Here is a 143,208-nt window from a genome sequence, read left to right as displayed (position 1 = left end):
CTCGTTGTTCGGAGAAGAAAAGGGCGAGAGAGATGCGCAAGAGAGGGTGGAGGACGGAGGAAGCAGATGCAGGAGAGGGGAAAGGGAGGGAAAGGGGAAAATGAAGAAGAGGTGTGGGAGGGAGAGGGGAAAGGAGCGAGAGTGGGGAAGAGAGGCGGAGAGAGATGAAGGACGGAGAGAGGGGAGACGGAGTGAGGGAGAGAGAAAGTAAGAGAGGGACAGGGAGGGGAAGGCGATTGGGGGTCAAATCTGGGGGGAGAGGGAGATAGAGAGGTTGAGAGGATTAAGAGAGGATAAACGGGAGAAGTGAGATGATGAAAGAGTAAAAGAGGGAGTGACGTAGTGGGAAGGGATCTGGTGAGACAAGGAGCGAGGAAAGGGCTAGCAGAGAGATGGTGAAAGAGGAAGGGAGAAAGAGACCCAGAGGGGATAAGGTGATTGCAGAGGGAGGGGAGAGGAGAACATGAGAGAGGGAGAGAACCTTTAAAGAGAAGGGTGTTACAGAGAGGAGAGGGCGTGAGGGTACTGAGGGAAGGAAGACAGAAGGGGAAAATGGAAGTGGGGAGAGCTGCGGAGGAGGACCGGTGAGTTCATGTAGGGTGGGATAGACAAGAGCAAAGCAGCATCCTTACCTGGAGAGATTCAAATTCATCAGAAAAGAATCACTCAAATTCCCAGTGTCTGCTACATCAAACGTCAAAAACAGTGAAACCTAGAGCGTAAGAGAGAATCAGAGTGTATTGTACACTGACCGGTGTCGCTCAGTCCCTCTCTCTCAGGGGGAGATCTGTACACTGACCGGTGTCGCTCAGTCCCTCTCTCTCAGGGGGAGATCTGTACACTGACCGGTGTCGCTCAGTCCCTCTCTCTCAGGGGGAGATCTGTACACTGACCGGTGTCGCTCAGTCCCTCTCTCTCAGGGGGAGATCTGTACATTGACTGGTGTCTCTCAGTCCCTCTCTCTCAGGGGGAGATCTGTACACTGACCGGTGTCGCTCAGTCCCTCTCTCTCAGGGGGAGATCTGTACACTGACCGGTGTCGCTCAGTCCCTCTCTCTCAGGGGGAGATCTGTACATTGACTGGTGTCTCTCAGTCCCTCTCTCTCAGGGGGAGATCTGTACACTGACCGGTGTCGCTCAGTCCCTCTCTCTCAGGGGGAGATCTGTACACTGACCGGTGTCGCTCAGTCCCTCTCTCTCAGGGGGAGATCTGTACACTGACCGGTGTCTCTCAGTCCCTCTCTCTCAGGGGGAGATCTGTACATTGACTGGTGTCTCTCAGTCCCTCTCTCTCAGGGGGAGATCTGTAAACTGACCGGTGTCTCTCAGTCCCTCACTCTCAGGGGGGGATGTGTACACTGACTGGTGTCTCTCAGTCCCTCTCTCTCAGGGACAGATCTGTACACTGACCGGTGTCTCTCAGTCCCTCTCTCTCAGGGACAGATCTGTACACTGACCGGTGTCTCTCAGTCCCTCTCTCTCAGGGACAGATCTGTACACTGACCGGTGTCTCTCAGTCCCTCTCTCTCAGGGGGAGATCTGTACACTGACCGGTGTCTCTCAGTCCCTCTCTCAGGGGAGATCTGTAAACTGACCGGTGTCTCTCAGTCCCTCACTCTCAGGGGGGGGATGTGTACACTGACTGGTGTCTCTCAGTCCCTCTCTCAGGGGGAGATCTGTACACTGACCGGTGTCTCTCCGTCCCTCTCTCTCAGGGGGAGATCTTTACACTGACCGGTGTCTCTCAGTCCCTCACTCTCAGGGGAGATCTGTACACTGACCGGTGTCTCTCAGTCCCTCTTTCTCAGGGGGAGATCTTTACACTGACTGGTGTCTCTCAGTCCCTCTCTCAGGGGAGATCTGTACACTGACCGGTGTCTCTCAGTCCCTCTCTCTCAGGGGAGATCTGTACACTGACTGGTGTCTCTCAGTCCCTCTCTCAGGGGGAGATCTGTACACTGACCGGTGTCTCTCCGTCCCTCTGTCGATGGTCTGGAATGTTCAGCTCACCTCTGTTTGCTCTCTGAGGACAGGATGGCTGATGTTACATCTGTTGTGGACGGTGCCTTTGACACTGCAGGAGTGTGGAACTGTTCTGTTTAACTGGGGGAGACATTGAATTATCGTTAGTTATGAGTGAAGCACAGGACGGAGGGGCGGCGAGGAGGGAGGGTGGCGAAGTGACGGCGAGGAGGGAGCACAGAGCTGCGGCATTGGTATTGTGTCGATGCTACCTTCTCGACTTTAACTTTGCGGAACGAAATTCCCGCTGGATGTTCGAAATGCAGAACAGGGAGGCGGGCGAGTTCAGCTTTATTCTGCAACAGGATCGTCACCTCGAGCAGATATCCCGGTTTTATCAGTAAAACTCCCGAACTATAGAAGATAACGAATTAGTTAGCCAGGTGGAAAACAACAGAAAATCTGCAGATGCTGGAAATCAAAGCAATACACACGAAATACTGGAGGGACTCAGAGGCCAGGAAGCCTCCATGGAAAATAGTAAACAAAGGAAGACAGGGCCCGAGACACTTTAGGATGTCTGTCGACAGTTTACTCTTTTTTATTGATGCTGCCTAGCTGTTGAGTTCCTCCAGCATTTCTGTGTGTATTAATTTACCAGGTGTCGGGCACCGTCCTGTATCCCTCTTTCCCGTCCAGGACCGGGCGTCGAGCACAACGTCGTTTTCCCCCATTCCACCCCGTGGAAGCCGGCATGGTATACACTGTTCTGTCCCCCGCCCCGTTCGGGAATTGGGCGTCGGACACGCTGCCCTCTCATCCACCACTCCCACCCCCGCACCCTACCCTCTAGGATCAGGCATCGGCCGCATGTTCCTCCTACACCCTCCCATTTGGGATCGGGTTTAGGACACAGTCCTCTCCTCACCACCCCCCACCCCCGACACCGGGCATCGACTCACCGTCCGCTCTCCTCTGGGAGTGTTGCATGCACCTACCTTGGTAAGACAGCAGCCAGCCGTAAATCAGTGACGCACCCGTCCGCGCCTCTGCAGGTGTTGTTGAATGGGATCTGTGAGTTTAGACGGAGAACGCCTTATTTTCTGGGACAGAATTCCGGAGGGAGAGATGAATCAGTCCCCGACTTCCCCGCTCCCATCTCCCACCTAGCTCCCGATGTCTCCTTCGTTCCTGTCTCATACCTCAAACAAGAGAAAATCTGCAGATGCCAGAAATCAAAGCAGTACACACAAAATTCTGGAGGAACTCAGCAAGTCAGGCAGCATCCATGGAAAAGAGCAGTCGACGCTTCAGGCTGAGGCCCTTCTTCAGAACCCAGTCTCGGGCCGAAACGTCCATAGATTCTGCCTGGTCTGCTCAGTTCCCCCAGCATTCTGTGTGTTGCTTGCCCCATACCTTCTGACTCCAGACCAGTCACATCTATCTGGGAGACAGATCTGTCACGGAATTTATTCCTTTTCATTGATTCACAGATTTGCATAGCATGACAACAGGCCCTTCGGTCCAAATGGACGTTATCGACCCAGATTCCCATCTAAACTAGTTCTAGTTGCCCGCGTTTAGCCAATATCTCTCTAAACTTTCCCTATCCACGTCCCAGTCCGAGTGTTTTTAAAGTGTTCTTATTAAATCTGATTTAACCACTTTCTCCGGCAGCTCGTTCTATAAACTTTTACTTTACTTTAATACTTTAGTACTTTATTGTGGCCGAACAATTGATACTAATCCTCACAGCGATATTTGATTCTGCGCATCGCGCTCCCTGGAGTAACTATAGGAAAAAATAAATTATAAATCATAAATAGAAACTAGAAAAGGGAAAGCAAGACAGTGCAAAAAAAAACAAAAAAAAACAAAAAACCGAGAGGCAGGTCCAGATATTTGGAGGGTACGGCCCAGATCCGGGTCAGGATCCACTCAGCAGTCTTATCACAGTTGGAAAGAAGCTGTTCCCAAATCTGGCCGTACGAGTCTTCAAGCTCCTGAACCTTCTCCCGGAGGGAAGAGGGATGAAAAGTGTGTTGGCTGGGTGGGTCGTGTCCTTGATTATCCTGGCAGCACTACTCCGACAGCGTGCGGTGTAAAGGGAGTCCAAGGACGGAAGATTGGTTTGTGTGATGTGCTGCGCCGTGTTCACGATCTTCTGCAGCTTCTTCCGGTCTTGGACAGGACAACTTCCGTACCAGGTTGTGATGCACCCTAGAAGAATGCTTTCTACGGTGCATCTATAAAAATTAGTGAGGGTTTTAGGGGACGGGCCAAATTTCTTTAGCTTTCTCAGGAAGTAAAGGTGCTGGTGGGCCTTCTTGGCAGTGAACTCTGCTTGGTTGGACCAAGTCAGGTCATTTGTGATATTGACCCCCGAGGAATTTAAAGCTTTTGACCAAAAAGGTTCCTATGAGGCTTCTGCTAAATCTCCCCTCTCTGATATTAACCGTGTCCTTTAGTTCTTGATTCCCCAACCCAAGGGAAAAGGTCTATGCACATTCACTCTATCTGTTCCCCTTATGGGCTTAGACGCCTTTGTAAGGTTGCCCATCGGTCTCCCACACTCCGATAACTGAAGTCCCAACCTGCCCAGCCTCTCTGAAACTCAATTCCCCGAGTGCCGCCGACATCCTCGTAAATTTCCTTTGCATTCTGTCCACCTTAATTGCATCTTCCCTAGAGCAGGGCGACCAATACTGAGCACAGTACTCCAAGTGCGGCCTCACCAGCGTCCTGTACAATACAACGTCCCAACTCTTGTACGCAGTCTCATAACCGAAGAAAGTCAGCATTCTAAACGCCTTCTTCACCACCGCACCCCAGAACCTTCAGTGCTCTATAGCAGCCCACGCCAGATAAGACCTACCATCCAAGAAAGTCCCCGGACGCACTTGTGCCTGAAGGCCGGCTGGATGCCGGGCGGCCCAGCCCCATCATCTTCCTGTATGCAGTATGCCAGCAGGAACTTCACAGGGTTGAGGAAATCTTCGATGCAGTCCTGCAGAGGAAGCACAGGAGTGAGGGACAAAAAGGGAGGAAGGGAGTTCCATTCACAGATCTCCCAGGCTGTCCTAACGGTAGAGCAACCGTGAACGGGAACCCAAATGCATTCTAATGAGAGCAGAGCCTTCAGAAGTGCTCAGTATCTTCCAATGACAGGGGAATTCCAAACGGCAATTCCAGCGTGGTATTGCAGGAGAACTCTGACATGGCTCGCGAGGAGGGGGCCGCAAACGGTGACCCGGTGTGCTGGAACAAGAGGGTAACTACGAATCTGGTGCGGCCTAACGGAAGAATAATCCTGCACAGTTCTCTCAGCGCGGAGTTACGGGAAGAGAATCATGCACAGGGCACCCGATGCGGTCTAGGGACGACAACCCTGAACAGGACTCTTGATGCAGTCTAACAAGAGGAGGCCCCGTATGCGCGCCCAGTGCAGCGCAATGCGGGGAAGTGGGTACAGGGAGGCGGAATCCGAAGGACGTTGATAAAACGGTCTAATGCGAGGCGAATCATGAGCGGTCTACCTGGGGTGGGGTGGAATCCCTTATAGTCCTCCTGAGGTGGTCCAGCGGGAGCTGAAAACTCTGATAGGGGATTCCAGTTTCGAATAATTGGAGAGACCCCTTCACGGGACCCCCTGTTCAATCGAACCCGAGGAGAACCCGGAGCAGTGTTCTCTGTGTCCTCCCGGTAGATGATTATTCCGAACGGGACTCCCTGTGTGACCTGTGGGAGAATTCTGAATGGGGCTCCCGGTGCCGTGTAACAGTAGGGGAGCCCTGCATTGGGCTCAGTGCAGCGCAACGGGACAAGTGCTGGGGAGGGTCCGTGTTACCTGCATGGAGATGTTTAGCGGGATGCACTTGTTCCTTTGGGTGAGAGTCAGCTGCTGCACGACTTTCTTCACGGAGCTCGAGAACCACAGCCGGTTCTGCTGCCTCTCGGGATCGAGCTCTGCCGTGAACTCCAAGGTGACGTTCAGTGGACCTGGGCAGGTGGGGAGAGCAGAAACGGGTCATAGGGGCAGGACAGAGACAGACCCCAGATCGGACCCCGCACACGATTGCTGACCTGTCCCCCGACATGACCCGAACCCCTGACCATTGATTCGAGTCCTGACCCGATCACTGACCTATCTCTCCCGAGCTGACAAACTTCCCAACTGCTGACCAAAACCCTGACCCCTATTCTGACTCTTGGACCGATTACTGACCTGCTGAACCGACACCTGTCCCAACCCTTGAAGCTTGACCAAACATGACCCCTCACATGTCCCCGATCTAACCCCTGACCCGATCACTGATTACATGACCCGAGGTGACCCCTGACATGCACCTCCCTGAAATTATCTCCATCCTGAATCCTGACCGGATCCCTGATCTCTGACCGGTCGCGACATGGGACTCACCTGGGGGTGGGCGGGAGCTGGAGCTCAGCAGGAAGCAGAGGTAGCCGGTGAGGCTAGGCGTTCTCTCATGCCTCCCCATCCCACAGTCTGGTTCTGGCCACGGGATCTGCGCCGGCAGGAAACGTAATTCCGGACGCAGTTCCATAACCGGAAGACTCCTGGGGAAATGGAGGGAGGGGTGGTGTGGAAGGTGGGAAGTGGAGAGGGTGAGGCGGAAAGGGAGTGAGGGGAGATGAAGAGAGGAGAGGGGGTAGGTAAGTTGAATGGGGAGGGCAGAGGGATGGCAGGGGGAGGATGAGTGGGGGAAGGGGCCGAGATAAGGAAGGAGGAGTGAAATGAACAAGTGGGAAAACAGACCGGCCAAGTCATCCCATGCTGCTCTCCCAGTCCCCGCTGTCATTCCGTTCATTCTTCCCTCAACCTGTCCATCTCCGTTTTTCACCTCTTCACAAGCCCAAACGTGCCTCAGGACGTCCCTCCCACCTCCTCCATCCGCCCCGCTCTTTGCAACGCCGACGCCCTCCCTCCGTCCCTGCCCCTACTTCCGCCCTCCGTCTACTTCTATCGCATCCACTCCCCTCCACCCCATCCCTCCATTTTGTAGGAGGTACCTTAGGACGACAATCCCTCCACGAGCCCCCACCACCAGATCCGTCATCCCATCTCCGTCCAGGTCCGTATCTCCGATGATAGAACCGCCAAAATACTGCAGTCCTGGGGCCACCTTCCTGCCCTCGATCCGCTATGTCAGGTTGGGGGGGAGGCGAGGAAGGCACAGGTTATTGTGTGTGTGTGTGTGTGTGTGTGTGTGTGTGTGTGTGGAGGGGGGGGGGGTGTTATAATTGAGCGACAGGGATCCGAGAGTGGTAGAGAGCGAGGGAGGGAGGCAGAGAGGAAGAGACATAGGGAGAGGGAAGAGGAGGAGGGAAATCAGAGGGAAGAAGGGAAGGGGAAGAGGTGAGTGAGGGACGGAGTGATCAGGTTCATTGGTCCATCCGTTCCTTGCCAGCCAACATTACAATTTCAGATCGTCGCTTTTGCCCACGTTTGGCCCACACCCGTCTAAAGTCGTTTCCCAGTCTGTGTCGTTGTCCAGTGCCCTTTAAATGTTGTTAATGCAGCTGACTCATTCACGTCCTCTGGCAGCTCGTTTAATATACGAACCACCCTCTGGGTGAGCGTGTTGCTCCTCATGTCCTTGTCCTGGTTAAATCGCTCATCTCTCACATTAAACCTTGGGCTCTGGTTCTCGATTCCAAACCCCGGGGAAAAGACTGTACACGGTCACCCTGTGTCTGCCCCTCATGGTTTTATACACTTCTGCAAAGTCACTCCCCTTAGTCCCCTACGCTCCAGGGAATAAAGTCCCAACCTGCGCACCCTCTCTCCACAACTCGGTCCCTCGAGTCCCGGCAACATCCTCGTGAAACTCTTCTGCACTCTTGCCAGCTCCACGGAATCTTTCCTGCAGCAGGGCGACCTAAATCGATTACTGGATCTCTTCAAATCATCCAGTCTTACACATCGCTAATCTCCTAAATCCCTCTGACCCTTACACCCCTACCCGGTTCTAGACCCCCTCTCTCCCCTACGCTGTCACCGCATCTTCCCCTGCGTCCCTGGTCATATCAAATTCCAAGTACATCCTAGCCAACATCTTGTACAATAATGTCCCAAACCCTGTACTCCGTGTCCTGAATGATGTGGGCCAATGTGCCTAACGCCTTTTTCACCACCATGTCTCCTGTGCTGCCGCTTTCGGGGAACCATGTACCTGTGCCCTTCGGTCCCTCTCTTCCACAACAATCCCCAGAGAGGGAGCGCTGCAGGGACGGCGAAACCAAGGGTCGGCAGAGACAGATGGATGGAATGATTTGTAGAAGGATAGAAAGAGGGAGGGAGGACCGGAGAGATGGAGGGGACTATGGAAGGTCAGAGAGAGGATAAGATGCAGAGATTAAGGAATATAGAACTCGGTGAAGGGATAGAGGGGCAGACGGAGAGATGGAGGGAGGGAAAGTGGAAGGGAGGGACAGAGATTGAGGGAAGGAAAGATTGCATGAGAGATGGAGAGGGCAGAGAAGGGAAATAGAGAGAGGACCGTTGGCACAGAAAGAGAGAGCGGTCAGGTGAATTGATGGATGGAATGTTGGTTGAAAGGAAAGAGACAGGGCGAAATGGTGGAGGGGGGAACAGACTATAGGATCAGTGGAGGGAGGGAGGGTGCAGAGGTGGAGAGAAGGAAGGAAGGAGCAATGGAGGGAGGGAAAGATGGAGAGAGGATGGACAGATGGAGTGACGGAGTGGGGGGGGGGAATGCTGGGGAGAGAGGACACGGCAGTGAAAATGAGAGATCAGAGGGGGGAGAGACAGGCAGAGAGGAAGAAAGGGTGGATGGATGGATGGATGGAGGGAGAGACAGATGGGAAGTGCGGTCGAGGGATGGAAGAGTGAGATGGATTGATGGGTGGAAGGATAAAGGGATAGAGGGAAGGAGACGGGTCATCCCGCACCTGACTGTAGCCCTCCTCCAGCCCACCGGAGACGCCCTGGTAGATGTAGACGCTGCCGCCATGGTCGTTCTCCAGCGGGGCCCCCACGGCAACGTCTGCCAAACCGTCCCCGTTCAGGTCCCGCAGGACCGCGATGGAGGCCCCGAAACGCGCCAGTCCATCCCCCCGTTCACCTTGCAGAGAGTCGTTGCAGTAGACGACATCCTGGGAGGGTGGAGAGGGTAGGAAGAGGGGTGAGAAAGGGAGTTGTGTGGAGAGAGGAGGTGGGTGGGGAGAGCACGAGGTGAGGGAAGACAAGATAAAGGGAGGGCAGGACAGAGGTTCACAGACGGTAAGATGAGGGTGAGGGGAAGAGGAGAAGAGGGAGAGAGGAAGAGGAAGAGATAGGAGAGAGATGGAGGAAAGAAGTGAAGAGAGAGTTTGTCACCGTTCTTTTCAATACAACTCTGCCTCATTCTCTACTTCCTTTCCCTTCTCTCTTCCCTCCTTACCCCAGCGAGGGGGGACTCTTACACGGCTTGTGTCCTGGGACGGTGCCGACACAATCCACAACTCGTCATACCATACTTTCCCCCTTCCCTCCCCGCATCTCCATCTCACCCCGTCCGCATACCCTCCCTCCCCCCCGTCTGTATTTTTCCCATCTCTCTCCATCCGCCCCTAATCCCCCTCATCTCCCAGGTCGCTCGCCACTTCTCCCCCGTCACTATCTCCACCCTGTTCTCTCTCCCCCTATCTCCCCACACTTCCCCGTCCCTTTCTGCTTTATTTATACCCTGTCCCCAATCACCACTCCCCACCTCTATCCTCCTCTGTGCTCCACCCGTCTCTGTCTCCACATACTCGTCCCCCCCCCCACCCCGCTGCCCGCCCGCGCCCTGGAAGATACCTGCTGGGTGAGGTTACACACTCTCACCACTCCCCCGACACCGGAGCTGTGATATAGTGGGGCGCCAATTAGTAACAGATCCGTCTCTCCGTCTCCGTCCAGGTCGACGGAGCAGACCACCGCCCCGAAATACGATCCGATCTGCAGTCAGAGTGAAGCACAGAGGTAAATACTGCCCTCTCCAGGAGCAGACGTTGGACACACCGTCCTTCCGCGCCCCTTCCAACCCCCCACCCCGTATCTCTCTCACCTGCTCTCCCGGGATGAGTTGGCGTTCGTCCCATGCCGTTCTGTTATTTCTCTTCCCCAAGATGAGGACGCCTCCCCTGTGTTTGTAACGTGGGGCTCCCACCACTATCAGGTTCTCACCCCTTCGACGCATCCCCGTGACGGAGTAGCCTAGGGGAGAAGGCAGAGGTTTGTGGCCATCAGTCCAACAGGAGAGAGTTACAAAGAAAAGGACGGTAGAGCGTTCTTCCTTCCCTGCCGCCCTTCATCCCTCCCTCTTCGCACCCCTCCATCCTGAACACTCTCCCCCCCATGCCGATTCTTGCCGCCTTTTCTTCTCTCCCCCTCTCCTCACCGCACCCTGCCTCCCTCCCTGCCACCCCGCTTCTATCCCTCCTCGCTCCCTCATCGAACTCCTCCCTCTCTCCCTCCGTCCCCTCCGCCCTTAGCCCTCGGAATTCTTCTCCGCGGCTCCCCCTCCCTCACCAAGGTACGCATTCGTCATCTTCGTTGAATTGAGGAAGTTCTCCATCCCGTTGCGGATCTCCAGGATCGCCCCGGACCAATCGTTGGACCCCACCGCGCCCAGGAAAATGGCGTCCTGACCACAGAATGCACAACAAGAGTTCGGGGTAAAGCTCCTTCAGCCTCTTCGGGACGGGAGTGTACAAGGTGTACACCGCCCGAACACTACCCCACCCCCGTTCACTCCTGCCGTTCACCGCCCCTTCCCATCCTTCCCATTCCTGTTCACACGTCCGGACCCCGCACCTCCCGGTTCCCTCCCATCGTCCGCGTACCCTATGGGACCGTACCGTTGTAAAGTATGAGCTAAATCCAGTCTGCGCCAGTTCATGTCTGAAGGAATTTCTCTTCGAAGAACTCCCACTCCCTGGGGTCACAGAGACAACAGTCAGTGAACCAGAGATAGGGAAAGGAGAGACTGCAGAGACAGAGTGGGGTGCAGAGTAGGGGTGAGGAGGGATAGAGGGTTTAAGGAGAAGTAGGTGAGGGAGGTGATCAATCAGATGAGGAGGACGGGGTCACGGAGGAGCGCAGGGGAGAAAGGGACAGTCAAGGAGGCAGGGTGGGGTCTAGGGGAGTACAAGGGTGCGCGGAGACGGCGAGGGTTCTACCGGTTAGAAAGGGTCAGGGATGTAGGGCAGAGAAGAGGGGAGAAGGGGTGAGGGAAGGGAGAACGGTAAAGTAGAAAAGTGGGGTGTAGGGGACGAAGGGAATCACGTAAACGGGGAGGGGTGTAGCAGCGGGTGGGGGAATTAATGGGGAGGAATGTAGTGGAGGGAAGGAGATCGTTGAGACGGGGTAGTGTTGTACTGGTTATTGGAGTTCCTGGAGGTGGGGAGTGATGTTAGAGAGAGAAGGAGGTTCAGGAAGATGGGGAGGGGTGTAAAGGAACGAATGGGGTTTACCGAGATGAGGAGAGGTGCAGGGAAGAGAATGGGGCTCACAGAGATGGGGAGTGTTGTAGGGGAGAGGATGGGGTTCGAAGTCCTAGCGCCAGTAAGGAATATCAGTTCTCAGGAGGAAAGGAAGGAGGTAGAGACGTGGGGGTGAGGGAAGGTGAGGGGGGGGGGAAGAGGGGTCTGGAGACAGGAATGAGATGGAGATGGCGCAGAAATGGTTGTGAATGATAGACAGAAGCAGGTGGGAAATGGAAAGATAGAGGCCATAAGACCGTAAGATATAGGAGCAGAATTGGGCCATTTTGGCCAATCGAGTCAGCTCCGCCATTTCGTCATTGCTGATTCATTTCCTTCTCAGCCGCAGTCCCCTGACTTCATGCCCTGACCAATCACGAATCTATCAACCTCTGCCTTGTTATATCAATGACTTGGCTTCCAAGACACTGAACTCCACGTACAGTATTCACCACTCTCTGGCTAGAGAAATTCCCCCTCATCTCTGTTCTTAGTGGGCATCCCTCTATTCTGAGGCTGTGTCCTGTGATCTTAGACTCCCCCACCAGAGACTACATCCTCTCCACATTCACTCTACAGAGGCCGTTCAATATTCGGTAGATTTCAGTGAGATCTCCCACATTCATGACGGGGTGACGTAGAGAGAAGAACAAAGAACATTACAACACAGTTGCAACACCTTCAGCCGACGATGTTTTGCTGCCAACATTTTAAGCTAATCTAAAATCAATTAAAGCTTTCTCTTCCACTCCGCTCTCCACTTTACTTTCATCCGTGTGCCTCTGAGAGTCTGTTGAATATCCTTACCACCACCCCTGGAAGCGTATTCCAATCACCCACAACTGTTTAAAACACAAATCTACCCCTGACCTTCCCCACCCATATTTTCCTCCAAACTCCTTAAAATTGTGCGCCTTTTCGTCTTAACCGTTTCTCCGCTGGAGAAGAGTCGCTGGTTGCCCACTCCTGATGTGATTCTTGCCATCTTATACACCTCTATCAAGTCGACTCTCATTTTTCGCACCCAGGTGAAAAACCCTAGTTCCCTCAACCCATTCTCTCTAATCCGGACAATACACTGGTAAGTCTTCTCTGCGCTCCCCCCCCCCTAAAGTTTATACATCTTTCCTAAAACGAGGCGACCAGAACTGAACAAAATGCTCCGCGTGGTATAACTAGGATTTTATAGACCAGCAATATTACCTCACGGGTCTTGAACTCAAGATACAATAGGGTGGATACAATGGGTTTTTTAAAAAATCAGACTTAGATAGGTACATGGAGCTCAGAAAAATAGAAGGCTATGCAGTCGGGAAATTCTAGGGAGTTTCTGGAGTAGATTTCATGGTCGGCACAAGATTGTGGATCGAAGGGCCTGTAATGTGCTGTAGGTTTCTATGTCCTGTGTTCAATGTTCAACCCCCTGACTAATGAAGGACAACGCCTTCTTAACCGGCATCTAGACGTGGACCACACGAACTCTGTTCCTTCATGCTGCTAAGAATCCTACCATTAATCCTATACTCTGCCTTCTAATTCCACCTTTCAAAGTGGGTCACTTACAATCTCCCGAGCCGCGCTCCTGTGATTTCGCAGACCAGTTCTGCATTTCATCAACGCCCTCTTGTCAACCTTGTATACTATCCCCAACACGAACACCCCTTGTGTCATCTGCAGCCCCACCCTCAAATTTCTTCATCCAAGTCATGTATAAAAATAAAAAAAAGAGTAGAGGTCCTAGAACACCACTAGTCACTGACCAACAGGCAGAATACTCTCCATCTCCATGAATCCCATAACTCCCCACTTTTTGAATGAACGTACCGTGAGAAAGCTTATCAAAAGCCTTACTAAAAGCCATATACTGTCACAGTGAGGTGCTGGGAACGGACCCAAATGCGAGACATAGACACGGAAGTACAAGGAACAGGACTTGACTAGAGTAGGGACGTGACAGGATTCAGGCAAGTAGCAAGGACAAGAATGCAGACTTGGGCTCGGGAAACTGGGACCAGGACTAGGAACCATGGACTAGGAGACAAGGCTTGGACTCCGAGCCCGAGACTGGACAAGGACCCAGAACCTGGATCTTACCTCGGGCTCGGACTCGGGAACCAGGCAAGGACATGACATGGCTTCAGGACAGGACGTGGCTTGGGTCTTGAGCTAGGCTTGCAGGCTGCGAGCTTGGCTGCGGGATCGTCGAGGCTAGGGTTCTTGGAACTTGGTTGCGGGATCGTCGAGGCTAGGGTTCTTGGAGCTCAGAGACAGACTGGGAACCGGAAATCAACATATCCTTCGACAAGCCGGGATTCATCTTTAACACGACACTAACATGAGACAGGACAGAACAGACATACAACCGGGACTTATTCTAAGACAAGCCGGAACTCAACTTCAACTCCACACCAAGGTGGGACAGGTCTCTCCGTCAGGTAACGGCAAAACAGCCTGACTTACCCCACGGAGGCGAGGACAAGACAAGACCCGACGCAGGGCAATGGCAGAACGGCCTGCCTTACCCCACGGAGGCGAGGACAAGACAAGACCGATCCCCCCGCAGGGCAACGGCCAAACGGCCTGACTTATCCCACAGAAGCGAGGACAAGACAAGACATGACCCCCCGCGGGGCAATGGCCAAACGGCCTGACTTACCCCACGGAGGCGAGGGCAAGAAGAGACAAACACCAAAGAACAACAGACAGTTCCATCTCTGCTCCAGGGTAGCTCCAAGTCTCAGTTCAGCCAGCAACGTCAGCTGGCTATGGAAACAGCCGGATCCCTACCGCAAAGATCACTCCAACGAGTGGCAACAGGGCTCCATGAGGCAGTAGTCCTCCAACCAGGCCTAGAGATCACCAATGGTTTCACTAGCCTTCAAGGGGTTGCTCCAAGGGGGACTGACAAGACAAACCAGCAGCCCACACTCAATCCCAAGGCTGCTTATATTGCAAGCCCAAAGATGGAAATCAGGTGCCTATGATTAACTCAAACAAGGGACAGCTGGAAGACCCGGAGTCCTGAGTCCACGGACCGGACCATGAAGTGGAATGCGGACTCACGACCGGACCATGACATATACTGTACTCCACACTCATGACTTTTGGCACACCCTCAAAATATTCAATCAATCTCTTGAGACATGATCTGCCCCTCACAAAGCCGACTATCCCTAAGAATCATCCGCTGATGTAAGACTCACTGGTCTGTACTTCCCAGAATTATCCCTATTATCCTTCTTCAACAAAAGAATAATATTTGCTACCCTCCAATCTTCTGCTACTACTATTATGACAATGGTTATTGCCAAAGGCAGTCTCTTTCCTCGCTTCCCGGATTAACCCGGGGTATATCCCGTCTGGCCCCAAAGCCTTATCGATCCAAATGTTTTTCAGAAGTTCCAGCTCATCTTTCTTAATGTCGACACGTTCTCGTTCATTCGCCTGTATTAAAGCTGCCTTGACATTCGGCAAAATCCTTCTCGCTGGTGAATACTGAAACAAAATATTCATTAAAGACCTCACCTACCTCCCTCGACTTAATCCTCTTCTTTCGCAGATCAGTCCTACCCTCACTCTAGTCATCTTCCTGTTCTTCACGCGTGTAGAACGTCTTGGGGGGCGGGGGTTCTTAATCCTACTTGCCAAGACCTTCTCAGGTCCCCTACCAGCTCTCCTCTCCATTCTACAGCTCCTTCCTGGCTACCTTGTAACTCACCAGAGCCCTGTCTGATCCTTGCTTCCAGAAACGCATCCTAAGTCGCTCTGTTCTATGTATTCTCCTTCCTCTTGACTAATGTTCCATGTGTATAAACTGATGAGAGGCATTGATCGTGTGGATGGTCAGAGGCTTTTTCCAAGGAATGAAATGGCTAGTACGAGGTGCTTGGAAGTAGGTACAGAGGAGATGTCAGCGGTAAGTATTTTACGTAGAGAGTGGTGAGTGCGTGTAATGGGCTGCCGGTGATGGTGGCGGAGGCGGATACGATAGGGTCTTTCAATAGACTCCTGGATAGGTACATGGAGCTTAGAAAAACAGAGGGCTATGGGTAACCATAGGTAATTTCTAAAGTAAGTACATGTTCGGCACAGCATTGTGAGCTGAAGGGCCTGTATTGTGCTGTAGGTTTTCTATGTTTCTATGTCTCTTGTTAACCACGGTCCCTTCACCCTACCGTACTTTCCCTTCCTTAAGGGGGCAAGCCCAGCTAGAGACAACGGCAAGTGCCCCCTAAATAGCATTCACATTTCAGTTCTGCATTTTCCTTGAGTACATCTGTTCCTAAGTTACTCTCTCGAATTCCAGCCTAATTGCATCATAATTCGCCCGTCCCCAATTAAATATTTTCCCATACCGTCTGCTCCTGTTCCTGCCTAAGGTTATAGTAAAGGTCTAGGAGTTGTGGTCATTGTCTCCGAAATGACCGCCCACCTAAAGATCTATCCACTGACCATGTTTATTGCTTAGTACCATATCTAGAATGACATTTCTTCTCATCGCCTGTCTGCATATTTTATCAGGAAACCTTCCTGGGCACACCTAACAAATTCTGTCCCATGTAAACCCTTTGCGTTAAGGAGGTGCCAATCAACATTAGTTAAGTTGCAGTCGTCCATGACAACAACCCTATTATTTTTGCACTCTTCCAAAATCTGCCCCCCCCCCCGCCGATTTGCACCGCAATGACCCTGTTGCTACTGGGGGTGGGTCTATCGAATGCTCCCAATCGAGTGATTGCTCTATTCCTGTTTCTGACTTCCACCCACGTTGACTCAGTGGTCGATTCTTCCGCGAGGTCTCTGTCGCTGCAGCTGTGACTCTATGCAGCTGTGGCAAAAACAGGAAAACTGATTATTATCTGAATGGTGGCCGATTAGGAAAAGGGGAGGTGCAACGAGACCTGGGTGTCATTATACACCAGTCATTGAAAGTGGGCATGCAGGTACAACAGGCGGTGAAAAAGGCGAATGGTATGCTGGCATTCATAGCAAGAGCATTCGAGTACAGGAGCAGGGAAGTACTACTGCAGTTGTACAAGGCCTTGGTGAGACCACACCTGGAATATTGTGTGCAGTTTTGGTCCCCTAATCTGAGGAAAGACATCCTTGCCATAGAGGGAGTACAAAGAAGGTTCACCAGATTGATTCCTGGGATGGCAGGACTTTCATATGATGAAAGACTGGATCGACTAGGCTTATACTCGTTGGAATTTAGAAGATTGAGGGGGGATCTCATTGAAACATATAAAATCCTAAAGGGATTGGACAGGCTAGATGCAGGAAGATTATTCTCGAAGTTGGGGAATTCCAGAAAGAAGGGTCACAGTTTAAGGATAAAGGGGAAGTCTTTTAGGACCGAGATGAGGAAAAACTTCTTCACACAGAGAGTGGTGAATCTGTGGAATTCTCTGCCACAGGAAACAGTTGAGGCTAGTTCATTGGCTATATTTAAGAGTGAGTTGGATATGGCCCTTGTGGCTAAAGGGATCGGGGGTATGGAAGGAAGGCTGGTACAGGGTTCTGAGTTGGATGATCAGCCATGATCATACTGAACGGCGGTGCAGGCTCGAAGGGCCGAATGGCCTACTCCTGCACCTCTTTTCTATGTTTCTATGTTTCTATACCTGATTAGCAATGACACTACTCACTTCTTTTATATCCCTCCATATCCTTCCTGAAACACCTAAATCCTGGAATCTCCAGTAACCATCCCTATCCTTGGGAAGCCAAGTTCTTTTCATGGCCGCAATATGGTAGTGCCATGTACTGACCAACGCTCTAGGTTCATCACCACTGTTTCAGATACTTCTCGTATTAAAATAGACATATTTCAACCCATCCCACTGACTTCATTTATACCGTTTCCACTGCCTGCCCTTCCTCATCTCCCCCCCAGGCTCCATCTGTTCTGTATATCAACTGCACTATTCTCTGGCCTCTCACTCGGTTTCCATTCCCCGGCCAAACTATGCTAACTAGGAGAAGGATCAGAGATGGAGAGAGAGGGAAAGAGGGGGTAGATGGAGACAGAGGGAGAGAGAAGAAATGGAGGAAGGCGGAAAGATGGGGAAGGGAGATCGTGGCGGAGGTGGGTGACAGAGAGGAGGCAGAGAGAGAATGGGGAGATGGGGTGAAGTGGGGGAGAGAGACAGAGGGAGAAGGGGAAGAGGAAGTCGTGGGAAAAGAGGGTGGAATGGTGAGATGGGGAGATGGAGAGGGGGAAGTGAGGGGAGATAAAGTCAGAGGGAGAGGGAAGAGATGGCGACGTGGGGGAGAGGGGACAGATATAGTTGGGTAGGCAGAGAGGGACAGAGGGAGGGGAAGACGGGGATGGGAAAGGAGGCCCGGGAGAAGAAACTATCAGAGAAACATCTCAAACCTTCAATCGCAAAAATCTTCTCTTTCAGAGATTCCTCGATCTCCTCAAGAGCCGCGTAGCTATTCACTTTGAAGACAAAATCTGCGGATGGAAGTGACGCTATGGTCTTCAGCTCCTTCTTTGCGGTAGGACTGTCGAAAACGTTACCAACCTGAGGAGTACAGCAAGGAGGCTGAGTGCCCGACGCCCGGTTCCAGAGACAGAGAGGCGCGGCGGCGGGGAGAGACGGCCGTGTGGCTGAAACCCAGTCCCGGGGAGAGGTGGCGTTGGGGGAGAGGATGGTGTGTCCAATGCTCATTGCCTGTGTTGTGTGCCTGGTGTGAGGAGAGCACAGTGTGTCCGATGTCCGATCCGTGGGGTGGGGGAGGGGTGTTACTTGGGAGAAGGTGGTTTGTTCAACGCGCGGTGACTCACCCCAATTGCGTATCGAACAATTTTCTTGGACTCTGCCGCTTGTATGGCCGCGGCGAAATTAACGTCCAGGTCATTGGATTCACCGTCTGTGATTACAATCATCATTCTTTTTGCCTCGGGCCTGGCGCCGGCCGCTTCTTGAAAGATCTTTTCCCTGACAGAGTGGGACACAGGAATCAGAAACATTCCCGACTGCGTGTGAGAAACTCCGTCCCTCCACTACTACACCCCCCCATCTCAGTAAACCCCATCCCTCCCCTACACCACTCCCTGTCCCAGTGACTCCCCTCAATCCTCTACACGGCCCAGGTTTCTGAGACCGTTCCTCCCCTCCGTCCATCCACCTCTTTGTAACCGCACCCTACATTATACCCCTCTTTTTAACCGCACCCTACATTATACCCCTCTTTTTAACCGCACCCTACATTATACCCCTCTTGGCACCCTACATTATACCACTTTTGGTCTTCGAAGACCCCCCGCCCCAACTTTTACCCTACGTACTACCCCTTCCTTCCCACACAACCCCGGAGTTAAACTTACGCCACGTATTTGATCCCGCTCGGTGTATAGGTGAGGGAATTCATCCGCTCGATGGGTCGGACAAGTCTTTCCTGATCTGTGCTCTGGCGAAACTCCGTGAAGCTGAACTCAGTCCGCACGTTCTCCGAGAATTGTACGAGGGCATACTGCGGGTAGGAGTGGATCTGAGTGCCACAGGGCGCTGTACAGAGGTGTGACTCGGGGACGGTGTGAGTGTGCTGCACTTACGTCGGTGGGGATACAGTTAGCGACACCGTGCTGGGGAAGAGGGACGGCGTGAGGGAGCTGGGTTAACGTCAGTGGGGATACAGGGCTCTGGGGGAGCGGGATCACTGGGCAACGGTGGGAAGAATTTGCATTGAATTTAACGAGGACACGGTCAGTGACACAGGGCTCTGGAGGTGAAAGTCAGACCCACCTGTGCCTCCTTCCCTTTCAATTTTTTCATGACCTTCAGGATAAAACCTTTCATGATCTCGAAGTCAGAGTCCTCGATGCTTGCAGAGCCGTCGATCAGAAAGGCCACGTCTAACTTCACGGCAGGGCAGCCTATATGTCAAATATAGTGGTAAGGAGGCCGGTGTTCTGCAAATCCCAATGTCCCTTACATCGCCACACCCCACCCCCGTCTCCGAGACCCCCTCCCTCCCCTACACTCCCCATTTCTTTGTGAGTCCTATCCGTCCCTACACTTCTTCTTTCTCTGTGACCCCTTTCCCTCTACACCCCTCTCCGTCAATGTGACCGTTCCCTCTCATACGCCGGTCATGACTCCGTTCACTCTCCCCGACTTCATAATCCCTTCCCTCCCCATTCCCGTCACCCCTTCCTCCCTTCCACCATTCCCTTTCTCTGTAACCTCCTACTTCCCCGACCTTGTTGCTAAGGCTACCTTCAAATGCAGGGGTCCGGTTTTGGGGGTTTTCCAGGGTCCCGTCGAACTGGTAGCAGATTCCATTCACGTAGGTATTCTCTCCGCATGTGTAGGACAGGGCGGGTGAACATACCTTGTCCCGGGAAAGATAGAGGGAGGATGGTCAGTATGTGGCAACATGGGGAGTGAAAGGGTGGGCAGCGAGGACGAAGTGAGAGAGAGTGCCGACGTCGTGGGTGGGGTTGAGACGAAGGGTTGTTCGCGAGGAGGGAGGAGCCGCGATGAAAAGCTGGTGGGCATGGCGGTGAGCAGGGAGGGGGAGGAGGGATGGGCGACGAGGAACGAGGGGAAGGGATGAGCAGTGAGGAGGGAGGTTCTGCAAGGGTGAGGTAGGGCGCAAAGGGAGGGTCCGTGAGGAGGGAGTGGTTGCCTGACCGCACCTACCAGTAGCTGTGGTTCGCTGGCGCTGAGGGCGGTGGACACTGACAGACCCAGCCCACGGACATGGACGCCCGGCGAACCTGAGGATTGGGTTCACAAACACGCGGAGCGTCAGCATCAGCCGGAGGGAACAGGCGGCTACTCGAATGCAGAGGCAACCACCCTCAACCCCATCCCTTCCGCGAGCAAACCTCGGATAAGAATTCTCAGAGCCGACAAAGAGTTGAACAAAACGGCAGAGGTGTAACTGTTTGAGAATGGAGGGGTGGGAAATTGGAAAGAGGGGTATTGGAGTTTGAAAGGGGGGCGTGAGGTTTCGGATGGAAGGGAGTAGTCGTTTAGTCAGAAGGTGTGGGGTGTTGGACGGAGGGCGTTGGGGTTGAGGATGGAGGAGGTGGGACTCGAGGACGGGAAGTGGGGACATAGACAGAGGGTCTGTGTTCTAGGACGGACGGGGTTGACGGGTTGAATGGAGAGGAGCGGGAATTTGAGGATGGAGGGCGAGGTTTTGAGGGCGGTTGATACAGTGTGGGATGGGGGTTTGAGGAAAGTTGGGGTGAGGTGGGGACTTTGACGAAGTGGAATCTGGTTTAGACACAGGGGTGGTGGTTTGGTTTGATGGGAGGAGGATTGAGGATGGAGAGGTTATGGGTTTTGAGAAAGGGTGGTGGAGACGGCCGGAGTGGGATGGGGGTTCAACGTAGGGTGGCGTGGTTTGGACAAGGGTTGCTTTGGATGGAGGTTAGTGAGGATGAGGACGGAGGGGTTTTGGGGTTTTGACGGAGTGGGTTGAAGCTTTGAAGACTGAGATATGTAGAGGTTTAGACTGAGGAGGTGGCTGTTTCAGTATGGAGTCGAGTGAAGATTTGGACGGATGAAGGTTTGGACTGCCGGAGGGGTGAGTGTCTATATCTAGGCCGCTTAGGACGCCTGGTTGAGGGAGTTTCGACAGACGGGGTGGGGGCTTGGTCGGAGGGGTGGGACTTGCGGACGAGGGTGCTGGGGGTTTGGACGGAGTATGTATAGGTGACGGAGGAGGTGGGGTCCCACATCGCTGACCTGGGGTGCGGAGGAGGTCACACCCCCTGTTCCGGACATCACAGCTGTACACGGCGCCGCTCCCCTTCCCGGGTGAGCCAGCCGCAAGGGGGGCCGTAACGATGATCTTATCCCTGACCGAGGGGAAACAGAAAGTGATCAATCGGTGTGGCCGGCGTTTTCGCAGGGCGCAATCCGCCCTTCCTCTTTAGCGCCCATCTTCCTCACCGCCACTCCCTCATTCTCGCTTCTCACCGCATCTACGCCCCGAGTACTGACCCTCCACCCTGCCCTCCCCACCGCCCCGTCCGCACCACCTTCTCTCTGTTCACCAACCCCTCAACATTCCTCCGTCTTGACAGCCCCTCCACCTTCACCCCACTCCTTCCCTCCCCCTTCCTTCATCTTCACCAATCCCTCAACCCCGCTCCATCCCTTCTCACCGCCCCTCCATCCATCCCTCCTCACTGCCCTTCCGTCTCTCCCTCTTCTCCCTCCTTTGTCTTCATCATCCCTTCCTCCTCCCTAATTCTCCCTCCTAGCCGTCACTCCTTCCTCGCCTTCCCTCCCGCAGGGCTCCCTCCCTCCTCGATGTTTTCTTCTCGAGCCTGATGTTTGTGTTTGCGGTTAATCTGTCAGGGAAACGGTTAACAAGACATCGGATGCGGTTAGGGTGGAGTCACATGTTTATTCTGCAATGCAGAATGTTAGAGGAGAGAGAGGACGCTCGCCCGGGAGTAGAGCGGGTGAGGGGAGGGCGATGCGTTCAACGCACAATTTCAGAATTGGGGAATTCGGGAGGGGGAGGATGATCCTTTTCCTTACGTTTTATCATTTTTTCCGAACGTTCGCACTTGGTATCCGAAATACGAGTCTGCATCTTGCCGACGGACCGTTGGGTTTCGGGAATCGATATTGAACCCTCTGCAGAACAGGACGACTGTGACAGATGGACACACCAACAGTTACTGGATGCGTCAATCATTGCATTTTCCCCGACCCCTATCCTTCTCACCCCCACCCCCTGCAGAACACCCCTTCCCTCTGCTCCAACCTCACAATTCCAAGCAATCTCATCACCAATCTCCTAAACCTTGGTCTCAGCACCTCCCTCTGCAACTGAATAGTTGACTTAAGAGCCATAGAGCCTTACTACACGGAAACAGTCCCATCGGCCTCAACCTCCGGATCTATTTACCTGCAGTATGTCCATCCATACCCCTCCATGTACCAAACCAAACCTCTCTTAAATGTTTCAATTGAACCTCTACCACTACTTCCGTACGTGTATCAGCCCTAACTGAAGTTTCTCTCAGATTCCCATCAAACATTCCACCTTTCACCCTACACCTGTAACCTCCAATTCTAGTCTCTCCCAGCCTCAGTAGAAGCCTGCTAGTACTCGCTCCGTCTACTCCACTAATCATTCTGTACTGGTCTATAAGATCTCCCTTCACTCTCCTCCGTACTAGGGAATAAAGTCCTAACAGAATCAGAATCATGTTTAATATCATCGACATATGTCGTGACATTTTATTTTGCTTTGTGGTAGCAGTATATGATATTGTATCTGTCAAATAGGGGCCGTGGATAATTCTGATTTGATGGAGAATGGACGTGAAAGCACAGAGGAACATCTGGAGGAATTTCTGAAACGCCCGCTCGCTGCTGTCATTACTGTGTGGTCGTGGATCTTTCGGAGGGTAGGCCTCAAAATCCCCGGCCTTGCCTGCTTTTGGCGACCGAGAAGGAGGTCGAATCGCTCGGGCAGAGATGGCGCTCAGTATTCAGTGTCGGAGAGCTGATCGGAGCTCGAAGTTTTCCGATGACTCAGAGTCGAATTTTGGTCGGCGTGGCAGGGAGAGTTTTTCTTCCTTCTCCCGTCTGCGTGAGATGTGGGACATTTGAGAAACTTTGAACTTTACTGTGCTCGTGGACTTCTTCAAGTTATGGTATTGTTGCACTGTTGTAACTGTATGTTATAACTCTGTAGTTTTGTCAGTTTTTTTTCAGTCTTGGTCTGTCCTGCGTTTTGTGATATCACACCGGAGGAAATAATGTATCATTTCTTAATGCATGCAGTACTAAATGACAATAAAAGAGGACTACGTGTCTTCATAATCATCATCATTAGTACGTTGCATCACATCGTATTTATAAACCATAACTTAAAATAAGAAGGATATATATTAGCAATTACAGTAAATTAGTGCAGAGAGAGGTGAAATACTGAAGAAGTGTTCATGTGTTCATTGCTCATTCTGAAAACTGATGGCGATGGGGAAGAAGCTGTTTCTAAAACCTTGAGTGTGTGTCTTCAGGCTCCTGTACCACCCCCTTGATGGTAGCAATGAGAAGAGGGCATGTCTCTGGGCGACGAAAGTCCTTTATGATGCATGGCACCCTTTTGAAGCATCGCCTTCTGAAGGTGTCCTGGTGAGGTTAGGCTCGTGGCCTTGATGGAGCTGGCTGAGTTTACAACTTTCTGCAGCTTTTTCTGATCCCATGCAGAGCCCCACCTCCCCGGAATAGACAGCGAGGCAACCACTTAGTATGCTCCCCACTAAACTTCCGTAGAAATCTTCGTGTGTCTTTGGTGCCATACTAAATCTCCTCAAACGTTTCCGTTTACGTCAGATCCACGCCCGGGCAAAATCGTTGCAATTCTTCTCTGCACAGTTTCAACTTTATAGGTTGCACAAGACGTTGGGGTTTGAGTACAGTTCTGGTCAGTTCATTGGTTAGTACAATTTCAACATAACACTTCAACTCCTGTACTCAGTACCCTGATACACAAATGCCAATGTGCTAGACGCTTTCTTTCTGACTCTGTCCACCCGTTGACGCCACTTGCAAGGGCCTATAGATCTGCGTTCCCAGATCTCTTTTACTGCACCCAGCGCACCTCCCCCCACCATTCACTATATACGTCCTAACCTGGCTTGTCCTCCCAAATTGCAACATCTCACCTTCTCTGCATGAAATTGCATCTGCCATTTTTCAATCCATTTCCCCAGCTATTCTAAACTTTAAGCAACAGACATCAAAGTTGCTGGTGAACGCAGCAGGCCAGGCAGCATCTCTAGGAAGGGTTACAGTCGCCAAGATTCCACCAACCTCACTAAATTCACTTCCTGCACACTCATAACTACTTCTGCTCTAACTCAACGTGAGTTTGCGGATGACACCGCCTTATTGGACTTTATCTTAAATAACGCTGAGCTAGTGGGCGGGAAGGCGACAGAGAGCGTAGTGACACGGTGCCCTTACAGCACAAAAGAGCTGGCCTCAAGATGCGGGCGGAATGCACATGTTCCCGTCTATGTCAATGATGCTGCGGTCGAGGGAGTTCAGGTTCAAGAACTAAGCAGCGAATGGCCTGCGTTAGTCTAACGGGTCGCCACCACGGCCAGGAAGTTCACCAGTACCTCCACTGCCTCAGGAGCTTTCTCTGCAACTTGTCCCGCATGGATTTTTAAAACAATGGATAGACATAGAAAGCATCCTTTTATAGCTTGATATGGCAAGTGCTCTGCCCTTGATCACATGAAAACACAAAGCTGTGAACACAACTCAGTACATCACGTAAATCAGCTTCCCTTCCAAGGTCCTGTCCACACTGCCCGCTGCCTCGTAAAAGCAGCCCACATAATCCTCCCACCCCGGACATTCCCTCTTCACCAGTCTCCTATCGGGCCGAGAATACTGTAGAGAAGTCCCAGAAGCACGTCAGACAGGCTCAGGGATAGTTTCTATCCCGCTGTTAGGCGGCGGGGAACAGAAGGACGGGACGGCAAGTAAACACATTATCTCAGACTGAGAGGCGTTGCACAGCTGACAGGATGGGGAAACGGAATCGTTGTTCTTTACTTTGCAAAACCGAGCTGAAAATTGCAACAGAGGAACAGAGAAAGGGAGGGACGTAGGGAAGGGAGGGAGAGAGGGAGAGGGGGAGGGGAATGGAGGAGTAAGGAGAGAGGGGCAAGAGGAGGGAGTGGAAGAGAGGGCCTTGGGAGGTGAGAGAGAGAAAGGGGAGGGAAGGGGATAGAGTGGGGTGGAGGGCGAAGGGGGTGGGGAGAGGGAGAGGGGGGAGACGGCCTTGGGTGAAAGGGGATGAAAGAAGAGGGTGAGGGAGTGGGGGAGGGAGAGAGAGGAGGGTGGATGGGGATGGAGTGAGGGTGAGGGGTGGGAGAGGTGGATGGCGAGAGAAGGGGATGGCAAGGGGACAGAGAAAGGAGGGAGAGAGAAGGGAGGGGATAGGGAGGAAATGGAGAGAGGAGGGCGAGGGAGAGGGAATAGGTGAAGAGAAGGAAGAGGTTGGAGGGAAAGGAATTGTAGGAGAGTGGAGGGAAAGGAGAGGGGAGGAAGGAGAACAGAAGGAGGGCAGAGGGACGGACAGGAGGTAGGGAGAAGTCATAAGGGGGAAGAGGAGAGGGGACGGTGAGGAGATAGTGGAGTAAGGGTAGCGTGAGGGGGAGAATGGGGTAAATGGGAGGGAGGGGGAAACGGGCACGGGAAAGGATAGAGCGGGGGTGGTGAAGAGGTAAGGACTTTCCTGATATGAGACATCTCTAAACGTCCACGCTGTCATTCCGTTAACAGGATCAACCTGCCAAGGCTCTCCGATTTCCCACCCTCTCTCCCAGCGCCTTTCCCCAAAGCTGGGGGAGGATAGAGACTCACCGTTCAGCAGGAACGGAACGGAGACCCCGCAGCGAGACATTCGGGTAGGATTCCGGTAGAACGACTGAGGGAGGGTGGGGCGGAGGGGAAGTAAGAGTCATACCCACAGAAACCACAGACCATGAAATAAGATGTAGGTGACCAATAGCTGAGCAGATCTGGTAGGGAAGATCGCTCGAAATGGAAGGAAGACATTCGGATGAGTGACGAGGTTCTGCATAGAGAGTTCGGGGAGTTACGTGCTAAGTTAAAGGGCAGGGTGTCAGGATTACTACCCGTGCCACGCGCTAATGAGGCTAGAACTAGAAACAATATACAGATTAATACGTGGCTAAGGAGTTGGTGCAGGAGAGAAAGCATAAGATTCTTGCATCATTCCAAGAAAGGCGAGACCTGTACAGAGGGACTGGAAGGGGACTAATATCCTAGCGGGAAGATTTGTTAATGCTGCACGGTGGGATTTAAACTAGATGTGCAGGGGGATGGGAACCAGAGTACCAGAACAATTAACGGAGGGGGTGTGGAAGGGAAATGTTGTTAAGATCTCAGTTAAAGTTAGGAGTCAAAAGGTTGAGCATGGTGCGACAAAATCGAGAGGTATGAATACAGGACTGAGGGTGCTGTACTGAATGCGTGTTGTGTCATGGTCCGGTCCGTGAAGTCTGCATTCCGGTTCACGGTCCAGTTCATTGATTCCTTATTCCGGATTTTCCAGTTTTCCCTTGTTCCATTGGGTGCTTTAATTGAGACACCTGATTCTAGTTTCGGGCTGGCTCCTGGATTCAGCTTGGGCTGCTGGACAGTTCCCTTCCCTTCCCTTCTGCTTCCTTCTGAACGTCCGCCTGCAACCTCGTCAGTATCCCCATCAAGTTCAACTGCCGGAGTGAGACTGGAGCCTTGCCACGCCAAGAGAAAGAACTATCTATCGTTGAGTTTGGAACTGTCTCTTTGTGTCCCCGTATTTAGTGTCCGTGTTCTGTGTACGAGACCCGGCCCTACGTCCTGTGCTTCCCAAGGAGGTTCCCGGCTCTGTGTTTTGCGTTCCTGTGCTTAAGTCCAAGGCTTTGTGTTCCTGTGCTCCATTCCAAGGCTCTACGTTCCTGTGCTCCAGTCCAAGGCTCTGTGCTCCTGTGTTCCAAGATCAAGTCCAGGTGCCGTGTTCCAGCCTAATCCAAGACTGAGCTTCGTGCCCTCGCCCAGCCCGGGAGTAACTCGCCCAGCCCGGGAGTAACTCGCCCAGCTCGGTGCTAGAGATTTCTCGTCATGTGCTGGGGATTCCTCGTCCTGTGCTGGATCGTCCCCCTCCGAATCCTCGGCAGTTTACCTCGAGAGTTTACCTCGGCAGTTATCCCGGCCCTGTGTCTAAGAAAGGGTCCCGGCCCTGCGTTCCTAGAAAGGGTCCCGGCCCTGCGCTCCTAGGAAAGGTTCCGGCCCTGCGCTCCTTGAAAGGGTCCCGGCCCTGCGCTCCTAGAAAGGGTCCTGGCCTTGCGTCTTGGAAAGAGTCCCGGCCCTGCGCTCCTAGGAGACGTCCTGGCTCCGTACCCAAGAGCCTAACCAAGTCGAGTCCAAAAGCCGAGCCAAACCTAGTCCAAAAGCCACACTCTGCCCAGGAGTATGTTGCCCAGCCCAGGAGTACCTCACCCAGCCCAGGAGTACCTTGCCCAGCCCAGGAATACCTCGCCCAGCTCGGTGCTAGAGATTTCTCGTCATGTGCTGGGGATTCCTCGTCCTGTGCTCGATCGTCCCCCTCCGAATCCTCGGCAGTTTACCTCGAGAGTTTACCTCGGCAGTTATCCCGGCCCTGTGTCTAAGAAAGGGCCCCGGCCCTGCGTTCCTAGAAAGGGTCCCGGCCCTGCGCTCCTAGGAAAGGTTCCGGCCCTGCGCTCCTTGAAAGGGTCCCGGCCCTGCGCTCCTAGAAAGGGTCCTGGCCTTGCGTCTTGGAAAGAGTCCCGGCCCTGCGCTCCTAGGAGACGTCCTGGCTCCGTACCCAAGAGCCTAACCAAGTCGAGTCCAAAAGCCGAGCCAAACCTAGTCCAAAAGCCACACTCTGCCCAGGAGTATGTTGCCCAGCCCAGGAGTACCTCACCCAGCCCAGGAGTACCTTGCCCAGCCCAGGAATACCTCGCCCAGCCCGGTGCTGGAGATTCCTCGTCCTGTGCTGGTGTACCTCGTCCTGTCCTGTAGCCAAGTCCTGTCCTTGCCAAGATTCTAGACCCGAGTCCTTGCCTAAACCAGGGTTCCGGTTTCGAGTCGAGACCCAGGTTCCGAGTCCTTGTCCAGACTCTGGTTCCGGATTTCCGAGTCCCTAGTCCAGGCTCCTTATTCCTAGTTCCACGTCCGGGTCCCGTGCTCTAGCCCAAGTCCTAGCCCAGGCCCTGAATCCTAATCTCGTCCAAGGCCTGTGTCAATGTCCAGCGTCGCTTCTTTCTGACTCACCTTGCTATCTCGACAATCCTAGTCCTGTTCCTAGAACTTCAGTGTCTGTGTCTTGCATTTGGGTCCGCCTTTAGCGCCCCCTTGTAACAGAATGCGTGTTGCACTGAATGCGTGCGGTACTGAAGGTGTTGTACTTAAGTTGTTGCACTGACTGCGTGTTGTACTGAAGGTGTTGTACTGAATGCGCGCAGTATATGGAATAAGGGAGATGAACTTGCATCACAGTTGCAGATCAGCGGGTACGATGTTGTAAGCATCATGGAATCACGGCTAAAAGATTACAGCTGGGAGCTTAATGTCCAAGGATACACATTGAATCCAAAGGATAGGCAGGAAGACAGAGGGGGTGGAGTTGCTCTGTTGGTAAATAAAAATGAAATCAAATCATTAGAAAGAGGTGACATAGGGTCGGAAGCGGTCGATTCATTGTGGATAGAACTAAGGAATCGCAAGGGTAAAAACCCTGATGGGAGTTGTTGTTGCAATAAGGTGTAGGGAGCGGACCCGAGAGCAGGATATCGAGAGGTAAGTAGCATTAACAGAAGTGTGTTTATTACTAGTTGCAAGGAAAGCCAGAGAGCGAACGTCGGACAACAGACCGGAGGAACCTGGACTTGGACTTGGCCACGGAGCCTGGACTCGTACACGGAACCCGGACTCGCACGCGGTACCTTGACTTGCACTTGGACTCGGACACGGAGCCTGGACATGGACACCGAACCTGGACTTGGACAGGGAGCGTGTACTTGGACTTGGACCCGGAGTCTGGACTTGGACTTGGTCTTGGACTTAGACCCGACGCCTGGACATGGACTCGGACTTGGATTCGGATATGGAACCCGGACTTGGACTTGGATTTGGACTCGAACACGGAGAGACAGAATACCCAACTCGGAGTAGCGGCAAACGGCCGGACCTACTCAGCTGGAAACGAAACGACTAAACTAACCAACGACAGACAATCCATATCTTGACACGGCCGGCAATCTCTCAGCTGGACACGGACAGACAGAATTTCCAACTCGGAGCGGCGGCAAACGGCCGGACCTGCTCGGCTGGAAACGAGACGACAAAAACCAAACAATGACAGTCCATCTGTATCTTGGCTCGGAGTGGCGGCAAAGCGGCCGACAACTCAGCAGGACACGAAAACGACAGAATTCACTGAGCAGCCACAGGTACCGAAGCAACTTAGAGTCTACGATTCTCGGCGGCTCCTGGACGAGCATAGCCGCACTGGCTACGGTGACGAACCAGCAGCGAGTAAATGTAAGCGGGAGTTTTTATGCTGCCGGTTCGAATGAAGATCTGGTGCCCTAATCAAGGAGCCCAGTGGAACACGAGAAAAAGGAAATTAAATGAAATGAGGAGTCAACGGACCGGACCGTGACAGTTGTATACAGACACCAAAACAGTAGAAAGGATGTTGCCTATAAATTACAACGGCGATAGAAATGCTTGCCGAAAGAGCAATGTTACTAGCAATGTTACTATCAATGTTACTATCAATGTTACTATCAATAGTCATGGGGAGACTTCAATATACGGTAGATTGGGAAAATCGTGTGGTGCTAAATTCCAGGAGAGGGAATTCCTTGAGTGCTAAGAGATGGCTTTTAGAGCAGCTCGTGGTTGAGCCCACTAGAGGATCAGCTATCCTGGATTGGGTGTTGTGCAGTGAGCCAGATTTGATTAAAGACATTAAGTTACAAGAACCCTTCGGGGAAAGTGATCATAATGTGATCAAATTCACCCTGAAACTGGAGAGCTAAAGTCAGATGTATCAGTATTACAGGGGTATAAAGGGAATTACAGCGGCTTGAGAGAGGAGTTGGCCAGGGTTGACTGGAAAAGAACAGCAATGGCTGGAATTTCGGGAAGCAATTCGGAAGGCCCAGGATATACAAATCCTAAAGAGGAAGAAGTATTCTAAAGAAAAGATGACACAACCATGGCTAACAAGACAAGTCAAACCCGACATAAAAGCCGAAGAGAGGGAATATAATAGAGCAAAGACTAGTAGGAAGTTAGAGGTTTATGAAGCTCTTAAAAGCCAACAGAAGGCAACTATAAAGTCTTTAAGAATGTAAAGATGGGGGTGCTGTGGAGCCACGAACTAAGATGGCAGCTTAACGTGGAGGCGCCGTACAACCTTGCACTACACAACTTTTAAACACGAAGTTAACAATACAAACTGAACTCGGACTGTGTCATATAATGACTGCAATCAAGAACTGTCATATTTTCACCCGAAGACGCGGCTCCCAAAAACCAAAAATCAACAGTCCATCGACAGAGCAAGACGAGGAAGCTACTAATAACAAGGCGGAGCTAACGGCGGTGCTAGCTGAACTAAAGTTACTTCGCTAGGATCCAAACTGGACAGGGATTGGACAGGCTAGATGCAGGAAGATTGTTCCCGATGTTGGGGAAGTCCAGAACGAGGGGTCACAGTTTGAGGATAAGGGGGGAGCCTTTTAGGATTGAGATTAAGAAAAACTTCTTCACACAGAGAGTGGTGAATCTGTGGAATTCTCTGCCACAGGAAACAGTTGAGGCCAGTTCATTGGCGATATTTAAGAGGGAGTTAGATATGGCCCTTGTGGCTACGGGGATCAGGGGGTATGGAGGGAAGGCTGGTGCAGGGTTCTGAGTTGGATGATCAGCCATGATCATAATAAATGGCGGTGCAGGCTCGAAGGGCCGAATGGCCTACTCCTGCACCTGTTTTCTATGTTTCTATGTTTCTATGTATAGATGACCACCTGGGTAAAATGGCCAGCTCTGTCGCTGCCTTGGAAAACAATATAACCATATGAACATATAACAATTACAGCACGGAAACAGGCCATCTAGGCTCTTCTAGTCCGTGCCGAACACCAACTCTCACCTAGTCTCACCGATCTGCACTCAGCCCACAACCCTCCATTCCTTTCCTGTCCATATAGTTGTCCAATTTAACTTTAAACGACAACATCGAACCTGCCTCAACCACTTCTGCTGGAAGCTCGTTCCACACAGCTACCACTCTCTGAGTAAAGAAGTTCCCCCTCATGTTACCCCGAAACTTTTGTCCTCTAACTCTCAACTCATGTCCTCTTGTTTGAATCTTCCCCACTCTCAATGGAAAAAGTCTAACCACGTCAACTCTATCAATCCCCCTCATAATTTTAAACGTCTCTATCAAGTCCCCCCTCAACCTTCTACACTCCAAAGAATAAAGACCCAACTTGTTCAACCTTTCTCTGTAACTTAGGAGATGAAACCCAGGTAACATTCTAGTAAATCTTCTCTGCACTCTCTCTATTTTGTTGACATCTTTCCTATAATTCAGTGACCAGAACTGTACACAATGCTCCAAATTTGGCCTCACTAATGCCTTGTACAATTTCAAACATTACATCCCAACTCGTATACTCAATGCTCTGATTTATAAAGGCCAGCATACCAAAAGCTTTCTTCACCACCCTATCCACATCAGATTCCACCTTCAGAGAACTATGCACCATTATTCCTAGATCCCTCTGTTCTACAGCATTCTTCAATGCCCTACCGTGTATGTCCTATTTTGATTAGTCCTACCAAAATGTAGCACCTCAGATTTATCAGCATTAAACTTCATCTGCCACCTTTCAGCCCACTCTTCTAACTGGCCTAAATCTCTCTGCAAGCTTTGAAAACCTACTTCATTATTCACTACTCCACCTATCTTAGTATCATCTGCATACTTACTCATTCAATTTACCACCCCATCAACCAGATCATTAATGTATATGACAAACAACATTGGACCCAGCACAGATCCCTGAGGCACACCACTAGTCCCCGGCCTCCAATCTGACAAACAGTTATCCACCACTACTCTCTGGCATCTCCCATCCAGCCACTGCTGAATCCATTTTACTACCTCAAGATTAATACCTAACGATTGAACCTTCCTAACTAACCTTCCGTGTGGAACTTGCCAAAGGCCTTACTGAAGTCCATATAGACAACATCCACCACTTTACCCTCGTCAACCTTCCTAGTAACCGCTTCAAGAAATTCAATAAGATTTGTCAAACATGACTTTTCACGCACAAATCTATGTTGACTGTTCCTAATCAGACCATGTCTATCCAGATAATTATATATACCATCTCTAAGAATATTTTCCATCAATTTACCGACCACTGACGTCAAACTCACAGGCCGATAATTGCTAGGTTTACTCTTAGAACCCTTTTTAAACAATGGAACCACATGAGCAATACGCCAATCCTCCAGCACCATCCCCGTTTCTAATGACATTTGAAATATTTCTGTCAGAGCCCCTGCTATTTCCACACTAACTTCCCTCAAGGTCGTTGGGAATATCCTGTCAGGACCTGGAGACTTATCCACTTTTATATTCCTTAAAAGTGCCAGTACTTCCTCTTCTTTAATCATCATAATTTCCATAACTTCCCTACTTGTTTCCCTTACCTTACACAATTCAATACCCTTTACCTTAGTGAAGACCGAAGAAAAGAAATTGTTCAAAATCTCCCCCATCTCTTTTGACTCCACAAATAGCCATCCACTCTGATTCTCTAAGGGACCAATTTTATCCCTCACTATCCTTTTGCTATTAATATAACTGTAGAAACCTTTGGGAATTATTTTCACCTCGCCAAAGCAACCTCATAATCTTCTTTTAGCTTTTCTAATTTCTTTCTTAAGATTCTTTTTACATTCTTTATATTCCTCGAGTACCTCATTTACTCCAAGCTGCCTATATGTATTGTAGATATCTCTCTTTTTCCGAACCAAGTTTCCAATATTCCTTGAAAACCGTGGCTCTCTCAAACTTTTAACCTTTCCTTTCACCCTAACAGGAACATAAAAATTCTGTAACCTCAAAATTTCACCTTTAAATGACCTCCATTTCTCTATTACATTTTCCCCATAAAACAAATTATCCCAATCCACTCCTTCTAAATCCTTTCGCATCGCCTCAAAGTTAGCTTTCTCCAATCAAAATTCTCAACCCTAGGTCCAGACCTATTCTTCTCCATAATTATATTGAAACTAATAGCATTGTGATCACTGGACCCGAAGTGCTCCCAACACAAATCTCCGTCACCTAACCTATCTCATTCCCTAACAGGAGATCCAACACTGCCCCTTATGTAGTTGGTACCTTTATGTATTGCTGCAAAAAACTATCCTGCCCACATTTCACAAACTCCAAACCATCCAGCTCTTTTACAGAATGGGCTTCCCAGTCTCTGTGTGGAAAATTAAAATCTCCCACAATCACAACCTTGTGCTTACTACAAATATCTGCTATCTCCTTACAAATTTGCTCCTCCAATTCTCGCTCCCCATTTGGTGGTCTATAATACAGCCCCATAAGTGTTACTACACCTTTCCCATTCCTCAATTCCACCCAAATAGCCTCCCTAGACGAGCCCTCTAATCTACTCTGCCAGAGCACCGTTGCAATATTTTCCTTGACAAGCTATGCAACATCTCCCCCTCTTGTGCCTACGATTCTATCACACCTGAAGCAATTAAATCCAGGAATATTTAGTTGCCAATCACAGCCCTCCTGTAACCATGTTTCACTAATAGCTACCACATCATACTTCCAGGTATCAATCCATGCTTCAAGCTCATCGACCTTTCTTACAATGCTCCTAGCATTAAATTAAATGCATTTAAGAACTGTTCCACCTCCTACTCTCTGCTTAACACTAAGGGTGCCAACAACTTTACTATTTTCTTTTTCTTCCTTCTCCCCTACATCTGTTCCTACACTCTGTTTTCCCTCCCCCTTTGTATCTAGTTTTAATCCATCGAAACCTCTCTAGCAAACCTACCTGCAGGAATATTTGTCCCCCTCCAGTTCGGATGTAAACCGTCCCGTTGGAACAGGTCCCACCTTCCCTGGAAACATAGAACATAGAATAGTACAGCACAGTACAGGCCCTTCGGCCCACAATGTTGTGCCGACCCTCAAACCCTGCCTCCCATTTAAGCCCCCACCTTAAATTCCTCCATATACCTGTCTAGTAGTCTCTTAAACTTCACTAGTGTATCAGCCTCCACCACTGACTCAGGCAGTGCATTCCACGCACCAACCACTCTCTGAGTAAAAAATCTTCCTCTAATATCCCCCTTGAACTTCCCACCCCTTACCTTAAAGCCATGTCCTCTTGTATTGAGCAGTGGTCCTCTGGGGAGGTGGCGCTGGCTGTCCACTCTGTCTATTCCTCTTATTATCTTGTACACCTCTATCATGTCTCCTCTCATCCTCATTCTCTCCAAAGAGTAAAGCCCTAGCTCCCTTAATCTCTGATCATAATGCATACTCTCTAAACCAGGCAGCATCCTGGTAAATCTCCTCTGTACCCTTTCCAATGCTTCCATATCCTTCCTATAGTGAGGTGACCAGAACTGGACACAGTACTCCAAGTGTGGCCTAACCAGAGTTTTATAGAGCTGCATCATTACATCGCGACTCTTAAACTCTATCTCTCGACTTATGAAAGCTAACACCCCATAAGCTTTCTTAACTACCCTATCCACCTGCGAGGCAACTTTCAGGTATCTGTGGACATGTACCCCGAGATCCCTCTGCTCCTCCACACTACCAGGTATCCTGCTATTTACTTTGTACTCTGCCTTGGAGTTTGTCCTTCCAAAGTGTATCACCTCACACTTCAAACAACAGGAATTCTGCAGATGCTGGAAATTCAAGCAACATACACCAAAGTTGCTGGTGAACGCAGCAGGCCAAGCAGCATCTATAGGAAGAGGCGCAGTCGACGTTTCAGGCCGAGACCCTTCGTCAGGACTAACTGAAGGAAGTTAACTGGAAGTTAGTTCCTTCAGTTAGTCCTGACGAAGGGTCTCGGCCTGAAACGTCGATTGCGCCTCTTCCTATAGATGCTGCTTGGCCTGCTGCGTTCACCAGTAACTTTGATGTATGTCACCTTACACTTCTCCGGGTTGAACTCCATCTGCCACTTCTCAGTCCACTCCTGCATCCTATCAATGTCTCCCTGCAATCTTTGACAATCCTCTACACTATCTACAACATCACCAACCTTTGTGTCGTCTTCAAACTTGCCAACCCACCCTTCTACCCCCACATCCAGGTCGTTAATAAAAATCACGAAAAGTAGAGGTTCCAGAACAGATCCTTGTGGGACACCACTAGTCACAATCCTCCAATCTGAATGTACTCCCTCCAGCACCACCTTCTGCCTTCTGCAGGCAAGCCCATTCTGAATCCACCTGGCCAAACTTCCCTGGATCCCATGCCTTCTAACTTTCTGAATAAGCCTACCGTGTGGAACCTTGTCAAATGCCTTACTAAAATCCATATAGATTACATCCACTACACTACCCTCATCTATATGCCTGGTCACCTCCTCAAAGAACTCTATCAGGTTTGTTAGACACGATCTGCCCTCACAAAGCCATGCTGACTGTCCCTGATCAGACCATGATTCTCTAAATGCCTATAGATCCTATCTCTAAGAATCTTTTCCAACAGCTTTCCCACCACAGCCGTAAGGCTCACTGGTCTATAATTAGCCGGACTATCCCTACTACCTTTTTTGAACAAGGGGCAACATCCGCCTCCCTCCAGTCCTCCGGTACTATTCCCATGGACAACGAGGACATAAAGATCCTAACCAAAGGCTCATCAATCTCTCCTCTCGCCTTGTGGAGCAGCCTGGGGAATATTCCGTCAGGCCCCCGGGACCTATCTGTCCTAATGTATTTTAACAACTCCAACACCTCCTCTCCCTTAATATCAGCATGCTCCAGAACATCATCTCACCCATATTGTCCTCACCATCATCAAGTTCCCTCTCATTGGTGAATACCGAAGAGAAATATTCATTGAGGACCTCGCTCACTTCCACAGCCTCCAGGCACATCTTCCCACCTTTATCTCTAATCGGTCCTACCTTCACTCCTGTCATCCTTTTTTTCTTCACATAATTGAAGAATGCCTTGGGGTTTTCCTTTACCCTACTCGCCAAGGCCTTCTCGTGTCCCCTTCTTTCTCTTCTCAGCCCCTTCTTAAGCTCCTTTCTTGCTTCTCCGTATTCCTCAATAGACCCATCTGATCCTTGCTTCCTAAACCTCATGTATGCTGCTGCCTTCCACCTGACTAGATTTTCAACCTCACTTGTCACCCATGGTTCCTTCACCCTACCATTCTTTATCTTCCTCACCGGGACAAATTTATCCCTAACATCCCGCAAGAGATCTCTAAACATTGACCACATGTCCATAGTACACTTCCCTGCAAAAACATCATCCCAATTCACACCCGCAAGTTCTAGCCTTATGGCCTCATAATTTGCCTTTCCCCAATTAAAAATTTTCCTGTCCTCTCTGATTCTATCCTTTTCCATGTTAATGCTAAAGGTCAGGGGGCGGTGGTCACTGTCCCCCAGATGCTCACCCACTGAGAGATCTGTGATCTGACCCGGTTCATTAGCTAATACTAGATCTAGTATGGTATTCCTCTGGTCGGCCTGTCCACGTACTGTGACAGGAATCCATCCTGGATACACTTAACAAACTCTGCCCCATCTAAACCCTTGGAACTAATCAGGTGCCAATCAATATTAGGGAAGTTAAAGTCACCCATGATAACAACCTTATTATTTTTGCACCTTTCCAAAATCTGCCTTCCAATCTGCTCCTCTGTATCTCTGCTGCTACCAGGGGGCCTATAGAATACCCCCAATAGAGTAACTGCTCCCTTCCTGTTCCTGACTTCCACACATTTTGACTCAAAAGAGGATCCTACTACATTACCCACCCTTTCTGTAGCTGTAATAGTATCCCTGACCGGTAATGCCACCCCTCCTCCCCTTTTGCCCCCTCTCTATCCCTTTTAAAGCACTGAAATCCAGGAATATTGAGAATCCATTCCTGCCCTGGTGCCAGCCAAGTCTCTGTAATGGCCACTACATCATAATTCCATGTATGTATCCAAGCTCTCAGTTCATCACCTTTGTTCCTGATGCTTCTTGCATTGAGGTACACACATTTCAGCCCTTCTACCTTACTGTCTTTACACCGTTTATTCTGCTCCTCTTTCCTCAAAGCCTCTCTGTATGTTAGATCTGGCTTTACTCCATGCACTTTTTTCACTGCTCTATCACTCTGGGTCCCACCGCCCTCGCAAATTAGTTTAAACCCTCTCGAACCATGCCAGCAAACCGACCTGCAAGGATATTGCTCCCCCTCGAGTTCAGGTGCAACCCATCCAATCTGTACAGGTCCCACCTTCCCCAGAAGAGATCCCAATGATCCAAAAATCTAAAACCCTGCTCCCTGCACCAACTCCTCAGCCACGCATTCAACTGCCATCTCCTCCAATTCTTACCATCACTGTCACGTAGCACTGTCAGCAATCCTGAGAACGCCACCCTTGAGGTCCTGTTCTTCAGCCTTCTGCCTAGTTCCGGAAACTCACACTTCAGGAGCTCATCCCTCTTCCTGCCTATGTCGTTGGTACCAACATGTATCACGACTTCTGGTTGCTTTCCCTCTCGTACCAGGATGTCGTGCGCCCGGTCAGAGACATCCCGGACCCTGGCACCCAGGAGGCAACAAACCATGCGGGTGTCCTTCTCACGTGCACAAAATCTCCTGTCTGCTCCCCTGACTATAGAGTCTCCAATGACGACAGCTCTCCTCTTCTCCATCCCACCCTTCTGCACCACAGAGTCAGACTCAGTGCCGGAGGCCCTGCCACCGTGGCTCACACCTGGTCGGTCGTCCCCGCCGACAGTATCCAGGACGGTAAACTTATTCAGCGGAATGGCTACAGGGGTGCTCTGCACTACCCATTTGCTCACCTTCGCTTTTCCCCCTCTGATTGGCACCCAATGACCTGCTTCCGACAGCTTAGGTGTGACTACCTCCCTGTAGCTCTCATCTATGACTGCCTCATTCTCCCTTATGAGTCGAAGGTCATCCAGCCGCTGCTCCAGATTCCTTACGCGGTCTTCCAGATCGCCCAGCTGTATGCACTTCTGGCAGATGTGACTCTGCGGGAGAGGGGAGTTCCCCCAAGACTGCCACATCTCACATGAGAGGCACATCACCGGCTCAGGAGACATTGTAAAAACTAACTGCGAGCTAGCTTGTCCTCCGCCTCTTCTCGTCGAAGCCTCTCGAGTCAAAGCCCCAAAGCTCCGCTCCTTCGAAAACTTCCCAATTATCTCTAAATCTGAAGCCCTCCCTCCAGCACCATGTCTTCAGCCACGTGTTGATCTGTGCTATCTTACTGTTTCTAAACCAGCCTGCACGTGGCACTGGTAGCAATCCTGAGATTGCTATCCTGGAGGTCCTGTCCTTTAACTTGGCGCCTAACTCCCTGAACTCACCTTTCAGGACCTCCACACTCTTCCTACCCACGTCATTGGTCCCTACATGGACCATGACATCCGGCTATTCACCCTCCCTCTTGAGAATACCGAGAACTCGATCCGAGATATCGCAGACCTTGGCACCAGGGAGGCAACAAACAATCCGAGATTCTCGATCTCTTCCAGAGAATCTCTTATCTGTCCCCCTGACTATCGAATCCCCTATCACTACCTCTCTCCTCTTTTCCCTCCTTTCCTTCTGAGTTGAGGGTCCAGTCTCAGTGCCAGAGACGTAACCACTGCAACTTGTCCCTGGTAGGTCGTCCCCATCAACAGTATCCAAAACGGTATACTTATTTTTGATGGGAACGGCCACAGGGGTGCTCTGCTCATTCTGTCTATTCCCCTTCCCTCTCCTGACAGTCACCCAGCTACCTGTCTCCTGATTCTTAGGGGTGACCACCTCCCTGTAACTCCTGTTTATTTCTGCCTCTTCCTCACGAATGATCCTAAGTTCATCCAGCTCCAGCTCCAGTTCCCTAACTCGGTCTGTCAGGAGCTGCTGCTGGATGCACCTTTCACAGGTGTAGTCATCAGGGACGATTGTGCTCACACTGACTTCCCACATCCTGCAAACGGAGCACTCGACTGCCCGAACTGCTCCCTCCATTACCTACTCTTAAGGTACAGTAATTAGATTTGTTAAAGGAACTTACCCGGCCTTACCTCACTTGGAGTGAAGCTCTTCCTTAGTCTCTGCTCACCGAAGCCTCAGGAGCCAAAGCCTTCCTACTCTGTCTCCCTCCACTCCGTCGCCAGCTGCAACGTCGCCCGCTCCGTTAATCTGCTCTCTTTTAAATACTCCCGCTGCCTCACGGTCCGACTTCCACGCGCTTGCGTAGTCATGCCCCGTTTAACTGTCGAAGAAACTTGTCAGAGGTGAAGCGAAATGTTGCTTCTAATACCACACGGATGGAAGAGGTTGAAAACAGCATAATGACGACAGAGGAGCACCTGGGAAAGAACAAGACTGAACTAACCGACGGCATGAAACGAATCGCCTACCTGGAATACAAGACTGAAGATCTGGAGAATTGGAATCAAAGGGAAAAACTTGCGGTTGTTCGTCCTCTGGGAAAACCAGCCACCGCTGGAGTCCATACAAAATGCGCTACCGCGCTGGCTGGAGCTGGACACCGACACAGATCCTTCATTCTAGAAAGAGTTCACCGCAACTCTAGCACCGCCGAAACCAAACCAGAACAGAGCGGTTCTCATTCGGTTCCTGAAACTTCAAGATCAGCAGTTTGTTTTCCGCTCCACTAAACAGAGAAATATCACGTCTGAGGGAAACAAGCTTTTTTTTCGCTCGGGACCTCTCAGCTGAGACCATGCGACAGCGAAACTAGTTCAACACGGTCAGAAGAGTGTTCGTCGAAAAAGGGACTTCCCGCGGGTTTCAACATAATCCACGCAAGATGAGGGTCCTTCACAATGGGAAAATACACCTGTTTTCATCACCAAAAGAGGCGGATGATTTCCATCGAGGACACGCCTGAAGGATCTGATTAAGGCAGTGATGAGATTTGTTTACTTTCATACCCATGAGGATCGGCTGATACTGACTGCCCAACAGGTATAAGACTACACTGAGTCCCAGAAGACATCTTTTTTCTTCCTTTATTTGTTTTTACTAGAACTACCACTTTAGCCTCTTTTATTCTGTTCTTGAAAAGATACTGTATTTAAGAGGTTGTTTTTGCCGTCAGAATAGCTTTATCATTTTGCCTGTTTTTATTATTTATAACATTTTTGTTTGTGGAAACCTTGATTCTATTGAGATGGAACTCCACGGACCTGAATGAATACTTATAATAGGCAATACAGTTCAGTGGCTACTTTGATTTTATTTTTATGCTAAGTGGGTTGAGTATATAATGTTCATGATATAATAAGCTGCATGGCTGATGGACACCACTAGTTGCCTGTGGAGTTAGGTTCGCATAGTTTAACTGCTCCTCCATAGAGTGAATCAACACAAGCCCTATAGTTTTTTGTTTTGAGTAAAGGAGGGGGAATTCAAGAGTTCAAATGTGTAAATGTATATGTGCTTTTTGTTTTTCTTTATGTATGTCGTGCACCCAACACAGCAGTAATATTTCTTACTCCTTTCCTGGTGTAATTGACATGTACTATATATGGAACAAACGAGCACTCAGAATATCTGTAATATAAAAGTCACAAGCTGGAATGTTAGGGGACTAAAGAAGTTAATCAAATTGAAACAGGTTATGAATAGGATCAAACAGCTTAAGTGCAAAATAATTTTTCTTCAAGAAACTCATCTGACGGTCTCAGATATGAAATTGGTACAGAATAGATGGCCTGGCCAAGTAATATATGCAACATACAACAACTCTGCTAGAGGTGTACTTATTCTTATTCAAAGAACGATACCATTTCAAACTGTGGAAACAATCTAAGACTCAGCCGGAAGGTATGTTATCACGCAAGGCAATAACCTCTCTTTCACATTAAACCTAGTCAGTATATATGGCCTAAATGAGGATAATCCTAATTTTTTTTTTAAAAAATTCCTTACTATGTCCACTTTACGGGGCTTTTATATCATTGCAGGAGACTTTAATTGCACTTTAAACCCAGCAATGGATCACTCTACAGGCTGTGATACCTATAAGGCACAAACTAGAAAATTACTAAAACAATACATTGTGGATATAAATTTGGTTGAAGTACGAAGAGAACAAAACCCTGGCAAAATAGAATACTCTTGCCATTCAAGTACATGTAAATCTCGTTGTAGTACTGATTATTTTCTTGTCTCAAGAGAGCTCTTATCAAAGATTAAAAGTTGCTGGGAGGATGGCATAGTAATCAGCGACCATGCTGCTAGTTCATGACTGGCAAATGACACTTCAAGGATTGACGGTGGATATGCAATGGCAGGCATTTAAAGGTTGCATGGATGAACTACAACAATTGTTCATCCCAGTTTGGCAAAAGAATAAATCAAGGAAGGTAGTGCACCCGTGGCTGACAAGAGAAATTAGGGATAGTATCAATTCCAAAGAAGTAGCATACAAATTAGCCAGAGAAAGTGGCTCACCTGAGGACTGGGAGAAATTCAGAGTTCAGCAGAGGAGGACAAAGGGCTTAATTAGGAAGGGGAAAAAAGATTATGAGAGAAAACTGGCAGAGAACATAAAAACGGACTGTAAAAGCTTTTATAGATATGTAAAAAGGAAAAGACTGATAAAGACAAATGTAGGTCCCCTGCAAACAGAAACAGGTGAATTGATTATGGGGAGCAAGGACATGGCAGACCAATTGAATAATTACTTTGGTTCTGTCTTCACTAAGGAGGACATAAATAATCTTCCAGAAATAGTAAGGGACAGAGGGTCCAGTGAGATGGAGGAACTGAGCGAAATACATGTTAGTAGGGAAGTGGTGTTAGGTAAATTGAAGGGATTGAAGGCAGATAAATCCCCAGGGCCAGATGGTCTGCATCCCAGAGTGCTTAAGGAAGTGGCCCAAGAAATAGTGGATGCATTAGTGATAATTTTTCAAAACTCGTTAGATTCTGGACTAGTTCCTGAGGATTGGAGGGTGGCTAATGTAACCCCACTTTTTAAAAAAGGAGGGAGAGAGAAACCGGGGAATTATAGGCCGGTTAGCCTAACGTCGGTGGTGGGGAAACTGCTGGAGTCAGTTATCAAGGATGTGATAACAGCACATTTGGAAAGCGGTGAAATGATCGGACAAAGTCAGCATGGATTTGTGAAAGGAAAATCATGTCTGACGAATCTCATAGAATTTTTTGAGGATGTAACTAGTAGAGTGGATAGGGGAGAACCAGTGGATGTGGTATATTTGGATTTTCAAAAGGCTTTTGACAAGGTCCCACATAGGAGATTAGTGTGCAAACTTAAAGCACACGGTATTGGGGGTAAGGTATTGGTGTGGGTGGAGAATTGGTTAGCAGACAGGAAGCAAAGAGTGGGAATAAACGGGACCTTTTCAGAATGGCAGGCGGTGACTAGTGGGGTACCGCAAGGCTCAGTGCTGGGACCCCAGTTGTTTACAATATATATTAATGACTTGGATGAGGGAATTAAATGCAGCATCTCCAAGTTTGCGGATGACACGAAGCTGGGTGGCAGTGTTAGCAGTGAGGAGGATGCTAAGAGGATGCAGGGTGACTTGGATAGGTTGGGTGAGTGGGCAAACTCATGGCAGATGCAATTTAATGTGGATAAATGTGAAGTTATCCACTTTGGTGGCAAAAATAGGAAAACAGATTATTATCTGAATGGTGGCCGATTAGGAAAAGGGGAGGTGCAACGAGACCTGGGTGTCATTATACACCAGTCATTGAAAGTGGGCATGCAGGTACAGCAGGCGGTGAAAAAGGCGAACGGTATGCTGGCATTTATAGCGAGAGGATTCGAGTACAGGAGCAGGGAGGTACTACTGCAGTTGTACAAGGCCTTGGTGAGACCACACCTGGAGTATTGTGTGCAGTTTTGGTCCCCTAATCTGAGGAAAGACATCTTTGCCATAGAGGGAGTACAAAGAAGGTTCACCAGATTGATTCCTGGGATGGCAGGTCTTTCATATGAAGAAAGACTGGATGAACTGGGCTTGTACTCGTTGGAATTTAGAAGATTGAGGGGGGATCTGATTGAAACGTATAAGATCCTAAAGGGATTGGACAGGCTAGATGCAGGAAGATTGTTCCCGATGTTGGGGAGGTCTAGAACGAGGGGTCACAGTTTGAGGATAGAGGGGAAGCCTTTTAGGACCGAGGTTAGGAAAAACTTCTTCACACAGAGAGTGGTGAATCTGTGGAATTCTCTGCCACAGCAAACTGTTGAGGCCAGTTCATTAGCTATGTTTAAAAGGAAGTTAGATATGGCCCTTGTGGCTACAGGGGTCAGGGGGTATGGAGGGAAGGCTGGGTTCTGAGTTGGATGATCAGCCATGATCATAATAAATGGCGGTGCAGGCTCGAAGGGCCGAATGGCCTACTCCTGCACCTATTTTCTATGTTTCTATGTTTCATTAAGTATTCATATAGAGAAATGTATTCACAGTCCCCCTAAATGGGGATTTCAGGTGAGATGGCTGCAAAACCCAGACTTCGTTAAATTTGTGGGAACTAAAATAGATAGTTATTTTGAGTTAAATACAGATCAAACTAGTGCCAGCACGAGATGGGAGGCATTCAAGGCATATATTAGAGGAGAAATCATCAGTTATACAAGCTCCAAGGCCAAGCAACAAAAAAATAGAGATGGAAACTTTGGAAAAACAAATTAAATCTTTAGAGATAGAACGAAATGAAAGGGATGATCCAACAAAACAAAGAGATCTGCTACTTTTGAGAGCCAAATATAATAAATTATCTGCTGATAAAGCTGCAAAAAGTTTAATGTAGCTGAAACAATCTTACTACGATCAAGGAGAAGAAGCTGGGAAACTTTTGGCATGGAGAATTAAAAAATACAGTCTGATCGAGCAATTAACAGTACAATAACCTCTTCAGAAAGCCTAACAGTAGATCCATCGGGGATTAATAACAGTTTTAGAGAATTTTATGAACATTTATATAGATCAGAATGCCCCCAAGCCTTAGAAGAACGGGACATATTTCTTGATCAGTTTCAATTCCAGACACTGACAGAAGATGCAAAAAAGGAGTTAGATAGAAGTATGGCAATTGAAGAGTTATCACAGGTTATCCAAAATATTAACAGTGGTAAAGCCCCAGGGCCTGACGACTACCAATTGAATTCTACAAAACATTTCAAGAAAAATCACTAGTCCCACTCTTAAATATGTATGACGAATCGCATCGGAATGGAACTCTGCCACCCACTTTAAGGCTGGCAGTGATAACGTTGATCTTGAAACCAGGCAAACCGCCTACAGAATGTTCCTCATTTAGACCAATAAGTCTAATTGGATCGGGCACAAAAATACTTCGTTAAGCCTGATTAGATCCTTATATCACACATCTAGTTCATAATGATCAGACTGGTTTTGTGCAAAAAACGCCAAGGATTCCATAATATTAGAAGCGGTTTTATCATAATTCATGAAAAATTTGACGCTAAAGATATAGCAGTATGATCACCGGATGCTCGGCAGGCCTTCGATAGAATAGAATGGCCATATTTATTTAATGTATTGCCTAGATTTGAATTTGGATAGAACTTCCTTAAATGGATTCAAATTTTATATACAAATCCAATAGCCAATGTCTTAACAAATAGTATAGTTTCTAAACCAGTCATCTTGGAGCGATCTACTCGCCAGGGATGTCCTTTGTCACCGATGTTGTTTATACTGGCCATCGAACCCCTGGCTATGGCAATAAGAACGCAGACAGGCCTGTTGGGCATCCAGCTGGGAGAACAGGAACACAGAATATCCTTATATGCTGACGACGTGATTGTTTTTTTAAACAAATTTATCCGTCAGTATTCCAAACAATGCAACAGATTGAATTGTTTGGGCAGTTCTCTGGTTATAACATTGACAACTCAAAATCATCAATACTATTTTTGAACAAAGAAGAAAGATTGAAACTAGTCATAAAACCCCATTTATAAATGCAAAGGAAGGATTTACCTACCTTAGTGTCGAAATTACCCCTGAAGTTAAAACGATCGTCCCAACGAACTATGACCCACTAGTGGGTGAAATGAAGGAGACGTTGGATCGATGGATAACAATGCCCATATCAATAATTGGCCGTATAAACATGATCAAAATGAATATATTACCAACATTTCTATACTTTTTTCAATCACTTCCTCTCCCACTACCAAAATAATTTTTGATAAACTTAGCAGTGTTTTTAGTAATGTCATTTGGAGTAATAAAAAATCTAGACTGAGACTTGGGCTGCTATACCTGCCTTATGGAAGGGGAGGGCTACGGCTCCCGAACCTGAAATGGTATTATTGGTCTGCTCAGTTACGTTCTGCAATGTTTTGTTTCTCAATGGAGGCCCTTCCAGCCTGGGTGAATATTGAACAGGCATCAGTACCAAACCGCCCATTAAAGCTTTATCTATACTCTGCAGACCCAAGAAGTCTGAAAAGAACAACCGAGAACCCCTTCCTTAAAAATGCTGTTGACATCTGGTATAAAGCACATCAACATATTAAAGATACTCCTCCCATTTCTCGCTTCTCCCCAATATGGGGCAATACATACTTCAGGGCAGGAAGAGCAGATGGTGGTTTCAGAATCTGGGCAGACAAGGGTGTGCAGAAAATAGAGGACCTTTATATGAATGGTAATCTTATTACGTTTGATCAATTGTGTCAGTCATACCATATTCCTAAAAAACACTTTTTTAAAATATTTGCAACTGAAATATTTGATACTATCAAAATATAAGCATTTAATATCTGAACCACCACGATCACATTTTGAAAATCTCATACTTCTAAACCTAAACGGGAGTAGTCAGATTTCTTTATTCTATACAGCTTTGATGTCATATGACAGGCTACAGACAAGGAGACTGGATGTTCAAGAGGACATACAAGAAACTGAGTGGGAAATGCATGCTTAAAAGCCCCAAAACAATCAATTAATACGAAAATGAAGCTATTACAACACAAATGGTTACTGAGCACTTAATATTACCCCGGCCAAACTGAACAGTTGGTCCCCTGACATCCCGGACACTTGTGTTAAATGCTTAGAAGAAAAAGGTACGCTGTTTCACTGTGTATGAGACTGTCCAAACTTTTTAAAAAATACTTGAAAATAGTTGTTCAGACTATAACTGAGATTGTTGGAGTAAAGGTGCCTCACCAAGCAAAAATGTGTGCACTAGGTATATATACAAAGAACTTTACTGTTCGTTCAAAACAGTCGATTTTAATTGACTTTGACCTCCTGCAGGCCAGGAGGATGATAGCTTTATCTTAGAGAAAAATGGATATACCTTCGATACATGTATGGGTGAAGGAGATGGCATCTTGTATTGTATTGGAGAGACTGACTTACATAACCAGAGGAAGGGCAGGAGAATTTGAAAATGTGTGGAAACCTTTATTGGAGTTTCTAGGACGCCAAGGTGCACAGTCATTTTGAAAAAGCTGTGTTGTCGAGTGCTTCTACGGTTTTTTGTTCTGATGTGTTTTTATTTTATTTCTTTGTTAATAATGTGAAGTCTGTGAAATGTTATATTTCTTTTCCTTCGATGATTGTGAAAAACATGAGGACGTTTCGCTAATTAGTTTAATTATTATTATTGTTTATTTGTATATGTGAAATAGATGTAAAATTCAATAAAAGTATTGTTTAAAAAAGAATGTAAGGATGGAATACAAAGGTAAGCTAGCCAATAATATTAAAGACGATACCAAAAGTTTCTTCAGATACATAAAGTGTAAAAAAAAAGTGGATACTAGTCCGCTGGAAAACGATGCTAGAGAGGTAGTAATGGGGGACAACGAAATAGCAGACAAGCTGAATAAGTATTTTGTATCAGTCTTCATTGTGGGAGACACTAGCAGTGTGACGGAAGTTTCGGGTGTCGGGGCATGAAGGATGTGAAGTTACTATAACTAGAGAGGAGGTTGTTGGGAAACTGAAAGGTACGAGGTAGATAAGTTACCTGGACCAGATGGTGTACAACCCAGAGTTCAGAAAGAGGAGGCTGAAGAGATCGTGGAGGTATTAGTAATGATCTAGATTCCAGAAGAATGGAAACTATAGGCCAATTAGTCTGACCTCAGTGGTTGGGAAGACATTAGAGTCTATTTTTAAGGAGGAGGTCTCAGAGTATTTGGAGACACATGATAAAAAGGCTGTAGTTAGGGAAAATCTTGCCTGACCAATCTGCAGGAATTCTTTGAAGAAAAAGGACTTGGGAGTCCTCGTGCAAGCCCCCCAAAAGGTTAATTCAAAGGTTGAATCTATGGTAAAGAAGGCAGATGTAATATCGGCATTTATTTCAAGGAGATTAGAATTTAAAAACAAGGAGATAATGCTGAAGCTTTATAAGACATGAGTCAGGCCACATTTGGAGTATTGTCAACAGTTCTGGGCCCTTTATCTCAGAAAGAATGCATTGTCATTGGAGAGAGTCCAGAAGAGTTTCGTGAGGATGATTCCGGGAATGAAGGGGTTAACATATGACAGCGTCTGGCAACGTTGGGCCTGTACTCACTGGAATTTAGAAGAATGCGTGGGGATCTCATTGAAACCTACCGGATGTTTAAAGGACTAAATAAGGTGGATGTGAAGAGGATGTTTTCTCCGGTGGAGGTATCCAGAACTAAAGGGCACAGCCTCAAAATTGAGGGGCAAACTTTTAGAGCAGAAGACAGGAGGAATTAGTCTAGCCAAAGGGTGGTGAATCTGTGGAATTCTCTGGCACAGACTGCGGTGGAGGCCAAGTTCGTGGGTATATTCAAAGCAGAAGATGATCGGTTCCTGCTCGGTCAGGTGTTACGTCATCAGCAACAATGAGTATATAATTGAGTCAGGTTTTATAAACAAACATAAACATTTATTAAACTCTGCTCAACAATAGCGAAAAGTATTCAAACGACTAACTTAACCGGAAGTTAACTGCTATACGGCAATTCTGGAACAGTTCTTAAAATGATAAATTTAAAAGTCCGAGTGATTTACATAGTCATTAAGGAGAGATTTCTCCGGAAACGGATGTCTTTGAATACGTGACGTTACTGCTGATTCCGTGCAAAGGATTCACGACGAAGGAAATTAAACAGCTTAAAGGAACTGACCTTTTTCCTGAATGATGAACACTGCACAAACCTTTCTGATCTTGCAGGGGTAATCTCAGATGCAGGCCACTATTCCTGAAAGAAGATTCAATAAGGTCGATCCTTTATAAAGCCGCCAAACGACACCAACTTTACTCAATCCTTCAGGTTTCCATACTTTAGTAAGGTCTTCACTCTCCAATACTAGACTGTAAAGGTAAATAAAAGGTGCCACACTCAAAAACTGGCAGTGATTGGCGAAACTACTGGCACAACGATTTTACCTTACAATAGAAAGTAAAACTCCACTTTAAAACGAAACTGCGTCATGAGAGGAATACACAGCATAACGACGTAACTGACGAACTAAACTGCATGACAATAGGGGTTTCCCTTTATATACCTGAAGGGAACATCCCATCACGTGACCTCACACTGGCGGGAAAATTACATCACTCCACCATCACAAGACCATTACATCATGCTCACAAGATACTCAATTACATCATGGTCATAAGACAGTCAGAAGATACCCACGAGGTATGTAACACAGGGCATCAACGAATATGATGACAGGTCAGGTGTGTGGGGTTGAGTGGGATCCGGGATCAGCCATGATGAAATAGCGGAGTGGAATTAGACCATAAGACCATAAGACATAGGAGCAGAATTGGGCCATCTGGCCTATCGAGCCTGTTCCGCTATTCAATCATGATTGATCCTTTTTTTCTCCTCCCAAACCCCACTTCCCAGCCTTCTTCCGTAACCTTTGATGCCATGTCCAATCATGAACCTATTAAACTCTGCCTTAAATACGCTCAATGACCTGGCCTCCACAGCTGCCTTTAGTAACAAATTCGACAAATTCACCACATTTTGGCTAAAGAAATTTCACCGCATCGCTGCTTTGAAAGGGCGCCCGCCTGTCCTGAAATGGTGCCTCTTTCTCCCAGACTCTCCCACCATGGGAAACATCCTTTCCCCATCTACTCTGTCTAGGCCTTTCAACATTGAATAAGTTTCAATGAGATTCCTCCTCATTCTTCTGAATTCCGGCGAGTACATACCCAGAGCCATCAAACGTTGCTCGTATGATAAAGATTTCATTCCCAGAATCATCATTGTGAACCTCCTCTGGACCCTCTCCAATGTCATCACATCTTTTCGAAGATGAGGGGCCCAAAACCTTTCACAATACTCAAGGTGAGGTCTCACCGGTGCCTTAAAAAACCGCAGCATCACACCCTTGCTCTTTAGACCTCTTGAAATGAATGCTAACATGGGATTTGCCTTCCTCACCACCGACTCCACCTGCAAATTAATCTTCAGGGTGTTCTGCACAACGACTCCCAAGTCCCTTTGCATCTCAGATTCCTGGATTTTCTCCCTGTTTAGAAAATAGTCCGCAAATTTATTTCTACGTCCAAAATGCATGAGCATGCATTTTCCAAAATTGTACGTCCCTACGTCCCACTGCATTCTACCTGTTTCCTCAACACTACTTGACTTGCCCCCCACAAATCTTCGTATCATCTGCAAACTTAGCAACAAAGGCATCATCTCAACCATTTATATACAGCATAAAAAGAAGTGGTCGTAACATGACCCCTGTGGAACACCACTAGTCACTGGCAGCCAACCAGAAAAGGATCCTTTTATTCCCACTCGCTGCCTCCTACCAATCAGCCAATGCTCTAATCATGTTAGTGTGTGTGTGTGTGTGTGTGTGTGTGTGTGTGTGTGTGTGTGTACATCTGTGTGTGTGAGGGGGCGCGTCGGTATGTATGTCTGTATTAGGTGCCCCACCGTGCAACTGTCTCCAGTTGAACCCACTTCTTCTCTCAGTCCGAGCCCCCCGCCCAATCTCAGTCCGCGGTTGGTGAGGGCGCCTCTAATGATGGATGCCGCCTACCTGAGGCTTTTCAAGCTTACGCTGGTGGAACGGAGGTTTGTATCCGTGATGGAGCTGGATGAGTTTACGGTCCCCTGCAATCTCGAGCATTCCTGTGCATTGGCGCATCTATACCAGGCAGTGATGCAACTAATGACAACGCTCTCTATTGTACATCTGCAGAAATTTGCTAGTCCCTGATGCCTTATTGATTATGCTCAAACTCCTAGTGAAGTACAGCTGCTGTCGTGCCTTCTTCATGATCACAGTAATGTGTTGGGCCTTAGACCTCCTGAGATACTGACGTCCAGGATCTTGAAGCTGCTCACCCTTTCCACTGCAGATTCCTCGAAGAGGACTGGGCAGTGTTCTCCCAATCTCCCATTCCTGAAGTCCATTATCAGGTCTCTGGTGCCGCTGACGGTGACTGAAATGTTGCTGTCGCGACACCCCTGGACCAGAAATCGATTGAGGATGATGTGCTGGTCAACACTGCTTTATGTCTTCCTCTGTACTTCTGTCGAAAAATACCAAATTTCTTGACATATCTCAGTAATTATAAACCTGATTATGAATTTGAATTCTGAATTCTTAGCTGCGATCTGTACACAACACTGACACCCAGTGGTGTCTTGTCGCAAGCTCTGTAAGACCTCTTGCGTCTGGCGACAAACTGTGTTAGGGAAAGCCCCTACTGCTACAGAGCTTCCCACCAGCCCCACACCACCCACCCCGCCCCCGCCCCGTCCCTGGCCCTCTTTGTTGTTCGAAGTCAGTATTCAAACGTCTAACGAGCCGACATAGATCAAAACTCAGTCCAAAGTAAAATTGTTACCAATGTACATATCCAGTATGTTACCTCTGGAGTTTCACTTGCTTGCAGTTATTTACAGGAAATAAAAGGAGAAATACAATAAAATAGTGTACACGAACAAAGATTGACAAACAATCATAGTGGAAAAGAAGACAAACCGTGTAAATGAAACTAATACTGAAAACATGAGTTGACGAGCCTTGAGAACGAGTCTGTAGGTTGTGGAATCAGTCCAGAGCCGAGGTGAGTGAAGTTATCCACGCCGCTCGACCCTGAACCTGGTGTTGTGGGACCTAAAGCTCCGGTACCTCCTTCCTGATGGCGGCAGCGAGAAGAGAGCACGGCCTGAATCGTGCGGTTCTTTGACGATGGATGCTGTACTCTGTGTAAGTATAGTCATTGGTGGAGTAGAGTCTGCCTGCTTTGCATTGGGCTGTATCCACCACTTTCAGCAGCTTTGTCCGTTCCTGGCCATTGGCGTTTCCATATCAGGCCGTGATGCAACCAGTCAGGATATTCTCCACTGTGCATGCATAGAAATCTGTCAAAGTTTTCTATGCTACCCGACCTGCTGAATTCCTCCAGGTTTTAAACGTGTTCCACTGTATCACTTGGGTCTCTGAATATCCATGTCTCTATCTAAGAGTCACTGAAACGCTTCTGGGTCAGTACATCGAGGGGTCCTATCATTGCGACACCATACCGCTAGGTGGGAATGTTGACTAGAAATCACAAATTCAAGCACCACGCATCATCTCCAGGAAGAGGTACAGTCGGCGTTTCGGGCCGAGACCCTTCGTCAAGAGTTGTGTCATCCACACACTCTTCTCACGGGCTCCCTCCCCCCCCCCCCTCCTCCTCCCTCTATTCCATACTCTTCCGTTACCTTGAATCATAGAGTTATAGAGAAGTACAGCCCATCAAATGCATGCCGATACCATTCAATCTGCTTACTCCTGGACCTGCACCTGACAAATAGCCCTCCATATCCCTACTATCCATGTACCTATCAAACCCTCTTAAACGTTGAAATCGAAATTGCGTGGACCTCTCAGGCTCGCAGTTCATTCCACACTCTCACAACACTCTGAGTGAAGAAGTTTTCCCTCATCTTGCCCTCCAACGTTTCACTTTTCACCCCCAAGCCACGACCTCTGGTTGTAGTCACACCCAACCTCGCTGGAAAAAGCCTGCTTTCAGTTACCCTATCCATATCCCTCATAATTCTGTATACCACTACCAAATCTCCTCTCAATCTTCCAGTTCTAAAGAATATAGTCAACGAATTATGTACCTGCATTCCCAGATCCCGTTGTTCTACCACACTCCTCAGTGCCCTACATTCACTGTGTAAGACCTACCCTGGCTGGTCCTACCGGTGCAAAACATCGCGCTTATCTGCATTAAATTCCATCTGCCATTTTAAGGCAATTTTTCCAGCTGATGCAGATCCCGCTGCAAGCAATGTTAGCTTTCCTCACGGACCACTCCAGCACCATTCTTGTTCTCATCCGCAAATTTGCTGATCCAGTTAACCACATTATCATCCATATCACTGATATAAATGCCAGACAACAACGGGCCCGGCATCGATCCCTGTAGCTCACCGCTAGTCACAGGCCTTCAGTCAGAGAGGCAATCCTCTGCTACCACTCTCCGGCTTCCCCCACAAAGCCAATGTCAGTGCTGCCAGGATAATCAAGGACACGACCCACCCAGCCAACACACTTCTCGTCCATCTTCCCTCCGGGAGAAGGCTCAGGAGCTTGAAGACTCGTACGGCCAGATTTGGGAACAGCTTCTTTCCAACTGTGATAAGACTGCTGAACGGATCCTGACCCGGATCTAGGCCGTACCCTCCAAATATCCTGACCTGCCTCTCGTTTTTTTTTTGCACTACCTTACTTTCCCTTTTCTATTTTCTATTTATGATTTATAATCTAAATTTTTAATATTTACTATCGATTTGTACTCCAGGGAGCGCGAAGCGCAGAATCAAATATCGCTGTGATGATTGTACGCTCTAGTATCAATTGTTTGGCGACAATAAAGTATGAATTATAAAGTATAAAGTATAATCCAATTTCTCTCATCCTGAAAGCCGAGCAACTGAACCTCTTTAACCAGCTCCCATGCCGGACTTTGTCAAATATCTTTCTAAAGTCCCTATAGGCAACATCCACTGCCTTGCCTTCATCCACTTCCCTGATAACTTCCTCGAAAAGCTCTGTAAGATTGGATAGACATGATCTACCGCCCACGAAGCCATGTTGACTAACCTCAATCAGTCTATGTTTATCCAAATACCGATATATCTGGTCCCTTAGAATACCTTCGATTAACCCACTGGCCTATAATTTCCTGGTTTATGCTTAGAGCCTTTTTAAAACAGCAGAACAACATTAGCTTCCTCTCTTCCTGCTGTACCTCTCCTGCCGCTAATGATGTTTGAATTATCTCTGTTAAGGCCCTGACAATTTCTGCACTTGGGTCTGAGCGAACACCTTGTCGGGCACTGGGGATTTTCCATCTTGATTTGCCTCAGGGTAGCCAACATTCCCTCCTCTGTAAACTACACAGGGTCTATGAAGTTGATGCAACTTTCTGTAGGCTCTGCATTCGTCTCCAGAGTAAATACAGAGACAAATAATGCAGTTAAGATATCCCCAATCACTTTTGGCCCCCCATTCTGGTCTTCCAGAGAACCAATTTTACTCTTAACATACCCGTAGAATCTCTTAGGATTCTCCTACACCTTGTCTGCAAAAGCAACTCCATGCCTTCTTTTAGCCTTCCTTATTTCAATCTTGGGTTCTCTTGCGTTCTTTGTACACCATAAGCAGTTCCTACTCGTCCATACCTGCGGCGCACCTCCTATTTTCTCTTAACTAGGGCTTCAATATCTCTTGAAAACCAAGCTTTCCTACACTAGTTATCTTTACCTTTTATTTTGACAGCCACATACAAGCTTTGTACTCTCAAAATTTCTCTTTGAAAGCCTCCCATTTACCAAGGACACCTTTGCCAGAAAACAGCCTGCCCCAATACACACTGCGAGATTCTTTCTGACACCATCAAAACTGGCCTTTCTCCAATTTAGCATCTCAGCCCGCAGACCAGACTTATCTCTTCGGATATTTAATTTGAAACCAATGGCATTGTGATCACTGAATGCAAAGTGTTCCCCTTCACAAACCTCTGCTACCTGCCCTGTCTCATCCCCTGATAGCAGATCCAGTATTGCACGCGCTTTCGTTGGGACTTCTAAGTATGGACGAAGGAAACTTCCAATTTGCGGAAAGTTAAAATCATCTCATATAACAATGTTATGTTTCTTGACCCCCCATTATCGTGGTCATTCCTTTCTTATTTCTCAGTTCCACCCATAACGGCTCACTAGTCGAATTCTCCAGTTTTCCCTAACGGAACAATGCCGTGACATTTTCCCTGACTAGTAACGCCACCCTTCCTCGTTTAATCCCTCCCGCTCTGTCACGTCTAAACCAACAGACCCCCGGAATACTGAGCTGCCAGTCCGGATTCTCCAGCAACCAAGTCTCACTAATGGCAGCAACGTCATAATTCCAGGTGTTTATCCATGCCCTGAGCTCATCCGGCTTTCCTACAACACTTCTTGCATTGAAATATAAGCAGCTCAGGACACTAGTCGCACAATGCTCAAACTTTCGCTTCCTGACATTGTCTAAGGTCTTAGGCTCCATCTGCCTCCACAACCTCTCCACTAACTGTTCCGGCATTCTGGATCCAGCTAAGATATCAGACCCCCTCCATTTCAGATGTAACCGTCCCTTCTGTACCAGGTTCCACCTTCCCCGCAAGGAAGCCGAATAATCCAAAAGCTTGTACCCTCTCTTCTACACCAACTCCCTAGCCACTCACTAAACTATACAATCTTGCTAGTTCAGGCCTCACTAGCACGTGGCACGGATAGCAATCCTGAGATCACAAGCCTGGAGTTCCTATCCTTACCTTCGCACTTAACTCTCTGAACTCGCTGAGCAGAACCTCGTCACTTGTTCAGCCCCACGTCATTGGTGTGTACATAGATCACGACCCCGGACTGCTCACCTTGCCTCTCAAAAACGTCGAGGATTGGATCCAAGATATCCTGGCCCTGGCACCCGGGAGGCAACACAGCATCCGGGTATTTCGCTCTCGCCCACAAAACCTTCTGTCCGTTCCCCTAACCAACGAATCCCTATCACCACAGTGTTCCTCTTCGCCCTGTTTCCCTTCTGAGTTACAGAGCCAGACTTCCCGCCAGAGACCCAACCACTGTGATTTTGCTCTGTTAGGTCATTGCACCCGAGAGTATCCAAAGTGATATACCTATTGTTGAGGGGGATGGCCACAGGGGTACTCTGTACTGGCTTATTAACCCCTCTCCCCTTCCTGACTGTTACCCAGTTTCTTGTACCTGCATCTTGTGTGTGACTACCTTTCTATCTCCCCTTCAGCCTCCCGAATGATCCGGTGGTCTAGTTCCAGCTCCAAATGCTTAATGCGGATTGCTGGAAGCTGCAGATGGATGAACTTCTCACAGTTGTAGTCGTCAGGGACACTGGAGGTCTCCCTGCCGACTCATCTCCCATGAGAGGAACATTCCACTATCCGGTCTGGCATCTGTACAGTCCTACCTGAGCAGATATAAAGAAGAGAAGGAAAACAAAACATATCCTCGAGTTTCTCTTTTCTTTGTTTTCACTGTCTGACACCTCGAAGATATAAAGCCTCAAGATCAACTGTCTGTCCATTCAGGCGGCGATGGCAGCGTCTACCCCTGGCTTCCGTTAATCAATCTCAAACGCGGATCGGTCGCTGGTCAAAGCTCTATTACAACACCCTCAGCCCTTCGTCACTTCCCACCTTCACTTCCAGCTTGGAGTTGGAATTGGAATTAGAATTGGTTTACTGTATTACTGCCACATGTGCCGAGATACAGGGAAAATGCTGGTTTGCATAAAGTGCATACGGATCAATTCTTTATAACAGTACATTGAGGTAGCACAGGAAAAATAATAACAGAATAAAATGTAACAGCGAAAGAGGAAGTGCAGTGCTGGCGGAAAATAGGGCGCAAGAGCTGCGATAAAGTAGATTGGGAGGTGAAGAGTCCAACAATACTCGGGGATTGTTCAATAGTTTTACAACAGTGGGGTAGAAGCTGTACTTTTAGGCTTTTGTATCTTCTGCCCGATGGGAACGGGTAAAAGAGAGAATTCCCGGTGTGAGTGGGGGTCTTTGCCGGCTGCTTTACCGAACAACAGGAAGATTAGACAGAGTTCGTGGTGCGGAGGCTGGTTTCCATGATGTGTTCAGTCTATGTCCATATCTCTCTGTGGTTTGTGGTGATCACGGGAAGAACAGTTGCCGGGCCAAGCCGGGATGTATCTGGACAGGTGTGTCAATAGAAATGCAATTGAGAAGGCTTGGACTATAAGAAGAGGCCGTACAACCGTGGGTTGCTTTCCCTGGAGTGGCAGCGGCTGAGGGGAGCCTCATAGAAGATACAATAGACAGCCAGCATGTTTTTCATTAGGGTGGAAATGTCCGACACTAGAGGGCTTGCAGTCATGGTGACAGAAGTTCAAGGGGGATGTGTGGGGCGAGTGTGTTTTTCACACAGAGTGGAGGGTGCATGGAATGTGCTGCCGGGGGTGGGAGCAACAGTCGAGGAAGATACGAAAGAGATGTCCAGGAGGGTATAACATAGACACATGATGTCCAGTCCAGTGAATGGAGGGATGGGGGGGGGGGGGGGTGGGGAGAGAAGGAAGTTAATTTAGTTCGGCACAAACACCGAGCTATATACGATCACGAGGGCCACAAATCAGATCAGTGATCACAGTCTTTCCCCCAGGGTACGGGGAGCCTACAGTGAAGCAAGGGAATGCAGAGGGCGAGAAAGGAGAGTGGAAGTGAAGAATGAGATAGAGTGGGGGAGGGTAGAGGGAAAGAGGGGGAGGGAAAGAGAGTGAGGGAAGGGTTAAGAGGGAGAGGAGAGGGGATTCGGAGGAAGACGAAAATGAGAGCAGAGAATGTGAGGAGTGGGGAGGAGGGGTGGAGAAAAAGGTAGTGGAGGGACGGAAAAGGGAGGGTAGGGAGACGAAAGACGGAACAGAGGGGAAATGGATGGAGAGAGAGAAGGAAGGAAGAGAGTGCAGAAGGAAGGGGAGGAAGGGCAAATATTTAAACGAGATCAAAGTGCAAAGAATGATCTGGGTACAATTACATCATTTAAAAGGTAATATAATCGCAGCATGGTTTTTCGGTCGGGCGCCGGGCGCTCGGAGAGATTCGGCGGGGGGCGGCCACTTGGGCCGGCTCCCCCACGGGACTTAGTCTGGTGAGGAGGGTGTGAGGACACCCAGCAGGACTAAAAACAACAAGACCTGACAAAGGGCGGATGAGCTCCTTGTGAGCCAGCGGCCATCTTCCGTGGAAGAGACGAAAGCCTCACCACTTATCTACGAATCGTATGCTATGCGCTTAGTTAGAAGAGACATGATGAACTTGAACGCTGCACCGTGTGTCTGGACCTGCCCAAGGCCTCCGCCTAAAGAAGGGCCGAGCTCGAAGAAGCGGCCACGGCCTCGGGCTCGAGTTCAGCGGGGCGGCGGCGGGTGGTGCCAAGGTGGCCAGCGAGAACAAACTGGAGGAGAGGCTGTACTCGGTGCTGTCGCACTATCGAAGAAGATGGAGGTGCAGAGCCGCCAACCCCCGATTCGGGACGGCACCCACTGACTGACTGACATAATCGCACATAGGCGGCTGGTGGTGTAAAAGGCAATTTCCTTTTTTAGTCATAATCGCACATGAGGACGGGCAAAGGTTAGAGAGACATTGGTAATACAGAAAAATATGCGATGACATAACATAAATATAATAAAAATATAAGATGAGCCGAATGGATCTTACTCGTGCTATCTAACTCACTGACCTGCCATCAAATTTGTTGTTTTTCGGCAGTAGTGAAGTGCAATACTTTAAAAGTGCTATAAATTATAAAACTAAAGCAACACGAATAGTGAAGTCGTGTTCATGGGATCATGGACAGTTCGGAAATCTGATGGCAGAAGGTATAGAGCTGTTCCTGATCCAGTTTCAAAGTTCAATGATCGCCACGCAAGTGGATAAGGGTCAGCTGTGGAAAGGGTGAGCAGCTTCTAGTTCCTGGGCGCCAACATCGAGACGGTCTTCCCCTAGCCCAACATATCGATACGATCACGAAGGACACACGCCCAGGGCTCTGCCTCACTGGGAAATTGGGGAAATTTGGTGTATCACCGAAGACTTGCAGATTTCCACCGGGGTATGGCGGAGAGCGTTCTGCCTGGCTGGATCGTCGCCTTGTCTAGCTGCTGTAGCGCATATGATGACAAGAGGCTGCAGAGATTCCTCGACTCAGCCAGCCCTGTCATGGGTACAACTTTTCCCCGACATTGAGGGCTTCTACAAGACGCGGTGCCTCAAAAACGTGGCATCCATCAGTAAGGACCCTCGAAATCCGAGTTTTGCCCTCTTTACAATACTACCAACAGGGACGAGGCACAGCAGTCTGAAGATTCAGGAACCTATACATTCACCCTAAAATTATGACCTGCGTATTAACCATTTCTGTTCTGATAAAGTCTTTGAATCTCCTTTCTATTTATGCTTTTTGCACATCTCTGTCGTGTCACCTCTAATTGTCCTTCGCACTAAAGTGAAAAACCCCAGCTTGCTCAATCTCTCCTGGTAAAAATTGCTCCCCGGTCCATGCACCAAGCTGGTACATCTCCTCTGTAGAATACAGAAGAGCAAATCGCAGGAGAATTTACAGAAACGGAATAACTAAATTCATGGGTTTGTCAGGTGCGGTGCTGTTCTGTTCTGTGTGTGACGAAGCGCGCCCCCTCTCGGACCGTTTAAGAACCGGAGCGAGCGCGATTCACCCGCTCGGCCGTCGCTCCTCCAACACAAGCTCTCTCTGCCCGTCCGCTTTTCAGCGGGGGTTGGTCGGACATCTCGCTCCCTCTCTTTGCCATACGTTACTCACCCGCGCCGACCGAAATTCCCCAGGTAACTGCAAGTTTTCACCGGGCTGTGTTCTGCTCCCTCTGTGGCACCTCTGGGGCCGGTGAGAAACGGAGCTGTGGTGTAAGGGAGAGGCTGGAGGGGAATGGAGGGAGACAGAAAGAGATAGGGTGTTTTAAATAGAGAGGAGGAAGTGATGGGAGCCGTGCGGAGAGGAGAGTGCAGGGATTGACGAGGGGCAGGGGTGGAGGGGAGGGGAGAGGGGAGCCACAGAGACAGAGAGGGAAGGATTGAGAGAAAGGGGCGGAGGGGAAGGAGAGCGTGGTATGTGGGAGGGGCAAGAGAGGGGGACGGAGGAGAAAGATAGGAGGGGCGAAGAGAGTGCAGCGGAGGGAGAGAGTCAGAGGGGACGGGGAGCTGGAGAGGGGGAAGACGTGGGGGAGAGATAGAGATGGGGAGGGGAGGGAGATAGGAAGTGGATGGAGAGAGGGGCAGAGGAGGGGGAATGAGAGAGAAAATCGTGTGGATATGGAGAGAGGACTTTGGGGAAGAGGGAGAAGAAAGTTTTGCGGAGAGAGTTGGAAATGGAGAGAGCAGAAGAGATAAATAAAGAGGTAAAGATGGGGAGAGGCGGCAAGGAGGGTGGGTAGCGAGGAGGGAGTGCCCTAGGAAGGTAGGAAGGATGAAGTGAGAGGCGGTGGTGACGAGGGAGCGCCAGTGGAAGGATGATAGACCTTTTTGTCCGTCTTTGTCGTGTTTGTCCACACTGCCTGGAGCGGGCACATTCTCTGTACATACTCCTACCTGTGGTTGACTCAGGGGTGGGCTAGGTTTCAGGGGCTGAGTAACTGTATCAGGCTGTGCTCTTTTTCTGTCTCTCTCCTTTTCTTCCCTTCTTTCTGACTCTCCGCATTTCCCTCCATTTCCTTTCCTCCCTCTATTTACCCCTCTCTTTACACCTCACCCCCTCCCTGGCTTCCTTTCCTCGCTTTCTTCAGTTCTTCGTCCCTTCCCTTTTCCATCCTGCCCTCCCCCTCTCTCTCCTCCCTCCCTCTTCCTCCACTGTCTCTGCATCACCCTCTTTTCCTCCGCTCTCCTCTCTCCCCTTCTCCCTCTCTTCTATCCTTCGCCATCTCCCCTCCCCGTCAATCTCTCTCTTCCTCATCCCTCGTTAACCCTCCCCTTCCTTAGCTGTGCGTTCTGCCTGTGGTCAGCAGTGTAGGGAGTAGTCATGACACTCTGCCGCTAAACTCGCTGAAAGAAGGCGAGGCTGTGAAAACCCAGACCTCCTTCTCAGCAACAACTCCTTCCACCTCACATCCCCCCTCCCATCTCTGGGACCGGATGTTGCTTGGGAAACTGAAATCGAGACTAAGACATCCGCTGAGGCAGATGTTCCGTCGTTTGCTGGCCTCACCAGCAATTACTACGCCAGCCTTCTGAGGACCACAGTCTCATCGCCTCCTGACCGTCCGACGACATTGCGATCCTACTCTCCGTACTCCTGGCACCGGCAGCGAAAGTGAGCGCGGGTGAGAGGTCGGTTGTATGTCTCCTGGTCGGGACTCGGAAGGGGGCGGAGGTTGGCTGTGTGCGTGGTGGGGGCGGTTGTGGGTAGGGGGACGTGGAAACCAGCGAACCGGAAGAGCGTGTCGTCCAGGTAGCAAGGGGTCGAGCGTGTTGAGGGAGCAGACAGGGTGGGTAAGGGTTGTTCAACAGCGTGAAGCTTGAGTCTTTATTTCTCATCTGGTCTAAGCAGCTACAAGAGAAGGAAAATTTCAAAGGATGTATTGCTGAGGCTTTATAAAGCATCGGCAAGGCCGCATGCAGAGCGTTGTGAGCAGTCTTGAGCCCCGCAAATAAGAACGGATGCACTGGCGTTGCAGGCGGGCCCGAGAAAGTTTACCAGAATGATCCCGGAAATTAAAGGGTTAACATTTCTAGCGGTTGATGGCCGTGGCCCCTGTACTCGCTGGAGTTCAGAAAATGAGTCGGGCGGGGTGAGGTATACCTCACTGATACCGATCAAATAGTGACGGCCTAAACAGTGTGGCTGTGGAGAAGATGTTTCCAATATTTGGGCGAGGGGATCTGAGACCCGAGGGCACAGTCTCAGAATGGAAGGACGTCCCACTTGAACAGAGATGAGAAGGAATTTTTAAAGCCAGAGAGTGGAGAATCTGTGGAACCCATTGCCACAGACGTCTGTGGAGGTCAAGTCATAGCGACTTTTTTAAAGCGGGGGTTGGTTGGTTTGATTGGTAAGGGCGTCAAATATCACCGAGAAAAGGCATAAGAATGGGTTTGGCAAAAAATAGATCAGCCATGATTGAATGGCGGAACAAACTCGGCGAGCTGCATAGCGTATTTCTGCTCCAGCATTTCATGGTCTCCTCCTTCGTAGGTGCATATGAAAATAAACTGGGCAACTGCAAAAAAAAAAGCAAGTAAATAAGTAATACGGAAAGCAGGAGTTGCAGAGTCATTGAAAGCGAACATTTAGGTGCTGGAATAAATTCGCATAGGATACGAAGATTGGCGATGTTGTGGGTAGCGGAAGAACTTGCCGAAGGATGCAGCGGATATAGATCAGTTGCAGGTATGGGCGGAAAATGGCAGGTAAAGTTTAATTCGGGCAAGTGTGAGGTGTTGCATTTTGCGAGGTGAGATGCAAAGGGACAGGCCGCAGTTACGGCCGGACCCTCAACACGTTTGACGTACAGATTTTGGAATCCATGTCTGCAGCTCCCTGAAGGTGTTCGCACAGTTTGACAAGGTGCTAAAGGCGCGCAGAACGCTTTTCTTTATCAGTCAGGGCGTAGAGTATGAGAGCTTGGGAGTCACATTACAGTTACACAAAACTCTGGTCGGGCAGCAGTAACATTACTGAGTGCCATTCTGGTTGCCCCATTACAGGAAGAGTGTCGGGATTTGGAGGGAGGTCCCCTGAGATTAACCAGGGTTAGAGGGACATGCGCTGTGAGGAGAGGTTGGGCAAATTTGGGTTGTTTCCTCTGGAGCGGCGGAGGGTGAGCGGAGACCTGATAGAAGTTTATAAGATTGTGAGAGACAGAGATAGAGTAGATGGCATCTTTTTCCTTAGGATGGAAACGTCGAAACCAAACGGCATGTACATGGGTGAGAGGAAGCAAGTTCAAGTATGTACGGGGATTGTTTTTCACAGAGAAGGGCGGGTGCGCCGAATGTGCTGTCGGGTTGGTACTGGAGGCAGGTATGATAGAGATATTTAAGAGGATAGTATGGTCGTGAATTGGCAGGGAACGATCTACCGCAGGCAGAAGAGACAGATGAATCTGGCTTCATATACGACATTGACTTAGACTTCGTATTGCTGCGTATTCCAGGACCAGAGCAAATGGCAAGGCCAATTTCATACGGGCAGTTGTTCCTAAAATCATAGAGTACTACTGAACAAAAACAGACCTTTCTGCCCATTTACACAGAGTCAACACAGATCTCTGCCTAGTACCATCTAGTGGCATCCAAACCATATCCTTTCATAACCCTCTCAATCATGTACCTGTCCAAACTTCTCTTAAACATCACACTCGCGCCACTCGCATAGTGAAGAGTTATACCCTCACTTTCCTCTTAAATATTTCACCTATGACCCTAAACCTATGAGGTCTAGTTCTAGTCTCATCAACCATCTGTGGGAAAAACCAGCCAAGTATTTAACCTACATATATTACTCATAACTGTAGACACCTCAATGGAGATCTCCTTTCATTCCTATTCAACCTTCCACTTTAACTCAGATCCTGAAGTCCCCGACACGTCTTTGTAAATCTTCTCAACAATCTTCTCGATATCTTCCCTGTAAGTTGGAGGTCAGGCCACCAACGACTGCCCCACACATGCCGAGATCCTCACCCATCGCTCCCTGGCTATCTTCCGCCCACCAGTTAGATTACTCCGGTGTTGCCCACGTCTCATTAAACCCTCTGCCTCAGCCCTGCCGATAGAGTCCCCAGTTTCAAACTGTACGTGTCAACGCTGTCTTTAGCTTGTTACCGCGGTGCGTTTGTTGTGGAGATCCCGGAGATGCTCGAAAGTTTCACAGCTTTGTTACTGAGTGTCCCTAGTGCGTTCTGAGGGAAGCAATGTACAAGGAACTCGAACTTCATTGTTGTCGCGTATACAGAGGAGATTTGCCAAGATGCTGCCTGGATTAAAGAGCATGTTTCATAAGGAAAGGTTCAGAGAGCGAGGACTATTCTCTTTGGAGCGAAGGAGAACGAGGGGTTAGTTGACAGAGGTGTACAAGATGATAGGAAGCATAAATAGAGTGGACATCCAGAGACATTTTTCCTAAGGCGGAATTGTCCATAAACAGGGACAATGCAAGTATCTGGGGTGGGCTGGGCTGGGGAAAATGTCGGTGGTAGGATTTCTCTTAGGTAAAAAATGCTGGTGCAGGGAACACATTTCCAAGAGAAGGAGTGGTAGAGATAGATAAATGAGAAACAATTCACGTAGAGAGCCTTACAGATGAAAAGAATGGGTGGACAATGTGGGAGGGAAGTGCTAGATTGAGATATTGCTACCCATTACGCCGTTGGCGTTTAGAGCAGCAACGAAGGTCCCCTATTTCTGACGCAGACAACAATAGAAGGATTCTTCATTACTATTTCCGTAACAAATTTTGACCAGTCAGGGTTGTTAGCCCTGAGCGGAACCCCCGAACCTGGAGAACAGGTGGAGCGCTCATGACTGAGACCTCCAACCTTTGACCTGTTTGGCACGGGTGACCCCACCAAGAGACCAAGCACAAGGCCATAATCACAGCCAACGTAGCTCTCCAGGTTATTGAGGCACACCTCCAAATCCTAGGCTGTGGTCCTCTTGGAGGAGATTGATCTAAGAGTAGGTTAAAAGGTGGGCACATCATGGGCCGAAGAGCCCGTACTATGAGCTACTGCTCCTTGTTCTATGTACCGAGGCACAGCGAAAAGCTTGCCTTGCATACTGTTAATACAAATGAAATCATTACCCTGTGCATTGAGATAGACCATTCTTTTATCGAGATGAAACATCAGAAAGCAGAGGGAACTGTTACAATTACAGAGAAATTGCAGTGCAGACAGACAGTAAGATGGGCCATGTAGAGGTAGCCCGACGTATCATTCTAGGGGAGCGTTAAGTAGCCTTAAAACGGCGGGGTAGAAACTTTCCCAGAATCTGGCGGTATGTGCTTTCAGACTTCTGTATCTTGAGCCTTATGGGAGGGGAACCTCTGGTGTGAATGGTGATTATGCTGGTGACTTATTCCTAGAAACGTTCATCTTTCAACCTCCCCCGCCCCACTCAACCTCAGCCCGGTTATGTGCTCAGGAGCGTAGTCACAGCCCAACCCTTCTGGAGCCAATAACCGAGCTGCTTTTTTCTGATATTGAGAGAAATGTAGCTGTCATGGCACCATGCCACTAGGCTGCCTATCTAATTTCTGTACTCTGAATCATCGTTAATGTGTGAGCACAAGTGTAGATAACTGAAGGGTAGATAGAGGTCACAGAGTGCTGTACTGGGAGAGGATGGAGATACTTCCCCTCAACCTGCGATTCCAGAAACTGTGTCGGAGATAGTGGCAGTGGGCGGAGGGGTGGGTGGACTTCCACCATGCAGAGGACGGAAGATGCTTGGAATTCCCGCGTTGTGAATTGTGTAGAAGGTTGCAGTAGGTTACAACGGGACACTGACAGGGTGCAGAGCTGGGCTGAGAAGTGGCAGGTGGTGTTCAGTCTGGGAAAGTATGTGATACACCTTGGAAGGTCAAACTTAAAGGCGGAGTACAGAGTTAATGCCAGGATTCTTAACAATGTTGTGGAACAGAGGCATCTTGGGGTCCACGTCTATATATCGCTCAAAGTTAAGGTGCCAAGAAGGCGTATGGTGTGTTAGCCTTCATGTTTTAAGGGAATGAGTTAAAGTGTCGCCAGGTGATTTTGCAGCTCTATAACACACCAGTTAGATCATTCTTGGAATATTATGTTCAGTCTGATTTCCCTATTACAGCAATGATACATCGAGTTTTGTAAGTTGTATGATAAGGTTCTCCATGGAAGGCTCATCCAGGAATGAGATCCATGGAAACGTGGCCTCGTGGAATCGGAATTAGTTTGTCGAAGGCAGTGAGTGGTAGTAGATGGAGTGTATTCTGCGCGGAGGTCTGTGAACAGTGGTGTTCCATTAGAGATCTGTTCTGCGAACCCTGTTCTTTGGGATCTTAATAAATAACTTCGATGAGGAAGAAGAAGGGAAGATTAGAAAGTCTGAGGATGAGACAAATGTTGACGGAGGTGTGGAGAATGTAGAAGGTTATCGTAGGTTATAACGGGACATTGACAGGATGCAGAGCTGGACTGAGAAGTGGCAGATGAATTTCAGTCCGGAAAAACGTGAAGTGCTTCATTTTGGAAGGTAGAATTTGAAGACAGAATGCAAGGATAATGCCAGGATCCTTAGCAATGTGGAGGAACAGAGGGATCGTGGGGTCCACGTCCACATATTCCTCAAAGTTGCTGCGCAAGATAAGAAGGTGTCACGTGTTATTCGTCATTAGTCGAATCGGATTTGAAGAGCCGTGGGGTAATATGCAGCTCTATTGTGTTCACTTCTTCTTCTCCTCCTCCTCCTTCTCCTTCTCCTTCTCCTCCTCCTCCTCCTCCTCCTCCTCCTCCTCCTCCTCCTCCTTCTTCTTCTTCTTCTTCTTCTTCTTCTCCTTCTCCTTCTTCCTCTCCTCCTCCTCCTCCTCCTCCTCCTCCTTCTTCTTCCTCTTCATCTTCTTCTTCTTTTTCTTCAATCCATCACCTACTGGGGCATAGGCCGCAGACAGCAGCTCGCCAGACTCCTCTGTCCTCGGCCAACAGAAGGTTGATTAGCTCTGGAGCTTCGCTTTCAGTACAAGACTTCACACATCTTTGAGGTGAAGACCCTTCTTCTCCCAAGGATGAGGTCTTTGGAGCTTCTGTTAGCGTTCCTGTACCTCTGTGTTTTTATGAGATGGGGTTGCTATACCATTATCCAACCGTCCTCATTTCGCAACAAGTCTAAAGGTCTCGGCCCGAAACGTCGATTGTTTACTCTTTTCCATAGATGCTGCCTGGCCTGCTGGGTTCCTCCAGCATTTTGTTTGTGTTGCCTTGGATTTCCAACATCAGCAGATTTTCTTGTGTTAGTGGGACCGCTATGGCGGAGCTGAGTTAATTTCTGCTCGCCTCATTATAGGAAGGATGTGGAAGCTTTAGAGAGCATGCGGAGGAGATTTACCAGAATGCGGCTTGGATTAGACAGCATATCTTATGAGGAAAGGTTGAACGAGCTATAGCATTTGTCTTTAGAGCGCAGGAGCATGAGGGGTGACTTGATAAAAACTGAGAGAGGAATAGATCGAGTGGACAGCCAGCACCTTTTCTGCGGCGGTAAAAGCCAATAGCAGAGGACATCTGTTTAAGGTGACTGCAGGAGAGTTCAATGGCCTTGTCACTTAGGAGCCCTTTACATAGCTACATGGATGAAAGAGAAATAGAGGGCTTTGAGTGTGGGGGAGGCAGATTTAGACTGATCTTAGAGTAAGTTAACTCTATCACGACGTGGGAAGGGCGATGAGGTGAGCAGCACAGGAGGACCAGTCAGGAGAGGGAACATTGTGGGAGGGTTAGTAAGGAGAACAATGCAGAGGGAGAGTAAGGGAAGGGCCTCGAGAAGGATATTGAGAATAGGTCCTTGGGGAGGGTTCGGGGGAGTTAAGGGTTATGGAGGAAAGGAAAGCAAGTGGAGCTGAGTCTCGGGCCAGATTAGTCATAATCCTATAAAATTGCAAAGCAGATCGATAGGCCGGATGGCCACTTCTGCTTCTAATTCGTGTTATGCTGATGGGGGAAACATGAGCAACGGGAAAGGGAGGACTCATTGTAAACGGTAGTGCAAAGTTTTTATTTTTAGCTTCAAGATGAATTAGTACTTTACTTCCTCTATGCAGTCCTGTTGCAAACGTCCGGGTCAGAAACGGAGTGAAGCTCCCTCTACACCGTCCCATCACACACTCCCGGGATCAGACACTGAGTGAATCTCCCTCCGCACCGTCCCATCACACATCCCAAGCTCAGACACAAAGTGAAGCTCCCTTCACACCGTCCCATCACACATACCGAGGACAGAAACGGTGTGAAGCTCCCTCCACATCATTCCATTAAGCATTCCGGGGTCAGGGCCGTCGTCGGGATCCTGATGGCGCAAGGGAGGAGCCTTCGGCAGCTTTAAGCGCAGCAGGCTTATTGAGAAAAAAAATAACAAAATATGCGAAATGCTCCCGAGGTGGTTGAGCAAGGGCGCCATGGGCGGAAGCAAGGAAGGGAAACTCCATCGGGGCTTGCAGGAAGTGCTTGCAAACTTGCAAATTCAAAATAGATTTATTACCAATGTCTGCCTGTTACCATATGCTCCCTTAAGATACACACTCTTGCAAACATTTACAGGGAAAATGCAAAACAAATTTGCATAGACATAGCTGTAGGATTGTAATCTGTATTAATAAAGAGAATAGCACAATACAGGCCATTCTACTCACAATTTCCATTCAGCCGAACTTTTCTCGTACTCCACGAGCAATGTAACCCTTCTCTCCCACATAGCTCTTTTTTCCGTCATCCATGTACTGATCTAACAGTGCCATTATTGACCCCAATGTATCAGCCTTTACCATCACCCCGGCAGTGCGTCCCAAACACCCACCTCTCTCTGTGTAAACAAAAAAAAATCTGCCACTGATTTTATCACTGTTCTTTCGTCTAATCACCTTAAAATTATTCCAACTCGCATTAGATTATAGCTCAGTGAAAAATGGCGTTGTCCATTTATGACTCTTACCATCTTACCCAACTCTGTCAATTCCCCTGTCATTCTCCTTCGCTCCAAAGAGAAAAACACTCGGTCGCTCAAGCTTCCTATATAAGACATGCTCCCTAATCTAGTTAGCACTCTGGTAAATTTCCCTTTTAATTTTTCTAAAGATTTCATATCCTTCCTTTAATGAGACGACAAGAACGGAACATTGCACCATGGGAGAATGGGGTGGAGGGGGTAACCAGAGGGAGCCGATGGGCAGGTGAAGTGAACGCGTGAGGCTAACCAGAACGGTAAATGGGAGAAAAGACAAAGGGTGGGTGTTGAAATTTTCTGAAGTTAGGGATTATCGATGGGCATGCTGTTAGGAGGCTACACAGACAGAATATGAGGTGATGCTCCTCCAATTTGAGTTTGGCCTCATCGTAGCAGCAGAGGCGGCCATAGGCAGACATATCAAAATGGGATCGGGAAACCGAACTGCCTCTACCTCCGTCCTTTCCAGGCCTAACGATGGGGCTTGGCCCGAAACTTCGAGTGTTTATTTCCCTGAATAGACTGAGGGCAATGTGGGAGGAAGAGTCAGATTGATCTTAGTGTAGGTCGAAAGACTGACACGACATTGTGAACCGAAGGGCCGGTATTGTGTTGTACTGATCTATGTAGCAAGGCTGCCAACATAGGATTCCCTGTCAGGGGTCACACAGGTCTAGAGCGTGATGAAGGGTTTTCATCGTAGAAGGCACTAAGTACAGGAGTTGGAACGTTATATCGCGTTTCACAATACCTTATGCGGCCGCACTTGGAGTATCGTGTGCAGGTCTTGCCATCCCCATTACAACAAGGGCGTGATTAATTGGGGAGGGTTAAGAAAATATTAACGGAGATCTTACTGAGACTGGAGGGTTTGAGTCATAAGGTTGGACTGTTTTCCCTACAGCAAAGGAAGCTGTCGGGTGACATGACAGACGTTTATAAAAGCACAAGGGGCGTAGATAAGGTGGGCCAGCACAGTCCACATCCTGCATGCTTGGAGAGTCCAATCCTAAGGGAAGTTTGAAAAAGAACCCTGGGGGGGGGCGGTGAAGTTTGTAGGGTGCATTAGATGCTGAATGGTGTGCTGGTGTACATTAGTCGGGAAATTGAGCTCAAGAGCTACGAGCTACTCTGGTCAGCTCTCCAGATCAGTCATAATCTTTTTAAATGGCAAAACAGGATCGACGGGCGAACGGCCATTCCCTGTTCCTAGTTCGTAGGTTTCGGGTGGAGAGGGTGTTTTGCTGATGGGGAAACATGGGTTATAGAAAAGGAAGGATTTACTGTAAACAGTATCAGAAAGTTTTATTTTCGGCTTCAAACTGAATTAGCTCTTTACTTCCTCCATGCCGTCCTATTGCAAATCTCCAGATCAGACACAGAATGAAGCTCCCTCCACACCTTCCCATCACACACTACCGGGGTCAGACATAGAGTGAAGCTCCCTCATTTTCTGTCATCTCATACTAGGACCGGCCAGGATATCTCACTCCCCAAGTCAGAGTATGTCCCTCCATCGCGCTTGGGACTGAGGCTGAGCCATAAATTGAGGGGGCAGCTCCCTTCGGATACTCCGATGGGGGTCTGAGTCCCGCTGCAAGCTACCCGCCCCTTCCGGCAGACTGAGACAGAAAACACGCGATTCGGTTCAACCAGCGTCGAAAATAAAAGGTACTCGCACCTCCCCACCTTGTTTGACATCTCCCACCGGTACCCCTCACCACCCCGAACGCGGCAGGGCCCTGATGGAGCAGGGGAGGAACCTTCGGCAGCTTTAACAGCAGCAGGCTTGTGGACAAAAAAACAAACAACAAACTTAGCGAAAACTTCTTGAAGCGGATGAGCAAGGTCACCGGAGGTGTCAACAGGGAAGCGAAACTCCAGCACAGCTAGCTGCAAGTGCTCGCAAGCTTACAAGCTCAAAGTAAACTTATGATCAAAGTATGCACACTGTGCCCTATACTGAGAGTTACTTTTTTGCAAACACTTACAGGGAAAGTACAAAGGAATTTTACATAGACGTAGTTGTACGGCTGGAGTCTGCGATAATAAAGGCGGATGCAGAACATGAAGAGTACAGCACAATACAGGGCATTCGTCCGACCTTTTCTCGTACTCCACGATCAATGGAGCCCTTCTCTTCTGCATAGCTCTCCACGTGTTTTCTATCGCCCATGCGCCTATCTAAAAGTATTAATGACCCCAATGTATCAGTCTTTACCATCACCCCGGCAGTACACCCCGCATAGCCACCACTCCCTGTGTAAAAATATCTGCCGCTGATATTACAACGATACTTCACACGTTAAAATTATTCCAACTCGTATTAACCATTGTCGCTCTGTGAAAGAATGGTGTTGTCCATTTATGACTCTTACATCTTATGCAACTCGGTCAATTCCCCTCTCATTCTTTTTCTCTCCAAACAGAAAAGCGCTCGCTGTCTCCGCCTTCCCATATAAGGCAAGCTCCCTTATCTAGGCAGCATCCTGGTAAATTTCCTCTTTAACTTTTCTAAACCTTTCATATCCTTCCTATAATGAGATGACCGGAACGGAACGTAATTTTCCAATACTGTATATTAAATGCATTAGTGGACATTTAAGAGGAATAAACAGAAGAAGATACTGGCTGATAATCTTCATTAGGACTGGAAAGGAAGGGGCAGAAGTCAGAATAAGAAGGTGCTGGCAAACGGAGGATTATAAACTGGCAGGTGTAAGGTGAGACCAGGTGAGGGGATGGTGCCTGGCTAGAAGAGAGAGAGAGAGAGGAACGATATGGGAAGCTGCAACAGGTAAAGAGCTGAAGAAGAAGGAATCCGACAGATTACATTGCACCATGGGAGAATGGGGTGGAGGGTGTAACCAGAGGGAGCCGATGGGCAGGTGAAGTGAACGCGTGAGGCTAACCAGAACGGTAAATGGGAGAAAAGACAAAGGGTGGGTGTTGAAATTTTCTGAAGTTAGAGATTATCGATGGGAATGCTACTAGGAGGCTACACAAACAGAATATGAGGTGATGCTCCTCCAATTTGAGTTTGGCCTCATCGTAGCAGCAGAGGCGACCATAGGCAGACATATCAAAATGGGATCGGGAAACCGAACTGCCTCTGCCTCCGTCCTTTCCAGGCCTAACGATGGGGTTTTGGCCCAAAACTTCGAGTGTTTATTTCCCTGAATAGACTGAGGGCAATGTGGGGGGAAGAGTTAAATTGATCTTAGTGTAGTTTAAAACACATGGGCCACATTGTGATCCGAAGCCCCTGTATTGTGTCGTACTGTTCTGTGTAGAAAGAGAAGTGTCCAAAGCTGCCAGGATATGATTCCCTGGTCACACAGGTCTGGAGCGTGATGAAGGACACTAAGTACCAGGAGTTGGAACGTTATGGCGCGTTGTACAATACCTTGATTCGGCCGCACTTGGAGTATCGTGTGCAGTTCTTGCCATCCCTGTTGCAATAAGGGTGTGATTAGTTGGGGAGGGTTAAGAATATATTTCAATCTGCGAACCTGACCGTTGAAACATGAGAGATTCGGGCAGGGAGCGGATGTCTACGTAGAGCTTTGGAGAGGGACTGGTGAGGGGGGCTGGGGAGGAGGGAGGGAGGGAGTTGGAATGGGAGTGAGAAGGGATCACTACAGGAGGGGTGGTGATCCGTGGGAAGGATGGTGAGCTGAGCACCACGGAAGAGCGGTCAGGAGAGAGGAAGCTGTTGGAGGGCCCGTAAGGAGTAAGGAGGGAAGCGTATTGAGAATGGAGCTTTGGGGAGAGAGCGGGAATTAAGGGTTATGGAGAAAAGGAAGGTGGTGAATCTGAGAGCATGGCCAGAGGAGTTAGAACCTTACTAAATGGCAAAGCAGGTTGATAGGCCAGACTTTTAGTCCTGCTTCAAGATCGTATATTTCTTATCGGTGGGGGAGGGGGAAATGTTATGCTGACAGTGAAACATGATTTATGGAAAAGGGGGAACTCACTGTAAACTGTAACGCAATGTTTTATTTTCGACTGCAAACTGAGTTATCTCTTCACTTCCTCTATGTAGTCTTGACACTCCATGCAAACCTCCGGGCCAGACACTGTTTTGGAGCTCGCTCCACACCGTTCCATCACTCTTTCCGAGGTCAGACACGGAGTGAAACTACTTCCACGACATCCCATAAACATTCCTGAGTAAGACACAGAGTGAATCTCTCTCCACGCTATCCCGTTACACAGGAGAATGACATTGGACCATGGAAGAATGGGACAGAGAGCGTAAGCAGAGTGAGGTGATGGGAACGTGAAGAGAATGGGTGAGGCTAACCAGAACGGAGAATGGGAAACAAAGAGAAAGGGTGGGCGTTGAAAGTTTCAGAAGTTAGAACAATCCTTAATCATGCCAACAGGAGGCTATTCAGACGATGATGTGTTGCTCCTCCAGTTTGAGTTTGGCTTCATCCTAGCACTAGAGGCGGCCGTAAGTAGACATCAAAATGTGAATGGAAAACCGAACTGCCTCTGCCTCCTTCCAGGCCTGACGAAAGGGTTCGGACCGCATATATGTTGCCTAACGTGCTGAGTTCCTCCAGCACTTTGTGTGTGTTACAAAGCATCTGAAGGGTCTCTTGTGTTGAGAGGCTTTTGAGAGACACTTGGATAGGTAGTGGCCACGTGGCTAAGGTGTCCGTTTAATTATCTCCAGGTCGCTAGTTCGAGCCTCAGCTGTGGCAACGTGTTTGTGCCCTTGAGCAAGGCACTTAATCACACATTGCTCTAGTGTCTGTGCGAGGAGTGGCGCCCCACACGGACTTCAAATCTGCGCCTTGTAAGGCACAAAAATGCCCGATGCAGGCCTCTCATGGTCCGAGTCGACGTTCCCTCCCCTCCCTGGATAGGTAGGCGGATGTATGAAAAACGGAGGGTCATGGGCTGTGTAGGAGGGAAGCGTTAGATTGATTGTGTAGGAGGATAAACTGTCGACAGTGCATCGTGGGCGGAAAGGCCGTCACTGCTATTTTGTTCCATGTTCTGCTTCTACTCTGTCTCTGTTTCCAATACTTAAAAAAATAAACTTTATCAGGCCTCCGTCAGCCTCTATCGTTCCAGTGAAAACAAACTCTCCTAATAGTTCATGCCCATCACATTCAGGCAACTTCACTGCCAACTTCTAAGTTCAAAGTCATTCCATTTTCAAATTGTGCATGTATTGCCATATACACAGCCTTGAGGTTTGTTCTCCTGCTGGCATTTACAGAGAAAAAATATATAATTTTATGAACTATACACAAACAGGCAAAGCCTGACAAACAACAAACCTGAAAAAGACCACAATCTGTGCAACGAGAAATAATACTGTCAACATAAGTTCTAAAGAGTTCTTAAAAGTGATTCTGTAACTCGTAGAATTAGTTCAGAGTACTGGTGAATGAAGTTGTCCACGCTGGTTCAAAAACTGATGGTTAAAGGCTAACAACTGCTCTTCAACTTGGCGGTGTGGGACCTAAGGCTCTTGTACCTCCTGCCCGATGGTAGTAGCGAAAAAGTAGGGTGGGGGGGGGAGGTGTGCCCTTGGATGATGGATGATGCTTACTTGTGGCCGCGCCCTTGTGAATGTTTTGAATGGTTGAGAGGGCTGATGGTACTGGCACAGAAGAGAGATCGGGACCAAGTCGGTGGGCTCGTCCAACACCAGCACTCGGAGAGATCGGGGCGGCGACCCTGGAGTTTAGAAAGGAAGGTCGGTCTCTAAGTGTGTATGTGTGTGTAAGAGAGAGAGAGAGAGAGAGAGAGAGAGAGAGTGTGTGTGTGTGTGTGTGTGTGTGTGTGTGTGAGTGTGAGTGTGAGTGTGTGTGTGTGTGTGAGAGAGAGAGTGTGTGTGTGTGTGAGAGAGAGAGAGTGTGTGTGAGTGTGAGTGAGTGTGTGTGAGAGTGTGAGTGTGTGTGAGAGAGTGTGTGTGAGTGTGAGTGTGTGTGAGTGTGAGTGTGTGTGTGTGTGAGAGAGTGTGTGTGTGAGAGAGAGTGTGTGTGAGTGTGAGCGTGTGAGAGTGTGTGAGAGAGAGTGTGTGCGTGTGTGAGTGTGTGTGTGTGTATGTGTGTGTGTGTGTTTGTGCGTGTGTGTGTGTGTTTGTGTGTGTGTGTGTGTGTGTGTGTGTGTGTGTGTGTGTGTGTGTGTTTAGGAGGTGGGGCGGGGTCCTCAATGTATGGAGAGAAGGTGCGACCTTACTGAGGCATCGAAGACTCATGCTCCTCTACTCAAGGCAGCAACCTGATAACCCTCTTCCTGTCGCTTCTCCAAATCCTTCATGTCTCTTCTATAAAGGGCGCCCACAACTAAACACAATACTCCAGATGCGGCCTATCCAGAGTTAGGGTCCTGACCGAGCTATTGCACATGGTCATGTCAGTGTTAATGGTACTGATGTCGAGAGGGCTGAGAGCAACAAGTTCCTCGGTATGAAATCTTCACCTCAGTCCAACCACGTGGGTGAGCAGGCCAAGAAAACTCATCGTTGCCACTACTACCTCAGGAGACTATAGAAATTCGGCATATTCCCGTCGACTCTTAGCAACGTTTACCGATGCACCTATCCGGATGTGTCACGGGATGGCAGTTACCCTGCCCGTAGCCGCAAGAAAGTGCAGAGTTGTGGACGCCGCTCAGCACATCAGGGGAACCAGATTATGCACACTTCACGCTACCTTCATAAACCAGTCAGCATAATTAAAGACATTCTCTCCTCTCTCTTCTCCCGCCGGGCCGTAGTGGCAAAAGCTTGACAGAAGTCCAGGGGCAAGGACAAGGGCAAGGACAGTTTCGACTTCATTGTCATCAGACGCTTGAAAGGACCTCTAAAACGGAAAGATGGGCTCCTGGCCTCAGAACCTACCTTGCTTTGATCTTTCACTTGCCGTTTACCTACATTGCTCTTCAACAGTTGCTTTCACACTTCATTCTGCAACTGTTACTGTTTTACCTTATTCTAATGTACTGCATAATGAATCGTACTTAGGACAAGTTTTTCACTGTGTCTTGGTACATGTGGCAACAGGCAAACCAGTGCAATATTAAGTGGGGAGTGGCGGGCGGTAGAGATAGATCAGAGAACAGTTCGTAGGACAAAGGAACTTTAAGAGGAAAAACAAAAGCGATGTTACAGGTAGGGTGATGATGTCGTTTGAAACGCTGGCCTTCGTCAGTCGGGGCACTGAGTAAAGGAGTTGAGATATATGTTGGAAGTGGGATCAGTTGCACTATCGCCTTGTGCACTGAGGTATAGTGAATAGCTTGTCTTGCATACTGTTCATGCAGATCAATTCACTGCAGAACCGAGGAAAAACAACAGAGTGCAAAGTAAAGTGTTACAATTACGGAGGAAGAGCGGGGCAGGCAGACACAAAGTTCACAGCGAGGAAGATTGTAAGGTTAAGAGTTCGTCCTATTGTGCTAGGGGCATTCAAAAGTCTTATGGCAGAGGAGGTAAGACCACGAGTCATGGGGGTCCGTTCTCCTGCCTTCTGCCTCTAAGCGTTGACCTCCTTACTAATCAAGAACCTATCAACTCCCGTTTTAAATACACCGAAAGACACTTGTCTTTCACCAACCTCTGACTAAAAACATTCCTCTTTAGATGCTGTTATATAGCCTGGCCATACTGCCTCTTGTATCTTCGGCAAGGTTGCGGGGTGGGGGGAGGGGGGAGAATATCCGGGTTAGCCAGGGGTCTTAGATGCTTTACCGAGGCAGCGGGAAGTGTAGGCAGAGTTCATGGAGGGGTCGCTGTTTTCCATGACGCGTCATCTGGGTCCACAGCTCGATGCGGTTTCCCGCGGAAGCACTGTTGTGTAAGTCGTTGGTGAGGCCTCATTCGGAGCACGGCGTGCAAGTTTAGTCCCGGTGCTGTAGAAAAGATGTGGTTAAACTGGAAAGGATGTGGAAAAGATTTAGGAGGATGTGACCAGGATTAGAGGCCCTGAGGTCGTGGGAGCCGCTGGCCAGGAGAGGAACTTTAGCCTTGGAGCGTGAGGGAATGAACGGGCCACCTTATCGAAACAATGTAAAGCATAAATAAGGTGGACGGTTGCGATCTTTTCCTCGGGATAGGGGAGGTGAAAACTAGGGGGCTTAAGATCAGGGTGAGAGGGAATAAGAATTAGGGTTATTACCACCGGCATACGTTCTGAAATTTCTTCTTTTGTGCCAGTAGTATGTTATGAGAAATATTTTGAAAGTAATCAGGTAGTTCAAATGAAAAGCAGCAAATAAGGTAGTGTTCATGATCCGTTCAGAAATCTGGTGGCGAGGGACCAGAGTGACAACTTTTTTTTTTTGACACGGACGGTGGTGCGTATATGGAAAGAACTGCCAGAGGAAGTGGTTGAGGCAGATTCAGTAGTGTTAGATAAGAAGCATTTGCATTAAGTGCTTCTTAAATAATAATACTGTACCCCTTTTAAGCACTTGCTTTGGTAGCTGGTTCGTGGAGGGTCTTGGAGCGATTCTAGCCGAGCGCAGGAAATTCGGACTAGCTGGGAGGGTACCGTATGTTGGTAGGGAATGGTCGGGATGACAGTCCTCTATAACTCTTTGACACCGGTCATTCACCCCACGATGCCCCAATTTATACTAAATATATATTGATCATATTTTTATGTCGCTCTTGAAGCATTTTGAACTGCTCCATCGGTGACTAAGAGGTGGCCTCGTGGAGGTGCATAAGATGAGAAGAGGCACAGACTGCATGGACAGCCAGCGACTATTTTTCAGGGCGGAAATGACTATTACGAGGGTCCTGATTTCAAGATGGTGGGAGAAAAGTGTAGGGAGAATGGCAGAGATATTGTAGTTTTACTTTACACACAGGGAGTGATAAGTGTATAGCACACGTTGCAGAGGTGACGGTATAGGCACATACATTAGGGACTTTTAGGAAACTCGTGGGGAGCATATGGATGAAGGAAACGTGGACGGCTATGTGGGGGTGAAGGGTTGGATTGATCCTAGAGTGAGTTAAATGTGAACAGGAGGACCCCTACTGTACTGTATTTTTCTAATGTTCAAATTGCTTTCTTTCATAATTAGCCCATTAAAGAATTCGAGCCACCGCCCACTTTCTGCGTAAGAAACTTGCCCCACCTGTAGACCTTAAACTTCTCCAACCTCTAACATCTGCTCTAGTATTTACCCTCGTAAAAAGATTTTGACCGTCTATTCTTTCTCTGCCTCCTAATTTAAAAACCCCCATCAGGTCTCCCCTCGGACTTCGTCCTTCCAGCTAAAACAGCCCAGGTTTGTCCGACCTTTCCTTATAGCGCATGTCCTCTAATCCAGTCAACGTCGTGTTGAACCTCTTCTGCATCCTCTCTACAGCCTCCCTGTATCGGGGCGACCAGAATTGGACAGAACACCGACCAAAGTTTTATATAGCTGAAATCCGATTTCCTTACTTTTTTAAAAATATAATTTTTATTAAATTTTCAAAAATACATGAAAAGATAAAATCTACCCACCCCCTCCCCTTAACCCTCCCCCACCCCCCATATATAGTCCTACCTAAAAAGAAAGAAAGAGAAAAAAAAAGAGCCGCCTGGGTATTGGAAGGTTTCCACATGCTCCATGGGATTCAAAATAAATTTGGTATAATTATTCGTTACTTTCCCCAAGTAACCAAATTCTTTGTCGGAGCACTTAAATATGCCATCCTATCTTTTGTAAATAAGGGCGCCAAATATTCAAGAATGTTACATATTTATCTCTTAAATTATAAGTAATTTTTTCAAGTGGAATAGAACTAGCCATTTCATTATTCCAACGATCCATACTTAAATACGAATCGGATTTCCAAGTAACTGCTATAGTCTTCTTAGCTACTGCCAATGCAATTTTTATAAATTCTTTCTGATATTTATTCAATTTAAGATTCGGTTTTATCCCTTCAATATCACCTAATAGAAATAATACAGGGTTATGTGGAAGTTGAATTCCAGTAATTTGTTCCAATAAGACTCTTAAATTTATCCAAAAGGGTTGAATTTTAAAACAAGACCAAGTAGAATGTAAAAAAGTACCAATTTCTTGATTACACCGAAAACATTTATCAGATAGATTTGAATTTAATCTATTTATTTTTTGTGGTGTAATATATAATTGGTGTAAAAAATTATATTGTACTAATCTAAGTCGAACATTTATTGTATTTGTCATACTGTCAAGACAAAGTCTTGACCAATTTGTTTCATCAATATTAATATTCAAATCTGTTTCCCATTTTTGCTTTGACTTATGGGTTCCTTGTTTAATTGTCTGTTCTTGAATCAAATTATACATACAAGAAATAAATTTTTAAATTTTCCCTTTTTGAATTAAAATTTCAATTTCATTAGGTTTTGGCAAAAACATTGTTTGACCCAGCTTACCTAATAAGTAAGCCCTTAATTGAAAGTAACAAAAAAAAGTATTATTAGATATTTTATATTTATCCTTTAATTGTTCAAATGACATCAATATACCTCGCTCAAAACAATCTCCTATAAACTTAATCCCTTTTTGGTACCAATTATGTAAAAGTTGATTGTCCATTGTAAAAGGAATAAGTCTGTTTTGAAACAAAGGTCTCCTTGCTGATAGAGATTTCTGTGTTTCCTTATCAACATTTATCTTATTCCATAGATCAATCAAGTGTGTTAATATAGGAGATTCTTTCTTTTCCCGTATCCATTTAGATTCCCATTTATATATAAAATCTTCAGGTTTATTTTCTCCTATCTTGTCTAGTTCTATTTTAATCCATGCTGGTTTTTGATCATCGAAAAAAGATGCAATAAATCTAAGCTGATTTGCTTTATAGTAATTTTTAAAGTTTGGAAGTTGTAACCCTCCTAACCCAAATTTACATGTCAGTTTTTCCAATGATATTCTTGACATTTTACCTTTCCAAAGAAATTTTCTCACACATTTATTTAACTCTTGAAAAAATTTCTGTGGCAATTGTATTGGTAATGTTTGAAACAAATACTGTAATCTAGGAAATATATTCATTTTTACAACATTGACTCTACCTACTAATGTTATTGGTAGTATCATCCATTTGTCAAGATCTTCTTGAATTTTTTTCAATAGTGGTAAATAATTAAATTTATATAAATTCTTTACATCATTATCAAGTCTTATACCTAAATACTTTATACCATTTACCGGCCATCTAAATTGGGTTACTAATCGACATTGACTATAGTCTCCTTTAGTAAGAGATAAAATTTCACTTTTATCCCAGTTTATTTTGTAACCTGATACCTTCCCATATTCATCCAATCTAGAAGATAATTTATGTAACGAATCTTGTGGGTTTGTTAAATAGATCAAAACATTATCGGCAAAAAGATTAATTTTATATTCCTCTTGGTTAACTCTAAAACCCATAATATCTGGATCAATTCTAATTAGTTCTGCTAATGGCTCTATCGCCAATACAAATAGAGCAGGTGATAGTGGACAACCTTGTCTAGTTGACCTTTTTAACTGGAATGGTGTTGAAATTTGAGAGTTTGTCACTACTTTAGCTTTAGGGTTAGAATTTAAAGTTTTAATCCAATTTATAAAAGATGTTCCTAACCCATATTTTTCTAATACTTTAAATAAAAAATCCATTTCTAATCTATCAAATGCTTTTTCTGCATCCAAAGCTACTACTATACTCTTCTCATCCCTTTTTTGTGTCAAATGAATTATACTGAGTAGCCGAGTTACATTATCTGCCAATTGTCTATTTTCAATAAATCCTGTTTGATCCATATGTATTAATTTTGGTAAATATTTAGATAATCTATTCGATAAAATTTTTGCTATTATTTTATAATCCGTATTCAATAAAGAAGTAGGCCTGTATGATATTGGTTTCATAGGATCTCTGTCCTTTTTTGGCAATACTATTACAATCGCTGTTGAAAAAGATTCTGGAAGTTTATGTATTTTTTCTGCTTGACGTATTAGTTCCATAAAAAGAGGAAATAATAAATCTTTAAATTTTTTATAAAATTCAGGTGGAAAACCATCTTCTCCTGGAGATTTATTACTTTGGAGTGATCCTAAAGCTTCTTCAACTTCTTTTAATGTAAAAGGCATATCTAATCCCCTCTGTTCTTCCAAATTCAATTTTGGAAGAGAAACTTGTGATAAAAACCTTTCTATCTCATTAACATCATTTTGGGATTCTGATTGATATAATTCAGAATAAAAATTTTTAAAGGTTTCATTTATTTCAAGAGATTTATAAGATATTTTATTTGCCCTTGTTCTAATTGCATTTATTGTTTTGGAAACTTGTTCTGTTTTCAACTGCCAGGCAAGAATTTTATGTGCTCTCTCACCTAACTCCTAATACCTTTGTTTAGACCTTATAATTGCTTTTTGCGTTCTATATGTCTGAAGCGTATTATATTGTAACTTCTTATTGACAAGTTGTCTTCGTTTTTCTTCTGACATATATCTTTGAGATTCTTTTTCTATTCTTGTAATCTCTTTTTCCAATTGATCTAGCTCTGCCATATATTCTTTCTTAATTTTAGACGTATAACTTATTATCTGGCCCCTAAGATATGCTTTCATCGCATCCCATAATATAAATTTATCCTCCACTGAATGAAAATTTGTATCCAAAAAAAATTGAATCTGCTTTTTCATAAAATCACAAAAATCTTGACGTTTTAATAATGTTGAATTAAATCTCCATCTATAAGCCACTTCTTCCTTATCAGCCATTATTATTGTCATTAATAAAGGAGAATGATCTGATAATATTCTTGCTTTATATTCCATATTTTTCACTCTGTGTTGAATATGCATTGATAATAGAAAAAAATCTATCCTTGAGTAAGTTTTATGTCTATGAGAATATCTCCATATATCAAATCAAATTTAAATCTTTCATCAATGATAAAGTTAAATTTACTACCTTCAATTTTATAACAGCCTTGGTTGATCTATCTAAGACTGGGTCTAAGCAAAAATTAAAGTCTCCTCCAATTAATATTTTTTCATGTGCATCCGCCAAATTCAAAAAAGCTTCTTGTATGAATTTTGCATCATTTTCGTTTGGTGCATAAATATTCATAAAAGTCCATAGTTCGGAAAAAAGTTGACAGTGTATAATCACATATCTCCCCGCAGAATCAGTTATTACATTTTGTATTCTAATTGGTAACGTTTTATTGATCAAAATTGCTACTCCCCTCGCTTTTGAATTAAATGAGGCCGCAACAACATTACCCACCCAATCTCTCTTTAGTTTCTGATGTTCTGTTTCTGTTAGGTGCGTTTCCTGTAAAAAAAAGCTAAATCTATCTTCATTTTTTTAATATATGTTAAGATTCTTTTTCTTTTCACTGGTCCATTAAGCCCATTACCATTAAAACTCAGAAAATTCAATAAATTAGTCATTATTCTTAACAAAGTTACTCCAATCTAAAACATTACTTATCTTCTCAACTCTCATAGTTCCTTGGGGAATCTCTTTAAACTTCACCATGTTGCTATGTGTTCCCCCCCTCCCAACCTTCCAGGCAAAAAGAAAAAGAGATAGAAAAAAAAAACAAAATACCCCCCCCCCACTAATGTTGTGAATGAAAGGATACACAACACTACCCCCCTCCATTTTACGGGTCGTGGCAATAGCCACGCTTGCACACATGATTAACGTAGCAATCGATCAGTGCTTCTTCCAGCTCCCCCGCAACAAAAAAAGTTATATATATATAAACAAAATTAGTATTATTATTCCCAACTAATTTCCTCCAGTATTAACCTTTCTTACCCCCTCATATAATTAATAATATATTTATACATTCATCCAGCTTCGAAAATCCAACAAATCCATTCTTTAACCCAATGTTCATCTTCAATCTATCTCGCTCTCCTGAGTTTGTTCTTGTAGCTGGTGAATATTCAGAGAATCTCGCACAAACTGCTCTGCTTTCTGGTAGTCATCAAAAAATCTTTTTTCTCCACCAGGCAAAAAAATCTTCAAAGTTGCAGGATAACGCAGTATAAATTGATAACCATGATCCCATAGGGTTTTTTTCACTGGATTAAACTTCTTCTTTTTCTTCAAAAGTTCGTAACTTATATCAGGGTAGAAAAAAACTTTGTTTCCCTTTAATTATCAATGGCCCTTTTCTATCTTTGGCAGCTCGAGCAGCTGCCTGTAGAATCCTTTCCTTGTCTTGAAATCTTAAGAATTTTATTAAAATCGATCGTGGATATTGGTCATCTTTTGGTTTTGGTCTTAGAGCTCTATGTGCCCCCTCAATTTCAATCGGTCGAACCTCCTCTCCCATTTGCAAAACATCCGGGATCCCTCTTTGAAAAAATTCTATTGGCCTTTCTCCTTCCATACCTTCTGTAAGACCAACAATTTTAATATTATTACGTCTACTGAAATTTTCCAACATGTCCACTTTCTCCAAGAGTCGGTTTCTTTCCGAGTTCCAGACAAGCAAATCATTTTCTGTTTTTTCCACTCTATCATTCATAAGCCCCATTTCTCTTTCCATCTTCTGAAGCTTCTTTTCCATTTTGTCCTGTCTTTCCATAACTTTATTCTTCGTATCTCTAAGCTCTTCTCTTACTTTCCTTAATTCAGCCGTTGATTGCAATACAGCCTCTCTTATGTCTCTATCATCTCCTTTACTTCCACTCGCTTCCAATTCTTCCTCCTCTTCTTCATCTGTGTTCCCTGCAGAATCCAGTTCTGACTCTGAGTCATTTTCAATTGCAGTGGGTGTCGGTTCTTGTAGTTTACGTTGTGTCGATTTGCGCATGCGCATTTCCGTTGTCTTCTTCGGAGAAACCGTTGCCACCGCCATTGCTCCCTGTTCTACCGAAGGAGATCCAACCTGAGTCCGAGGCTCCATCGTTGCAGTAGGCCCTTTTTTCTTCCCGTCTCGCGGCTGCTTCGCAACAGCAGACTTCTTTTGTTGCGGTTTAGGAGGCATATCGTAAGGTAGTCTTACAAAGTTTATAAATAGTTTTCAGAAACTATTTACCAACTGTTTTATTTAAACGGTACTTTACTGATTTGTTGCGGGAGAGCTGGATTTACACGTCTCAATCCCACGTCATCACGTGACACCCCCCCTCCCCCGATTTCCTTACTTAACAAACCAAATACACGTCTTCTTTGATGTGAGTCCTGACGAAGGGTCTCGGCCCTAAACGTCGACTTTACCTCTTCCAATAGATGCTGCCTGGCCTGCTGCGTTCACGTGCAACTTTCATGTATGTTACACGCCTTCCTTACCGCCTTACCCACTTGTGTGGCTGCTCACGGTGAACTATGGACCTGAACGGCAAGATCTCGGTTCTGTTAAGGAGTCTATCATCATATTAAATCCTGATGAAATGCAGATACTTTTCGATTCAGAATCAGGTTTATTATCACTGATGCACTGTAGTCCTGTTTTGCCGGAGCAGTACAGAGCGAGACATATAGACTAAGAAAAGTTACAAAACTATGCAAAGAGTGCGAAAGGTGGGTAGTGGTGGTGTTAATGGCGTCATTAATCCGAGAGCAGGGGAGAAGATCGTGTTCCTGAATCCCTGCTGGTGTGACTTCAGGCTCCTGCACCTGCATCCTGATGGCAGTAACAGATGCCCCTAGACGGTAGTGCAACCAGGCAGAATGCTGGAACGTTTGCTAGGGCCTTTGGTGACACACTGACTCCCCTCAAACTCCTGATGATGTAGAGCCGCTGGTGTGCCTTCGTCGAGACTGCATCAGTGTGTTGGGCCAAGGACAGATCCTCAGCGATAACGCTTAGGAGCTTCGGGCTTCCCCCCTTTTCACCACTGTCCCCTCGATGAGGACTGCTGAATGTTTCCCGATATCCTCTTCCTGAAGTCCTCAGCTAGTTCCTTGGCCTTGCTGAGGTTGAGTGCGAGGTTGCTGTTGCGACACCATTGAACCAGCTGACCTACTCTCCACGGTCCATCTGTAGAAGTTTGCAGGAGTGTTCAGCGACATACCAATTCTCCGCACGAAGTCGAGCTGCTGGTGTCCCCTTGTCCTCTTTCAGTCGGCATGTAACAGGACAAGATCTGCCTCCAGCCCTCCAGCCCACACTCCTTCCCCCCACACCGCGCTCACTCCGGGGCTGTTCGCCTATTTTCGGGGACGCCCACTCTGCCCTCCCTGCCATATTCCACTCTATTCCCTTCCCTCCTGTCCCGGTCCTCACCTCCCCACAATGCCGCATCTCGAGCCGCAAACAAGCTTGCTCCCCTCTCTGTTCTCACAATCCCCGACCCCAGTTGTTGATGGTTTCTCTCTCCACAGACGGGTATTGCCTCGCCTCCCCCTGTCTGGGCCGCCGTTGACAAGAGCTGATTGGATGATATTTGCCACCGAAGATGTTTCTGAGATCGAGGAATGCGGGATCCATCTGGGAGCTGTTCGGGATAGCGGGTGAGTTTCCCACATTACCACCTCAAATCGGGATCACAATTGGGTTCATTACCACTGACATCTATCGTGCAAGACCTAATAAAGTGATTATCAGTTTCAGAAGGAGGGGCGGATGGTCGTGAGGGGGGTAGTGGAGGGAGGAAAGGGGGGAGAAGAACGATCACTCGATGATCACTACTATTCCAGGTTTGATATCCGGACCCTTTCGTCCCGCGGTCCACAGACAATTCTTGAGTCTTGCTGACATGACTCAACCAGCCTATCTATCTCATTCCTGTGCGCTCCCACATCGCCACCTAAGATACAGCCAATAACTAGTGCATCGGGAAATTTATAGGTGACGAATGAGCTGTGCACATTCACGAGTTCAGAGGGTATACAGTAGTGGGCTAACGTACATTGCTCAGGTGTGGCTCCTTGATGTGCCTGTGTATGAAGTGATCTGTCTGGGCGGCACAAAAACTTTTCACTTATCTTGATGTGACAGTAATACATTGGCTTATTGTTATCATGAATACTGTGGTTCACTTAAACATTTATCTTGCTCACTGTTCATACAGATCAATTCAGTATATCGAGGCAGAGTAAGATAAAGCAATAACAGAATGCAGAATAAAGCGTCAGAGTTTACAGTGCAAGTGCAGGCAGACAATAGGGGTGCAAGTGGTAAATGGTCCGTCTGATCAGACAAGGAGGCGAATCAATATCTCATATCAGCGGAGTAGAAGCATCCTTGAGCCGGGTGGGTGTGATTCCCCTCCTTTGTATCTTCCGGCCGAAAGGAGGGAGAGAAGAGAGAATATCCGGGATGGATTGGGCACTTTGATTTTGTTGGATGCTTTACTGGGGCAGCGAGAAATTCGTTGGTTACCATCATTTCTGTGCAGATTATCAATTGACTGGGTGAAGAGTTGTATGGGAGATAAAAAAAACCTGTGCGGGAGGAGTTTTATAGAGAAAAAACCGTTGTACTGGGTGGGACAATTCTATTCTCTCGGCCTCAAGTATCTTGGTCCAATGGTACGAAAGATCATCACTATTGGAGACTTCTTGGACTGCAGCGATTAGCCGTGCCGCCTTCTGTGCCCTGTCACGCCCATCGCTCTCCACGAAGCGTTGCAGAGCCACGGTCTCGGCCGATGGATCTTGTAGCTGATCTCATCCACCCAGTCCGCCTGAACTGGCTACGCATGTTGGGGTAGACATATCCCTATCTCACCGGGGTTGGAGGCTCCCGGCTACCCTCACCTGTCGAAGCGGTGTTCCCGGGGTGTGGCCGCTGTCGCATGCAAACAGGTACTTGGAAAAACATGTGAGAGCTGGGTGGCAGGTGGAGACCAAAGTTGGGTGATCTGCCCCAGGGCGCAGCACGACAAGCTCGCCACCAGAGGAGTTACCCCTCCCCTGGACACCCCATGCACCCCAGCGAGAAATATAAACAGAATCCATGGGGGGGGGGGAGTTTCCGTGATGCCTTTGCATCCTTGCGTGTTTTATAGGTTTCTGTATGACGAGACGGCAGTAACGGAGCTTCTCTCTGTGTCTGACTCTGAGAGTGTGGTGACAGGACGGAGAAGAGGGAATTTCACTCTATATTCTCCCCACACACAGGTGTCCTATCGCTGGCGCTCACCGCCCACTGCTTTAATCTCGACACAGACGGACCGACCATAATCGCCACCGGGAATGGGTCCGAGTTCGGTGAGCGCGTGTTCCAGTTTGGAGACGATCGGAATAACTGGTGAGTTTGGCGGGAAATGGGAGGGTGTGGGCAAGGGTCAGCGACAAGGAGAGAGAATGACTCTGTGGAGGGGACTTCACTCTGAGTCTGTCCGGGAGTGTGTAATGGGACGGTGCAGAGTGAGTTTCCTCTGCGTCTGACTCCCGGATTGGTGTGTGATAATAGACAACAGAGAATAGATATTAGGTGCAGAAGTAGGCCATTCGGCCCTTCCAGTCAGCACCGCCATTCACTGTGATCATGGCTGATCATCCAGAATCAGTACCCCGTTCCTGCCATCTCCCCATATCCCTTGATTCCGCTATCATTAAGAGCTCTATCTAACTCTTTCTTGAAAGCATCCAGAGAATTGGCCTCCACTGACTTCTGGGACAGAGCATTCCATATATCCACCACTCTCTGGGTGAAAAAGTATTTCCTCAACTCCGTTCTAAATGGCCTACCCATTATTCTCAAATTGTGGCCCCTGGGTCTGGACTCCCCCAACATCGAGAACATGTTTCCTGCCTCTAGCGTGTCCAATCCCTTAATAATCTTATATGTTTCGATCAGATCCCCTCTCATCCTTCTAAATTCCAGTGTATACAAGCCCAGTCGCTCCAATCTTTCAACATATGACTGTCCCGCCATCCCGGGAATTAGCCTCGTGAACCTACGCTGCACTCCCTCAATAGCAAGAATGTCCTTCCTCAAATTTGGAGACCAAAGCTGTACACATTACCCCAGGTGTGGTCTCACCAGGGCCCTGTACAACTGCAGAAGGACCTCTTTGCTCCTATACTCAACTCCCCTTGTTATGAAGGCGAACATGCCATTAGTTTTCTTCACTGCCTGCTGTATCTGCATGTTTGCTTTCAGTAACTCATATACGAGAACCCCTAGATCTCGTTGTACTTCCACTTTTCCTAACGATTCTATTTAGATAATAATCTGACTTCCTGTTCTTACCACCAAAGTGGATAACCTCACATTTATCCACATTAAACTGCATCTGCCCACTCACCCAGCCTGTCCAAGTCATCCTGCATTATCACGACATCCTCCGCAAACTTCACACTGCCACCCAGCTTTGTGTCATCTGTAAATTTGCTAATGTTACTTTTAATCCCTTCATCTAAATCATTAACGTATATTGTAAATAGCTGCGGTCCCAGCATCGAGCCTTGTGGTACCCCATTAGTCACCTCCTGCCATTCTGAATCCCTACTCTTTGTTTCCTGTCGGCCAACCAATTTTCTATCCATGTCAGTACCCTACTCCCAATTCCATGTGCTCTAATTTTGCCCACTAATCTCCAATATGGGACCTTATCAAAGGCTTTCTGAAAGTCCAGGTACACTACATCCATTGGCTCTCCCTTGTCCATTTTCATATATACATCCTCAAGAAATTCCAGAAGATTAGTCAAGCATGATTTCCCCTTCGTAAATCCATACTGACTCGGACCGATCCTGTTACTGCTATCCAAATATGCCGCTATTTCATCCTGTATAATTGACTCCAGCATCTTCCCCACCACTGATGTCAGACTAACTGGTCTATAATTCCCTGTTTTCTCTGTCTCTCCTTTCTTAAAAAGTGGGATAGCATTAACTACCCTCCAGTTCTCAGGAACTGATCCTGAATCTATAGAACATTGGAAAATGATTACCAATACGTCCACAATTTCTAGAGCCACTTCCTTAAGTACCCTGGGGTGCAGACCATCAGACCCTGGGGATTTATCAGCCTTCAGTCCCATCAGTCTATCCAACACCATTTTCTGCCTAATGTGAATCTCCTTCAGTTCCTCCGTTACCCTAGGTCCTCCGGCCACTATTACATCTGGGAGATCGTTTGTGTCTTCCATAGTGAAGACAGATCCAAAGTATCTGTTCAACTCGTCTGCCATTTCCTTGTTCCCCATAATAAATTCGCCCGTTTCTGTCTTCAAGGGCCCAACTTTGGTCTTAACTAATTTTTTCCTTTCATATACCTAAAGAAGCTTTTACTAAGCTCCTTGATATTCTTGGTTAGCTTACCTTCGTATCGCATCTTTTCTCCCCGTATTGCCTTTTTAGTTATCCTCTGTTGCTCCTTAAAAGTTTCCCAGTCCTCTGGCTTCCCGCTCATCTTTGCTATGTTATACTTCTCTTTTATTTTTATACTGTCCTTGACTTCCCTTGTCAGCCACGGTCGCCCCTTACTCCCCTTAGAATCTTTCTTCCTCTTTGAAATGAACTGATCCGGCACCTTCTGTATTATTCCCAGAAATACCTGCCATTGTTGTTCCACTGTCATCCCTGCTAGGGTATCTTTCCAGTCAACTTTGGCCAGCTCCTCCTTCATGGCTTCATAATCCCCTTTGTTCAACTGTAATACTGACACTTCCGATTTTCCCTTCTGCCTCTCAAATTGTAGATTAAAACTTATCATATTATGGTCACTACCTCCTAATGGCTCCTTTACCACGAGTTCCCTAATCAAATCCGGTTCATTACACAACACTAAATCCAGAATTGCCTTCTCCCTGGTAGGCTCTAATACAAGCTGCTCTAAGAATCCATCGCTAAGGCATTGCACCATCTCCCTTTCTTGGGGTCCAGTACCAGCCTGATTTTCCCAGTCTACCTGCATGTAGAAGTCCCCTCTAACAAATGTAGCATTACCTTTGCGACATGCCAATTTTAACTCTTGATTTAACTTGCACCCTATATCCAGGCTACTGTTTGGGGGCCTGTAGATAACTCCCATCAGGTTCTTTTTGCCCTTACAATTTCTCAGTTCTATCCATACTGACTCTACATCTCCTGATTCTATGTCACCCCTCGCAAGGGACTGAATATCATTCCTCACCAACAGAGCCACCCCACCCCTTCTGCCCACCTGTCTGTCCTTTCGATAGGACGTATACCGTTGAATCTTCATTTCCCAGCCCTGGTCCTCTTGCAGCCATGTCTCTGTTATTCCTACAACATCATACTTGCCAATTTCCAACTGAGCCTCAAGCTCATCCACTTTATTTCTTATACTCCGTGCATTCATATACAATACTTTTAATCCATTACTTCCCTCATCTTTCACATCACTCTCCGTGATTTGGACACGACGTCTCAATACTGTACTCTCTTAGGCAACTGAGCCTTCTTTGCACCTAGTTTCTCGAGGAGCCCTGGGTTCCAAATGCTCTCATTTCATTTCCTGGTCACCGTGCAGACTCCATTAGTGTATTTTTCTGACGTCTCTGTGTAGATGACATCGACCAGGACGCCCTCATCGAGGGTCTTGTGCCTGGATAAACTGACTTTAGCAGGTCCGGACAGGACCCCTCTGCCCTCTGATGAGGACACACAGTATCCTCTTCTATGTTCGCCCCGATTAAGTACCTCGAGAATTTCCTCCCACGGCTCCCCATCACTTGAATACTGATCCCCAGTACTATTTCCGACTGCCGTCTTCCAGTAAGGACGCCACGTTTTGTTGTTCTCCAGTCTTCTAGCACCTCAGCTGTAGCCAGGGAGGACTAGAAATTCTGCGCCAGCTCTAAGAAGATGCCTCCCTCACACTACCACTCATCAAGATCACTAGGGAGGCTTGTCATCTGACTCTGGGAGCCTATCCACTTGCTTCCCGCTGGGAAGTTTAATCCATTCTTCTACCGCCCCCTGTTACCCAATGTCTCCTAGCCGCCCTTCCTGCGGCACTCCATCCTTCTGGCTGTCCCTCCCTCTTGTTCCTCGAAGCTGCTTTCTCTTCCTCCTGTCCCTTCCTCCTCGCAGCCCCTCCCTATCACTCATTCTTTTCCGTACCTCACTTTCCTCCCCTCCTCGCTCTCCCCTTATCTCTGCTGCCGCAGCACAGCATCCTCGCCCTTACTCTCCACTTCTCATCAGTGCTCTCTCCCCCCTGCCCATCCATCCCTCCCTTCCTTACCGCCTCTCCCACGGCTCTGTTTCCTTGCTGCTCCCTACCCACGGTGCTCCCTCCTTCCCTACTGGCGTTTATTCCTCATCACCCCACCCGTGGCTCTCCTATCCTACGCAGCGCCCCTCCTTCCGCACTGCTTCCCCGAGTCCCTGCCTGCCTCCTCTCCAGCAATGCTCTCTCTCATTCCGCTTCTCTCCCTGCCACTCATTCCTCCACGGAGCACCCACTCTCTCCACAAATCCGTACATCTCTACAGTGCGTCCTCCTCCCCATTCGTCCACCCTCGCCGCCCCACCCTCCCACCTCACTCCCCTTCCTTCTCCCTCTGATCTTGCCGCCGTCCCTCTCGTTCCTTCCTCACTGCACCTCCAAATCTCTCCGTCGTCCCTTCCTCTCCACTCCTTACCGATTCACAACTCCACCCACTCCATCCTCTGCCACCTCCGTGCTGGCCCTTCCTCTCTCCTCATTACCTTCAAGTCCTCCCTCCTCTCTCATCCCTCGACGCCGCTCCCCTCTTCCACTCTCATCCCCGTCGTCCTTCCCTCCCCGCCCTCCTCTTTCACCCCTCACAGCCCTCTCGTTCCTCCCTCTTCTGGTGCCCCGGAATTACGACTTTGCACCCTTTATCCACTCCCGCAGGATCGGAGTGACGGGAAAGGACGAGATGGGAAGCGCCATCTTACTGCGCTGCTCGATCGCAGGCGGTGACTGCCACCCCACCAACGTCACTGGTGAGTGATCCCGGAGGGCTGGTGGTGGTGACACAATGAGGGGACAGCACAAGGGAAGGGAGGGAGGTGAGGGAAGGGGGCAATGGTAGGGGTACGAGAAGTGGGAGGAAGTAAGCCGAGGGGACGAGAGCGAATTGAATAGAGGGGACAGTAGGGAAAAGAGCGAGGGGAGAGGGAGGGTGCGAAGAGAGGAGGCGAGGAGAGTGGTGGAGGGAATGCGGTAGAGGGAGTGAGAAGGAATTATGCAACGTGGAGGGTTTAGGCGAGGGGCAAGAGAGGAAGGGAAGGGGGAAATTGTTGGGCCTGGAGTTAGCGGGGACCGAGGGAGGGAGGAAGGAAGGAGGAGAGAGAGGGGCGGGAGCCGGGAGCCCGGAAGGTGGAGAGGCAAAGGAGAGGGGAGGAAGGGGAGAGAGGAGAGGCCAGGAAAGCGGAGAGTTGGATGATGGCGTGGGAGGGAGCGGACAGGAGAGGTCAGGGGAGATAAGGGGAGGCACGTGGGAGAGCAGTGGATGGAAACAAGAAAAAGGGGAGAGTTAGGGTAAGGGAAAGTGCTGGAACAGGGGAAAGAGTGAGGCGAGGGGGAGTGGAGCCGTGTGGAAAGGGAACCAAGGTGGTGGGAGAGGAGGAAATTGTCTGTGCCAGTGGCACGCGCACGCTGACGGCCGTGTCTCTCACTGTTCCCGCAGACTCCTTCAACAACACCGCCATGCTTACAATGGACTCTTCGGGGCCCCAACTGGTGGTAGGTTCCTCACGTCCCGTCCTTTCCGTCCCTACCCTACGTATCCTCGCCTCTCAGGCCCCAGCTCTCATCCCAGTCGCCCTTCCCTTTACAGCTGTACTTTGAAATTTGAACACTTCCTCCTTCGCTCCCTAAGTAGCGACCTCTCTCTTTTCCATGGCCGCTCCATCCCTCTTCAACCGCATCCTGTCAGATTCCATTCATCCCTCCTTCTTTCCACTCCCTCCCCTGCCCTCCCTTTCCTACTCCCTCCAACATTCTAGCTGCCTCGCCCTCCACCCCTCCCAAATATTCCCTTTTTTCCTACCTGTCCCTCTTTCCAGCCCGCGCCTCTCCCTCATTGGTGCTTAGCTCTCCTCCCACAAACCGTAGCCCTCTGGTGTCACTGGGGGTGGGGCGTCGAGGGCGGAAAGGCGAGGGCTTGACTGGTGATTGGAGGGAATGGGGAAGGTGCTTCTCTTGGTAACTCTCTCTCTCTCTCTCTCTCCCCGCCCCCGCCCCCCCAGGTCTGTGATCCCAACACGGTGCACGGATGCATGAGAAACACGTGGTTCCCAGGAAAATGCATCCGGTTCGGAGACCAGCTGGAAGCGGAAGCTCCGCTGGACATCGGAAAAATCGGTGAGGACAGGGGAGAGGAGGGGAGGGTCAAGGCTGGAGGGTGAAAGGAAGAATGGTCGGGGGCGGGGATGTCCAGTGGAGCTTCCTGTTCTAGAGGGTTGGGCCTGGAGAGAGTGAGTAAGGGGGTGAGGAGAGCAAGAGGAAGTAGGAGGGCCGTGAAGAGAGGGCATATTATGCAGAGAGATAATGAGGAAGAGAGAGTGGAAGATTGAATGGGAGAAATAGAGTAGGAAAAACGAAGAAAGGGAGAAGGGGAGAGATTGGTAGGGTGAGACAGAGAGGAGGAAGGAGAGAGAAGGGGAAGGGAGGAGGATAGAAGGAAAGGGGGAATGAAGGGCTAATTAAATGAGAAAGAATGGGAAAGGATAGAGTGGATTAATTAGAGGAAAGGAAGAGGAAATAGATTGGAAATAGAGAGGGGAGGGAGTGAGGTACGGGGCTGGGAAAGGGTTAAGAGAGGAAAAAGAGGTGGAAGAAGAGAGGAGTGGTGTAAGATAGACGAAGGTGAAGGGGAGACGTTTGCAGAGTGAGAAGGAATGTTTATGAGTGAGAGTTTAGGATGGATTGAGGGTAAGGAGGTCGATGGGGAGAGGAAATAAGGGAGGAGGGAGTACGGATATGACAGTAATGCCCTCCCTCGGCGCGACGCTCTCTACTTACTACAATTCCCGAGGTGCTGAGTGCCTCGCCGTCCATCCCTCTCTCATCCTCTGCCGCTCTCCCTCTCTCTGCCAGAGTGTATCCCTGAGATGGTAGATGTGGTCTTCCTCTTCGATGGGTCCAACAGTCTCACCAAAAGGGACCTGGAGGCGAACAAAAAGTTCATGTGGGATATGATACAGGCATCAGACGCCGGCATGCAGGTCGGTGACGGGGCAGGGTTCACGTCAGGAGTGGGGAGGAGAGGGAGAAAAGAGAGGATTTGGGTCTGGCAGGGGTATTAGTTTGGAGGCTGGCACAGGCTGTGAAGAGAGCACGGGGCAGTGGGGATAAATTTCGGGAGTCACACGTGGCTGTTGGGAAAGAGCGAGATAGTGGGGATAAATTTCGGGACTGACACGTGGCTGTGGGGAAAGGGCGGGACAGTGGGATTAGTTTGGGGAGTGACATGGGACTGTGGGGATAGAGCAGGTCAGTGGGGCTAGTCGAGGAAATACACAGGACTGTCTCTTTCTGTCTTCAATGAAGCCTTCATCTCTCTCCAGTTTGCCATCGTTCAATACTCTGCCTTAGTCAGAACGGAACTGAACTTTAAGACATTCCAGGAGCAACGAAGGAATCTGCATAATATCGTGCATAGCATCGAGCTGATGGAGAGTTCGACATTTACTGCAACTGGGATCAATTATACCATGTAACTAATCCTTGACCAGGAGTGTGTGACGGCAGGGTTAGAGGGAGCCTCACTGTGTGTCCGACCCCGGGATGGGGGTGGGGGGGGGGAGATGGAGGTGTGATGGGACGGTATAGAGTGAACCTCGCTCTGTGTCTGGCCCCGGGAGTGTGTAGTGGGACGTGTGCACGTTATTTCAGGCTGTGTCTAAACCCTGGAATGCGTAATGGGACAGTGTAGAGGTTATTTCACTCTGTCTGACCCTGGGAGTGTGTGCTGGGAGATTCACTCTGTGACTGACCCGGGAGTGTGTGATGGGACGGTGTGGAGGGAGTTTCACTCTGTGTCTGACCCCGAGAGTGTGTGATGGGACAGTGTGGAGGGAGTTTCATTCTGTGTCTGACCCCGGGAGTGTGTGATGGGACGGTGTGGAGGGAGCTTCACTCTGTGTCTGGCCCCGGGAGTGTGTGATAGGACGGTGTGGAGGGAACTTCACTCTGTGTCTGATCCCGGGTGTGTGTGATGGGACAGGGTGGAGGGATGTTTTTCGGTTCTGGAAATGATTCAATACCTCCCTCTCCCGACCACTAATATTTAGATGTATTTTTTTCTATTCCTGGAGTACTGTGATGCCACTGGAAAGAAGGGGGTGGTTTTGATTTAAATTAACGGGGGGGGGTGCTTCTGAGGGTGTGTGTGTGTGTGTGTGTGAGACAGAGAGAGGAGGGAGAGAGAGATAGAGTGAGAGGAAGAGATGGTGAAAGGGAAAACATATGATGCATACCTATTTGAATCGGGGGGGGGGGAAGAATGGCCTTCCCTCCTCCTATCTCTAATGTGACACTCCTCTCTCCTGTGTTGCGCAGATTCTCTGTGTTTACGGAGGACGGTGGGGCAAGAAAAGGGGCAGCGAAGCTCCTGATTGTGATCACGGATGGAGCGACCACGCCAGGAGACATCAATCTGGAGCAGGTCATCAAGAGGGCGCAGGCGGAAAAGATCACTCGCTGTGCAATTGGGGTAGGTGCCCGCTCCCCCCCCCTCCCCGTGTGTATGTGGGTGGGATGAATGTGGGACGGAGGGGAAGGTCCGTGTCGCACAGACACGGGGTCTCCGTGTGGAAAGGGAATTTTCAGTGTGGGAGGTAGAGCGAGATCAGTGAGGGAAGAAGAGGATATCTTCGTGAGGGACGGCGCGGGAATCGCTAACGGAAATATACCCAAAGATTTGGTCTTCACAGCCTTTGTCGCAACGAATCCTACAATCTGGCGGAAGAAGTTCGTCGTCGTTTCAGTTCTTAAAGGCCCTCTTTCATTCTGACACTATACCTTCGGAGCCTATATTCTCACAGTAGTGAAAACATCCTCTCTATGTCCACTCTATCCAGGCCATTAAGTATGTGGGAGGTTTCAATGAGAATTCCCTCCCTGCCATGAATATCGATTTCTCCTTCCGGTGAACAAATTCCCCTTCCCTTCCCCTACTCCCCATTGCCACCTTTCAGTTCTTCCCACCTGCCTATTACTTCCCCCTGGGTCCTCTCCTCTTTCCATTTCTCCTATGGTCCGCTCTCCTCTTCTATCAGATTCTTTCCTCTCCAGCCCTGGACTTTTTCCACCCGTCTGTCTTCACCTATCACGTTACAGCTAGCCTTTTCCCCTCCTCCGCCCCACCTTCTTAATTCAGTCATCTTCCCCCTTCCATCTCAGTTCTGAAGAAGACCGAACGTCGACTGTTTACTCTTTTCAATAGATGGAGCCTGACTGCTGAATTCCTCTAGCATTTATGTGTATTTTGTGCATTTTCATTAACCCTACTCGCCAAGGCTATCTCGTGTTCCTTTCCACCTGTCTTAAGTCTCTTTTTAACCTTCTTTCCAGCTACCTTTTAACTCTTCGGAGCCTTGTCTGTTGTTTGCTTCCTAAACCTCAAGTGACCTCAAGCGCTGCGACAGCTCTGTAAAACACATGCCACGCTTGGAGGGCTGCATTCATTTCTAGTCGCCTCATTATAGGAAAGATGTGAAAACTTCGGAGGGGGCGCAGAGCAGATTTACCAGGATGTTGCCTGGTAAACACGTCTTAAGGGATTGATTGAGCAAAGTTCAAGATTCAAGTTTAGTTATCACATGTACATCGAAACATACAATGAAATGTGCCTCTTGCGTTAACAGCCGACATATCCAAGGATGTGCTGGGGGCATCCCGTAAATGTTGCTATACATCCCCGCGTCAAGATAGCATGCTCACAATCCTTGGTAGAACAATGCAGAACACACACACACACACACACACACACACACACAGGCACGGGCACGCAAAGACAGACACACACACACACACACACACACACACACACACACACACACACACAGGCACGCGCACGCGCGCGCACACGCACACACAGGCACACGCACGCACACACACACGCGCGCGCATACACACACACACACACACACACACACACACACACACGCGCGCGCGCGCACAGGATGCAACAAACAACACTGCAACAGCAAAACACGCCGAATTCCTCCTCCTTACCCATGCACATACACAGTCCCCTCACCCCAGACTCCAGTTCGTATGCTTCGGCATCGACCCTGCAGCTTCGGAGTCGAACGCCAATACGTCGATATTGGGCTTTCCACTTCTCCAGCCAACCCACAGAGATTCGCAGATCCGGTACTCCGGCCGACGGACCTCCACTTCCGGACTTCCAATTCGATGGCCTCGATCGTCGCCATCAAACACAGGACCTCCGATCACCGTACACAGGCGTCGAAATGCGGACTCGTCGATGCCGGCCCCTGAAACGCTAGGCTTCGAACTCTGGTCTCACCGATTCCCGAAACCACTTAGCTCCGGCAGCATCGGACCTCGTTGCTCCAGCAGCGTGGAACTCGCACTCTGGAGCCCGCCGAGATTTCGCTGCTGGCGGAACTACCAGCTTTCGTTCACGCTGGTCTGTCAGCCCAAAGTCCGGTTAAACATCCCGTCTCTGCACTGGGATATCCTATGCCTGCGTTGCGTCGGCGTTCTTCAAACGCGTAGCGGAGATTTAGGAACCAAAATTCCGGCAACACCTCTAATTCCTCTCATTCTCCCTTATAACTGTCCCCAGAATCCTAACATGATCCTTAACTCCACTTACTCAAAAACACGAAAGGACAATTAAATGTCAGCGGCGACCGCAGCAGAGCATCTGGAGCAAAAGCTACAGTTTTCTCTTTGGAGAGAAGGAGGACGAGAGGCGACTTGACAGAGATGTATAAGATGATAAGAGGCATAGATAGAGTGGACAGCCAGTACCCTTTCCCCCGGGGGAGGGGGCATAATTTTAAGATGTTTTCTCGAATATATAGGGGAATGTCAGATGTAAATGTTTTACACAGGGCGTGGTAAGTGCATGGAACGCCCTGCCATGGCTGGCGGTCGAGACAGATACATTGCTGACATTTAAAAGACTCTTCGATACGCACGGATGAAAGGAAGATTGCTTTATCTAGAAGTAGGTTAAAAGTTCGGCACAACACATACAGTACTAGGCTGTTCTGTTCTGTGCTTTCCTCTTCTTCTTGACTATATGTTCCTCATCTCACCGTACCATCCTTTTCATGCCTCAATGGAACAAACATCAAGAATTCCTCGAAAATACTCCTTAACCAACCTCCATATTTCCTTGGTTCATTTCCTTGGTTCATTTCCTTGACAGTATCTGCTCCCAATTTACACTCACAAGTTCCTACCTGATTCGTCGTACCCCAGTTAAATATTTTCACATGCCGTCTGTTCCGATCCTTGTAAAGGTCATGGCGTTGTGGTCACTGACTCCAAAACGTCTCCTGACCTGATTAATTGCCTAGTAACCGATCCAGTATAGTCTGTACTCGAGTCGGCCTGTCTACACGTTGTGTCAAGAATCGTTTCTGGACGCATCTGCAAATTCAATTTGATCTAATCCTCTTGCCCTATGGAGGTGCAAATCAATATTTGGGAAGTGGAAGTCACCCTATAACCCTGTTATTTTTCATCTTTCCCAACACAAGAAATTCTGCAGATGCTACAAAATTGAGCAACACATACAAACTGCTGGAGGAACTCAACCGATTAGGCAGCATCTATGAGGGGAATTAATAGATACATTTTCATGAAGATTTGAAAGGAATGGGCGGGTCAGAATAAGAAGGCGGGGAGGGGGGTACAAGTTGGCAGGTGATAGGTGAGACGAGATGAGGGACATGGGTCGTGCATGGATATAGGGAGAGGAGTTGTCGTACGAAGCTGCAGAAAGAGATAAAGGGAAGAAGAGTTCTAAAATTTGCTATATAATATTGCTATCTATAAGCGGCTATGTGCGGAGCCAAAAGAGGTGGGGAGATTTTGAATAATTTCTTTTCTTCGGTATTCACTAAGGAGAAGGATATTGAATTGTGTAAGGTAAAGGAAACAAGTAGGGTAGTTATGGAAAGTATGACGATTAAAGAAGAGGAAGTACTGGCACTTTTAAGGAATATAAAAGTGGATAAGTCTCCAGGTCCAGACAAGTTATTCCCCAGGACCTTGAGGGAAGTTAGTGTAGAAATAGCAGGGGCTCTGACGGAAATATTTCAAATGTCATTAGAAACGGGGATGGTGCCGGAGGATTGGCGTATTGCTCATGTTGTTCCATTGTTTAAAAAGGGTTCTAAGAGTAAACCTGGCAGTTATCGGCCTGTGAGTTTGACGTCAGTGGTGGATAAATTTATGGAAAGTATTCTTAGAGATGGTATATATAATTATCTGGATAGATAGGGTCTGATTAGGAACAGTCAACATGGGTTTGTGCGTGGAAGGTCATGTTTGACAAATCTTACTGAATTTTTTGATAAGGTTACTAAGAAAGTTAACGAGGGTAAAACGGTGGATGTTGTCTATATGGACTTCAGTAAGGCCTTTGGCAAGGTTCCACACGGAAAGTTAGTTAGGAAGGTTCAATCATTAGGTATTAATATTGAAGCAGTAAAATTGATCCAGCAGTGAGTAGTGGTGGATAACTGTGTGTCAGATTGGAGGACGGTATGTAACGGTGTTCCTCAAGGATCTGTACTGGGTCCAATGTTGTTTGTCACATACATTAATGATCTGGATGATGGGGTGGTAAATTGGATTAGTAATTATTCAGATGATACTAAGATAGGTGGAGTTGTGGATGATGTGGTAGGTTTTCAAAACTTGCAGAGAGATTTAGGGCAGTTAGAAGAGTGGGCTGCAAGATGGCAGATGGAGTTTAATGCTGAAAAATGTGAGGTGCTACATTTTGGTAGAACTAATCAAAATAGGACATACATGGTAAACGGTAGGGCATTAAAGAATGCTGTAGAACAGAGGGATCTAGTAATAAGGGTGCATAGTTCTCTGAAGATGGAATCTCATGTGGACAGAGCGGTGAAGAAATCTTTTGGTTTGCTTGCCTTTATAAATCAGAGCATTGAGTATAAGAACACACATCAAAGTTGCTGGTGAACGCAGCAGGCCAGGCAGCATCTCTAGGAAGAGGTACAGTCGACGTTTCGGGCCGAGACCCTTCGTCAGGACTAACTGAAGGAAGAGTGAGTAAGAGATATGAAAGTTGGAGGGGGAGGGGGAGATCAGAATCGATGGATCTCCCCCTCCCCCTCCAACTTTCAAATCTCTTACTCACTCTTCCTTCAGTTAGTCCTGACGAAGGGTCTCGGCCCGAAACGTCGACTGTACCTCTTCCTAGAGATGCTGCCTGGCCTGCTGCGTTCACCAGCAACTTTGATGTGTGTTGCTTGAATTTCCAGCATCTGCAGAATTCCTGTTGATTGAGTATAGGAGTTGGGACGTAATGTTGAATTTGTATAAGGCATTGTTAAGGCCAAATCTGGAGTATTCTGTGCAGTTCTGGTCACCGAATTATAGGAAAGATGTCAATAAAATTGACAGAGTACAGAGGAGGTTTACTAAAATGTTGCCTGGGTTTCATCTCTTAAGTTACAGAGAAAGGTTGAACAAGGCAGGTCTTTATTCTTTGGAGCATAGAAGGTTGAGGGGGGACCTGATAGAGGTTTTTTGAAGTATGAGGGGGATTGATAGAGTTGACGTGGTTAGAGTGGGGAAGATTCAAACAAGAGGACATGGGTTGAGAATTACAGGACAAAAGTTTAGGGGTAACATGAGGGGGAACTTCTTTACTCAGAGAGTGGTAGCTGTGTGGAACGAGCTTCCAGCAGAAGTGGTTAAGGCAGGTTCTATGTTGTCATTTAAAGTTAAATTGGATAGCTATATGGACAGGAAAGGAATGGATGGTTATGGGCTGAGTGCAGGTCGGTGGGACTAGGATAGGGTAAGAGTTCGGCACGGACTAGAAGGGCCGAGATGGCCTGTTGCCGTGCTGTAATTGTTATATAGCTATATATGGTTATATGGTTAATAGAGGACTTTGGGAGAAATGAAAGGAGGAGGAGCGCCAGCGGGAGATAATGGACAGATGAGGAGAAGAGAGGGGGTGAAAGGGTAACCAGCCAGAGTAATGAACAACGAAGAAAGGGATGGAGGGGCAGAAATTACTGGAAGTTAGAGAAATTGATGTTTATACCGTCAGGTTAGAGGCTACCCACACAGAATCTGAGATGTTGCTTCTCCGACATAAGCTTGGTCTCACTTTGGCTAGAGGAGGCCATGCACAGGCATATCGGAATGTGAATGGGAAGTCGAATTGAAATGGTTCGCCACCGGGAGATCTGCCTTTTGTGGCGCATCCGTAGCGGTAGCATTGGATGACCACGAGCGACTCGCAGGTGTAGTCTCGCCTCACCTGGAATGACTATTTGGAGCCCTGACTGGTGGTGAGAAAGGAGGTGTAGGGGCGCGTCACTCTTGCCGGGGTAAGTGCCAGGCAAACATCAGAGGCGAGGGAAGGGTGATCCCTATTAAATATGAAGGAGAGCAGAGGGGAAAGATATGCTTAGTGGTAGAATCACGTTGAAGATGCTGGAATCGTCTGCCGTCACACCAAACGGATAGAGATCCCTATGTTCTTACCTACCATCTCTAGAGCCTCAGTATCCCGCACGGCATTCTCCAGTAGGTAATCCCGCCACGATATCCTTCCTTTTTGCAGCTGTGACACGATCCCTGATTACTAACGCCATTCCTCTCCCCTGTGAAACTGAAACCTTGAGCCCGTTTCTAATTCTGCCCTTTTCACAGGTTGGAAATAGTTTCGAGAGTGGCAGCAAGGGTCTGACGGAGTTGACATTAATCGCCTCGTCCCCCAGTTATCTGATCAAGGTGAAAGATTACAGTGAGCTGCAATCTGTCTTCCAGGATCTCAAGTCCAAAATCTACGAGATCGAGGGTGAGGACTCAAAACGAGGATGTGGCTTCACACGGGACACCGGGGTCCCTCTCGCTCCCTCCAACTTCGTCCAAGTCTACTTTTCCCGTCCCTTTCCGCCTTTTCCTTGCTGTCGCCCTCTAGCCATTCCTCACCAACAGTCCCTCACCCACCCTTCCCGGCACCTCCGTCTCTCTCTTACCGCCCACCACCCTCTCCCTGCCCGCTCATTCCCTCTCCCCTTCACCTTTTGCCCCTCTCCCTCTCTCCTCGCTCCACTCCCTACTCTCCTCACTCATCTTCCATTCACTCTTCGCCCCCTCCCCTCTCCATAAACCCCATACCCTCCCCCTCTACTCCCCTCCTCCCACTTTCTTTATCAATCTCCCTCTTTTTCTCTCTCCCTGCCCTGCCCTCCCACTCTACCCCATCCCACATTCCGTGAATCTTCCCCTCCTCCACCAGGTCGATTCTCCTCCCATAACCCTGCTCTCCCCCGCACTCACCTGCGTCCTAACAGTTTGTGAGCCCTCGCCATCTCTCACTTCCTTTCTTCATCCCCTCCCCTACCGTTTACCCTCAACTACCCGATCCCTCTCCCACGCCATGCCCCCATGACATTACGCTGTTTTCCACAGGAACGCAATCCTCCAGCGAGAGTTCCTTCGAGATGGAGATGTCCCAGGTGGGATTTAGCGTCCTCTTCAACGAGGTGAGAGCCCTTCCGCCCCTCTGCACCTGCTGACCCCTCAGAAGAATGAAATCCGCTCCCCAGTCTTCTCAGATCGATGGGGAATATCTCTCAGAGGAGTGACTCTGGAAGCCACCACTCTGATTCCTAAAATAAGGAAAACAGACCCTTTCCCCATCTGAACCTGTCCCATTTGCCTGAGTTTAACCCTTTCCCCATCTGAACCTGTCCCATTTGCCTGAGTTTAACCCTTTCCCCATCTGAGGCTGTCCCATTTGCCTGAGTTTAACCCTTTCCCCATCTGAACCTGTCCCATTTGCCTGAGTTTAACCCTTTCCCCATCTGAACCTGTCCCATTTGCCTGAGTTTAACCCTTTCCCCATCTGAGGCTGTCCCATTTGCCTGAGTTTAACCCTTTCCCCATCTGAGGCTGTCCCATTTGCCTGAGTTATCTGAACCTGTCTCATTTGCCTGAGTTTAACCCTTTCCCCATCTGAACCTGTCCTATTTGCCTGAGTTTAAGCCTTTCCCCATCTGAGGCTGTCCCATTTGCCTGAGTTTATCCCTTTCCCCATCTGAATCTGTCCCATTTGCCTGAGTTTAACCCATCCCCTTCTGAGCCAATCCCATTTGACCCAGTTGAGCCCAAATTTCCAATTGATGTACCCGTCTCTCTCCACGGGAGGCCACTTTTAATCAATGATAATTAGTTTATATTGGTCTCCTTCAGTGCTTCTCTGTTTTCTTTCTTGATGCTGATTGGCGGGTGGGCGATATGTTACTTTCTGGGGCGAGGGAGGGGTTTGGTGTTTGATGGTATTACCGCTGTTTGATTGCGTGGGAGGGGTTAGGGTGGGTTAGGGTTTGATGTTTTAGCTGCCGTGTCCGAGCTGGCTATCAGATAGTTTTCGTGCGAGTGAGAAGGTTGGGGCGAGTTGGCGAGCATTGTTTCTTATTCTTTTTCGTGCGGGCGGGGGAACCATGTTTTTTTTTCTGTATTTTGTGGCTATCTGGGGAAAATTAATCTCAGAGTTGTATTCTGCGTATATTCTTGATAATAAAAGGAAGCTTTGAACCTTTGTCCAAAAGGCAAGGTCTCCTGATGGCCACACATTATAATTCGAATTCCTATTCACATTCTGACATACTTGTCCATAGCTTCATCTACTGCCACGATTATCCAAACTCAATTTAGAGAGGCAACATCTCATATACTTTCCGTGTAGCCACCGTCCTGATGGCGTGAAATTCAATTTCTCTAAAGGAGTATCTCTCCCCCTACATTTTCTCCTTCTCCATTCTCCGGTCTGGCCCTTCTCTCACTCCTTTTCTTCGCCTTAGTTGTCTATCACCTCCCTCTAGTTCTGCTCTTCTGTCCCTCTCTCCCATTGACCAACCACCTCTTCCCCAGTCTCTTCCGTTCGGTTCCCAACCACCCCCCCCCAACAATTCTAGTTTAAACTCTCCCCGGTAGCCTTAGCAACCCCTCCCCCCCCCCCAGCCAGGATATTGGTCCCCCTGGGATTCAAGTGCAACAAGTTCTTTTTGTACAGGTCACATCCGTCCCAAAAGAGGTCCAAATGATCCAGAAATCTGAATCCCTGCTCCCTGCTCCAATCCCTCAGCCACGCATTTATCCTCCACCTCATTCTATTCCTATACTCACTGTCGCTTGGCACAGGCAGTAACCTTGAGATTACTACCTTTTTTTTGTCCTGTTTCTCAACTTCCTTCCTAACTCCCTGTAGTCTGTTTTCAGCACCGCTTCCCTTTGCCTACCTATGTTATTGGTACCAATATGTACCACGACCTCTGGTTGTTCTCCCTCCCACTGCAGGATATCTTGGACGCGATCTGAAAAATCCCGGACCCTGGCACCTGAGAGGCAAACTACCATCCGGGTTTCTTTTCTGCATCCACAGAATCGCCTGTCTGATCCCCTAACTATAGAGTCCCCTGTCACTTCTGCCTTCTTCCTTTCCCTACCCTTCTGAGCCACAGGGCCAGACTCTGCGCTAGAGGCGCGGCCACTGTTGCTTCCCCCAGGTAGGCCGTCACACCCTCCCAACAGTACTCACACAAGAGTATTGATTGTCAAGGGGTACAGCCACAGGGGTACTCTGTAGTACCTGACTCTTCCCCTTCCCTCTCCTAATTGTGACCCACTTGTCTGTCTCCCGTGGTCCTGGTGTGACCACCTGATTACAACTCCTTTCTATCACCTCCTCGCTCTCCCTGACCAGACGAAGGTCATTGAGCTGCATCTCCAGTTCCCTAATACAGTCCCTTAGGAGCTGCAGCTCGACGCATCGGGTGCAGGTATGGCCGTCCGGGAGGCTGGGAGACTGCAGGACCTCCCACATCCGACACCGAGCAGTAAAAAACCGGCCTCACACACATACTACTACTTTCCGCAATTAACACAGGTAAGTCTACCTCACCTCGTTACCGCCTAAGCCCGTTGAGCCAAAGCCCTCTCACTCTGCTACCTCTCACTCCGCTGCCCGCTGGATATGACGGACTTCTTTTTAAATTTTTCCCGCTCTACTGGCCGACGTCACGCGCCTGCGCAGTCTTGCCTCTCTGTTACCCCAAGTAGTAAAAATGCCTTCGCTCCGGAAATCCCTAGCTGTTCACCCGCAGCCCTCTTCCTCCGAATCTTGTGGAAAAAGCCTGTTTGCTTTCACCCTCTGTACGTCTCTAACCCTAACCTTCTCTGTAAGTCAGACCCTCAAATCTCGGCAAATTCATGGTGAATCTCCTCCGGACTGTTTCTAGCTTAATGGCATGTTTCCCTATAGCAGTGCGACCAGAACTGAAAACAAAGTGCGGCCTCTCAAAGTGCAGCTCAAAACTGAACAACTGCAACACGATATCTCGAATCCTGTACTCAGTACCCTGACTGATGAAGGCCGCGTGCGAAATCCCTTCTTCGCCGCTCTGTTGGCCCTTTCAGGGAACCATGTATATAAATGTTCTATATTCAAATGCGGGAAGATCCCGTCGCCCAGAATCACATCTAGTAACTTTCCCCACCACTGATGTTAGACTTATCGGCCTGCATTTCCCTGTCGTGTCCTTACAGCCCTTCTTGAATAAAGCTACAATGTTTGCCCTCCTCTCTCTCGCCTCTGATTAGCCAAGATATAGATACCTTTGCCGGGATGCCAAAAAGTTCATTCCTGCCGTCCCGTGCTTACACACTTACACAGAACAAGTCCAGAAGTCCAAAGTAACTTTATTATCGCAGTATATATATGTCACCAGGTACAACTCTGAGATTGATTTGTGTGAGCATTCACAGTCAATACAAAGAAACACCATCAAATGATGGCAACAGAGAGAAGAGAACCTGGTCCGGATGGCGGGGTACCTTGTTGTTGTATGCGGTTTCACCGAACACCGCTCCTTGTAGATGTGCCCAGCGGTGGGAAGATGGGATCACAGCTGCAGAGAGTGCGAGGAAGCGAACACAACTACGACCATCACCCTTAGGTGCCGCACCCTTCCCTTTAAGTACCCACCGCAGAAGTATTTCGGCTTCCCTTCGCCGGGGCCAGTTCCGAGTACCGGAACTCCGTCAGCTACCAGTGCTGCGAGATCCTCGATACCAGAGAGGATGGGAAAAGAAAGACTTACCCCACCTTCTGAAAGAGCGACCGGGGCGATAAGTGCTGGCGTCCCCTGCACCTTGTCGAGGGACACTTATGATTGGGTGAAAGAGACTGCAGTCTGCCTCATTTGAAAAGGCGATTGGGATAGCTGAAAAATGCTGGCATTTGTTCATCTTCTCGAGGGTCGATTGGCGATGGGCTCTGTACTGGCAAGATACTTGCATTCTCAAGGGCAACTGGGGATGAACAATAAACGTTGACATCCCTTTCCCCTCCCACCCCGCTATAGCCTCGATGGGATGAATGCTAGCATTCCCGAAAACTGACTCCCTCTCTCTCCTCCCTTTCCAGGACTCCGTCATCCTGGGCGCCGTGGGGGCCTATGACTGGTCTGGAGGCCTGGTCGAGATTCACGACGAGAAGAGGACCTTCATTAACGTCTCCAAGAGTCACCGCGACATGAAGAACTCCTACCTAGGTAACGATACAGAACGACTGGGGTGGGCGGGTCGTGCAGGGGAGGTGGGAGTGGTGATGGGGGGCAGGGGAAAAGAAGCCGCGGCGGAACTGTGTCGGGTTCATGGAGAGATCCAGTGACTGGACTGGAAGGTAAGGAGAGCAGAGGAACGGGCTAGGGAGGGGAGACACGAGTTTACATTGTCACCCCTCCGATCTTCCCCGACCCTGCAGTCTCTCCCTCCCCTACACCCCTCACGTCTCCACACTTCCTACCAACCCGTCTCTGCGAACCTTGCCTCCCCACACTCCTTTCGTCTCTGTAACACCCTCTCTCCTAGACATCCTTTCTACGACACCGTGCCTTCTCCTCTCTGTGCCTTTATCCCTTCCCTACTCACCTACCCGTCTGTCACTCCCTCCCTCGCTACACTCTTCCTCACCTGTACACATCTTTCTCTCAATTCAATGATTCAGTCGTTCAATTTAATATCAGAGAATGTATACAGTATACAACCGGAAATTCTTACCCTTCACAGACATCCATTAAACAGAAAAACGCAAATGAATGCCAGAAAACGTGAGAACCCCAAAACCCCATCTCCCTCCCACGCACAATCCGTCCCGTACACCACATGCAAACAATGGTAAATCCCCATAAAGAGACACCTCTATCATCTCAGCAACGCCCTCCCCACCTCTGCGACCCCATCCTTCACCGTCTCTGTGACCCCGTCTCTCAGCGTCTTGTGACCCCGTCCCTCAGCGTCTCTGTGACCCCATCCCTCAGCGTCTCTGTGACCCCGTCCCTCAGCGTCTCTCTGACCCCATCCCTCAGCGTCTCTGGGATCCCGTTCCTCCCTGTCTCTGTGACCCCGTCCCTCACCGTCCCTGTGACCCCGTCCCTCAGCGTCTCTGTGACCCCGTCCCTCAGCGTCTCTGTGACCCGTCCCTCCCTGTCTCTGTGCCCCCGTCCCTCAGCGTCTCTGTGACCCCGTCCCTCAGCGTCTCTGTGACCCCTTCCCTCCCTGTCTCTGTGACCCCGTCCCTAACCGTCTCTGTGATCCCGTCCCTAACCGTCTCTGTGACCCCGTCCCTCAGCGTCTCCGTGACCCCGTCCTTCACCTTCCCTGTGACCCCGTCCCTCAGCGTCTCTGTGACCCGTCCCTCCCTGTCTCTGTGACCCCGTCCCTCAGCGTCTCTGTGACCCGTCCCTCACCGTCTCTGTGACCCCGTCCCTCAGCGTCTCTGTGACCCCTTCCCTCCCTGTCTCTGTGACCCCGTCCCTAACCGTCTCTGTGATCCCGTCCCTAACCGTCTCTGTGACCCCGTCCCTCAGCGTCTCCGTGACCCCGTCCCTCAGCGTCTCTGTGACCCCGTCCCTAACCGTCTCTGCGGTCCCATCCCTCAACGTCTCTGTGACGCCTTCCCTCCCTGTCTCTGTGACTCCGTCCCTAACCGTCTCCGTGCCCCCGTCCCTCAGCGTCCCTGTGACCCCTTCCCTCCCTGTCTCTGTGACCCCGTCCCTCAGCGTCTCTGTGACCCCTTCCCTCCCTGTCTCTGTGACCCCGTCCCTCACCGTCTCTGTGACCCCGTCCCCCCCTGTCTCTGTGACCCCGTCCCTCAGCGTCCCTGTGACCCCGTCCCTAACCGTCTCTGTGATCCCGTCCCTAACCGTCTCCGTGACCCCGTCCCTCAGAGTCTCTGTGACCCCGTCCCTCAGCGTCTCCGTGACCCCGTCCCTCAGCATCTCTGTGACACCATCCCTCAGCGTCCCTGTGACCCCGTCCCTAACCGTCTCTGCGGTCCCATCCCTCAACGTCTCTGTGACGCCCTCCCTCCCTGTCTCTGTGACCCCTTCCCTCCCTGTCTGTGACCCCGTCCCTCACCATCTCCGTGATCCCACTCCCGCAGCACTAATGTTGTTTCGGCCTCTCTGCTCGCTGTAGGTTACTCCATGGGGAGGGCTGTATATGGGAACGCCTCCCTCTACGTGGTGGGTGCTCCCCGCTATCAGCACAAGGGAAAAGTCGTCGTCTTCGGCCAGGGAAGCAACGAGACCCATCGGGAACCAATGCAGCACATTAACGGAGAACAGGTTCGGTCCTCTGAGGAGGAAGAGAGAGAGAGAATCAGTGTGCGAGGGGTGTCATTGGAGTGTGGGGCCCGACGGTGTGGAGGGATATTCATTCTTTGTCTAACTCCGGTAATGTGTGACCCTGATAGTGTGTTGGGGCGGTGGGAACAAACCATCACACCATCACTGCGGGAGTGTATGATGCGACGGCGTGATGGGGCTGCGCTCTGTCTCACCCCGAAAGTGTTTTAGGACCGTGTGGCGGAAACTGCACTTTGTGTCTCTCCCTCCCAGGTCGGTTCCTACTTTGGCGCGGAGATCTGCGTCCTAGACCTGGATGGGGACGGTGGGACTGATCTGCTTCTGATCGGAGCTCCTCTCTACTACCAGCCTGGACACGGCGGAATGGTCAAGGTCTGCTCCCTCTCTCCCGAGGTGAGGGCCAGAGAAGAGCCGAGCACTAACATCTCCTAAACAGACTCCCCTCCCCGCTCTCCCTCCGCGCGTCTTAGTTCTATATTATAGTGGTGAATGTTTACTTGGAGAGGCTAGAGGGAGTCGTTATTCTCCTAAGTACACAGAAGATAAGATAAAGATTAACTTTATGTATCACATGTACATCAAAATATCGAAACATACAGTGAAATGAGTCGTTTGATTGAACGGCCAACACTGTCTAAAGCTTTAAAGGTTCAAAGATTAATTCTATTATCAAAGTATGTATTCAGAATACAACTCTGAGATTCGTCTTCTCCAGATAGCCATGAAACAGAAAAACCATGACTGCCTTTGAAAGAAAAGACAACACCCTTGCCCCCGCACAAAAAAGGAGGATGAAACAAAAACTCACAAACCCCAAACCCCAACCACATTAACCTCCGTCTTTCGAATGTGGGAGGAAACCAGCGCTAACGGAGGAAACCCACGCAGTCATGGGGAGAACTTACAGACTCCTAACTCCAAACTCCAGGAATTGAGGCCAGATCGGGGCTTTACGCGAGCTGCCATGCCACCGTGCTGGCCGGCCTACCCAACGTGGTCCGCTATATTATAGTCTTGCTTAAAGTTATGAATAGTCGTGAGAAAGCACTGATGAAAACTTTCATGGCCTTGTCAAACTTCAATGTACAAGCGATCCTATAGAAACTTACGGAAGGAAATAGAATCAAAACTTGAAAAATATGTTTTACTCTAGGGAAAAAGAATGGGAGAAAATATTTATAGAAAGGTAATGAAGCGGAGCCTCTAGATGGGGCAAGTAATTTACTTATTAATTTAGAGATACAGCACAGTAACGGGCCATTCTGGGCCACTGAACGCTCGCTGGTCAACTACACCTATGTTACCAACTATCTCCTAACCCCTAAGCCTTTGGAATGTGAGAGGGAACGGGAGCACCTGGAGGAAACACACGTGACCACGCGGAGATCGCGCACACTCCTTGTAGGCAGCGGCAGGAACTGAACACCGGTCGCTGGCGCTGTAAGGCGTTACGCTAACTGATACTCTACCATGATGCCTACCATACAAGTTAAATATTGTAGGTACACGCCAAAGATCTGAAAAGAAAACGATTTCTTTTTGCTAGAGGTCTGTAGTAGTCTAAACACCGCAATCAGAGCTATATGAAAAAAATAGACAATTTCCTTGATCAGCGAAGACAGAAAGTAAACTTACTGGGAGAAACAAACCAATGAACTATAGACTGAGAAAATCCAAACAGTTAAGAGCCATAACTTGCAAAATGTTTGATACTTTATGCCAAAATGTATCCACGATTGTTTATCTCTATCATACCTGGAATAGTAGTGATCGTTCTTCTCCACTCTCTGCCCTTCCTCCACTCTCCCCCACCACCCACGAACTCCCGCCCCTCTTTCTTCCTTTGCCGTCTTCTCTCCCACCTCTCTCTCCTTTTTCCCCTCCTCTGTTTCCCACTTCTATTCCGTCCTCTTCCTCTCCGTCTCGCACCTCACTCCCCTTCTCCTCTCTCCCCCTCTGCTCCCATCTCTCTGTCTCCCCCCCCCTCCCGGTTTACCGGATAACCTCCACCCCCCCCCCCCGTCGCAACTCTCTTCCCTCTCTTTCCCCCCATCCAACTCCCAGGGCAATTTCGTCTGCAACGGCTCACTGCGAGGTAAAGAGGGGGATGGACTGGGACGTTTCGGGTCCTCCATCGCGGTCCTCCGAGACCTGAACGGAGACGGATTGTCAGACGTCGCTGTGGGGGCCCCGCTGGAGAATGACCATCGCGGCAGCGTCTACATCTACCAGGGTGTCTCCGGGGGGCTGGAGAAGGGCTACAGTCAGGTAAAGCGATAGGGGGACAGGGGGCTTCTCCTCTGATCGGGAGCCAACACATTTTCTCCCCACAATGATTTCCTCCCTGCACAGCTTCTCTGTATCTCTCACCCCCTGTCTCTTTCTTTCCTCACCCCCTTCCCTGCTCTCTCCACCCCTTCCTCTCTATTTTTGCTAATAGGCAGAATGGGGTTGGCCGGGGAGATTAATGGGTTGGGGAGGGTAAAGGGGCAGGGATAGGGTAAATAGAGTTGGTGAAGATATATGGCTTCGGCGACGAAAGTTAATGAGCCGGGAGAAGGGTTAACGGGATCTGAGAGAGGTTAACGGAGTCGGGAAGATCAATGGGGTGACACGTACCCTGTGATGGGTTAAAGAACCAGCAGGAATGGAAAACACTTTGGAGTGTGGTATTGCTGTTAACTAATGCTATTTATTAGTAACTATGCAATACAATAATATAAATTCAGATAAATCAAACAGGTTAGCAAAGATTATATATATATATATATATATATATATATATATATATAAGTGTGGAAATGTGAAAACCCAGCTTCTTCAAGCCTAGGGGTAAAATGGACACAGCCTTACGGTGATGGGTAAAGTTCAGTTCAGTCTGTGGTATTGAGTTGAGCAGTGATGGAGAGGTAGAGAGGTGTTGTGGTTGTTCGAGCAAGCCGATGCCGTCGATTCTTCCCGTTGTCCTCTGAAATCCTTTGGATGTCACCGAATGTGACCACAACAAGGGGACTGTTTTCTGTGGTGGAGTTATCAACCCAGGCGAGGGTTGGCCACACTAATAACTTCCCACCGGTCACACCTTTTCCACACTGTGAGAGCCACTGATTGATTCTCCTGATCGATCCTGTACAAACCCACCTTTCTGTGGGCACAACAAAGCTCATCCAGTGTCCAAAACCAGGTGTGTCTAACAACCAGCCGACCTGGTATTTGTCTCAGCATGCTGAACACCAGCTGTCCATCAAGTAGCTGCTCCCGTCTCTCTCTGTAGGAACTCAGAAGCTGGCAGTGTCCTTGCAGAATTCCCAAACAAACTGTGAGCAGTCTTCGTCGGTCTCTCTCTTAATAACAAAGTGTTTGTGCTGCACAGCTCTCGCTCTGTCTTTTAAAAGCACAGTCCATAAGGGATAATTCAGGAACCCGTCACAGGCGTCAGTGGGGGTTAATGGTTTTTGGGGAGGATTAAAAGGGCTGGTGAGGTGCGGGGTTAATGGGGTGGGGAAAAGTTAAAGAGTCAAGAGCGGTGACCGTGCCGGAATTACCTCCGCGGCCGGGATGGTAAACTTTCCCAAGGTGGTGGCGTTGCCAGCATTGTTACCGCTGCCAGGGCGATTGCCATTTCCAGGATGCTAACAGTTACCTGGGGAGTTAACTGGCTCTGACTCCTCTCTCCTCACAGCGAATCACTGGCGGCCAATTCTCCCCGCCCCTGATGTTCTTCGGACAATCAGTGCAGGGGTCTATGGACATGACGGGTGATAAACTGACAGACATCGTGGTCAGTGCGGCCGGGAACGTCGTCCTCCTCCGGTGAGACCCGTCTCCACCGAGCCTCGTTACATGACAACCGACCCCAGAAATGTCCAGCCTCCTGCGCCCTCTGGTCTCAATACAGCCCGCCCTTCATACCCGGCTCGATAACCTCTGATCCACCATAACCCTTCTCCCACAGGCTTCTGACTCCACAACAGCGCTGAACACAGCCTGCAATCCGATGCGATCTCAGGCCCCACCGTAGTCTGATCCCGCGCTTCTCCGTCTTCAAACTTAACCCCCGATTCCTACCGCTCCCTCTCTTCCGTATTTCGGTATGGGGTAACAGTAATGGAGAGACCGATTTTCCTTCATTGTGTGCAGTTCCAGGCCGGTACTGGAGGTAGACGTGGATCTGCAGTTCCAGCCGGAGGTGCTGGGTCTGCAGAGTTACCGGTGTCCGTGGTCCGATTCCAAGACGCGGCTCGTCAACAACGTCAGCATCTGCTTTAATCTGTCAGTGAAGGGACATGCTCCTCCAGGTAACTCCTCCCTCCCGGTATTCCCTCCCTCCTCCCCCACTGCTGCCACAGAACAACATATTTTTGCATCGCATCAAACGTGTTCAGTTCTGGTCCCTTCATTATAGAAAGGATGTGAAAGCATCAGAGAGGGTGCCGAAGAGATTTACCGGAATATAGCCTGGATTAGAGAATCGAAATAGTTTAATGTAATTTCCAGTGCATCGTTGTGAAAGAGAGCGACATAATTGATACTCCGGACCCGATGCAACACAAAAACGCAATAAATATAGATACATAAGATGGCTTATATGGATAGATTGGTCGTATGTACATAGAATGACGCTAGGTATAGGGGTATCTGTACATAACGTGATTCTGACAGAGAGTGACGGGGAGTTGTGTGGGTCAGTGGGTAGAGGAGTTTGTCAGCCTCACTGCTTGGGGAAAGTGACAGATTTTGAGTCTAGTGGTCCTGGCGTGGATGCTACGTAGTCTCCTCTCCGATGTTAGTGGGACAAACAGTCCATTAGGAGGGTGGCTGGGATCCTTCACGATATTGCTGGCTCCTTTCCGGTAGTTTGCTGTATGCCCTTGTTGAGGGATAGGCTGCGAGTGCTGGTGACGCGTTGACCAGTTTTGACTACCTGTTGTAGAGCTTTCTTGCCCCCTAAGGTACAGTTTCTAATTCGCACGGTGATGTTATGATACTCTCGACGTATCTGTAGGAGGACGTGAGTATTTATGTACATAGTCCAGCTCTCTTCAGTCTTCTCAGAAAGTAGAGGCATTTTTGATTTACTTGTTAGTGTAGGGTGTGTTCTGGGACCATGAGAGCCCGTGTCGCCGATGTAAAGAGGGGTGTAGGTGGTGCATTTTTTTCTGAAGTCGAATACCATCTACTTTCCCTTAATGCCATTGAGAAAGAGGTTATTTGCCCGGCACCGGGCCTTGAGCTCTTCCAGATCCTCTGGTATAGGCAGTTGGTGATGAGCCCGACTACTATAGAGTCCTCAGCGACCTTGGCAGTGTGATTACTCAGGGATTTGGCCGTGCAGTAAGCCTGGTTTATACTTAAGGCTGATTTATACCTCTGCTCTACGCGTCGCCGTAAGGTCTGCGTCGACGCAGACCCTACGCGAGAGTTTGCGTTGCTGCGACGCGCACACGCAGACTGCAGCAGCTGTGATTGGTCCGCTTGGTAGACCTAAACTTCTTCGGTATAGGCATCACCGGAAGAGGCTTCGCCGTAGTGAATTTTAAAATGCAAACAACAGGAATTCTGCAGATGCTGGAAATTCAAGCAACACACATCTAAGTTGCTGGTGAACGCAGCAGGCCTGGCAGCATCTCTAGGAAGAGGTACAGGCGACATTACTAACTCTTCCTTCAGTTGAAAAATCTCTTACTAACCCTTCCTTCAGTTAGTCTTGGCCTGAAACGTCGACTGTACCTCCTCCTAGAGATGCTGTCTGGCCCGCTGCGTTCACCAGCAACTTTGATGTGTGTTGCTTGAATTTCCAGCATCTGCAGAATTCCTGTTGTTTGCGTTTTAAAAGACGCTCGCGTCTTTACCCCGAGACTACCATGACCATGAAGCCTTGCGCGGGCAGGTGAGTGCGCATGCGTGACATGCGCGCATTGCCGAGCGACGCAAACATTCCAACGCACAGGTATAAATGCTCACAACGCGCGTACGCTACTGCGTAGGTTACGGCGTACAGTTCACGCAGAAGTAACGTGTGAGCAGAGTGTACAGTGCGCTCAGCTCACAGCCTTGGGGGCACCCGTGTTGAGGATGATGGAGAGGAGCGATTGTGCATCCTGAATATCTTCTGTTGGTTAGGAAGTTCAACACCCATGGTCTGTGGGGCAAGAGTGTTGAAATCCGGAAACGGCATTCTTACGTAAGTGTCCCTGTTTTCTAAGCGTATCAGGACCAGCTGCACGGCATATGCTATGACATCTGCTGGCGAGCGTTCCTGACGGTAAGCATATTTGTAAAGCGTCCATTTGGTAGGGATGAAAGTCTTGCTGTGTGTCATTGCAGGCCATTCAAAGCACTGCACGATGATTGGCGCCAGTGCCAAGTTTAGTTCTGAAGGTGGTAGAATGGTGGCTGATTTGAAGCCCGTGGGGACAGCAGCCTGGGTGAGTGACGTGTGCAAGGTATCCGTGATGACGTCAGTGAGCTGGTGTGCACATTCCCCGAGTAAGCGGCCTGGGATGCTGTCTGGCCCGGCACCTTTTCGGTGGTTAACTCTCTGCAGAGTCCTTCCCACGCCTGCTGCTGTCACAGACAACGGCTGCTCACCTGGGAGAGGAAGCTGTTGGGGCGAGCGTTGTGTTGCACGCCTCGAGTTAATAGGAGTTGTTTAGGGCGTCGAAGACTGGTACCGGCGACGCTGTTTTTTTCCCCCGGCGCAGTCAGTGGTGCCCGTGATTCCCAGCCCCGCACGCCGGGCGATTATCGGACAGGCGTTTATGAATATTTTTATGCGTAGACGGTCTTGCCTGAGTTTTGTTTTTTCCGGACCTGAAGGAGACACGTCTCATTAGGAAACGTCGGGCTTTACTCTTCGGAGCAAAGGAAAATAGCAGGCGGTTTGATACAAGTGTACAAGACGATAAGAGGCATAGATCGAGTTACAGAGAGAGCCTCTCCCCCCACCCCCACCCCCAGGGTGCCAGTACGGGAGAACATCAACTTAAAGTGATTGCAGAGGAGTATAGGGCGGCGGGAATGCCGGAGGTGGGTTGTTTATTACACAGTAGTGGGTGTGTGGAATTTGCTTCCGGATTGGTGGGTGTGATAGAGACATGTACACTAGGGATATGTACGGAACTTTTTGAGAAGGTCGTATTTGAAAGAAGAGTGGATGGAATGTAGATGGGAAGCATTTGATTGATCTTGGGCTAGGTTACAAGGTCGGCACAATGGAGTGGACCGAATAGCCCGTACTATGATTTGTGTTAACTCTTCCCACTTCTGCCGCCTCCAGATCCGCTGACTGTGATCCTGACCTACCAGCTGGACCTGGACAGGAATCGTCACTCTCCCCGGGCTCAGCTGGAGACAAGCGAACACCCTTTCACCCGCTCCCTCAACCTGTCCGGAGACAGCACGTGCGTCCAGCACAACATTTGGTTGCCGGTGGGTGTTCACCCTACTCCTCAAAATATAGCCTCTGGGGTCCGAATTACACCACCTCCCCGAAGGGGAATTTGGTCAAACCCCTGTAGTGCGTGTCCTACCGTTATACATCGACGTATACCTTCATATACAGAGGTCTCTCTGTTCCTCGGCACTCCTCACTATTCAGTCTTCTTCAGTGGCGTCCCGGGAACACTGGGCGCCGAGATGCTAACAACAGGAGGTTGTGGGATTCCTGGAATGACGGTAGTCATGGGATACAGGGAATGGGAGGTTATTGAAATATAAGACATCTGTCGACGGTTAGATACCGGGAATTCTGGTGGTTGGATATCCTTATAACGGTGCTGGGATCCCGGGAGCGAGAGGTAGTGCGAACCCGGGGGTGCCGGGCGAGGTAATGCCCGGAACGCCGGGCAATGGATCCCGAGGAACAGTTTGCTGGAAGTGCCGGCTGTGGGATCCCTGGTGCATAAGGCAGCGAGAGTATCCAGGAACTCCAGACGCAGGGATCCCAGCAATTCTAGCACATGAACCCTGGTAACTACAGGGGTTAGAACCACGGGAATTCTGCAATAGTTTTCTAGGAATGATGGCGGTGGAATTACAGGAATTATGTAATGGGACGCTGAAACGTAGGCGCTGTGATCCCGAAAATCCTGCAGCTGGACCATGGGAATGTCATGGGATGGATCATAAGAATTTTGCTGTGGGATGCTGGGGTGCCAGGTGGTGGAATCATGGGAATTCTGACAGTGAAATCCCGGGATTTCTGAGGGTGGGAATCCTGGTAATACCGGCAGAGACTGGAGCATTTGGAGGGCGGGTCTAACTCTGTCTCGCACTAACTGGCCTGCTCTCCCGCGCTCTACCCCCAGGTCTGCGTCGAGGACTCGCTAACCCCTCTGCTGCTCGTCGTCAACTTCTCAGTGACACCGTACCCGCCGTCGGAAGGAGTGACGGAGCACCCCCTTCCCGTTCTGAGCCACCGCTGTCGCACCTCCCTCGACCATCGGGTAAGGTGTGGCGTGGGGGGAGAGGAGGGTGGCATTCGGCAGGGGCAGGGAGTAGCGCAGAGGGATGAGGAGGAAAGGGGAGTTGGAGAGAGGGTGGGGGACAGGGAGAGAGGAGAGGGGAGGAAAGAGGGCAGGGAGAGGATGAGGAAGGGGAGAGCGGGGAGAGAATACAGGGGAGGGGGGGAGAGACGAGAGAGGATATAAGAGGAAGTAGCGGAAAGAACAACGGGAAGGGGATAGGGGAGGAAGGAGAGTGATAGACCGTGATGAGGTGATGGGCAATGGGGAAGGAGGGAAGGGAGAGATGTCTCTCTGAGGGGTGCAGAGGGGCGTGTTTCCTGATCGGACACTCATCCGCTGCCATTTCCTCTTCAGCTCCATATGGAGAGTAACTGTGGGAATGACGAGATATGCACAGATCGCCTTATTCTCAACGTGAAATACAGCGGGTAAGAAAGCGCCAAGACAGAGGGAAGAATGCTTCTCCTCTCCCTGTCCTTTCCCCACCTGAAACGCCCCACACCGACTTCCCCACACACATCGACCCAGCCTCCCAATGACTTCCCCAAAGTGTCTCCTTTCCCCACACTGACCTCGTCGTACCAATTCACCCCTCGTCCACACACTGACTCTACCTCTCTCCCAGACCCCACCCTCTCCTAAACTGCCCGATCCCTCTTGCCACCCCCGGACTAACCCTCTGTCCCTCCCTCACTGTCAGACAGACCCTCGTGCTGGGCCGGGACACCACTCTGTACCTATGGCTGTTGCTGGAGAACCGGGGCGAAGATTCCTACAGCACCTCCCTCCGCATCCGGCACCCGCCCGGCCTCCAGCAACGCCGCATCCATATCGCCAAGGTGAGTGTGAGGGAAAACTGAAGGAGGGAACGAGGGGTTCCCCGAAACAGCGCTGGCGCTCCATCATTCCTCTGACCTTCCTGCAGAATTCCCTCGTTCCCCGCCGGCTCACGCACGCTCTCCCAACGAGCTCCCTCGTTTCTCTCTGTCCTCCCACCTCGCGGTCTCATTCCTTTCCGACCATTCACCCGAGCTTTCTCATTCCTCTCTCTCTCTCTCTCTCCACCCCCACCCCCCCCCCCCGCCCCGCCGCCCTCTCTCGCTCTCTCTCTCGAAACTCCCACCATCTCTATTGCGGAACTCCTTAATTCCCCTCCGCCTCCCATCCGTAGCGTTCCCTTATTGCTCCCCGTCCTTCCCATGGGACTTCCGCATTTATCTCAGTCCCTCTGCCCCCGAGCTCCTTCATTATTCTCCAGCCTCCCGCAAAGCCACGTTCCTCTCTGCCTCCATTCCGTAGCTTTCCTTCAATCCGCTGACCCACCTGCGGTTCGCCTCCCTTCTCAACGCTGTTCCCTCATGGCCGCCGCTTCCTTGCCTTCCTTCTTCACTGCTTCCTTCGCATTTGCCCTCCAGTCTCAATCTCGGTTCCCTAAGAAAGTTCTCCGTCCTCAACCGACCTTGCCCCCCCCCCCACTTAGAGGCAGCGCTCTGTTCCCTCCCACACTGTTCCCTCTTTGTCGCCTACCCCATACAGATATTCCTATTCGCCCCACGCTCTCGCACGTCGCCCCACTCCTTCTCTTCACCCATCCCTCCTCAAGTTCACCCCATCCTCAGCACCCACACTCTCTACCTCTCTTCCCAGGACAGTAGGGTCGAGTGCAGCTCCAGCCCAGATCCGGTCCAGGGCCATCGCGGGATGTTAGTTTGTTTCATCAGTCACCCCATCTTCAGGCAGGACCACCAGGTAAGTCCCCGGTATCGGGTTACACCCTCGAAAATCCCCTCCCTCCTCCCATCCTTCCCTTGTCTGAACCTCACCCCCTTCTTCCTCCCGATCTGACTTTCACCTCCTCCGTGTCAGCCCCCGGGTCTGATCCATCTCTTACCCCTCCCAGTCTCACTCTCCTCCTCCCTTCATCTTCTTCCCCACCCTTCCCGGTCTGACTGACCCCCCCCCCCCCACCCACTCCTCCCTCCCTCCCCACTGATTCTCTTCCTCTCCCTCCTCCCCGGCCCGGTTTCTCCCACAATCCAACCGCATCTGCTTTTCTTCCATCTCTCTCTCCTGGTCTGACTCCCCCTGCCTCCCTCATTCCTCTCCACCCGCAGTCGCAATCTATCCGCTGTTATAGAACTATGGAGTAGTTCCCTACTACGGTAAGACCACACCTCCTTCTTCACTCCTCCACTCCCACCAGTTTCACCTCCGGGCAGGCGGCTGCATTCAGATCCACCTCTCCATTCCTTTCCAGATCAACCTGAATCTGAGTTTCGATATTCAGGGGCGACCGGACTGGGGAGAAAAGGCGAAGATAGAGGTTGAAGCCCTCAGGTACGTGCCCATCCGTCGTTAATTCTGCGTTTAACCAACCCCCTGCCCCCCAACCTCCAACACCACCACCTCTTTTCATTGAAAGAGATATACAAAGGAGATAGAACATATATCTCGCCCATAAAAAATATTCACTCCTTCCCCCCCCCCCCGCCCTTGGAAATGTTCATGTTTTATTGTTTTTACAACATTGCATCACAGTGGACTTAATTTGACTTTTTTGACACTAATCAACAGAAAAAGGCTCTCCCGTGTCAGATCTCTACAAAGTAATCTAAATTAACTCTAAATATAAAGCACAAAATAATTGATTGCAGAAGTCTTCGCCCCTTTTAATGTGACACACCGAATCATTACTGGTGCAGCCAACTGGTTTTAGAAGTCACATAATTAGCTAAATGGAGACTGTTTTTAGAGACCCGTGTGCAGTCAAAGCGTTTCAATTCATTGTAGTAAAAACACAGCTATATCTGGAAAGTCCAACCGCTGGTGAGTCAGTATCCCGGCAAAAACTACACCATGAAGGCAAAAGAACACTCCAGGCAACTCCACGAAAAGATTATTAAAAATTAGAAGTCAGGAGATAGATACCAGAACATTTCCAGGTCACTGAATATCTCGTGGAGTACAGTTAAGTCAATCATCAAGGAATGGAAAGAATATGACACAGCTGTAAATCTGCCAAGGACAGGCCGTCCTCAAAAACTGAGTGACTGTGCAAGATGGGGACTGGTGAGGGAGGCCACCAAGAGACCTATGACAACTCTAGAGGAGTTACAAGCTTCAGTGGCTGAGATGGGAGAGACTGCGCACACAACAACTGTTGCCCGGGTGCTTCACCAGTCGCAGCTTTATGGGAGAGTGGCAAAGAGAAAAACTCGGATGAAATCTGGGCTAGAGTATCCCAGAAGGCATGTGGGAACTCTGAGGTCAGCTGGAAGAAGGTTCTATGGTCTGATAAAACCGCACCTTCATCAAAAACACACCATCCCAACTGTGAAGCATGGTGGTGGCTGCATCATGCTCTGTGGATGCTTCACTGCAACAGGCCCTGGAAGAATTGTGAAGGTAGGGACTAAAATGAACGCATCAAAGTACAGGGAAATCCTGGAGAAAAAACCTGATGCAGTCTGCAAGAGAACTGCGACTTGGGAGAAGAATTGTTTTCCAGCAAGACAATGACCCCAAGCAAACGGCCAAATTTACACAGAAATGGCTTAAAAACAACATAGTTAATGTCCTGGAGCGGCCAACTCAGAGTCCAGACCTCAATCCAATTGAGAATTTGTGGCTCTACATGAAAAGGGCTGTTCACTCACGATCCCCATGCAATCTGACGAGGCTTGTGTACTTTTGTAAAGAAGATTGGGGAAAATATCAGCGAGTGTCCAGATGTGCAAAGCTGATAGAGACCTATTCACACAGACTCAAGGTTATAATTTCTGCCAAAGGTGCATCTACTAAATACTGACTTGAAGGGAGTGAATACTTGTGCAATCAATTATTTTGTGTTTTATATTTGTAATTAATTTAGGCCATGTTGTGGAGATCTGTTTACACTTTGACACGAAAGAGTCTTTTTCTGTTGATCAGTGTCAGAATGGCAAATTAAATCCACTATGATTCTATGTTGTAAAACAAAAAAATCAATAAAACGTGAAAACTTCCATGGGTGTGGGGTGGGGGGGGTACTTTTTATTGGCAGTGTAGCATGGACAGTACAGGTACTGTACTTCGGGCATCATGTTGGTTTAACCAAGTCCAATCCAATGCCTCCTTCCCACACAGCCCTCCAGTTTTCTATCGACCATGTGCGTAGTCTCCTCATGTGTCTGCTCCTAGCAGCACCCAGCAAGTACGTTCACCCTACCACTTCCTGTGTGCGAAACTCTACCTCTGACACCCCACCCTCACCATACCTCCCTCCAATCACCTTAAAACGCCCCTCGCGTCCGCCATTTCCGCCCTGGGGGGAAAAGAGCTGACTTTTCATTGCACATGTGACAATAATAAAACAATTTACCGATAATCGCATCTGCTCCCCCTTCACCAGAAGATACTGAAAAAACGCATAACACCAGGCGGAAGGACAGCTTCTATCTCGCTGTTCTAAGACTGTTCAATGGTCCCTTCGTCCGATAAGATGGAATGTTGACCTCACAATCTACCTCGTAATGATCTTGCACCTCACTGCTCTTCCTCTGTAATAGTAACATTTTATTCTGTATTGTGTTGTTGTTTTTTCCACGTTCTACTTCAATTCACTGTGAGGATTTGACAATATGAACAGTATTCAGGACCACTGGTCCATTCCATAATCATAGACCATTCCAACTACAAAACTTCGGTGCACGTGACGACAATAAACCAACTTAAAAATTCCAGTTCCGCTCTTACACTTCCCAATTAATTCTGCAGCTCCAACACGGACAGCATTACCGACGAGACAACCCGCAACGTAAAGATACCCTTTAAGTATGCCGTCGATGTCGTGGTGAGCAGGTGAGCCTCCGGAGGTCTCGCCAGCCACCCCCCCCCCACCCGCGTTGGGGAGGGGACTGAGGGGTGGGCAGGATCGGGAGAATGGAGGGGACAGGAGGAAAGGGGAGAGGGCAGGAGATTGAGTGCAGGGGGAGATTGGGGATACAGGGGAGGGGACAGGGGGAGAGAGAGGGGGGAGTTGACTGAGCAGAGGGGGAGAAGGGAATGGAATCAAGGGAGGGGGAGAAGGGGCGGGATTTTGGAGAACAAACAGAGGGGAGAGGATTAAGGGCAGGGTGAGAGGGGAAAGGACAGGAGATGGGACAGAGAGGGGGAATGGTACGGGGTAGAGGAGAGCAGGGTGAAGATGACTCAAAGGATGGGGGGATGGGCAGTGGAGAAGGCAATACAGGAGGGGAACAGGAATGGGGAGACGGGCAGGAGGAGGGGACGGGACTGAGAAGAGAGGCGATGGTCTGTTAATGCGCAGACTGACTGTAAACTCGTTTCCTCGCAGTCCTCGGGCCACACACTACATACGGTTCACGGGGGACGATCAGCAGCAAAAGGAGGTGGCTCACACCTACAAGGTACTACCTCAGTAAGCTGTCTTCCCCTCCACTTACCCTTCCCTCTCATTCCCATCCCTCTCTCCTCAACTTTTTTCCAGCCCATGCGTCCTCCCCTCTACCCTCTCGGTTTCTACCCTCTAACCACCCGCCCCTACAACCTCCTACCCCTACCCCTCACTTCCAGACTCCCTCCACCCACCATATTACCTCCGCAGCCGCCAATTCCAAACCACCAGCAACCTCCCCCTTCTGCTCCCTCTCCCACCCCTTCCACCCTACCCTACCTTTCTCCCACTCCTCTACATCTAGGCTCCATTCGCCTCCCCATGCACCACCCTTCGATAATTTCGCCCTCCCCTCCCTCTCTCCTCCCTCCCACCTCCAGCCCGATAGGTGCGAGGTTCCGTCGGGACCGAGGACGATGAATGAACGGGAAGGAGTGGGGCCCCGGCGGGACTGCGGACGATCGGAGCGAACGGGAAGGGGCCGTGTCCCGACAGAAAGGCGGGCGATGGGAGTGATTAAGATGGGCCGGGGTCCCGTCGGGGCGCGGACGATGGGAGTGAGTGGGAAAGGACAGTGTCCTGTCGAAAGTTTCTCACGCCTCTCTCTTTTCTCCCAGGTGGAAAATCTGGGCCCCTACCCTGTCCCGCTCATACTGAACATCAGCTTCACCTCGAAGATCGGGAACTTTGTTTCATGGAGAGCGCAGGTTGATCATGAAGGCACTGTGGTGAGTCTCGGTCACTAATCTTGGAGCGTGGACACTTTACCCCCGTACCCAAGGATGATGTGAGCACAGGTGCGGGCTCTCCAGCGGGTCCGAATTGGCTGTTCAGACAACCAGTTACCCTAGTAACATAGGGGGGTCTGTTCGAGCCTCACGGGGATCGGGATAGCGGGAAGAGAAAGGCGGGATGAGAGAGAGAGAGAAAGAAAGAAAGAAAGAGGAGGAAGACAAAGAGGGCAAGGGTAGGACGGCGGGGGGGGGTAATAAGAGGGAGATCCGGGTGGAAAAGGTAGGGGGATAGGAGTGGTGTAAGGAAGTGAGAGAGAGGGTGGAGAAATGGACCGGAGCGAAGTAGAGAGAAGGAGAAGAAGAGGACGTGGGGGGGGGGGAGGGGGGAATTGAAGGGGAAGGAGATGAGAGAGGGGGAGGGACAGGAAAATAGAGAGGGGAGAATGAGTAGATGGGAGAAGGCGCGTAAATGGGAGGTGAACGAGTAGAGGGGAGGAGGAAGGGAGAGTGGAGGCAGAAGATGGAAGAGAAGGGTGAGAGAATGGGGACGGCGAATGAGTGAGGGTGGGTGGTGGAGAGAGTAGGGGAGAGGAGTGGAAGAGAGTAGGTATGAAAGACGTACGGAGGAGAGAGAGGGGAAGGGGTGAGGAGAGGGAGGTAGGGAGAGACGGACAGAGAGAGGAAGATGGAGTGCAGGGAGAAATGAAGAGGAGAGTGGCGGTGGGGGGGGGCGTGAATCACGGAGTGGGCGAGAGATGGAGAGGGAAGTGAGGAGGGGGAGAGAGGGAGGTTACAGACAGCCAAGGGAGGGGTGTTCTGTGTAAAGAGTACACTAACGTGACCTGTTCCCACCTACAGAGCCAGAATCTGAAGTGTAGTGACCCCATGGACTCTCCGAAAGACGCCATCCAGGATCTCCTCAAGGAAGAGGTTAGAGGAAGCAAATGCGGGGCAGCATGGAAGGAGAGACGGTTCGGCGCGGGACAGCGGTAGAGTGGGGAGGTAGAGCCGTGGAAAGGGCGGAAGGTGCGAAGGGAGAGGCTAAGAAGGAGGTGGGAGCTCCGGAAAGCCTCTCTCCTCCTTCTCCGCCCAACCCGCGCGCTTCCCCTTCCCAGATTATTCAGCCTTCTCCCTCCCTCAATACCCCGACAACCCCTCCCCCACTCCTTGATCCACCACTCTCTATTTATGCTCCACATTCTCCCCCAACCCTCGCACCCGGCCCCCCGACTTGCCACCCCTCTCCAGCCCCGACAACTAACCCATCTACATTTGTCCCCAGAACCCACTCTTCCCCTACCCGCCCCAGCCCCTCCTGCCCTGGCTACATCATCCCCTCGCTCTGCAGTTCCGACTCTCTTCCCTTTCCACCCCTCCCAGACTACTCCCCGAACCCTTCCCCCCCCGAACTTTACTCCACTCAACCCTCCCGACAAGACACCTATCTGCCCCTTCCCTCCCCATCCCCATCTCTCCTTCTCTCCCTACGCACCTTTGCCCCGGTACCACCGACTTCCGTCTCTTCCTTCGGTTCCCAACTCCGCCCTCCTCGAAACATCCCAGATCACTCCCCCACCCGAGACACAACCTCTCGACCGGCCCACCAGCACCCAGCGCTCTCTCGGACAACAAGGCCAGGAACTGTGTGTAGCTCTGGAGCGCTGCTCGTACAGTCCGAAGTGGGGGGCGGGGGAGAGTTTTCCTCTGTTGCTTTTGCTGACCACAGACTCTTCTCTTCCCCCCCCCCCCACCACCCCCAGGAGATCCCTGGGATTCAGGTCCAGACGGTCGTCTGCAACTTTCGCTCAATCCCCAACAAGATAACCACATTCCACCTGAACGGCTTCACACAGCTACTGGTACTGAGGGGATGGGGAAAAAGGGGGTGGAATGGGGACGGGACGTGCGTAGGGGTGTCACGGTGACGGGGAGGTGCTGGGGGGGGGAATGGTGGGGTTCACGGAGACGGAGGGGTGCTGGGGGAGGGGAGGGTCACAGACGGGCTTAGGAGAAGAGGTTTCTGGGAGGGGAATCTGTGAGTGTGTTCGAGCCGTCTCTGATCCCACCCTGTTTGCGCCTCCCCACAGCCTAGCGGGGACACACCCACGATGACCCTGCGGAGCTCGGCTCTCCTCTCTGTGAACAGCTACCGCCACGTCAGCCAAAACGAAGAACGCAGCCAGAAGGCGAAGGTAATGAATGCGCACAGCCTGATCCCAAGATCTGGGCGTGGCGAGGCTGTGAGAATGTTCAAGAATCCGTCCCACCCGTCTCAGCTACATTCCCAAAAAAATCTCCCCACAAATCACTCATTAAAACATTCCCACCCCTTCCTATTCACTCCCGCCGCCCGCAGCCACAATGGGACACACCCAACGGGATCTTGCACCTTCCCGGCTCTCCTGCCTTCCGCACTCCCAATGGGAACAACACATTCCCGTTTACTCCCACCGTCCAAATTCCCAACGGGACCCCACCCTTCCGGTTCTCTCCCATCTTACACACTCCCATTGAGACGCACAACTTCCTATTGACTCCCATCGTCCGCACTCCCAGCAGGACCCCGCACTTCCACATTCACCCATTCATTCCGCCCTCCCGACGGGACTCCGCCGCTGCATGTTGATCTCTAGCGTCCGCTCACCGTTGCGATTTGTGTGACTCCCCACGCAGGGACAAACGGAGGTGCAAATCGACCCAAAGAGCAGAAGGACCCTGATGATCATCGGCAGCTTGTCTGGGCTGTTCATCCTCCTGATTATCATCCTCATCCTCTGGAAGGTTAGGGCGCTACATCTCTGGGATGGAGGCAAGGACGGCGAGGAGCGAGGGAGCGCTGCTGAAGGGGGCAGCGAGAAAGGAGGTTTGCGCTCGGAGCGTCGGGCTGAGGGGGAGCACCGGCGGAACGTGAAGAAGAGTGTGGCGCGGGGGGGGGGAAGGATGGAGTGTGGGAGGGGTGATAAGGGGCAAGAAGGGATGAGCTAGGCGGTGGATTGAGGAGGGGATAGAGCAAAAAGGGGAGATAGGAAAAAGAGAGAGGAGGGGCGGCGAGAAGGGAGAAGCGGCCGCCGGCGGGATTGCGTGGGCGGAGGGAGCCCCTTATTGGACAGTTGCTTTGGACATGGGCTGGGATTGGCCGCGCTCCATCTGGGTCAGATCTCTACCCCCTGACTCCAGCCCTTCTCCCTGGTTCCCAGTTCGGATTCTTCAAGCGAACCTCCCCGAAGGATTTTGGCGGCGGGATGCAAGCAGCTGAGAATCAGAAAATGATGGGAATGGACGGGAATGCGGACGCTTCGGCAATGGCCAATGACAACAAGGAACCGGCGAACGGCAGCTCTTCACCGCCCAATGACCAGACGGCACCGTCCAATGACGACGCGACGTTAACCAGTGCGGAAACTTCCCCGTCTCCTTAATCCTCTTCCCATGCCCGGCCCTTTCCCTGTTAACCCCTACAATACTCCCGCGTCGTGATACCCTTTTTCCCTTGCCCACTCCTCAGTTCCGTGTCCCCCCGTCTCATTCTCCCTTAACTGCATCCACACAATGGACTGGGGTCATATTGTCTTCGATCTGGGATCTCAGCCGCTCCGCTTGAAGGGTGGGGGAGGCGAGGGGTTGGGCTGTGCGCTGTCGGGCAACAGTGAGCTAATCAACAGCAAGATAGAGCAACTAAGAGTTTACTTGTCTGGAAGTTGGAGAAGCGAGAGGAGGAAAGGAATAGAGGGAGGGAGAAATGGGAGAGAGAGTGGAGGGAGATGGGGAGAGATGTGGGGTGGAAGGGGAACAATGGAGAAAATGGGGAAGGTAATAGTGGGTGGGAAGGTTCGTAGGGTGAGAGTAGGAGAGAGGCGAGGAAGGAACGGGAGAAATGGTGTGGAGCGGAAAGGAAGGAGCTGAGGAGAAGGCGGCGAAAATGTGTGGAGGGAGTAGAGAGATAGATAAGAGGAGGTGAGAGGGTGGAGTGTGAGTGGGGGGGAGGATAAAGGATGAGTGGGAAGGGGAGGGAATGAAAGCGAGGAAAATAGGAGAAGGAAGATGAACAGATGTTGGGACAGAAAAGGAAGGGGAAGAGTGAAAGGGAGGCGGAAAGAAGTAGAGAAGAGCGCGAGAAGGAGGGTAGCAATGGAGGGAAGAGGGAAAGAGGGAGGAGGAATAGGGGATAGGTGGGGTGTAGAGGGAGGGGGAGAGTGTGGGAAGGGAGTGAAGAGGTAGAAGGGGGAGACAGTGAGGGAGGGAGAGAGATGGAAGGAAAGGGAGGGAATAGAGTTGGTAGCGTCGGAGAACGGAAGGAGGTAGCGCCTATCAGTATGAGAGAGGGAAGAAGGGAAGAGGAAAAGAGGGAGTATTGAGGGAGGAAGCAGCGATTGCAGCTAAGAGGGAGGGTGGGATGGGATTGGGGGGTGGGAGAGAGTGGGAAGGGAGGGATGGGATCAATTTGGGGGAGGGCTGGGTTTGGGTGGGGTGGGTGCTGGGGGGGTGGGAAACAACGTTTGCCTTGGTGCCGCTTTCGGAGGGCCGTTCGCAAGGCGTATCGGCCTCGTCCGCCAACGGGACGTTTGGCTTCTTCCCCGTCCGCGGTTCCCTGCCAGAAATGGTGGGACTGAAGTTCCTCCCGAATCGGCTTCTGGTCATGGACCCTGGTGATCAATTTCATTATTGTTGTGTCGACTGAGATACCGTGAAAAGCGTTTGGAAACGGAATTGCTTCATTATTGGCCCGAGACAGAGTGAAAAGCTTGTAATCTGTTGGCACAGATCAGTTCATTACAGGGTGCATGGCGGTAGCACACGATAAAACAATTAAAGAATGCAGAATAAACTACAGGGAAAGTGTCGAGCAGGCCGACAATAAGGTGCAAAGGCCTGGACCGGGAAGGGGATATGAACGAGGTGAGGGGTACCGGAAACTCGACAGCGGAGCCCGGGGCTGTCAAGCTTTTAGTGGGAATGAGGTGGAGGGAACGGTCTGGGATAGGGGTAGAGCAGGCGGGCGGTTACCCTCGGCATTCTGAAGGGATGGTCTGTGAGAACGACCTGGACGGGATGGAGAAGTCAGTGCCGAATGGGGCGGAGGAGGCCGCTCTCTGCGAAACCCCCACCCCATCTCCAGTCCGTTGAGGGGCACCCTGTGGTAGTCCGGAAGAATCCTACTGGGCAGAACTGTGGAATATATCGGCGAGCCCCGGCTTCCATTTTCCCCGCCAACGCTCCTTTCGTGATTGCTGTCAACCTGACAATTCTCTCCCCGTACCTTCATCTCTCCCAATCTCCGCTTTGCCCACTTTCCATCCCTATCGCCTCGTCCCCTCTCTCCCGCCCTCCACAACCCTCTTACCCCGTTCCATGTCTCCTTCTCCCCCCTCTGAGCCCACTGAACACTCTTCCCAACTCCTCCCCTCCCTCTCGTCACGCTTTCCCCACTCCCCAACCACCTACCACATCCCCAATCCCCATCTCCGCACTCCGCCCCGCCACCATCCGGCTCTTCCTCTCCGCCCAACCCTTTCCTCAACCCGTCCTTCCTTCCCCACCCCAACCTGCTCTTTACCCATCCCTTCCTCCGTCCCCATCATCTCTCTTTCCATATCCTTCGTCCATCACTTCTCAATCTTTTCTTCTCCATCCATTTCTTCGCCCTTTCACTCAGTTCCTCTCTCCCTCCATCTCCTTTCGCACCTGCCTCTGCTTCTCCCTCCCTGGTTCTCCCCCGTCCCCCGCCCCTCTCACAGTCCCCTTCTCTCACTGTCCGTCTCTCCGAGCTCCCTCCCATTCTCTCTTCAATCTCTATCACCGTCTTGTCTTCTCGCCCACCCTGTCACCCCCTCAATTGGACCTTCCCTCTCCCTTCCTCAGTCCCTGCCCTCTCTCTTCCTGACCCTCCCTCCCGCAAGATACCAGCGCTCCCGACATAATCCGTCCCCCAACCCTTAGCCTTTGATGTAGAAAAAGCTAACGAAACCGACCTCTGCAGTCGGAGACAGGCAATTCTGCCCATCTCGTCTGTACTGACCCTCTTGCCAATCCACACCGATCCCACCTGCCGTCGTTGATCCACTACTGTGATCCTTTGCGAATTGCTTGACCCAGAACACGTCCAGATGCATCGTAATTGTTAATTCCACTTTCGCTGGCAGCTCCTTCCACATTCGGACCGCTCCCTGGGTGAAAATGTTGTCCCTCACGTCCGTATTAAATCTCTCCCCCGCCCCCACCTCACCTCAAACCTGCGCCCTCGGTTCTGGATTTCCCACCCATCGGGATAAAGACTGTGCGCGTTCACCCTATCTGTGCTCCTCGTCCTCAGTCTCTTTCCTCCAGGGAAAACAGTCCCAGACTGTCCAGAGTCTCCTTATAACTCGCGCCCTCAAGTCCCGGCAACATTGCCGTGAATATTTTTTCTACTTATAATTGCAGCCTTCACGGGGCCAGAAATGAACGCTATACTCCAAATGCGGGTTCACCAAGGTCTTGACAACTGCAACATAACGTCTGAACCCCTGTACTCAGCGCCCCCCCCAGCGTGCCAAACGCTTTCTTTGCCGTCTTTTCTACCTGTCTCACCCCTCGCTGTGTCAGCGAACCCCATCTACCCCTTCATCTCTCCCATTCTCCAGAACACCCCTTCCTCCCTGCACACAACCTCGTCTCAGAGACCCCCTCCGTCTCCTACATCCTTCCCCGTCTCTGTGACATCCTCCCTCCCCAACACACCTCGCTGTCTCCGTATCCCACTCGGGCCCTACTCTGCTCTCCGTCTCTGTTCCGTTCCACCCACTGCTACACCTCTTCCCATGGTCGTGATCTCTTCCGGTTCCTACAGTCCTTCTCGTCTCTGAGACCCTCTCCCTTCCATTCCTCCTTTCTCGTCTGTGAAGCCACTTCCACTTTCCACCCCTCGCGTCTCCGTGACTCCGGCCGTGCCACGCACTCCTCCCCATCGCCGTGACCACCATTCTCAATCGGTGTGCAACACTGCCACCTGGTGGTCCCAGTTTTAATAAACATGAGGGAGGCGGCTGGGAAGATAACGGGTGTGAGGTGTCGGAGTCGATGATGCAGAAAAAGCTTGTAACCAAGGGATAGAGACAACTTTGTGGAAAGATATAAAAATGAGTAGTTATTTCAAGCATGAAGGACCCTTTAGTATTGGAATTGCCTTATAATTATTCTCACGCGTGCGGGGATAGAGTAAAAAATTGATTCGCATACGGTCCATACAGATTAGATCATTACACTGTGGATTGAGGTAGAACCAGGTAAAACAATAACAGACTGCAGAATAAAGTGCAACAGTTACAGAAAAGTTTCAGTACAGGCACACAATAAGGTGCTGGGACCACGCTGAGGTACATTGTGAGATCAATTGTCCATCTTTTGAGAATCAGAACGGTGAGGTGGAAGCTGAGACAGAAGAAATTCTGCAGATGCTGAAACCTTTCAGCAACACACAGAAAATGCTGGAGAAACTCAGCAGGTCAGGCAGTATCTGTGGAGAGGAATAAACGTTTGACGTTTCCGGCAGAGATTCTCCATAGCTGCTGCCCCGTGTGTCTTGGGTTGGAAGCTGTCCTTCAGTATGGTGGGGTGTGTTTTCGGGCTTCTGTATTTTCTGCCGGTGGGGAGGGGAAGAGGAAGAAGCGAAACATAAATTATTTTCTTATTCTTGCATGAACCGAGCTGCAGCGAAAAGCTCACCTTGCATACTGTTCAGACAAATGGTTCCAGTTGTTGCGCCTCCTTGGCTGTGGCGAACACGTTGATGGACCAGCACAGAGGAGGAACTTGAGGCTCTGAGCCCTCTGGGCCGCTGATGTAAACAGGAGCGTGTGCATCGATCCCGTTCCTGAAGTCGATGGCCAGCTCTATTGTCTTGAGGGAATGCGTGTTGTTATAGCACCATTCATCCTTCAGAAGGTGGCGTCAGCGTACCCGATCAAGGGCGACATCCTCATAGAGTTCAGGAAACGAGTTCCTTTAACTTCTTTTGCGTCTTCTTTCAAATTTGGTTCTGATGCTGTTGGCGCCTGTGACCTACAGTTTAACAGAGTGTTTTCGGGCCGATTGAGCAATCTGGCGCTTTGCTGTCTCCGAGGAGGTCCTGTGAGGTGTTCGGCCTCGAGGCCAAGAAGCTTCAAGACGGGGCGCGAATCTCCACTTCTCACCGACCCCGACAAAGATTGAAACCACTGAGGCCAGCGCGGAAGGCTAGCGAGTGTTCAGCACCGTCTATTCTACCGGCCCCTCGCTCGTTGCCACCTGCGAAAGGTCTCCGCGTGTGACCGTATACCCCGCCCCCTCGCTCGCTACTTCCGAAGGAGACCCTGTGTTCGAATGGTCTCTCTCGCTCCCTTGGTGTTGTCGGAAGATGGTACTGGAGTCCTGGGTCTAGGGCAAAGTTTAATCGACGCGGATTGTGAGTTAGTCTCTGTAGTTCACGTTACGATGTGTTACTGGTTTCTGGTCCCTCCCTTTTCTGTTGCAATTTTGGGCGACATTGAATCGGAGCGGCCTGCAGATAACGACGCTGAGTTGAACTGAATTTTGCCTGGAGTCCTTCAGTTTTGTATTTTAAATTATGTGGTTTTCGCTCGTGTTTTGCTGTGGTTGCAGTTTGAGCTGCTTTTTTTTTGCACACGTGGAGTTGATTATTTTATTTGAATAGGTTCCATGTTTTTCTTCTTTTCGTGGCTGTCTTCGGGGAAGAGGAATCTCGGGGCTGTATACTGCGTACATACTTTGACAATAAATGTACTTTGAACCTTTGAATCCTCTTTCAGTCTTTGAACCACATTACTGAGCTCTCTACCTCCCCCCGTGTACTGGCCAGCGCCTTTTACTTCATCAAGTGGTCTTTGGGTGCTTGAATGGTGTGAGATGTTGCGAGGAGGGGATGCCAAGTTGGAGCCTTGCATCCCCTCCCACCGCCGGGGCGGTGTCAGAAATCGTGAAGTGTTTGACGCGAATGGAAACGTGGTCCAAAGAATCTCAGGCCCCGGGTCACTCCCGGCCTCGGTCGGTCGGGCTTGGCTTTCTTGGAGCATACCACCAGGAATCAGAATCGGGTTTATATCGTTGAGTTATCTCCTGAAAAATAATGTTTTGCAGAAACATGTAAGACAAAAACTGCAAGTTACAAACTAGGAGAGCAAATGAAGAATAATAAGGCAGAGTTCATGGGCCATTCATAAATCTGATAGCAGAGTAGGAGCTGGTCCCGAGTGTGAGTCTCAAGTGTCTTGTACCCCTTCCCCGATAGTAGTAACAAGAAGGAGTCATGTCCCAAGTGGTGAGGATTTTAGTGAGTGACAATGCCCTTTTGAGACACGAACACTTGAAGGAGTCCTCGGTGGTGCTGAGACTTGTATCCATCATGATGCAGCTGACTGAATCTACAACATCTTGGGGCTTCTCGCGATCCTGTGCGTTGGAATTCTCGTATCGGGCACTGACACGACCAGTGGGAATGCTCTCCACCGTACATCCGTAGAAATTTGTTGGCGTCTCCGGTGACAACCGGAATCTGCTCGCGGTTCTCCGCAGATCCAGAGGAAGGTGCATCGCGGGGGAAGACCGCTAGGTGGGGGTGTTGTCCACAGATCGGTCAGAGACATTTACCCCGATCCTGTTTCATTGCTAGTAATACCTGTACTGCTGGAGGAATTCAGCGGTCCAGGCAGCATCTATGGAGAAGAGTATAGTAAACACTTCGGGCCGACACCCCTCATTAGGACTGGAAAAAAGAGATAAGGACGTCAGCCTAAGAGGTTGGGGGAAGAGAGGAAGAAGTACAAGATAGTAGGGATAGGTGAAACCGCGGGGGGGGGGGGGTGTCATTGAAGTAAAGACTTAGAATGTCAATAGGTAAAAGAGATAAAGGGTTGGAGAAGAAGGAGACTGATAGGAGAGGACAGAAGGCCATGGAAAAAGGGAAGGGGGAGGACACCAAAGGATGGTGACGGACAGATAAAGAGAAGGAAGGAAATGGGAATAGGGCATGATGACGGGAGGGTGGGGAGTGAAATTACCAGAAGTTCGAGGAATCGATGTTCATGCCAACAGGTTGGAGGCTATCCAGACGGAATATAAGGTGTTGCTCCTCCAACCTGAGTGTGGTCTCATCGCGGTAGTAGAGGAGGCCATGGGCTAACATAACAAAAAAAGAGTGACCAGAACTGGAACTTGAACTCGAGCACTGCATAAAAACTGAATTAGACATGGGAATGGGCCCATCCTCCCACCACCAGATTCTACACCCCCCCCACACACACACACACACACACAAACACACACACACACACACACAAACACACAAACACACACACACACACAAACACACACACACACAAACACACACACACACACACACACACACACACACACACACATGACTGATTCACCCATCCACCCGCCCCGTATGTCGTTGGAATGTGGAAGGGTTCGAAACGCCCGGAGGAGACTGGGGGAAGGTACGTACGCCACACACGGACAGAGGCAGTGGTCGGAATCGAACCACTGGAGCTCTTGGGCGGAAGTAATCAAGAAGATCAATGAAGGCAGGGCCGAACAGGACAACACAAGAATAGGCCCTCCCACCCATACGGCTGTGCCGAATTAATTAACAGTAATCAAACGCCCAACTAAATTAATCCCTTCTGCCTACGTCCTATATCCTTCCACAGACTGCACATCCATGTGCCTACCTATCTAAGAGCGCAATGAACGCCTCTATTGCATCTGCTTCCAGCACCACCCCTGACAGGGCATTCCAGACAGTCACCACTCTCCAGGTTCGCATATAGTGCCATATACCGCTACCGCACAGAATCCGATGGTTGGGCCCATTGGAACCGGGCCTGCACCATGGCCCCTCGGTACTGATCCCATCCACATCTCCCTCCTCCAATCTCCATCCCTACTACCCCAAACTGCCCCTCCACCTCGCCGTCCGGCCAGAAAATACGAAAGCCTGAAAGCACGTCCCATCAGAATCAAGGAAAGCTTCTACCCCATTGCTGTAAGACTATTGAACGGTCTCTTGTACAATAGGACGGCTTTTAACCTACAATCTACCTCGCCGTGGCCTTTGTATCTTATTGTCTGTCTGCACTCCCCTTTCTCCGTAACTGTATCAGTTCGCTCTGCATTCTTCTAACGTTGTATCTCAATGCTCAGCGTGATGTTTTGATCTGCAGGAACCGTATGCAAGGGAAGCTTTTCACTGTGCTAGTGATAGCAATAAACCAATACATCTATTCCTTTAAACTTTCCCCCCTTAACTTATATGTAAGTTTTAGACACTTCGCCCCACGGAAAACGATAGCAGCTATTTTAATGAACCTGGGCGAGTGGCAATGCGGACGACACACCAAATGAAGCCTCGGTAACATCTTATACAACAGCAACATGACGTCCCAACTCATATCCAGTGCTCCGGTTGATGAAGGCCAGCGACAAACGCTTTGTTCGCCACCCTGTCTACTTTCATATAAAACACAGAAACATAGAAAACCTACAGCCCTTCGGCCCACAAAGCTGTGCCGAACATATCCTTACCTTAGAAATTACCTCGGGTTACCCTCTATTTTTCTGAGCTCCATGTACCTGTCCAGGAGTCTCTTAAAAGACCCTATCATTTCCTCCTCCACCACTGTTGCCGGCAGCCCATTCCACGCACTCACCACTCTCTGTGCAAAAAAATTTACCCCTGACATCTCCTCCGTACCTACTTCCAAGCACCTTAAAACGGTGTCCTCTCGTTCTAGCCATTTCAGCCTTGGGAAAAAGCCTCCGATTATCCACACGATCAATGTCCCTCATCATCTTATCAGGCCACCTCTCATCCTCCGTCTCTCCAAGGAAAAGCTATCTGGGTAGGGCGCAGAACGGAATTATGAGGATATTGCCTGTACCAGAAGTGTGTAGCGATAAGCTAGCGGTGCGTTGTAGGGGCCTTTTGCCTTCAATGGGAAAATGTTAACAAACCTCGCACACTGCTCTTTCCGCTTCTCATTTTGCCAGCGGGTACTCTGGAGTGCTTTTCCGTTGTTTGAACTCAAGGGTCCTAACATAGGCGTTCAATCGTGAGCAGCTGGATTGTGGACCGTGCCTGACACAAGTACGTGTGCTATCCCATGGTGAGCAAATACAGCTTTCAGGTGCTGCTGAGGATGCAGGGGACAGCTTGGACTCCTCAGCCTTCATTCACAGCGAGAAGATATTTCTGTCTTTTCATCTAGAAAATGTCTGGGTCTGCAATTTCCCATGGAAAGTCTGGGAATTCTGTGGGACAGAGAGAGAGGGCATGGAGATAGGAGGAAGAGGTGAAGAGCTGAAAAAGAGGAACCTAATAGGAGAGAAGAGCGGGCCAGGGGGGAAAGGGAAGGAGACGGAGCACCAGAGGGCGGTGTTGAGAAGAGAAGCGGGGACAGGAGTAACCAGAATAGGGAATGGAGAAAGGCAGCAAGTGGAGGGGGGGAACCCTTCTCTCATTCAACCCAAAATGTTTTGCCGATCTTGATGCCAATTTATATTAAATGTTCCATTGTGAATCATCCATATCCCTCCATACTCTTCACTTTTGTGTGTCTGTCTAAAAACGGCACCAGTCTGCTTGTTTCCACGCCCACCCCTGGAAACCCAGTATAGGCATTCACCGGTCTGTGGGTAAAGAACTTGCCCCTCACATTGCCTTTAAATCTCGCCTCTTTAACATTCCCCATTTCTCCTTTTACCGTTACGTTTTTATGCTCCACTGTTCCAAGACACCAACAAAAGAACTGCATCTTCCTGCCAAAAGAGTTTCTGAATTCCCGTGCAGAGGACAGTTCCATCAAGGCTGTTGTATTTGCTTGTGTTTCACACACAACTGTTGATTTATGAAATCCATTTACACCTGCAGAGGTTGAATGGAAAGCAGATTTCATTCAGGTACATTTGCTACCCAGATGTGATGTTAAATCCGAGTACTTGGCAAACCTGGGCCTAGGATTTAAAAGATATAAAATTATGATGGGTATAGATAGTGAATGCAAGCAGGCTTTTTCCACTGAGGCAAGGGGAGAAAAAAACCAGAGGACATGGGTTAAGGGTGGGGGGGGGGGGAGTTTAAAGGGAACATTAGGGGGGGCTTCTTCACACAGAGAGTGGTGGGAGTGTGGAATGAGCTGCCAGATGAAGTGGTAAATGTGGGCTCACTTTTAACATTTAAGAAAAACTTGGACAGATACATGGATGGGAGGTGTATGGAGGGATATGGTCCGTGTGCAGGTCAGTGGAACTAGGCAGAAAAATGGTTCGGCACAGCCAAGATGGGCCAAAAGGCCTGTTTCTGTGCTGTAATGTTCTGTGGTTCTATGGTTCTATGATTTTTGTTCAGTTTTCTACATGCTTCACATTGCTTTACATAATTTCCCCGCTGTGTGGTCAGACCAGATGGATTGCTGTGTTCTTAGGCGACATTTTTCGATGCCTTGATGTCCTTGGTGGGTTTGACTGATGATTTTGGCTTGTATAGAGGCAGGAATGACGAGTCTGGAGCTCTCAGGCAGCAAACCATCAAGAATGGCAAGACAGTAAGGAATTGAGTTCGTGAGCATCAGCTGGCCATCCGTACTCACAGGATTATTACTACTTATTATTTATGGTGTAACTGTAACTAAACCAATTTCTCCCGGGATCAGTAAAGTATGACTATGACTTTGACTAACTTTCCCAATTGGGTTAACATACCAAAGAAACTTCAGATCTCTCATACATTCGTAGCTTGATCCATATTCCTGCCAGTTTGTCTGAATCTGGTTGAATTTCCTCTGAGGACAGTCGCCTCCAACTTTGCAAACTTGCGTTTCTTTTTGTTCAGAGTGGTTCTAGCCTATTTCAGTTTCTCCAGGGCAGTTTCCACTCTTTTGTCCCGTTTCTCACTTGAGACCGGTCGAGGGGAAGGGTGCGTGGGTGGGGAGGGGGGAAGGAAGTGCGAAATTAGGAGGTGATCGGCGGAAGAGGTAAAGGGCGGAGGGAGAAGGAGGCTCACAGGAAAAGACAGTGGAATGTGGAACACAGGGGAGGAGGAGGGGGAACCACAGAGAGTTGATGTGCAGGCGAGGAGGAGAGATGGGATAAGAACCGAGTCAGAATGGGGACTTTTCTGCAGCCTGCAGGAAGAGTCATAGAGCACCAGGCCCTTGGGCCTAGCCAAACTTCTCTTAAATGTGAGGAACAAATATACAGTGGGAAGAGCACAACAACAGCCAGTGGGGTGGGTTGAATTGTGTCTATCTTAATGCTAGAAGTATCGGGAACAAAGGTGATGATCTCTTCTGCAGTCCTCACAATACTTTGTATGGACTTGTGGTCGGTAGCCTTCCAGTTCCCGATGCAGCTGGTCAGAAAACCGGGTGAGACTAGAAATAGAGGCCGTGGGTTAAGGATGAAAGGTGAAATGTTTCAGGGGAACATGAAGGGAGACTTCCGCACTCAGAGGGCTGTGAAAGTGTGGAAAGAGCTACCCGCGGAAATGGTGGATGCGGGTTTGATTTCGTGATATGACAGAGGTTCGGATAAGGACATGGATGGGAGGGGGCACGGTGGGAAGATCGAGGGGAATCGGCAGAACAATAGTTCAGCATGGACTAAGTAGGCCAACAGGCCTGCCTCTGTGTTGTGGTGCTCTGTGACTCTGATGAAACTGGGGCGTGGGTCAGTACAGGAAACTACGAAGTTCTGACATTATAGAGACTTGGCTGTCACAGGGGTAGGACTGGACAGTCCGGGCCGCAGATGATTCAAAATGAACAAGAGGGGAGGCTGGAGAGGAGAGAATCACAGCTAATCAGGGATAGAATCACAGTTCACAAAATGGAGAACATCGTGGAGGGTTCGTATACTGAGTCAATATGTGGGGGGGGGGGGGGGGAATGGTGGAAGCCAGAACCAGGACGGGAGCAATCACTCTATTCGAAGTATTCTATAGATTTCCCAATAGCAAAGGAGATATCGAGGCACAGATCAGGAAGCAGATTTTGGACAGGTGCAAAAATAACAGGGTTATTGTCATAGATAACTTCAACTTCTTTAATATTGATTGGCGCTTCTTCAGTGAAAAATCTTACCATGGGGCGTAACTTTTTGGTGTGACCAAGAAGCCTTCATAAGGACATTGGAGCAGGAGCAGGCCATTCAATACGAACATGTCTGATGTTAGACTCATAGACTCATCTCCACTTACCTGCTTTTTCCCTACAGCTCTTAATTCCCCTAGTATGCAAACGTCTATCCACCTTTCACAATATGCAGACAAGCAACTAGAGGAGAGGCATTACTAGATCTGTTACTCGGCAATGAACTTGATCGGGTGACAGATCTTTCAGTGAGAGACCATTTGAGAGAAAGTGACCACAGCTGCCTGACCTTTACCATCGCCTTAGACAGGGACAGGAGCAGACGGTATGGGAAAGTATTTAATTGGAGGAGGGAGAATTATGATGACATTAGGCAGGAACTTTGGAGTGTGAATTCGGCTCAGAAGTACTCGCTGTAATGCACAACAGAAACGTAGGGAGTACTTGCACTGGGTTCTGGATGGGTTTGTCCCATTGAGGTAGGGAATGGATGAGACATTGAAGGAACAATATTTGATAACAGAAGTGGAACATCTGGTCTACAAGAAGAAGGAAGCTTTTTCAATGTTTAGGAAGCAGATATCAGATAGGACTCTAGGGAATTGCAAATGACCAGGAAGGAACTCAAGAATAGACTGGTGCGTTCATAAGAAGACGTTGGCGAAATCCCGAAAGTGTTCTGTACGTCTGTGAACAACAGAAGGATGGCCAGAGTGAGGTAGTGCCGATAAGGGATACAAAAGGAAACACGTTCCTGGAGCTGGAGGAGGTAGGAGAGGTCATTGATGAATATCTGCTTCAGTATTCACCAGTTAGAGAGACCTCAACAAATGTGAGGACAGTGTAACACCGGCGAATGAGCTAGAACATGTCGACGTTAAGAAGGAGGGTGTGCAGGAACATTTGAAAAAGATTTGGATAGAAAAGTCCCCTGGACCGAATAGGTCATGTCCCAGATCGCCACAAGAAGAGATTGCTGCTCCTTTGGCAATGATCTTTGCATCCCGACTGGCACAGGAGTAGTACAAGACGATTGGAGGTTGACAGGTGTTATTCCTTTGTTCAGGAAAGGGAGTAGGGATACTTCTGAGAATCAGTGAGTCTTAGTTTAATGTTGGGCAAACTCCTGGAGAAGATTCTTACAGACAGGATTTATGAGTATTTGGAGAAGCATAATCTGATTAGGAATAGTCAGCATGTTTTTGGGTGGGGCAGAACATGACTCACCAGCCTGATTGATGTCTTTGAGGAAATTAAAAATAAACATTAACGAAGGTAGAGCAATGGTTGGGGTATGTATGGATTTTAGCAAGGCCTTCGGTAAGGTTCGATGGTTGGGTCTTTCGGAAAGTCAGGAACCATGGGATCCAAGGAAACGGCTGCGTGGATTTCGAAATGGCTTGCCCACAAAAAGCAGAGAGTGGTAATAGATGGAAGTATTCTTGCTTGGAGGTCGATGACTAATAGTGTTCCGCAGAGGTCCATTCTGAAATCCCTGCGCTTACAGTGGGACATCGATAGGATGCAGAACTGGGCTGAGAAGTGGCAGATGGAGTTCAAACCGGGTAAGTGTGAAGTGGTTCATTTCGGTAGGTCAGATTTGAAGACAGACTATAATAGTAATGGTAAGACTCTTGGCAGTTTGGAGGATCAGCGAGATTTTGGAGTCCGTGTCCTTGGGACACTCTAAGCGGCTGTGCTGGTTGACAGTGTTGTTAAGAAAGCATATGGTGTGATCCCCTTCATCAACCGTGGGACTGAGTTCAAGAGCCGTGAGGTAATGTTATAGCTATATATACGTTGGTTCGACCCCACTTAGAGTATTGTGCTCAGTCTGGTCACCTGACTACAGGAAGGATGTGGATACTATAGAGAGAGTACAGAGGAGATTTACAATGATGTTGCCTGGATTGGGGAGCGTGCCTTATAAGAATAGTTTGAGTGAACTTGGCCTTTTCTCCATAGAGTGACGGAGGATGAGAGGTGACCTGATAGAGGTGTATAAGATGATGAGAGGCATTGATCATGTGAATAGCCAAAAGCTTTTTCCCTCGGCTGAAATGGCTAACACGAGGGGGCATAGTTTTAAGGTGCTTGGAAGTAGGTACAAGGGGGATGTCAGAGGTAAGTTCTTCACGCGGAGAGTGGTGGGTGTGTGGAATGCGCTGCCGGCGGCGGTAGTAGAGGAGGATACAATAGGGTCTTTTAAGAGATTCTTGGATAGGTACATGGAGCTTAGAAAAATAGAGGGCTATGCGGTAGGAAAATTCGAGGCAGCTTCTAGAGTAGGTTACATAGTCGGCACAACATTGTGTGCCAAAGGGCCTGTACTGTGCTGTAAATTTCTATGTTCAATAAATAAGGTAGATAGCCAGCGCCTTTATGCCAGGGCGAAAACTGCTAATATCTGTGATCATTAGTTTAAGTAGACAGTCAGATATTTTTCCCACGACGGAAATAATTAATAGGAGAAGGCATAATTTTAAGGTGATTGAAGGAAAAAAGGTGGGAGACGGGATATCAGCGTAGACTACTTTCGCACAGGGTGGAGGGAACATGGAACACACTACCAGGAGTGATGTTAGAGACAGACATATTAAGGACAGCTAAGAGACTCGGAAAGCACGTGGGTGAAAGAAAAATGGAGAATGGAGGCTATGTAGGAAGGAATGGTTAGGTCGATAGTGGAGTAAGTCAAAACATCGGCTCTTCCTCAGGGACTGAAGAGCCTGTGCTGTTCTATCTTCCAGATCTCTCTGCATCCCCTCCAGCTCGACAATGTCTTACCTATAAAAGGATGCCCAAATCTGCACACAGGACACCAGAGATCGACAGTGCTGAGGCTAGTCTTGTTGGACGGGGGGGTCTAGCCGCAGTAAGTCATCGATCCCCGTTCTAGATGATGGGGAAGAGGGGTGGGGTACTGACAAGGTTGGATTGATTTTTGCATAATAAGGGATGTAAGGGTTACGGGGAAAAGGCAGAGGTGAGTCCATATCCAGATCAACTATGATCTTATTGAATGGCGGAGCAGGCTCGACAGGCCGGCTGTCCTGCTCCTGTTCCTATTCCTTATGTTCTTTTGTTATGTAGTGCGTGTGGATGACTGAGGTGTGTGTGTGTGTGTATCAGTCTGTCTGTGTGTGTATGTGCTTGTGTGTGTTTTATGTATCTGTACTTTGTGTCATTGTGCATGTCTGTCTGCTGCTTTCCTGTGTGATGGGGTGGGGGGAGTCTTTCTCTGCGTGCACATGAGTGGAAAGGTGCCTGTGTGTGCGTGTCCAAGTCAGAAAATGAGAAAGTGTGTGCATGAGAGACAGAGTGTGTGTGTGTGTGTGTGTGTGTGTGTGTGTGTGTGTGTGTGTATGTGTGTGTGTATGTGCGCGCGCGCGCGCCTGTGTCTGAGAATATCTGTGCATGTATCTCTGAGTGAGTGTGCGTGAGACAGTGTAGGTATCTGTGAATGTGTGTTTGTGAATGAGTGTGTATATGACCGACTGTGTGGCTGTATGTCAGTGTGTGTGTGTCGATGTGAGTGTCTTTGTGTTAGTGTGTCTGTGCGTGCCTTTTTCTGTTTGTGCGTGAGAGACCCCTGTTTCCATCCAGGGGGTCAGTGTGGACATGGTGAAGGATTACAAATATCTGGGGATACGAATTGACAATAAACTGGACTGGTCAAAGAACACTGAGGCTGTCTACAAGAAGGGTCAGAGCCACCTCTATTTCCTGAGGAGACTGAGGTCCTTTAACATCTGCCGGACGATGCTGAGGATGTTCTACGAGTCTGTGGTGGCCAGTGCTATTGTGTTTGCTGTTGTGTGCTGGGGCAGCAGGCTGAGGGTAGCAGACACTAACAGAATCAACAAACTCATTCGTAAGGCCAGTGATGTTGTGGGGATGGAACTGGACTCTCTGACGGTGGTGTCTGAAAAGAGGATGCTGTCCAAGTTGCATGCCATCTTGGACAATGTCTCCCATCCACTACATAATGTACTAGGTGGGCACAGGAGTACATTCAGCCAGAGACTCATTCCACCGAGATGCAACACAGAGCGTCATAGGAAATCATTCCTGCCTGTGGCCATCAAACTTTACAACTCCTCCCTTGAAGTTGTCAGACACCCTGAGACAATAGGCTGGTCCTGGACTTATTCCATAATTTACTGGCATAATTTACATATTACTATTTAACTATTTATGGTTCTATTACTATTTATTATTTATGGTGCAACTGTAACGAAAACCAATTTCCCCCGGGATCAATAACGTATGACTATGACTATAAATTGTCTGTGTCTCTGTGCGGGAGGGCGGGTCGTGAGAGAGTGGATTTGTCTCTGTGACTGTGTGATCGAGAGTATGCATGTGACTGAGAGAGTGTGTATATGTATGTCTGGGTGTGTTTTTCTGTGTATCTCCGCGTGTGTATCTGTGTGTCTGTGTCTACGTTTGTGTCCGTGTGTGACTGAATGTTTATCTGGCTGCAGGTGAGTGTAAGTGTGTGAATGAGAGAGAGGGGCAGTGCGTGTGTTTGCGTGTGAGTGAGAAACAGGGAGAGACAGAGAGAGAGAAAGTCTCTCGATGACGGAGTGTAGAAATGCTCAAATGTGTCGTTTACCCCTCCTCGGACCGTCTTTAGATTGATGCGCTGGAAGATCAGAGAATGCCGACAGTCACATCTCTCTCCAGTAAAGAAAGTGGAACAGCCAGCAGAGCTATGAGGGAGGAGGTTAGACACCGGCGTGCCTCAGGGCTGTGTGCTGAGCCCTCTTCTGTACTCCCTTTTCACCCGTGACTGCGTTCCTGTACATGGTTCTAACTCCATAATCAAGTTCGCAGACGACACCACAGTGGGTGGCCTGATCAGAGGGGATGACGAGACGGCCTACAGGGATGAAGTCCAGCACCTGGCCGGGTGATGTACCGACAACAACCTGGCCCTTAACACCCAGAAGACCAAGGAGATCATTGTGGATTTCAGGCGTGCTAGGAGCCACACTCACGTCCCCAACTACATCAACGGAGCTGTAGCGGAGCATGTATCAAACTTCAAATTCCTTGGTGCCCACATTTCCGAGGATCTCACCTGGTCCCCGAACTCCTGCATCCGGATCCAAAAGGCGCAACAGTGCCTTTATTTCCTGCGGAGCATGAAGAAAGCTCACCTCTGTCCCAGGATACTGACGGACTTTTACCGCTGTACCATTGACAGCATACTCACCAACTGCATCTCAGTGTGGTATGGCAATTGTCCCGTATCAGACCGCAAAGCAGTCCAGCGTGTGGTGAAAACTGCCCAGCGGATTATCGGCACCCAGTCGCCCACTATTGAGAACATCTGCCATAAACGCTGCCTGGGCAGGGCGAAAAGCATTATCATGGATGCATCTCACCCTAACCATGGACTTTTTACTCTCCTCCCATCCGATAGGCACTACAGGAGCCTCCGCTCCCGCACCAGCAGGCACAGGAAAAGCTTCTTCCCTGAGGCTGTGACCCTGCTGAACCTCACATCACAGCGCTAAGCAGTATTGCACCCATATTGTACTGTCTCAGTACTTTTATATTTGAGTGCTGTAGCACTTACTTTTTATTCGCAGTTATTTTGTAAATAACACTATTCTTTGCATTTCTGCTTAGATGCTATCTGCATTTCATTGGTTTTGTATCTGTACTCGGCACAATGACAATAAAGTTGAATC

At 49.1% G+C, this 143,208-nt stretch overlaps 2 protein-coding genes across 11 annotated transcripts in view; one reads left to right on the top strand and one right to left on the bottom strand.

Annotated features, from left to right (window-relative positions):
* Positions 1-25,879, bottom strand: part of LOC134354156 (integrin alpha-M-like) — a 36,039-nt gene extending 10,160 nt beyond the window's left edge. For both annotated transcript variants that reach the window (XM_063062991.1, XM_063062992.1), the window contains exons 1-22: positions 25,824-25,879; positions 21,966-22,080; positions 21,162-21,274; positions 20,106-20,182; positions 19,680-19,794; positions 19,206-19,336; positions 18,788-18,933; positions 18,245-18,398; positions 17,831-17,981; positions 10,828-10,904; positions 10,499-10,613; positions 10,035-10,183; positions 9,785-9,925; positions 8,896-9,099; positions 6,994-7,124; positions 6,383-6,540; positions 5,810-5,961; positions 4,838-4,969; positions 2,961-3,034; positions 2,235-2,376; positions 2,011-2,103; positions 633-712 (exon numbers count right to left, since the gene is read on the bottom strand). In XM_063062991.1, coding sequence (XP_062919061.1) covers positions 633-712; positions 2,011-2,103; positions 2,235-2,376; positions 2,961-3,034; positions 4,838-4,969; positions 5,810-5,961; positions 6,383-6,540; positions 6,994-7,124; positions 8,896-9,099; positions 9,785-9,925; positions 10,035-10,183; positions 10,499-10,613; positions 10,828-10,904; positions 17,831-17,981; positions 18,245-18,398; positions 18,788-18,933; positions 19,206-19,336; positions 19,680-19,794; positions 20,106-20,182; positions 21,162-21,274; positions 21,966-22,080; positions 25,824-25,863 — 2,690 coding nt within the window. In that variant the 5' untranslated portion in view covers positions 25,864-25,879. The remainder of the gene's footprint in view (positions 1-632; positions 713-2,010; positions 2,104-2,234; positions 2,377-2,960; positions 3,035-4,837; positions 4,970-5,809; positions 5,962-6,382; positions 6,541-6,993; positions 7,125-8,895; positions 9,100-9,784; positions 9,926-10,034; positions 10,184-10,498; positions 10,614-10,827; positions 10,905-17,830; positions 17,982-18,244; positions 18,399-18,787; positions 18,934-19,205; positions 19,337-19,679; positions 19,795-20,105; positions 20,183-21,161; positions 21,275-21,965; positions 22,081-25,823) is intronic.
* Positions 25,880-59,073: 33,194 nt separating this feature from the next.
* LOC134354155 (integrin alpha-M-like) lies at positions 59,074-126,534 on the top strand. Of its 9 annotated transcripts, none has more exons than XM_063062986.1 (32): positions 59,728-60,675; positions 72,100-72,349; positions 84,361-84,489; positions 86,101-86,230; positions 90,779-90,870; positions 91,557-91,612; positions 92,119-92,233; positions 92,969-93,096; positions 93,439-93,587; positions 94,433-94,586; positions 100,781-100,928; positions 101,546-101,619; positions 105,564-105,690; positions 107,618-107,766; positions 108,040-108,180; positions 109,852-110,055; positions 111,470-111,600; positions 111,928-112,085; positions 115,067-115,218; positions 116,097-116,234; positions 116,610-116,683; positions 116,956-117,094; positions 117,903-118,004; positions 118,513-118,592; positions 121,011-121,094; positions 121,591-121,663; positions 122,268-122,378; positions 123,243-123,314; positions 124,145-124,243; positions 124,472-124,576; positions 125,058-125,165; positions 125,582-126,534. In XM_063062986.1, exons 3-32 carry the CDS (start codon positions 84,435-84,437, stop codon positions 125,801-125,803), a joined length of 3,570 nt encoding a protein of 1,189 aa, XP_062919056.1. In that variant the 5' UTR covers positions 59,728-60,675; positions 72,100-72,349; positions 84,361-84,434; the 3' UTR covers positions 125,804-126,534. The 9 variants fall into 9 exon arrangements, with proteins under 9 accessions (XP_062919057.1, XP_062919056.1, XP_062919053.1 ...); XM_063062983.1 differs by having other exon boundaries at positions 59,728-60,685; XM_063062987.1 differs by lacking the exons at positions 59,728-60,675; positions 72,100-72,349 and adding an exon at positions 59,074-59,198.
* Positions 126,535-143,208: the final 16,674 nt, after the last annotated feature.

This window comes from Mobula hypostoma, chromosome 11 (genome assembly GCF_963921235.1).
Source record: "Mobula hypostoma chromosome 11, sMobHyp1.1, whole genome shotgun sequence".
Taxonomy (NCBI): Eukaryota; Metazoa; Chordata; class Chondrichthyes; order Myliobatiformes; family Myliobatidae; genus Mobula; species Mobula hypostoma.
Note: the sequence above shows the minus strand (reverse complement) of the source record. Positions and strands in the feature narration are given on the sequence as shown.

What these genes read in the sequence shown, in the direction of transcription:
- LOC134354155 (XM_063062987.1), top strand. Translation starts at nt 84,435, where the DNA reads ATGTTTCTGAGATCGAGGAATGCGGGATCCATCTGGGAGCTGTTCGGG. An exon ending in AGCACAACATTTGGTTGCCG is followed by an intron (nt 115,219 to 116,096) that starts GTGGGTGTTCAC and finishes CTCTACCCCCAG; the next exon opens with GTCTGCGTCGAGGACTCGCT. An exon ending in CTCAACGTGAAATACAGCGG is followed by an intron (nt 116,684 to 116,955) that starts GTAAGAAAGCGC and finishes CCTCACTGTCAG; the next exon opens with ACAGACCCTCGTGCTGGGCC.